Source organism: Peromyscus maniculatus, chromosome 1 (assembly GCF_049852395.1).
Source record: "Peromyscus maniculatus bairdii isolate BWxNUB_F1_BW_parent chromosome 1, HU_Pman_BW_mat_3.1, whole genome shotgun sequence".
In the NCBI taxonomy this organism is placed as follows: domain Eukaryota; kingdom Metazoa; phylum Chordata; class Mammalia; order Rodentia; family Cricetidae; genus Peromyscus; species Peromyscus maniculatus.
In genome coordinates, this window is record NC_134852.1 from 1,970,700 (window position 1) to 2,114,878 (window position 144,179).

Here is a 144,179-nt window from a genome sequence, read left to right on the forward strand (position 1 = left end):
CTTGTGTCCAAATAAGTAAAACACATTACGAATAGGTTGTGGAAATAACTTCACCATTGTTCTTTTTAGGGAGGTATAGTGGTTGCACATGAGAAAGTTACATACAAGAGCAAGAGGTCATTAACAATCAGTAACTCATAGCTCTGCTAAGTGGGGCTCCCCAACTAAGAATTATTCATCTGGTAGGTTGACCTGTTAAGTACTAGTTGTCATCTGCTATATAATCCATGGCCTCATGTACAAAAGTTCTTTTATTATTCTAGAGTATTTCAGCTATTCTGTTTTTGATGTTTTTTTATACCTATGAAGCTGAATGTTTTGCTCTGAAGATCTATGAAACATTAAGTTGGAATGTGTCATTCTGATGGGGAAGGTTGGCCCTATTCCTAATATTTTGATTTTCAGAAATATTTCACTTTGAGTCCTTTTTTAATTATTTATTACATTTCCATTTTTAAGTCTTGAATTGTTTTATGCATTTCCTTCCCCTGTCTGTGTTTTCCTGTGTTTCTTTTATACTTATTAGTCTCATGCATAATACATCCTGACCATAGCTTCCTCTCCATCCAATCCTTCCTGTCCCATCCCCCCCACACCTCTTATCTCCAAAAGATCCATTGCTTCTCCTTTTCCTGTCATAAAAGAGCAGCCCCCCCCTAGGGAAGTCCAATAAACACATTTAAAAAGTGGCAATAAAACTAGGCAATAGCCCTTATTTCAAGGCTGGATGAGGCAGCCCAATAGGACCAAAAGTGTCTCAAGAGCAGAGAAGTGAGTCAGAGCTACCCATTTCCCACTGTTAAGAGTCCCACAAACATCCCAAGCTAAGCAACTACTACAAGTATGCAGAGGACCTAGCAGTGATCCATTTAGGCTCCATGATTTCCACTTCAGTCTCTGTGAGCTGCTCTAAGCCCTGCCTAGATGATTCTTTGGGCCATGTTCTCCTAGTTTCCTTGAGCACTCTGCTTCCTATAATCCTCTCTCCTCCTCTTCTCCAGGGTTCCTTCTGCTCCACTAAATGTTTGTATGTGGGTCTCCTCTCTGCATCTGCTTATGACAGCTGCCAGAGGAAGCCTCTTTGGTACTTATTGGGCTAGACACTGATCTATGAGCATTGCAGAATATTAGAAATCAATCCATTGATTTTTATTTTAGTCAGTTGTATTTGGTTCTACCCTATTTCTCTGACACATTCAGCTTCTGGTTCTTAGCCAATCCTTTTGTTGCATTTCTTTAAAGGATTTAGCAACGTCATCTTTAAGATCTCCCATAACATTCATAAAGGGAAATTTAAGGTCCTATTTTGGGGCTTCATCTTTATTGGAAAATTCAGCTTCTGCCTTAGTAGTGTTGGACACTATTGGGGCACCATTGGAGACATATTGTCCTGGCTGGTTTGTGTTGTGTTTTTCAGGTCAGTGAGCAGGCTGCCAGGGGTGTTCTGCTGCAGAGCTGTGGATGATATGGGGGAATTTGATCTTGGGAACAGAGGGAGAGAAAGGGTTTATGGGAAGCCTTATTTGTTTTCTGGAAGGAGTGGCCTGTGGGAAAGCAATATGTGCCTGATGGAGTTGGGTGCTGTGATACAGCAATGGGTGGTGAGGGGAAGGTTCAAATGGAAAGATCTGTAAGTTCCACAGGAAATGGGAATGGCAGGGTTGTGAAGGCTGACACAGGAGTTTTGCTCCAAAGCTGATGTTGAGATTTGGGGGTTGGAACTGAGGGAAAGAGGGAGAAAGGAAGTTCTGCATATAATCTACTGGGTTTCAGGAAGGTATAGCCTATTGGTTAGCAGGTATTTTTCTTGACTTCTTTCTATATTTTGGATATTAGCTTCTGTCAGATGTGGAGTTGAAAAAAATCTTCTCCCTGTTCTGTTAGCTGTTGTTTTGTATAAATAACATTGCTATTTACCTTAGAGAAACTTTTATCTGTCCTAAGGTCCCATTTATGAATTATTCATCTTAGTGACTGCCATATTATTACTCTGTTCAAAAAAGTCATCTCCTATGCCAATAAGTTCAAGGCTATTACCACTTTCTCCTCTGTGAGGCTTAGTGTATTTGGAGTTATTATCAAGTCTTTAATCCATTTGCACTACATTTTGTGAAAGGTGATGAAGATGGATCTATTTGCATTCTTCTACATGTAGACATCAGTTTTACCAGTAAGTACTATTTATTGAAGATGCTATCTGTGGGTGCCCATTTTCAGGTTCTTAGTGGATTTACCCAGCAGGTCTGCATAGAGAGAATGATTAGACCATTGACCAGAGAGCAGGTTTCTGAGGTGGTCTGCACTTGGCTGTGCTGAGGGGAGGTCTTTTGCTCTACTCCTTGGCATTTCCATAAATACCTTAGGGCAGAGAGAGTCAGGGTCCATTGGAATAAGTTGCAGGACCTCTCATGGCTATCCACTATCCTGTATTTATATGTTCATCTCCACACTCTAAATCCTTCTATCTAATATTTCTTGCTGCTCTCACTCAAGAAAACTTTGTGGAATTTTGGCGTTGTTGGGTAGCTGCCCTGAAGAATGGCACCATGAACAGGATGAACAGGGACTAAAGATAAATGAAGAGGGACTAAAGACAAAAAATAGGGACTTAAGACAAAGGAAAATAATAATAGTTTTATACAGAGTTTTTAGTGAAAGTGTTGAGTTAGGTGCTGCCAGTGGTAAAAGGGACATATCTATATATATATATATATAAAATACTGGATAGGGGAGGAGGTTTTATCCTTGAGAGAAAGGGATAAAATGGACTGGAAGGATGTCCAATGCTGCAAAGCAAAAATCTCTATCAAGATTTCTATCTTCTCTCTCTCTCTTTCTCTCTCTCTCTCTCTCTCTCTCTCTCTCTCTCTCTCTCTCTCTCTCTCTCTCAATTTCTACCTGTGAAAAATAAGTATAAGACACAGTTCAGTAATATAGTGTAGGAAATACTTAGAAGTATAAGATCGTGTAAAACATTAATTAAGATAAGTTAGGCAACTAGACAGAAAAACTCTTCAATTTTCTAACTTTGGAGGCCATGAATGCAAACTGGGAAAAAATTTTCTTTGACATTTACATGTAGAAAAAAAAGGTTTTCTTTGAGCTTATTGGGCAGAAATAAGACTCATATGGAAGCTTTTGGCCTGAGGACAGGTGAAATACTAAGTTCAAGCATCAGGAGAAAGAGATTTCTCCTCAAGGCAAAAATGGGGGTGTAAGAAGCCAAAAAGTTAAAGTTTAGAAGTTTTGGGGAAAGTTGTTTTTTCTCTCTCTTGGGAAAAAAAAATCTTTTTCTTAAACTATAAGCTTTTCTTGAAAAAAATGGTAAACTCTCTCTAAAAAGACTTAATCTTTCTCAAAGTAAAAGCTCTCTTTAAAACTTAAAAACTAAAGCCTTTCAGAACTCTCTCAGAAGGACAAAATTAAAATCACCTGGAGATATTAGTATAGAAATCACCTATGATTAGCTCTAAGAGAAAACAACAAACCTCTTAAGAGAGCAAAACCTCCCTAAGTTCTGTCTTTCTTTCAAGCTTTAAAAATCCTCCCTGCTGTGGATCTCTTCATCTGCTTCCATCAGTCACTGAATGAGAGTTCATTTGGTATGAGAAAGGAGGGGTTATATGAGCAAGAGATATTGAGACCATGGTTGGAAAAAGCACAGGGACAAATAGCCAAACTAGTGGAAACACATGAACTGTGAACCAATAGCTGAGGAGACCCCATGGAACTGGACCAGGACCTCTGGATAAGTGAGACAGTTGATTAGCTTTTGCTGTTTAGAAGGCCCTGAGGCAGTGGGACCTGCACCCATCCTTGGTGCATGAAATGGCTTTTTGGAACCTAGGGCCTATGCTGAGACACTGTGCTCAGCCTTGGTGCAAGAAGGAGGGGACTGGACCTGCCTCAACTAAATCTACCAGGCTGGGCTGACTCCCCAGGGGAGACCTTGCCTTGGAGGAGGTGGGAATGGGGAGTAAATTGGGAGGGAAAGCTGAGGGGTGGAAGGAGGGAGGACAGAGGAACCCATGGCTGATATGTAAAATTAAATTAATTATAAAATAAAAATATTTATTAAAAATGGTTGTTATAAGCTATGGAAATGAAGTCCATAAGGTAGCTTGTAACAACAGGCTGATATAAGATAAATGTATTCTTGGAAAGGTAGTTTTTCCACTAAAGATGGCAACATTGCCCAGAAAAAGTTTTCAGCTTGAAAAGATGTTCATAGTAAACTTAAAATACAGCTTTTAAATAAATAAGAAGGAGGAAAATCCTCTCAGTTTGTTGAATATTAGTTCCAAGGAAAAAATCTAAGAATACAAAACTCAGAGCTTCACAGTTTTTGGCTCCTTTAGAAAATACCTTATTTTCCCTTATAGCTGAGGAAGAAATATTTTCTAAGATCTTTACAGTAGTTCAACAGGAATTTCACCCTCATCCTGAAATGAAGCTTTTTGTATAGCAAACTGGAAGTTTGCTACAACAGAAAACTTTGTCTGAATTATGCCACAGAGAAGCTGTTACGAATTTGGGCAAAGGGACAGCCTCCAACTACAAATTGTTTTTCAACAAGCCATTTTAAAATCCTTGAGAAAGCAGTCCATATACTGAACATTGTTTTAGAAGAAACGTATGAGAAATTTAAAAAAAAGTTCTTTACCTCTTGAACAGACAGCCTGCAATGAATGAAAATCATAACTATAACTATCTAATCTTCAACTCCCTCAGAGACTCATTGAGGAAATTACCTAGTAAAACAGGAAGTGCAAACAAGTGACTTCCAAAAAAAAAAAAAAAGAGTTGACAGAAACATCCTAGACAGTCATCGAAGGTTTCTCCACACATTGGGTCATCATCTTCAGCCTATTGGCTTAGCATATCTGACAGACTCATTTGTGAAGTAGGATGTACACAAGGCCTACAATTGACCTCACATTCAGTGCCAGTAGTCCATGTATCAGATAAACAGGAATTCCACCAACATCCTGTCATGATTCAGAGTTTTAAATTTTGGAAATTGTTGGCATTTTTCAGAATTCCACTGTCCATTCTTTTTGGCTTATGGGTGGCTTCATCTTGGCATCCCATTCTTCACCACTTCCCATTCTTCTCAGCTTGTGGGTGGCTTCATCTCTTTTATTAAATGACAGTCTACTATTGAGAGGTCAGACTCTGTAGCCCAGTTATTCTTTCAAGAATAACTGTACAGGGGCACTGTACCTTTTCCAGATTGCAAAGGCCACTTCAGCAATGGTGCCATATTGTCCTGAACTCACAGGATGCCTGTTGCTAAAGCCATAACAGCACTTGTCTTGTGTCCTGTCTGTCCATTTTAGATAGCATACTGTCAGCAGTCAATATGAGGGCACTTTGTTGCCTAGTAGTTAACTTTTGCCACAACAAAAGTTAACTCCATGTGCAGTTTCTTCAATGCTTATGTCTTCTTTGAATTAGATGGTGCTTCCAGGAGCCCACATGTCTCATAATCATAAAAAATAGAAAAAATCTAAGTTATTAAAACATTTTGAATGCCATATTCTGTAGATCTCTGAAGGGTTTGAAGATGACCTATCTACCTAAAATATATCTCTGCTTAGCCTTGAAAACATACTAATGTGACTATAACTACCATAGTGATGTCTAACTGCTAACTTTCATTTCTTTATATCCTAATAGTTGGTATTAATAACATCCAATCCCATATGGGACTATGAAACCCTCTAGCACACAGTAATAATAAGATTGATAAACTGTTGATAGGAATTGTGCTGGAGGCCTTAGAATTTCAGAAAAAAAAACATTATATCAATAGTAAATATTTAAAAAGGATTTTTTATAACCTGGCAACAAGCCAAGGAAATTGTATGCAAATGTCCTGCTTGTTCTTTTTATAATCAGACTCTGCTACCAGCAGGATGTAAACCAAATGGTATTCTGAAGAATGAAATCTGGCAGATGGATGTGTTTTACTTTGCAGAATTTGGAAAACTGAGATAAGTACACCACACTATTGATAATTATCCAGGACTTTAAAGGACAACTGCTTTGAGTTCTGAAAAAGCTGATTCTGTAATCACGCATTTGCTACAAGTTATGGCTGTCATGGGTATACCTGCACAAATTAAAACTGACAATGCTTCAGCATATGTCTTTGGTAAAATGTAACATTTTTTTTGCTTATTACAATATAAAGCATATTACAGGTACACCACATAATTTTACAGAACAAGCAGTCACAGAAAGATCAAATAGAACTCTAAAGGATATGCTAAATAAACAGAAAGGGGTAACAAAACCCCCCAGAAATAGTTTACATTATGCTCTATCTATTAACTTTGAATTTTCTCAATGCTAATGAGAAAGGAACAACAGCTGTGGAGAGATACTGAATAATAGGGAAAAATACTGAATTAAATCAGTCTATATACGATAAAAATGTGCTGACTTCAGAATGGAAACCAAGATATGTATTACACTGGGGACATGGTTTTGCTTTTGTTTCTACAGGAGATGATAAGCTGTGGATTCCATCAAAATTGGTAAATGTTCGTTTTTAACAAGAGAGACCTCTTAATTAGAAGAGCGAATTGTTCATCAAACAGCATAACCATCCAATTTTAACTAACATATCCCTAACAAATGTTTTTCATTTAATCAGATATAACTTGCTCAAAGGGAACCTTCTCAAAGTTAGGCTTGGGGAAGGGTTTTTGTTTCTGTCTTTCAGGAGAATGAAGGCTAAGGAATCTGAAGAACACTGGATAAATGAAACATTTAAAGAAAAAGGACAAATTATCTGGAAAAATGTACCAAGAAAATGAGTAGATATGCCTAGGTATATCACATATAAAATTTCATAAGTCTTCCTAAATGTTTGTTTCTGCTCTTCTCTATAGAAACTTAACACAAATGGTCTTTTTGTTGCTCAATTAAAACTTAAAGCTGGTTTTAGAGTTGGAGAATGGCTCTCTCCTTCTCTAAACCCAAGCATGTTGTTAAAAAGAAATGCAAAATCTCTATATCAAGTCAGAAGAAAGAGCCATCTTCTGATATGGGAGAGAAGAAAACATAAACAATAAGGGACTATTCTACTGCCACTATTCTCAATTCTTTGATTCTCTTTTGATTCTTTAAACTTTTCTTAAGGTATGAATTTTATATCAAAATTTATAAGATTTATGTACATATAAATAACTTTTGTATTGATATTAATGCTCATATAGAGTACTAATTAATTCTAGTGAAAAAGGCTTCATTTAGCTGTCTATACATGTTTTTGTGTTCGAGTCTCTATCAGTTTTCTGCAGGGAATCATAAGCAAGCCTAACAGAGAATTTGAAGTCTCCAGAAAGATGATGGGGCTCCACAACTATTATCCCACATGGACAATAATAATACCACTAACCTGACAAACATCACTCAAAGATCAGCTTTGGACAAAAAAACTACTCAGAACAATTTCAAGATGGCTAGCTGAGATGTTCCAGCCTCACAGACTACTTGAACAAGGACATGAAATAAGCCCTGCACTTTGGCATTGTGCAGAGACTGGACAACAAATTATACAACTACCTCTCCTGGAACTTGAAAATTAACCACAAAAATTTCTTTTTAGGATCTCCTAGAGATGCCTTTGCCCACAAACAGCAGGATGCAATTTTAAGAACACAATGCCCACAATCCCGAGAGGTGGGTTGGGGGAGGTGGTTTTTAGTCTTTCAATGGGTTTCTGGTTTGGGATAGTTATCATTGTTTAGGAGGGTTGCTTACAAGCTGTTCTTGTTGTTGTTAATGGTCATGAAAAGGGCTAAATAAAGGAGATTAGATTTAAGGTTCTTATTTGAAAAAAAAGACAAGAAAAGAAAAAGATGATATAGAAAAGAAGCAATTTATTGAATCTACTCTGTAAAAAAGAGATGTAGAGCCGGGCGGTGGTGGCGCACGCCTTTAATCCCAGCACTCGGGAGGCAGAGCCAGGCGGATCTCTGTGAGTTCGAGGCCAGCCTGGGCTACCAAGTGAGCTCCAGGAAAGGCGCAAAGCTACACAGAGAAACCCTGTCTTGAAAAACCAAAAAAAAAAAAAAAAAAAAGAGATGTAGAAATAATAAAATAAAGGGTAGATTATTGAATCTACTATGAAAAGAAAAAAGAGATTATAGATTAAAAGGCAGATTATTGAATTTACTTTTAAAAGACAACTACTAGTTTTAAATACATTGGATTGGATTTTTATATATTATATACAAATTATATATATTGAGATTGATATTGGTAGAAAATGATGTACATATATTTGTAATCTTGTTCAGGATATTATACCTATACAGTTCATTTAACAATGTAATGCAATTTGCTAATCCTTGAATATTATTATAAAGAAATGAAAGTTAGTAGTTGGATATTATAATCAAACTTTTAGTCTAATTAGGTATGTTTTCAATGTCAAGCAGAGATATATTTTAGATAGACAGGTCATCTTCAAACCCTCCAGAGATCTACAGAATATGGCATTCAAAAAGTTTTAATAACTTAGATTCTTTTCTTTTAAGTATGAGACATGTCAGCTCCTGGCAGCACCAATCTACTTCAGAGAAGATATGGACATTGAAGAATATGCACATGGAGTTAAATTTCATTGTGGCAAAAATTAGCCACTGGGTAACATAGTACCCTCACATCAATTGCTGACAGTATGCTATCCAAAATGGACAAATGGAACACAACACAAAGAACTACAGATGCTTGCCAAGACATGTGTGGTTGAAGCTTTGGCAAGAAGTGTCACCTGATGCCAGGACAGTATGGCACTACCCCTGAAGTGGCTTTGCAAACTGGAAATGGTTCAGTGTCCCTTTCTTCAAAGGCAGCTGAACAGGAAGTGGACTGATGGCTTCTGGTGTGCAGTGAAACAGTAGCTGAAACAGTTGATCTTGAAAGAGTAACTAGACTTATGGAATCTAACCTCTCAGTGGTAGACTGGCATTTAATAAAGGAGATGAAGCCACCAACAAGCTGAGAAGAATAGGCAGCCTAATTCCAAAAACACCAGCAATTTCCAGAATTTAAAATTGTCAATCATGACAGGACACTGGTGGAATTAAAGTTTATTTGGTATAGGAAATACTCTCACTGAATGTGAGGTAGAGTTGTAGGCCTTGTGTGCATCCTACTTCACAAATGAGTCTGTCAGATATGCTAAGACTGTAGGCTGAATAGGAGATGATGCCCCAATGTGCAGAGAAACCTCAGGTGACTGTCCAGGCAACTTGCTGTTTCTGTCAACTTATGTTTTTTTTTTTTTTGGTTTGTTTTTGGAAGTCTCTGGTTTGCACTTCCTATTTTACTAGGTAATATCATTTCCTTCTTATGTCTCTGAGGGAGTTTGTAGCTAGAGTTTTTCTGCCTTGCCCACAGTCAGGACAAATCTTTGTCATCCGCCAGTCCCACAGCCGCTCAGACCCAACCAAGTACACACAGAGACTTATATTGCTTACAAACTGTATGGCCAGGGCAGGCTTCTTGCTAACTCCTCTTACAGCTCAAATTAATCCATTTCCATAAGTCTATACCTTGCCACGTGGCTGGTGGCTTGCTGGCATCTTCACATGCTGCTGGTCATGGCGGCGGCTGCAGTGTCTCTCTCTGCCTTCCTGTTCTTTTATTTCTCCTCTCTGTTAGTCCCGCCTATACTTCCTGCCTAGCCACGACCAATCAGGTTTTATTTATTGACCAATCAGAGCAACTTGACATACAGACCATCCCCCAGTACAGCCAAGTGCAGACCATCTCAGACACCTGCACTCAGGCCCATGGTCCTAATCATCCTCTATGCAGACCTGCTGGGTAACACCACAAGGAACCCAAGAAGGGCTCCCACAGGACATACATTAACATCCCACAGCAGGAGTTGAAGATTAGACAGTTGTTATAGCTTTTCTTGTTAAGAAATTTCAGAAAAGAAACTCACCAAGAAAGTATAAAGTGTATATATTCAAAGAAATTATAAGATACTTTTCTCTTGGTAATATAAGTTAGGAAAGATAGTTAATCAGGTACATTTTGGACTTACCAAAATAGGATAGATAATGGAATATTTTCTCTATGTTTGTCAAATGCAAATGGACTAGACATTGTTGATGTATTTATTGCTTGTCTATATTGTATATAGTTATTGTTCTTATTATATATAGTTTTTCTTATATTAGTTATAACTTTTTTATTTTTATTAGAAAAGAGGGGAAATGTGGTGATATTTTATTTGTGTATATAGTTATTGTTCTTATTATATATAGTTTTTCTTATATTAGTTATAACTTTTTTATTTTTATTAGAAAAGAGGGGAAATGTGGTGATATTTTATTTGTGCTGAAATGTGGACCTATTTTATTTGTATGTTAATAAATAAAATTTGCCTGCAGATCAGAGGAAATAGCAAGCCATTTTAAGTAAACACAAGAGTCAGGCAGTGGTAGCACATGCCCTTAATCCAATCACTTGGCAGGCAGGGTCTCTGTGTGTTCAACGCCATACTAGGGAACATGCCTTCAATCCCAGTGCCAATGATAGAGACATGGAGGTCTGTACAGACAGGCAGTGACAAGGAAGTAAGGTAGCTGGGCTAAAAGCCGATGAGAGGGTGCTCTTTTCAGAAATTATTCTTCCATTCTAATGAGTTCAAGGATGACCCCCATTTTTCTTGTTTGCCAGATTCAGTATATCTGGGTTTTGTTGAGGCCTTTCATAAATTTGGACTTGAGCTTTCTGCTGGGTGATCGGTATAAATCTATTTGGGTTTCTTTTCTGCATGCAGACATCCAGTTATGTGTGAAGATGCCATATTTTTTCAACTGCATTTCTGCCTTCTTTATCAAAATCAGGTGTCCATAGGTGTATGAGTTTATATCTAAGACTTCAATTCTACTTCATTTTTCAACCCGTGTCTTTTTGCCAATATGATGTTGATTTTATTACCCTACCTTTTTAGTACAACTTGAAATCAGGAATGGTGAAACTTCCAAAAGTTATTTTATTATTTATGATTATTTCATCTATTCTGATTTTGTTGTTGTTTAGCCATATGAAGGGGATTATCTACTGAAAAACTGGAAAATTGAGTTGTAATTGTACATTCTGATGATGAAGATAGGCTCTATTATTCCTGTTTGAATTCCTAAATTTTTGATTCCCAGAATGCTTTCAGTTTGGATCATTTTTTTTATTATTGATTCCATTTCCGTTTTTAGGTCGTGTAGTGTTTGTTTCATTTTCTTCCCCTGTTTGTTTGTTTTCTTGGATTTCTTATTTTAATTATTAGTACTGTCACCAATACTACATCCTGACCTAAGCATCCCCTCTCTCCACTCCTTCCAGTCCCTGCCATCAAACACATTCTCTCTCTCCACTAGATCTGTTGCTTCTCATTTTCCCTTTGTAAAAGAACAGGCCTCCAAGAGAGGTCAAGCAAACATAGCCTAATAAGACGCATTAAAAGTAGGCACAAATTCTCATATCAACGGCAGATGAGGCAACCAAGTAAGATGAAAAGCATGTCAAGAGCAGGCAAAGGATTCAGAAATACCCATCTTCTACTGTTAGGAATCCCCAAAACACCCCAAGCTAAACAACCACAGTATGTCCAGAGGACCTAGCACAGACATATGCAGGCTCTGTGATTGCCACATCAATCTCTGTGAGCCCCTGTGGGTCATTCATTGTTGGTTCTCTGGACCATGTTCTCCTGGAATCCTGGATCCCTCTGCCTCCTATGATCCTTCCTCCTCCTCTTCTGCAGTATTTCTGGTGTGCCACTGAATATTTTGCATTGAGACTCTACATCTGCTTCCATCAGTCTCTACATCTGCTTCCATCAGCTGCCAGAGTCAGCCACTTTGGTGTAGATTGGACTAGTCAGTGATCTATGGGTATAGCAAAAGAATTAAGAATCATTTCTCTTATTTTTTATTTTGTTTTAGTCAGTTGTATTTAGTTCTACCCTAGGTCTCTGTGTCATCCATTTTCTGATTCCTGCCCATTCATTTCCTAGATTTCTATAAAGACTTTATTAAGTTCATCTTTAAGAACCTTCATCATATTCCTAAAGGCTATTTTCAGGTCATGCTATTGGGCTTTGGCTATGTTGAAATATTTAGAGACTGCAGTGATAGAATTACTGGGCACTAGTGGAGACACAATGTCCTTGTTGGTTTTCACTTTATTTTTATTTGGATGACTAGATATCTAGGATTAGGAAGAGTACAGTTCTAGGTGCTGGTATCTGTTGTTTTTTTAATGGATGGATGTTTTGTGTCATGGTTTCTCTTTCTTCTCTGGCATTTAGACTAGTATGATGTATATGTGTTGCCTGGTAGAAATTTTTCTGGTGGCCAGCTTTTTGTGGACACTGGATGCTCCAGGTAAAATGTGTTTCTGACAATTATAACATGACCCTTAGGAATAGGGGTAGGCAAAGGGTCTGAAGTGGTTCAAAGGAAAGGGAGAGCAGAGTGTTCCACCAGGATATACTCATTTAGTCTCCTTGGTATAAGAGTACAAAGTAAAGAGAGGGCACCATGGAAGATCTGCTAAAGAACCAGGGATGAAACTGAACGTTTGGTTGGAGGGATATCAGGTGAAGTAATGATCTACACTTAGCCTAGATTTTTTTTGACAGGAATAGTATTTTTGGCAGCAGGGAGTGCTTGCTGGGTTTGTGGGGCTGTGTTAAAGCAAAGACTATGGGGAGAGAGGGTAGGAAGACAAGATCATTGGTATCCACAAGAGGTGGGGCAGGGGCAGGGATGGATGCAGAAGTTCACTTGCAGAGCTGGGGTTGAGGCTAAGGGGTTGGTTGTGGGGGAACAAAGTAGAGGTGAAAATCTTCAGTCATCTTACAAGGAATGCTGGCAGGAATGGCCTAAGGTTTTAAGGCAAGGGATTCATGGTATGTCAAGACACAGTAGATTATAGTAAATGAGCCCCTGTCACACACAATGATAATGTGACCAAGCTCTCAGTGTGCATCATTGCCAATAGAGGGAGGAGAAACTTCCAGAAAGATTGCACAGAAAATAATTTGAATGAGGGTACATATGGAAATGATGTAGTTAGACACCGCTGAAATCAATTAGTACCTCAAACTTTTACCAGGGGCTGTGATTTGAAAGCAAGAAGCCCAGTAACTATTTTGGTCAACACAATGAAATCAGGTGCAGTGAATATTTCTCCAAAGTGAATTTCTACAGGATTCATCTGAGTTGGGATGGCTAATGAAAAGCAAGGAGAGGAGCACAGGCAAAAAATAAGTGATATGAGCAAAGTTTAGCTGAAAGTGTTGTCATTGGCTTTCACAATGGTAGTGTCATGGTGCTTCACAAAGACCCCAAGAACGTACATGTGAAATAGTAGAAGCACAAGGCCACTAGGGACAGAGCCATCCCCAGGTGTTCCTCAGAGGTCATAAAATTACAGCTTTGTCAATACACTGGTTTTTCTCTGTGTTTGCAGACTGCTCCTTTGCTCTCTTCACATATTTACCTTCATCTGATAGGGAAACAAATTATGATTAGTTCAGCTTCAGCACATTTATTGACAGGAAATTTCAACTAAGTGTGTTGAAGGAGATTTGCAATATCTGTATTTTGTTGTTGAGTATGTAAATGAAGGGCATTGCTGAACGTTTCATTTCCTAATGCTTATTATATTTATTTAAAATTAAACCAAAGAATCATTCTTTTTTTTCTATTTAACTGTATTGATGAAATCATGTATCATGTTTTCAGAAAGCGCAGAAACAATTAATACATTTTAGATGCTATGATAAAATGAATTATTAGAGGGAATAAAGAAGGCCAATGCTTGTACAAGCCATGTTTACCATGCTTAGACAGGATAGAGTCCTTTCAGAATCAGTAAGCTGTAGATGTGTGAACATGTAAAAGTAACAAAAGAGCTCATGAATATCCATGTGATTGGCTTCTTTTGGGGTAAGTAGGAGGGTGAGAATGAAAGAAAAAAGTTATATAAATATAACTTTGATGTTTGAAAACTGCAAAAAAGATAAATGTATATTCCCTAAGTTTTTTCTCCTTATCTGGCAATATAGTCACTGTACTCATAAGCATTTGTAAGAAGGAGTAGCCCTATCAGTGATGGTAGAAACCTCTGTAATACTTAGCATTACAGATCTTATATCTTGATTCCATTATCTTTGGGAGTAAACAGCATCTTCCTCCTTCCCTAATTTACATCTCTGTGAAACCCAGACTCTGTATGTGTTCTCAAGGTGGAAGTAGATACCAATAAACATCATGACGACAATAATGCCAGAGCTCTTAAGAAAGTTCAGTAATATAGAACTTTGTGTTGAGCAATAATATCCAGTTCATTATTTGTAGTTTGCACTGTGGCAACTTTAGGAAACATGACTGAAACTGAGGGAACCATTTGATACTTGAAGAAAGTGAAGATTTGCTTCCAGATATTAAGTCCTTTTATCTTAAACAATGTCTTTATAGACACATGTAATTAGTTAATCTGTGGAAAGTTGGCTCAGCTGTAGAATGTACTGTTCTTGCATATGACCTAAGTTCAGTCTATGGTACTCATATCAGGTCTCTCATAACTGTCTGTAACTCTAAATACAAGAGCATTGAATGCTTATCACCTACATCTGTTCTTGGGTAGACATAACCATCTATCACACATACATACACATAAAGGTATAATAAAATATTTTTGCTTAATTTTTGTTGTGTTTACTGTTCTAAACACCGTTTATTCTGACTTGATTTTACATTGAAAATAATTTCATTACACTTTGTTCAATTAATTTGGTGGATGCTGTATATAGGAATACATGGAAATCTGAAGACAACTATTAGGAGTTGGCTACCTCTTCCTACTACATGGGTCCTGAGTATGAACTCTGATCATCAGCTTTAGTTACAAGAGTTTCAACTTCTGAGTCATCTCACTGACCTAAAATGTTCTTTAAGGACTTTCCTTTCTTTCATTGTGTAGGTTGACAGTTCAATGACAGATTAACATCTGTCTGTCATTTGTATGTAGAAAGCCATAACCAAATAATCATTTGACAAACATGGGCTGTGTAGGTGACAACACTTTTTGAATAATTGCTGTTAATTGTTTTTCATACAAAACTACCTTATTCTATTACTTTGTGGCATTACTAACTGGGTGCCATATAAAAGAATATTGAATATAGGGCTATACATATTTGCCACATCATGTGCCTATATGTGTACTAAATTCCCTAAATTTTGACCATATTGGAACTTTGAAATGAGTTGTCCATATATGTTACTAGTCAGTTTCATACTTACCAGTTTCTGATAGTTTTCCAAGTAATTATTTTCCCTTTTCATTAATCTTACAGAGGAATTGCATTTGGTTCCCAGCATATACATGTCAGAGTTCAGTGGATATAATGTCCTGTTTTGTTTTCTATGGGCTCTCATATATACATAGTGTGAATGTTCTTATGTTGGGACATATACAAGCATGCAAAAGAATAAAACTGTCTTTAAAGATTTGTGAATCAAATCTGATCTACATGTCATTTTTTTTTTTTGTTTTTCAAGACAGGGTTTCTCTGTGTAGCTTTGTGCCTTTCTTGGAACTCACTTGGTAGCCCAGGCTGGCCTTGAACTCACAGAGATCCACCTGGCTCTGCCTCCGGAGTGCTGGTATTAAAGGTGTGCACCACCACTGCCCGGCTCTACATGTCATTGTATAGGAGGTTGATCACTAAAAAATATCTTATGTTATTCTCTGACACTGAAGTTTGATTATTAAAACTGTTTCTTTGAGAAAAATGTGATTTACCTTGAATTTACAGAATCAAGATGTGAGTCAAAAGACACTGTTAATGATCATATTCCTATAAAGCCTAACTTAAGAAAGTGATATATTTTATTTATGCAATAGTCTTTTACATCACCTCAGAATTCCGGTGGGGAGGGTGGGGAGCATGACCAATGGGAATGATTTATGTGAAGAAACACTCCCTTGACTTAGTAGAAAATTCATTTTCTAAGCAGGCGATACACTCAAAACAGCAGGCAGTCATTGCCTCCTGACATAAATAATAAAATCAAGAAGCACAATGAGCATCGCACACAGATTATAGGCTCTGAGGAAAATTAGACGCATGCTGATATAAGAAGTTTTACATACTCCCCACATAACTGTATTATATTATCATGTTGAAGTATAAAAAACTAATTTTATATACAAAAAATGAGAAAACACATTTAAATTAGTATGTTATATAATGCACACATATGAAGGTATGGAAACAAACTGATATAAAGTTTAGTAGCTAGCCAATCCTAGAAATTTAGGAAGTTCTGGTTATTTGTTGTGAACAAATATGACCAAACATGCAAACTGGGTTTTCTAAATAATTTCTGACACACAGTAAATTTAAAAAAAATGGAGATAACTTTAACTAAAACTTTATTTCCATCAAACTAGCTTGCTGTGATATTATTTAAGCATTTTATTAATGGATAGTTGATGTAGGGATGCCCAGTCCACTGTGAGAAGTGCTTTCCCTAAGCAGGGATGTATAAGAAATAAAGCAGAGGAAGCCAATAAGCAGTGTTTCTCCTGGGAGCATGTCTTCATTGCACTCTCCAGATTCCTGCATTTCTTTCCTTGACTGTATGAAACCCATGAGCCAAATCAGCTCCTGCTTCCCACTTTGCTCATGGTCTATGGTGAATCACAACAGAGTAGCAAGCTAGGCCTATTGGACATCTGAAACAGGTAAAACAATCTCCTCGAATCTCAGATAGTAAAAATGAACTCATGTTTCATTTCAGACCAAAGGAAACAGCTGAATAGGTAGAACCCAGTGTATTTATTTTGAAGAACTGATGTATACTGAGCTGCAAGGCAAGTGTTTCCTTAAGAGGAAAATCCTTAAAAAGACTGTGAATGCAAGGAGAACCTGAATAAATGTTAGATTGTTTAAACTTTTTTGAAAGATTTTTTTTTATTAGAACAACTCAGCAAAATAAAATTCCGGTTTATTGTTGGATGTTGTTTCACACATACATCAAACAGGCCAAAAAATAAAATAAAATAAACAGCAACTTCATAGACAAACAAAGAAAGGAAAAAAAAAGAAACCTTTTATCTTTGACCTTTTTAACCATCTCATGCAAACAAACTACTTATAGTATAGCTAGGTACATACAAAAAAAAAAGTTACTGGAATGCTCAGAATAAGATTGCTTTTTGTTGTTGTTTTTCGTTTTTGTTTTTTTTTAACTAGTTTTTTTTTTCTTCTCCTTTGAGATTATAATGAACATGATCGCACCACAAGTAAGGTCTGAAGTAGGACAGAGAACGCTCTGAAGTCTCGTTTGGTCACCCTTTATCATTAAAGATTGCCAACCCTTAACAATATGTACAAAATTATGAAATGTAAATAAAAAATACAAACAAATTTTCCTTTTAAAATATTTTTAAGAAAAAAGTAGGGCCTTGGAAGTTTTGGTTCCTTTATCCTCCCCTGTTGCAAATTCATGTGGTTTTGGTGGAGTGGTGGAGAGTGCCATGTCATGTGTGGGTGGGATTGCCCGCTGTGGGTGGGCGGGGCCAGTTCCTCTACTCAAAGGTGACCACGTTTAAATTCTGAGATGGGAAGTTGAAGGTGAATAGGTCACAGTGGCCTTAAGTTTAGCTTTTCCTTTTGCTGTCTAGTCATCCTCGTCAGTCTTCTGCTTCTTGGAGTCAACATCGTCATCCTCCTCATCATCAGCTACCCGCTTGCCTGTAGGGGCCTCAGCTTCCTCGTCTTCATCTCCATCCTCTTCGTCACCTTCACTTAATTGTTGAGACCAAGGTTGGATAAAGGGACAGATAGGCAAACTAATGGAAACACATGAACTATGAACCAACAGCTGAGGAGCCACCAACTGTATCAGGCCCTCTGGATAAGTGAGACAGTTGATTAACTTGAAGTGTTTGGGAGGCCCCCAGGCAGTGGGACAAGGACCTGTTCTTAATGCATGAGCTGGCTATTTGGAACCTGGGGCTTATGCAGGGACACCTAGCTCAGCCTGGGAGGAGGGGACTGGAAATGCCTGGACTGAATCTACCAGGTTGAGCTGAATTCCCAGGGGAGTCTTTGCCCTGGGGGAGATAGGAATTGGGGGAGGGCTGGGGGAAATGCAGAGGAAGGACAGGGGAATCCGTGGCTGATATGTAAAATAAAGTCATAAAATAAAAAAGTAAAAAAAAATATGTATATATCTTTGTATTACCATGTACCTGGTGATGGCGATCTATACATTCTATCAGAAAGTTCCAAATTCTTACTTGCTAACTTTGCATCCTTTTTTGCATCTCCTATGCACTGGATCACATGGATATGGATAACTACAATGTTTCCTTTTCTGTTATAGTTGAAGCAATGTCTCACTGTGTAGCGTTGGTTGAGGGCAATTGTGTTTCTTGACCAGGCTAAAATCTTTCCTTCTTCTTTGTTTTCCTTTTTTCCCAATCCTCAACATTTTAAAGACTATTTTGACGAAGAATGGGGAAAATGCATATCTCTGTCCAGTTTCAGTTTAGTTCTGTCAAGGCAGAGGGCAGAGATTTTCTGCCTGTGCTTCCAATGTGCTTGGATTAAAGACATGCACTACCACACATAACTGTCCTCATTTCCAATTTTAGGTAATATTATTTTTCTCTAATGTAGTACAATGATGTCCATAAATTTACCACAGTAAAACTTAAAATGTGAGTCAAATTGAAGTCCTAGATATAAATTCACACACATATGGATACCTGATTTTGATAAAGGAGATAAAAATACACAGTTGAAAAAATAAGGCATCTTCAACAAATATCTGCATATAGAAGACATCCTGCAACAGATTCATACTGATCACCCTGCTCAAAACTAAAGTCCAAATTTATCACGTGCCTTAGCATAAAACCAGATACCCTGAACCTGCTAGAAAAGAAAGTAGGTGAGAACCTTGCAGTGATTTTTTATAGGAGAATAATTTCTTAAAAGAACATCACTAGTGCACAAACTAAGACTAACAATTATTAAATAGAGATTGAGGAAACAGAACACCTCCTCTAAGGCAAAGGACACTATCACTGAGACGAAGCAGCAGCCGAAGGAATATAAAAAAGGGTTTTACCATCTCCATATCGGATAGAGGACAAATATCCAAAATATATAAAAACTCAAGAGACTAGATATCAAAAATCAAATGATCCAATTTTAAAATGTGGTAGAGATCTAAGACCAGAATTCACTAAAGAAGAAACTCGAATTGGTGAGAAACACTTAAAGACATGTTCTTTGCCTTTTCTTACTGTGTATTTTTTTGCCGCACATGGGGTTTGTCTTTTGATAACTTGCTCTTTTTGATGGGGTAAGGGAGGCATAGTGGATATTGGAGAGAGGGTAGGTAGGGGGAAATTGAGTGTGAAAACACCATGCTGTGTTAAGTTTCACCATTCAAGTGCTGTCAAAGTCACACATTCATTCAGACATCGAAAGAACACAGTTTATTTCAAATCTTAATGTATATTAGACAAATAATAGAACATCGGCACAAGAATAATGTCCAATAGCCAGGTCTTACAGAATAAGTATTTGATGGACGTTTACAGGAGAATATGTACAGAAAAGTAGTATATATGATGATTCTAGGTATTGTCATTTAAGAAAGAGTGAGAGTCAAAAGCTAATGCATACATCTTGCATTGTATCCTAAAAGGTGATAATATACCAGCATTAAAGTTGTCAGTTTCAGTTTAGGATCTGTCAGTTCAGAAAGATGTTTTCCCCTTTAACTTTTGGAGGGAATTTCTCTCTGGTCTTAACAAAATTATGTAGCACTTAGGGAAAAAGATGCATCCCAGAAGGCCAACACTGGAGGCCAGGATGGAGAAGACCTCCATAGCCACCATGACCTTACACTTGGTGCTGTGGTAGACAGGGAGAAAAGTGACCCAGACACTGCAGAACAACAGCATGCTGAAAGTCAGCAACTTGGCTTCATTGAATTTGTCAGGGAGATTTCTGGCCAAGAAAGCCACAATGAAGCTCCCAAAGGCAAGGGAGCCATGGTATCCCAAGACACAGTAGAAAGCAGTAACTGAACCCTTGTCACACACAATGATGATGTGGCCATGCTCAGAGTGTGCATCAATGTCAACAGATGGAGGAGAAACTCCCAGCCAGATTGCAGACAGAATAGTTTGGATGAGGGTACAGATGCCAAGGATATAGTCAGGAGCCCCTGAAGTCAGGTAGAACCTCATCCTTCTTCCTGGGGTTGTGACTTTGAAAGCCAGAACAACAGTAACTGTTTTGGCCAACACAGTGGAAACAGCCACTGTGAATACAACTCCAAATGTGATTTGCTGAAGGATGCATGTAGCTGCATTGGGATGGCCAATAAAGAGCAAGGGGCAGAGGAAACAAAAGAGGAGTGAGATGAGCAAGGTGTAGCTGAGAAAGCGGTTATTGGCCTTGACAATGGGAGTGTCATGATGCTTCACAAATACCCCAAGAACTGCAGCTGTGATTGCAGTGAAGCACAAGGCCATTAATGTCAAAGCCATCCCCAAGGGGTCTGCATAGGTCAGAAAGACCATGGATTTGGGAATGTACTGGTTCTGGTCTCTGTTGGCATACTGGTCCTCTGGACACTTCACACACTGATCCACATCTGATGGAGAAAGGAAAGTATGACTAGTGCAGCTTAGCATATTTAGAGACCAGACATTTCAATTAAGTGTGTTGCAGAAGCAGTCCAATGTCCACATTCTTAATGTGAATGTAGGTGAAAGGCACTGCTCCATGGCAATGCTTCAATTTCACTATATTCATTCATTATATTTATGTGTAAGGAAACCAAACCATCATTATGTTGTGTATTTAACTGTGTGTTAATGATTCCATTTGTCATCTTAAGGAAAGTACAAATATTTTAGCACCATTGTGGATGCAATGATAAAGTAATTTAACGTTTTTAAGTGACAGAAGCTGAAATCATTAACAGTTGTTTTGCACAGTGTATATTTTAACGTCTCAGATGCACAGATACATTGCCTGCTGATTTTTCTCTTTCTGTTTTATGTATTCTGTCTATATTATAGATGGAGACTGTGTCTTCTACTGGGACAAGACCTGTGATATATTTTTTAGTGTGAATTTGTCAGCCCAAACACATTGACATAGAAGCAACACTAAGCAGAATCAGTAGGAAACCTCAGAGTCAGCAAGATATACCCTAGGATCAAATTCTCCATGTATTTATCTCAGAGGTAAATGGTAAGTGAATAAGAGATAAAGACAGGAGATAAAGGATGAGGGAGAAGGGAAAGGAACATGGGAGATGAGGAACAGGTTTTTAGCTGGAATACAAAGACCTGCCTCTGGATAGAGAGGTGACAGACATGCCCTTTAGGAAAATGGCAGTTCATAATGGTTAAAGGGGCAGCTCATCTTGGGATAACGTGTTTAATTGGATAGTCAAGTCTATTAGGACAGCCACAGGTGGTGTTGCTATCCTGACTTCAATACTTTGATAGCTGGACTTTGATAGTCAGCCTCAGGAAGAGGTAGTGGCCAAATAAGGGAACAGACCTTGGTGGTTAGCTTTAAGTATGTAATTGTCAGCCCATAGGTGGTGTCTTATGTCTTTAATCCTAGCACAAGGGAAGCAGAGGCAGGCAGAATTCTGTGAGTTCAATGTCAAGCTAGTATCAGGATAGCTAGGGCTACACAAAAAAAAAACCCTGTCTCAAAAAAACAAAAAACAAAAAAAAATGTAAATGTCCTAGGTAATATTTCTACTGCTGTGATTGGAAACCATCACCTTGACAACTCTCATAAAGAAAAACATTTAATTGGGTGTCTTATAATTCAGAGGTTTAGTTCATTATCATCATGGTTGGTCATGGTGGCATGCAGGCTGATATGCTACTGTAGAAGTACCTTAGAATTATACATGTTTGATCAACAGTAATAACCTGACTTACTAGGTGTGGTTTAAGTGTATCTGAGAGTTCAAATTCTGCCTCCAGAGTGATACAGTTTCTCCAAAAAGACCACCCTTTCTCCAACAAGGCAATACTTACTAATAAAACCACTCCTAATGATCTTATGTGGGCAAATCACATTCAAACTACTTCAATAATCTAATGGTTTTTAGCAAGGCAATGGGAAAGGAGGAGAAGGAGAGGGCTTGATAAAGATATGTTGGCCACACTTGGTCTGGCTAAAGGACCTTCAGAATTGTTAAGTTTGTGTGTGTGTGTAAAGATTTATATGTGTGTCTACATGCAGAATAACAAAAGAGTTCATGAATTTGACAGTGATTCAGTTTATATGGGGTAAGTAGGAGGATGAAATGATAGAAGAAATTTATATAATTGTGATGTTTGAAAATGCAAAATTAATTAAATATATTAAATAAATACCCTCTTAGTTGTGAATACATCTGTCAAGAAGGACCCTGTAGTCCTGAGGCTTGTTTATAAGCAACAGTAACCCTATCACTTAAGGGAGAAACCTTTGTATATTTTTAGAATTAAAAATCCTACATCCAGATTCCATCACCGTTGGGAAGAGACAAGCACCTTGCTCCTCCCTGAATTTCCATCTATGTGAGACTGAGACTGTGAGTGTCCTCCAGTGTGAAGGAGATACTGATATAACACCATGAGCAACTCAACACAAGAACATTCAAGTAAGAGTGATAGCACAGAATGTTTGTTTTTAGGAATAGGACCCCATTCATAAGCTGTAATCTCTAACCTAGCAAAATAAGGAAATGTGATTACAATTGCTCTGAATCAGAGGATTATTGAAGAGCCATGATGTGCTTCTAGATTTTAAATCTTTTTATCTAAAAATGCATTTAAAACATATGTAATTAGTTAATTTGTTTAAGGGACTGAAAGTTGGCTCAGTTTTGAAGAGAATGTACTGCTCTTCCAGAAGCCCTGAGTTCGGTCCCCAGCACCCATGTCAGGTGTCTCACAGCTGGCTGTAACTAACTACAGAGACAGTGGATGCCGCTCACATGCACCTGCAATTGTGCACACATAACTATTCCTCTCACATACATAGACAAAACTGAAGAAACAATAAAATATTGTTTGCTTAAGTTTTGTTATATTTCTCCCTGTAAATACCCATTACTCCTTTATGTTTTTACATTTAAAACAATTTCACTAGACTTTATTTAATCACTTCAGTAAATATTATGTGTGGGAGTGCATGGATGTCAGAAGAAAACTTCTAGGAGTTGGCTAACTTTTCCTACTACAAGGAATTTAATTGCTGTGCAATATTACTGGCCATATGTGTCCTTTAGAGACTTTCATTTCATTGAACATGATGACAGGCAATAGAAGAGAAAAATGATCTATATGCCATTTGCATGGAGCTAACTCTAAACAAATAATCATATGATTAAAAAGAGCTGTGTAGGGGACAACACTATTTAGAAAATTGTGGCAAGTTGCTTTCATACAAAATAATTTTAATCTTATATTTGTGACATTATTAAATGGGTGATGCATAGAAAAATACTGAACACAGGACACTGTATTTTCTACATCAGGTGACATCTCTTATTCACAGTTCCCGAGACTTCATAACACATTGATCCTTTGAAAAGGGATCTCTGAATATTGCTTCTAGTTTTCTGTGTCATGCTAAACAGTTTCTGATAATTTTACAAGTAATTATTCATGTCTCCACTAATCTTACAGAGGACTTTCATTTGATTCCTAGCACCCACATAACCAAGTTCAGTGGCTCTGATGCCCTGATATGTTCTCCACTGACTCCTGCACATACATGGTGCCTTAAACGTATGTTCAAATTAAAGAAATAAATATTATTAAAGACTCATAAATGAAATTTAATCAACTTGTAATTTTAGAGGAGATAATCACACTAGAAATGACTTTAGTAGAATTCCCTCACACTGTAGTTTGATAATCAAAACTGTTTATTTGAAAAAATGACACATAAAGTGAATTTCCAATGAGTCAAAGCTATATGTCAAGGCAAAGGCTATTACTTGAAGATATGTTGTTATTGATCACATTCCTATAAAAATGAACATAAGCAAGTGATGTATTTGATTTGTGGAGTGGACTTTTAAATGATTTAATCATCCCATGTAGGTTAAAGAGGATGATCATTGGGAAGAATTTATTAAGCAGAAACACTCACTTGTCTCATTAGAAACTTCATTTTCTGGGCAGGGGGTGCAATCAAAACAACAGACTGCCATTCCCTCCTGCCAGAATTTTCTGAATCCAGGACCACAATCAGCACTGCACATAGAGGGAGGCATCTGAGGAAAATTAGATACATGCTGTTATCAGTATTTTCACCTACCTCTTCCATATCTATATTAGATGAACATGGAGAAATAAGATTATTTTATATACAGCAAATGAGTGACTATATTTTATTTACACAATAAACTTATTTTTATACATCAAATAAGTGACCACATTTCACTTAGTATATTATATAATGTCATTTATATGAATGTGTGGAAACATTAATATAAAGTTGGAAAGCTTCACCTTGCTAGAAATTCAGGAAGAAGAATAGGATGTTTGTGGTGGGCAAACACTATGGTGCTTGTAAACTGGTTTGTCTAGTTAATTTTTTTGTCAACTTACCACGAAGTACATTAAAAAGTTAGTCAGAACCTGAGCTAAAACAATCCTATTCATTGAACTAGCCTGTCAATCTACATGTGATACATTTTATTAATTGGCACTTGATTTAGGAGTGCTCAGCCCACTGTGGGCATTTTCCCCAGGCAGGGCATATGGGAAATCAAGTAGAGCAAGCCAGTAAGTAGAGATTTTCCCCCAAGGGTCTATGATTCAGTTGCAGAATCCAGAGTCCTACCTTATCCTCCCTTGATTGTAATCCATGAGCCTAATCAACCACTCCTCTTCACTTTGTTTTTAGTCACTGTTTAATCACAATAATAGCATTGCAACCTAGAACTAGTGGATATATGAAACAGTGGAAGCAACTCCTCGTATCTCAGATAACATACATGCACTCTAGTAGAATAGCACTGTAAAGCATGAAAGAGAGAGTATAAGAAAAATTAGGGAAATGGCAGAGCCTGGTACATTTATAGTGATTACATGCTGAATTGACAAGAATTGTCACTCACTGAAATTGTCACCACTGAAAGGTGGAGTGTTCCCTGAGGTGAAAATGCTGTAAAAAGCTTTAAGTACTGGGGGAACCTGAATAAAAGTTAGTTTACTTAATCTTAATTAAAGGATTTCTTAAAGTTTAAAATAAAAAAATCATTTTTTCATCAAAAACCTGCTTAGAGTGATCTGAATGCTGCTTCAGAAAGCTGCTGGTTGTTGTGTCCATACTTTGCACCTTTTCTTCAATTTGAATTCTGTGTTGAAACTGCAGTGTGTCCTATGGACTGGGCCTTTCATTCTCCACAATATGGATTACTACAAATCTTCCTTTTCTTTGGCAGTTTTATGAAAGAGGTTCTGACAGTGTTGTTGGGAGACCTCAACCCCTGATGTAAACTAGGCTGACCTAGTTACCACAGAGATCTGTGTTTCCTTCCTCCTGAATACTGGAATTAAAATACATGCTATCAGCAGGCAAAATTCTTCCCTTCTTTTTTGTTCATGGTGTTTACAATTTCTTGTTTTTCTTTCTAAGATACTAAGGACTATTTTGAAGAAGAGTGGAGAATATGTATATACTTGTCCCATTTCTGACATATATTTTTAGGCAGGGTCTCTATTTGCAAACCTAGCTTGCTTGGACTTGCTATCAATGCCAGACTGAACATAGACAGAAATTTGCCTGCCTCTGCCTGCCAAGAGTTTGAATTAAACATATGAACTACCACATACATCTTGCCTCACTAATGATTTTAGTGGAAATTCTTTGAGCTTCTCCTCATATAGTACAATGATGACCACAGGATTATCATAGGAAATCTTTTTAAATGTGAGTAATCTCTACAATAATTATTAATTAATAAAAAAGAAAACTTATCAAGTCAAGATGTGTTCAGCCTACTGTTTCAGGTTTTTGTTTGTTTTAAATTTTAACTCTGAATGGATGGTGAACATTGCTAAGAGCTCTTTTTGCCTCTATTTGGATGATCATGTATTTCTATCCTTGAGTCTATTTATGTGCCACATTTACTTTATTGCTGTGCATATGCTGAACGATCCTTGTATCCCTGGAATGAAGTCAACTTTGCCATAAGGACAGGTATTTCTGTTGTGTTGTTGAGTTATATTAATCAGTATTTAGTTGAGAATTTTTTCTACCATATAAATCAATGTGTTTAGTCTCTAGTTCTCTTTATTATGTTCCATTTTTCAACATTCTTTCCCTACATATTTACAGAAGGGATTTTTGCATGATTGTAAGTGAGGTTAGTTTCTGGAAGCAAAAATGACTGTTGGTTTTAGAAACCAATGTTGATGTTTGTGTTTTTGATTAGAAAATTTGAAGATTAATATTTAAACGTTATTGAGAATTATTTGCTAATTATGGCCTGTTATTGTTACTGCAGTATTTGATATTATTCCAACAGTTGTTTTTCTGGCTAGGTTTCTAGTGCTGTCTTATTCTTACTTGATCATTTGAATATATCTTACTTTTCCATGTGTAGAAGTTCTTCTAGTGTTTCCATAATACTGCAAGAATCATTATGAATTCCTATAATTTATGTGCACTGTTGAACATTTTTCTGTCACTGTACTACTTAGCGTTCTCAGGAGTAAAAATACTTAGAAAATGAATCCGTCTCTCTCTCTCTCTCTCTCTCTCTCTCTCTCTCTCTCTCTCTCTCTCTCACACACACACACACACACACACACACTCTCTCTCTATCTCTCTCTTTATATATCTATATCTATATGTATATCTATATGTATATTATATATATATATATAATTTTAATTTCTTATAGGCTGTGGTTTAGCTATTCCAACAATTGCTGTAAACAAATGCATAGACCAAGAGTCCAGAAACTTCTTAGTCCATGAGGTTGAAGGTTTCTGCTGATCTTCAGTATACATTAGAATCCCAAATAAATAGTTTTTTTATGCCAGTGAAAGAACAGACTTGCTAGAAAGGTGACAGCAAGTAGATAAACAGCAAAAGCTTCCTTTTCTTTCTTTCTTTCTTTTTTTTTGGGTGGGGGGAAGAAATCATTTATTTGGCTTATACTTCCATATCACTGTTCATCATCAAAGGAATTCAGGACAGGAACTCAAGCAAGGTCAGAATCTGGAGGGAGGAGCTGATGCAGCAGCCATGGCTGGGTATTGTTTACTGAGTTGTTCTTTATGGCTTGCTCAACCTGTTTCTTACGAACCCATAAGGCCACCTTCCCAGGGGTGGTCCCACCCTCAATGGACTGGTCCCACCCACATCAATAACAAATTAAGAAAATGTCCTACAGGGCTGCTTACACCCCAATTTTATGGAGGGATTTTCTCAAAAGAGGCTTCCTCTTCTGCAGTGACTCTAGCTTGTGTCAAGTTGACACAAAACTAATCAGGACAACTGACCCCTTGTCAACTTAACTCACAAATACATCACTATTACACCATAAGCTTTCCTTTCTTATTCATCCACAAGATCTCAAATTAAAAACATAAATAACTTTAAAAGTCCCACCGTCTTTATAAATTCAAACACTTAGTAATTTAGTCTCTTTAAGAAATCTCTAAGTCTCTTAAAACCTAAATCTCTTTTTAAATGCAGTCCATGTTCCTGTAAAATAAAAAATAAATGAAGTACTTTCTTATTGCAGGAGGGAAGACCCAGGGCATAGTCACAATCTGAACTAAACAAAATCAAACTCCAACAGTATAAATAACTCATCATCCAAAGTCCACAATTTACTCATGATCTTCTGTGCTCCTCTAAAGGCCTTGGGTCACTTCTCTGGCTCTGCCCTCTGCAGCACACACAGCTGTTTTTCTTGCTCCCATTGACTCCACTCCTCTGCTGCTGCTGTTCTTGGTGGTCATCTCATGGTTCTTGCATCTCCAAAATTCTGGAGGCTTCTGCTGAAATTGGCCTGCACTTTCACCAATAGCCTCTCCTAGGCTCTCTTCATAGTAACAAGCCTCTATTTCTCTCCATGAACCCTTCAATTCTGTATCTTCAAAGTCTTTTCCTGGTCTCTCACAGTGCCATTCCTCAGCTGCACTCCGTGATCTCTTCATTCATTCAAAACCAGTACCACCTGAATGACTCTTACATTACCAAGTCCAGCTGTTAGCATCATGTACAACTTTAAACATCTATGGAACACAACTTCTATGTGCTAACTCACATAAAATCCTTCCCAGAAGATTTCTACTCAATGATGCAGGTTTCTCTTAATTACCACCAATTTCTCAGCTCCAGCAAACTAGGTTCAAGTACCCCAGCAAAACGTTGGTTGAAAATGAGTTCTCTATAGATGTGTGTGTAGGTTTATTGAAGAGTCTCTATTCTGTTTTTTTGGTCTATGTGTCTGTGTCTTGAAAATAAATATCATGCTGTTTTGATTACCCACAGCTGTTGCTAGAGCTTTCCTGCCTTGCCCACAGTCAGGACAAATCTCTGTCACCCGCCAGTCCCACAGCCGCTCAGACTCAACCAAGTAGACACAGAGACTTATATTGCTTTCAAACTGTATGGCCGTGGCAGGCTTCTTGCTAACTGTGCTTATAGCTTAAATTAGTTCATTTCCATAAATCTATACCTTGCCACGTGGCTGGTGGCTTACCGGCATCTTCACATGCTGCTGGTCATGGCGGCATCTGGCAGTGTCTCTGGTCATGGCGGCGGCTGCAGAGTCTCCTTCTGCCTTTCTGTCCTTTTATTTCTCCTCTCTGTTAGTCCCGCCTATCTTTCCTGCCTAGCCACGGCCGATCAGGTTTTATTTATTAACCAATCAGAGCAACTTGACATACAGACCATCCCCCAGCACAGCCAAGTGCAGACCATCTCAAACACCTGCACTCAGGCCCATGGTCCTAATCATCCTCTATGCGGACCTGCTGGGTAACGCCACAAAGAACACAAGAAGGGCTCCCACAGGACATACAGAACATCCCACAGCACACAGCTTCATGGCATATTTTGAAATTAGCAGGTCCAGTGTCTTTAGGATTCTTTTGCTGGTTCCATGTAGAATGTCATAGAAATTTCATGGATTCTTTGGATCCCTTCGACTACTGCAGACCTTTGATGATTTGAATTCCTCCAATCTATGAATATAGGATATCTTGTCAGTGTGTGTATCTTCTTTGATTTCTTTGTCTGATATTTTGTGATTTTTTTTCACTGTGAAAATCTTTAGGAAGGCTGATGGCCTTTTCAGTGTAATTTTCCACCTCATCTTTGTTATACATTTATTCAAGTCTCTGTTTTTTAGGAAAGGTCACATTTTTCTCTGTATATGAGTTTTGTAATTTTTGCTGATCTAATGCCTTGGTTCTTTTTATTTATTCACTGTCACAAATGGCTCCTTGTTTGTACATAAAATCTTGGTGGCTATTGTTGGCAAGAAACATTCCTTGGTAGTATAAAGTAGCTTGTGTTTGGATTGCTTGCTGGATTTATGTCAACTTGTCACAAACTAGAGCCACTGGAAAGGAAGGAACCTTAACTGAGAAAATACCTCAATAAGGTCCGGCTATAGACAGGCCTGTAGGTTATATTCTTTATTAGTGATTGGAGGGCCCAGCCCATTGTGAGTGGTACCACCCTTACACTAGTGGCCTTGGGTTCCTTAGGAAAGCAGGTTGAGCATTCCAAAGAGAAAGCCAGTAAGTAGCACCCTTCCATGGCCTCTGGATCAGCTCCTGCCTCCAGGTTCCTGCTCTGTTTGAGTTCCTGTCCTGACTTCTTTGGCTGATGAACAGTAATCCAAGGATAAGCCAAATAAACACTTTCTTTCCTAACTTGCTTTTGGTCATGGTGTTTCAATGAAGAAACAGAAACTCTAAGACAAGTTGGCACCAGGATCGTAGGGTATTTCTGTGACAGGCTTGACCATGTTATTTTAGGAACAATTATAGAAGGACTTTGGAACATTGTGCAAGAAAAGCCATTGAATGTTCATTCAATGCTTGATGAGTTGTTCTGTAGGAGAATGAAAGATAAGGATATTGGGAGCAATGCAAAAGATGGAGGCATGGATTGTGAAGTTTCAGGGGGTGATTTTAAAGAGTATTGCAGCAGAAGCTTCCTTTTCAATGTCCTTATATTGACTCCCACCAGAGGGTGTAGCCCTAGATAAATATTAGCTTTCTAAAATCAAATAATATGGATTAATGTTGTGTCTTCTCAAATTAATCCCCAAATAAAATATATGATTTTCCCATCTTAAAAGATTTCAATTTGGAGTCTGTTCTCCTACCTGATGACCCTAGCCTCTAGGCTTTAGGCCCAGGAATACAACCTGTACCCCAAACCCCCACCCATTGCAGCCCAACTTGGAGGCCAGCAGGCAGGGCTTTTGCAGGCAGGCTTACTACCACCCCATCATCAGACACTGTATACTAATCCCCATTCAGCTGCCCAAACCCACCCATCCCCCAAGATCGCAACTGCTCCCTCAAACAGACCACACTAGCTTCAACTGGACTAAGAGCTCCAATTGGACCAAGAATTCTGATTAGACCAAGTGTGGCTCCCTGACACAGAGAAACCATTGGCACTGATTGGAGCAAAAGATGGGTAGATGCCAGTGTAAGAACATATTCAACACAATAAAGACCAATGTGGCATCACCATTTGGTTCTATATCAGCAAGACTAGAACATCCCAAAATAGAAGAAATAGAGGAAAATGACCTTAAAATGATTTTAAAATGACAGTATCTTTTAAAGAGGAAATGAAAAATTCCCTTTAGGAATTGAGGCAAAGAGAAACAAAAAATTGGAAGAAATCAATAAGTCCCCCAAAGAAAGGCAAGAAAACGCAGTAAAACAGGTGAAAGAATCAGTGTAAGAATTGAAAACTAAAATAGAGGCCAAATAGAAGACATAAACTCGGGATACTGGAAAATAAAATCTGAGCATATATACAGGAAATACAGATGCAAGCATAACCAAAAGAATGCAAGAAATGGAAAAAAGGACACTCTAGCACTGAAGATACGATAGAGAAAATAGATTCAGCAGTTATAGAAGACATTAAAGCCAACAAAGTCATAACACAAAACCTTCAAGAAATCTGAGACACTTTAAAAAGACCAAACCTAACAATAATGTGGATACAAGAAGGAGAAGAATAGCAGCTCAAAAACACAGAGAATATATTCAACAAAAATCATAGAAGAAAACTTTCTTATGATAAAATCATATCTAAACAATACCTATCCACAGATCCAGCCCTATAGAAAGCACTAGAAGAAAAATCCAACCTAAGGAATTTATAAACACCCAGGAACACACAGGAAATACATAATCATACACCAACAAATCCCCAAAAAGGGAAACACACAACACTACCACCAAAAAATAACAGGAATTAAGAATCAATGGTCATTAATATCCTTTAATATCAATGGACTCCATTTGCCTATAAGAAGTCAAAGGCTGACAGAATGGATATGAATACAGGATCCATCCTTCTGCTGCATACAAAAAACACACCAGAACTTCAAAGACAGGTACTATCTCAGAGTAAAAGGCTGGGGAAAGCCTTTCTATTCAAACAAATTTAAGAAGCTAGATGGTGAAGTTATCCTAATATCTAAAAAAACAGATTTCAAACTAAAATTAATCATAGGAGGCCAAGAAGGACATTACATATTCATCAAAGGAAAAATTTATCAATATGAGGTCTCAATTCTGAACATTTTTGCCTCAAATAGAAGGGCATCCACAGTTGTAAAAGAAGCATTATTACTAAAGCTTAAATCACACATAAAACCTCACACGCTAATAGTGTGAAAATTCAACACTGTACTCTCTCCAGTGGACAGGTCTGCCAGACAGAAACTTAGTGGAGAAATAATGGAACTAAGAGATGTTATGACTCAAATTGACTTAATAAACATCTAGAGAACATTCAAACCAAACTCTAGAGCACCCTATGGAACCTTCTCTAAGTATGTGACCACAAACTTGGTCACAAAGCAAATCTCAACAGTTACATTAATAAATGGAATAATCTCCTGTACTTTGTCAAAACCACCATGTCTTAAAGTTGGAATTCAACAGAAACACAAGTTACAGAAAGCCTACAAACTAATTCAAACTTAATAATGCTCAACCAAATCACCACTGCATCAAGAAAGAAATAAAGAAAGAAATCAAAGACTCCCGAGATTTAAGTGGAAATGAATGTACTACATACCAAACTTATGGAACAGTAGGAAAGCAGTACTAAGAGGAAAATTCACAGATCTAAATTCCTAAATAAAGAAGTTGGAGATATCTCACACTAACGACTTAGCCGCATAAATGAAAGCTATAGAAGAAAAAGAAGCAAACTCTTTCGGGAGGAATAGATGCCAGGAAATAATCAAATTGAGGTCTGAAATCAATAAAATAGAAATAAAGAGAACAGTACAAAGAATCAATGAAACAGAGAGTTAGTTCATTGAGAAAATCAACAAGATAGAAAAAAAAAACCCTTATCCAAACTGACTAAAAGGCAGAGATAGAATATCCAAATTAACAATATCATAAATGAAAAGGATACATAACATCTGAGAATGAGGAAATCCAGGGTATCATCAAGTCATAATTCAAAAATCTGTACCCCACAAAACTGGAAAATCTAAAAGAAATGGAAAATTTTTAGATAAGTGCCATATACCAAAATTAAATCAAGACCAGTTAAACAATTTAAATAGACCTATCATCCATAAGTAAAGCCCATGGCCAGATGGATTCAGTGCAGAATTCTACCAAAATTTCAAATATACAATAATGCAATGCTCCTCAAACTTTTTAACACAATAGAAACAGAAGGAACATTGCCAAATTATTTCTATGAAGCTACAGCTACCCTGATAGCCAAGCCACACAATGATGCAAAAGAAATAGAATTACAGAACAATCTCCCTCATGAACATTGATGCAGAAAATACTCATTAAAATACTGGCAAACCAAATCCAAAAACATATCAATAAATCATCTACCATGATGAAGTAAGCTACATACCAGAGATGCAGGGATGGTTCAACATATGAAAATCTATCATTGTAATTCATCATATAAACAAATTGAAAGAAAAAAAACGACATCATCACAATAGATGCTGAAAAAGCCTTTGACAAAATCGAACATCCCTTCATTATAAAGTTCTTGGGGAAATCAGGAATACAAGAAATACACCTAAACAAAATAAAGGCAGTTTACAGGAAGCTGTTAGCAAACATCAAACTAATGGACAGAAATTCAAGGTGATGTCTCTTATTTCAGGAACAAGACAATACTGTACACTCTCCCGATATCTATTCAATATAGTACTCAAAGTCCTAGCTAGAGCAATAAGACAACAAAAGGATATGAAAAGCACACAAATTAGACAGATTAGTCAAACATTATTTGGAAATGATAGGATAGTCGACATATGTGACCCCCAAAATTCCACCAGGGAACTTCTACAACTGAGAAGTACCATCATTAATGTAGCTGGATAAAACGTTAATTTAAAAAATCAATAGCTCTCCTATGCACAAATAATAAACAGGCTGAGAAAGGAATCAGAAAAACATTATCCTTTACAATAGCCACAAATAATGTAAAATACCCTGGGGTTACTCTAACCAAACAAATGAAAGACCTGTATGACAAGAACTTTAAGTCCTTGAAGAAGAAAATTGAAGAAGATATCAGAAAATAAAAAAGTTCTTCCATGCTCATGGACAGGTATAATCAACATAATAAAAATGGAAATCTTTACAAAATAAATTTACATATTCAATTGAATTCCCACCAAAATCCCAACACAACTCTTCACAGTCCTCAATAGAACATTACATAAGTTTATATGGACAAACAGTAAACCTAACATAGCTAAAACAATCCTGTGAAATACAGCAACTTCTGGAGGGATCATCATTCCTGACTTCAAGCTCTATTATAGAACTGTTGTAATAAAGTAAGCTTGATATTGGCATAAAAATGGGCATGTGGACAAATGGAATCAAAGTGAAGTTACTGATATTAATCCACACACCTATGCACATCTGATTTTTTTTTTTTTACAAAGAAACAAAGATTGTTCAAGGGAAAAAAGAAAGCATCTTCAAAAAATGGTGCTGGCATAATTGTGTGCCAACATGTAGAAGACTGCAAACAAATCCGTATTTATCACTATGCACAAAACTCAAATCAATGTGTATCAAAAACCTCAACTAGATCAGGCCCTCTGGATAACTGAGACAGTTGATTAGCTTGAACTGTTTGGGAGGCCCCCAGCCAGTGGGACCAGGACTTGTCCTTAGTGGATGAGCTGGCTGTTTGGAACCTGGGGCTTATACAGGGACACTTTGCTCAGCCTGGGTGAAGGAGAGAACTGGACTTGCCTCAGCTGAATCTACCAGGCTGAGCTGAATCCCCAGGGAAGTCCTTTCCCTGGAGGAGATGGAATTGGGGGGTGGGCTAGGGGGAAGGAAAGGGGGCGGGAGGAGTGAGGACAGGAAAATCTGCAGCTGATATGTAAAATTAAATTAAATTATAAAATAAAAAGCTCAAATAAATCCAGCTACACTGAACCTGAAAGAGGGGAAAGTAGGAAGTAGCATAGACACAGGAAACCACTTCTTAAATATAACAACAGTATCACAGACACTGAGAGTAACAATTAATAAATGATACCTCCTGAAACTGAGAACCTTCTGTAAGGAAAGGACATGCTGGTGGGGGTGCTAATTTGTACAGCCACTCCAAAAATCAGTATGGGGACTTCTCAGAAAACTGAAAATCAGTCTACATTAAGACCTAGCTATACCACTCTTGGGCATATACCCAATGGATGCTCAATCATACCACAAGGACACTTGCTCAACTATGTTCATATCCACATTCTTCATAATAGCTAGAACCTGGAAACAATCTAGATGTCCCTCAAATGAAAAGTGGATAAAGAAATGTGGTACATACACACAAAGGACTCAGTAGAGAGAAAAATGACATCATGAAATTTGTAGATAAATACATGGAACTAGAAAATATCCTGAGTGAGGTAACCCAGACTCAGAAGCACAAACAGGATAAGTGGATACTAGATATAAAGCAGAGGATGATCTGACTACAACCCACATCTCCACAGAAGCTAGGACACAAGGCAGACCCTAAGAGGGACATAGAATCACCTTGGGAAGGGGAAACAGAGATCTTCAGGAGTGAACTGGGAATATGGAGGGGCAATTGAGGGGTGAATATGGAGAATGAGAACATGACAGAATAGGGTGGTCTAGCTGGAGGAGTGATGGAGTGGGAGAGCAATGAAAGAGATATCTTGATAGAGGGAGACATTATAGTGTAGGAGAGAAACCTGGTGCTAGGGAAATTCCCAGGAATCCACAAGGATACCCCAAGATTAGATGACTAGCAGTAGTGGTTAGGGTTCCTGAACAGGATTATCCTGGTAATCAGATTGGTGAATACCCTAACTGTCACCATACAGCCTTCATCCAGTAACCAATAGAAGCAGATGCAGAGATATACAACCAAGCACCAGGTGGAGCTCTGGAGCTCTGGGAGTCCAGTTGAAGAGAGGGAAGAGGGATTATATGAGCAATGGGAATCAAGATTATGCTGGGGAAATCTACAGAGCCAGCTCAACCAAGCTCATAGGAACACACAAACTTTAGACCAACAGCTATGGAACCTGCATTGGTCCAGACTAGACACTCTGCATATAGAAGACAGTTGTGTAGCTGGATCTGTTTGAGGGAACATGGCATAGTGATTAGGGTATATCTTTGATGCATAAGCTGGCCTTTTGAATCCCATTACCCATGGTTGAATACCTTGCTAACACTTGAGGCCGGGGTTAGGGCCTAGGTTCTACCTCTGCTGAATGTACCAGGCTTTGCTGTCCCTCCTTGGGAGAACTTACTTTTTTACAGGAGGGGACAAGGGTAGCTCAGGGGGGGTTTAGGCAAGGATAGGGGGTGCAGGAGCAGGGATGAGAGGGGGAATCTGTGTTTGGTATGTAAAATAAATAAAATTTTGTTTTAAATAAAACAATTAAGAGATGACCTTAATTACTGGCATGTCTTCCTTTTCTTTCTTTCCTTCTTTCTGCCCATTTCTTCTTTTTTTTGTATTGTTTTTAGAGACAAGGATTCTCTTTGTAGCCCTGACTATTCTTGAACTCAATCTGTAATAAAAATAATGATTTGCATATTTGTAATTTTCTCCTCATTTACAATTAGCCTCAGTTTTTCAGCACTGGTGTGAAGCGTTCAGCAGAAAAGAGGAAAATCATTGTGTAGTACTCAGAGTGGTACCAAGAGAATTTCATGTTACTGGAAATAATATTAAACAATGTTAACAAGCATTTTTATAATTATATTAAAAGACAGAAACATGTTCTAGTATGATAAATATTCAATGTGTTCATGTCTGATATCTTCAAAGAATTAATAAAACATCATATCAAAAAGTAAAAAGGAGAGTCATACTAAAGGAGGCTAAAGAATGGTCCCTAAGGTGACAATCTATTTCATTTCACTAAGTTCCAAGGAATCAGATATGGAAATACTGTGTAATGGAAATCAGAAGATTTAGGTCAGACCCACCTTTGTACTTCCTGTGGCCCACTCTATAATGTCTTCATATAAATGGAGCTGTTGACCATATGGAAAATATGGGCTAAACATTCCAATCTTCACCTTAAGTCCAAGACCATTTGGGAAATTCCAAATCTGGAATATGTCATATTCTGCCTTCAGTTGTTCTTTCTGACTCATTACCACATTTTTCTCAACAGTATAGGTGAAGTAGGTCTTCCTAAGAATGGAGTGCAGCTGAAAGACAGTCAACATTCTACAGTGTTTGTGTCCTTGCTTAAAGTCAAAAAATGTATTCTGATCTCATCATAAATACAACTTTATTGAATGTGCACAGTTGAGAAATCTCAATGAAAGCAAGTGGATTAATAAAATTATTATAATGTTCCTAGAATTGCTGTTCTCTCAGTGGAAACTACTAAACACAAATGAAGACATACATGCAGAAACCAAACATAAATATTAAATGTGCACAAACACATACACACACTCATATCCATACATAGATGCATATATAATACGGCCACATAGTACTCACATACACATACATGTGTAAGACAAGACACACATGTGAATTCACAGACACACAAAATCACACTTATGCACCCAAACAGACAAGCAGAAAAAGAAACACACAAAAAACATACACAGGTTTATAAATACACTTACAAATTCATAGATATATACAGATACAAACAGACAAATTGATGCTCAAATCCAAGGACAGACAGCCACACACACAAATAAACACAGATACACTGAAACATAGATATACATGTGCACAATCGAATCCCAAAATACACAAATAACACACATGGACACGTGTAGACACATGCACTGACAAATACACACAGGAAGATACACACAGAAACACACACCTACAGGAAAAACATTGATGTAAGACAAATTAACGTTAAGTTCTACAAACAGACAGATATGCAGATGGACAGTAGCACATTGACATCAACACAGATATACACCCAGAAACACAGAAACAAACACAAACATATCCATAAACAATGATAGCCATCCATCCACACATATGAATAGACATGTATGTACTGAACAGAATCTGACTATTATATTCTGTGTATTTTCCAATGCCTAGATTTGGGCAAAATCATCGAATAACACTGTAGAAAACAATCCCCTAAACTGAATACCACTTATTTGACAACTAACGAACAAAAGCTTATCTTCCCATCACAGAGAGGATTAATGAGGAAGGACTCCTATGTTTCCAATATTAGAACAGGGGTGATGATATTCAGGTGCTCTGTAAGAAAATCACTGATTTACCTTGATAAATTGTGTGTCCTACTCTACTGCCTTTGCAACTGAGATTTATACCAACCTTTAGATTTACTTTCTCAGGAGCAAAAATGTTCAGAAAGCTTTCTATTTGGTAAAATATTTCCTAATCAACTGGAATGAGGCACCAAAGAGACTATTAAAGACTCTGACATTGATGACACCAAATATCATCCAATAGAAGAAACACTACCTTCAAGCAATTATACTGATGTCCTTTCACATTATCCATTCCCTGAAGAAGCTTCTCCTGGTAGAAATGGGCCACAATATGCACAGCATCATATATATCATAGTTGGCATCATAAAAAGCCATGTCAAAAGTCTGTAATCCTAGCCATTCCAATGAGGCATTGGATAAGCAATTCTTCAGTGTCTTACAATTAGAAGCTGAGACTTCACAGTTAAAGTTCATCCATTCCAGACTTGCCAGGTATGTGTTTGTGGTGAGAGGGCTCAACGTCTGGAGAAAAATTTTAAAACCAGAAATCTCAGCATGATGGTGTGCAAAAGTTAGAGTCTTTTGAGGTGCATCAAATGTAAAGTCTCTCATTCTTGTGGTGACATCCCACTGTGAGGTGGTGACCCATATTTTCTGTATACCTAAAGATTCCCACATTCTATAGCTCAAAGCTTGAGTACTGTCTGTATCACCATAAATGATAACAACATTTGAGGATGATGTCATGATTTGCTTATAATATGTTTCAGCTCTTGACACATATAAGTGCATGTTGATGGGAATCATGTTCACAAAGGCAAAGCAGACTGTTTTTTCTTCCATTTCTCTTCTCAAATATGAGAGGAACTGGATATCATGATCATTGTCTGAGATGGTCAGTCCAATCCAGTTCCAGCTGAAGTGAATCATGAGAGAAATCATGGCCAGGGCTAGAGATGTGTCCTTGGGGGCCATCTGATACAAATAAGGAAATTGTTCATGATCACTCAGGATAGGATCGAAGGGTCCAAAGGTAAATTGAACGACCTGAGACACAGGGAAAACCATGAGGTACCATGCATTAAAATAAGTTGTTAAACACACTTTTCTGCAAAGAGATCTTAAGTACCCCCTTACATGTTACTTATTCTCTTATCTATACTTTAAAAAGGGAAATATGAAAGGCCCATAAAATCTCTGAATAACACCCTTGAACTATGTCATTTGACGTAAGTGTAAGGTCAGTTTCCCTCACACTCTTCTTAGCATCTTGGAATGGCACCAATAGAGACAGGATTTTTTGCAAAACTATAACCCAAAATCTCACCTGCTGTGAATGGTAGAGGTCCATTGATTTCCCAACTACTAAAGATTCTGCCAAGTTTAGTCCTGAAAACACCACTGAACATCTGTCCAGATTAATAGTTATAATTAGGTGCATTATAATGATATTTTACAGAAGATTGAATAATATCATATGCTTTTGCCATGAACTTACAACCTCCTGCTAGAAATCCAAATTTCAAAGATATATTTGGTAAAAGATCATGGTTCCTGTTGACTTGATCCACTGCAAACGCCAAGGCCAGTGCAAACTGATTGTTGTGATATCCTCCTCTGTAAAAGGTTACAGTGATTAATAGAGACAGAAATTTACAGATAATCATGTGTAATCAATACAAGGACTATCATGTACTAGATGGTGTTCCCAAGCACCCCCAAAGACTGAAACAAAGCTTTTATGTTGGTATTTTGAAATCACATAAGAAGATGGAAGCTTACAAAAACATTTAAAGGTTCATGAGACTACAGGTCCTATAATTAAGATGAGCCATAAGTATCTTCCACCGAGAGCCTTGTGCATCTCTGGTTTTTAAGTTCATTCTCAAAAGGTAAAGACAAGGCCCAAGGTGTTGAACAAACAGAAAACCTGATTGTGATTTCATTTTTAAATTATTGAGCAATATGTAAAATACACATGATGTGTGAGCCATTGAGTTTATAGTATTTTCTTATGAAATTAACTGAATAGGGTAAGGAAATCTTGAATGTCAGATTATGCACAATCGTCGGGAAAACATTTGGCTCTGTTGTTTATGCCATCCTGACAATCGTTATCTTTCTTCTTTCTGGTTTATCTTTTGTGGCCATAAAATCTTTTTTAAAATTTTATTTTTAAATAAATTCAAATACCAGAGACAGATTTGGTAAAAATGTATATCTGTATTCATCTGTGGGAATGGATGATATTAATGTTCAATTAATCCATAAGAAGGGAATGGATTCCAATTGTAGACTAAATGGACCTCAAATGCACAGGGATACACTTCCTTTAGGTCTTGAGTGCAGATAATAAGGGTGTGTACTACCTCTTTAGTATTGTTCACTTATTTTATGTTTACAATGCCATGTCACATATTTATACTGGGTTTATCTAACCAACACAATTTTTCTTGTAGAAAACATTGTTAGAAGACCCTTTTAGTTACACTAACACAAGAATAGCATCCTACTGAAATTTGTATGTGCCAGTATTACATGTTGGAAAGACAGAAGATTCTAAAATGTAAAATGTATGAAAAAGTTTACGAACTTTTAAGTAAAAAAATGGGTGACAAGTCAGTTGGAAGAGAATGATACCAGTTTGTGTTTATGTCTATGGGAAGAATAATAACTTTTCTTTCTTCCTAGTCATTTCATGTTATCTAAGTAATAAAGACCAAATATACACAAAATCAATACGTAGGTAGTCTTGAAATTGGTAAAATAGGCAGATATAGTGAATGTAAAATGTAAAGAAAAACAAGTGTGGTAAATGTGATGTAAGTGTCAGAGAATAGACAGATTAGACATATATAGAGAGTAGACATGGATTCTTAAATAATGGGAAATGTGTGCTAGTGGGCAACACCTCTATCCCTACTCTCAAATGTTGCCAATTATCACATGCTACAACTGTCGCTCATGCAAGTGACTCGGGAAGGAAGAAGTCACCCCTATTAAGGACAGCCACAGTTGTCAAAGAATGCAAACATACCATTTACAGTCCATACAATCCGTCTTTACTGTAAAGAAAGAGTGAATGAATGGACTTTGAAATTAAAGCCCAGTGATTATATATGTTTATAAGTAAATTTTGGAGAAACGGGAGTGTACATAAAGTTCAAAGTGGATAGTTTCCTACTTCCATTCTTGGTGCATCTTTAGAAGGCACAGTGTGACTACATGCAGATCATCTGAGAGAGTAACTGATCATCTATGTGAACATTTTCTGTAGCTAGTGTGCCAAAAATATCATTAGCCCCAGCAATGTGTTAAAAACAACACATTGATGGCATATCTATCAGCTGACTGTACTATATGGCCTTTTTTTAACCCAGTTAGGGTGACACTCACTGAATTAGAATGGGGTTCCTTTGATGAGACATCACCAGATATTGTGATATGGAAACTGTGAAGAAGTAGACTATATGTGATGTAACAATGTATGGAGTCCTTCCTTTACTCAGTTTCCAGGCTTGGAAGTTAGAGGGTAACTGGGAAAACACAAAACACTCTCTGGACAAATTAAAAGTAGAAAAATGGCATTGAATATTTAAAGGAATTTGGAGACATTTATTTATGTGCAGGTTGGGAGAATGAGGCAGAAGTTTCAAGGCATTGCTCTGATCCTCATCCTCTGACCCCTCATGAAATATCCATGATGACACTTATGTAGAAAGTATAAGGCACTTACCTTCTTTTGAAAGGTTGTATGAACTCTGTTATATCCACTGGCCTATGGACTGCCTCAAGTATGAAGGCACATGGCTGAAATATTCCATCCTTGTCTTCACTCTGCTTCATTGTTCAAAAGCAACTGGGATGAATGGAACTCGACATGTGAAGTGGGATGTTCAGGAGCAAGAAGAATAAAATCAAAGTGAACATTTTTTCTGCTATAACCCTGAGACATTAGGATTGTGACATGCCATACATATCAGAACATAAAATGGGCACCCAGATATATCCACTTGCTTTTATTTCTGTGACCAAATAAGAGGCTACTTATGTATCATGGTTCATTTTCTTTATTTGTGCAGTTTTTTTCTCACCCATTGAGAATACTTTGAAAATCTCTTCCCTCGGGCTCTTCATCTGCTGTCCATAGTCCATGACATACAATTTGGAAGATAAATATATAGGATGATAGTTCAGCTAGTTTCATGACATCATTCATCTTTTTGGAAAGCAGAGCCCCAGGGAAAATGACATTTTTGGAAAGTTTGGTCCAATGACTGCCTTAGATTTTTGTTAGTGTTAAAAGCTTTAGAAATGATGTCAGTGTATTTTGTTAGATTATCCACAGTGAGACATGCATTGTTGGTTCAGGGGAACTCATAAATTAAAATTCATTGTTCCACACTGTGATTATATCACAAAGTCCATGTCATTGAAAAGCAGCTTCATGTTTAGAGTAATTGAGTTAAACATAGCATTCAGAGTGGGGCCTTCTCTATACCAGTATCAGTTACAGAATATCTAACCAAAGCCTGTGATGCCCTTGTCTTGAAAACCAATAATCAGTCCAAATCATTTAACATTCTGGATCCTGATGGTCCAAAACTATCAAGACCATCAAAGAACCATAGTTCATTTAGATATTATGTTGTTGATTTTTTTAAATATTCAAAGAGCTCAGAAAGAACATCTGACCTGTATGCCTCATTTCATACACGCTATAAGAATTATCACTCCTCTTCCGAACCAATCATTATTCATGAGAAGATAAGTTGAATATTTCTTTTCTAAACTAAGATCCTCCTCCATAATTCCCAATCCTCACATGTGTTGATCCAATTTTTCTTATTTATCTGTGGTTTCCAATGTTGTTTTTGTTCGTTTTATAATATATTATTGGCTACAGGGAAGTCTTATTGAGTATTTTAAAGCAAATAGAACCTGAGAAGTGACCCTGTGTTTTATGTATAAATTCTTGTCATACAATTTTTCTGCTCATCTACTTCATTTGCATTCTTGGGACCCGCACTGCCACTTTGATAATGTTCTACTGAGTATGGGATGAAGAGCCTCTATCAATGGTTATGGACTGCAGAGAATGTAGGACAAATGAGGACAAGTCTTTGTTGCGGGTGGTGATATGTCCTATTTAGTATTTGAGATGAGGCAAACAGGACTACACGTATCTTCTCAATTGTGTACATTTAATAATAAACATTCAAAAGTTCATGACCCCTTGTTTTGTGATGAGTTAGGTACAAAATTCTTAGCCCCTTAAACAAATTAACAATTTAAAACTGTCCATAAAAACATTCTTCTAAATAAAAATACTTTAAATCTTTGAAGCACATCATGCTTCTCTGCAATTATGCAATGATCCAGAACAATTACAATATGGTTTCCTCCAATTACCATGGTGATGATAATAACTTATGGGTACTATTGCTCAATACAAATATTCTGTTACCACTCGTTCTTAAAGTCTCTTGTGCTGTCTTTCTCATGCTGTTTATCAGTATTTACTTCACCCATGAGCACATTGACAGGGTCTGGGTCTCAATAAGTTGAAAATGAGGGAAGGAAGAAGGTGCTCTATACTTCTGAAGGTGATGGAATGAAGATGTAGAGATATTTTATTAGTAAATATGTATACAGTTTTCTACTTTCAGTGGTAAGGTTACTGCTTCTTGTGAAAAGGACTTGCAAGTTGCTGTCCCTAATAACAGAGAAGGACACAACTAATGCTGTGTTTATTTATTTTGTATTCTTTGCAGTTCTCAAATATTAATATTATATTCATAGAATTTCTACCACTTTCATCCTCCTGCTTAAACCCATATAAACCCAATCACACTCCAAGTCCTAAGTTCCTTTTTCTAATTTTATATGTATATATAGCTGTAAACATATACAGATACATATGCCTTACTTATTCCATTTAGAGCTGTTTCTATTTCAATGTATTTGGTCTAGCGAATTTGAATTAGAAAATATGTCAGAGATCTGGTCCTAGTAAAGAAAACATCTTTATATATCATAGAGACAACATTCCTAAAAGAGACAAAGACCTCAGGAGACACTGAATGCATGTGATCTTGATTTTAAAATGCACTCAGCCAAACTATGGTTTTTGAATATGTCTTCTGTGAATTCACCAATATAAATCATTTCATCATAGCCTCCAAAATGTACTACCAAATTCATGTTTCCTGGAAACATGACCAATGATCTATCTCATCAATAACCTTAAATAGACATAAAAAGATTCTTTGGTTTTGTTCCACATAGAGATAATAAACATTATGAAAAGGAATCATTGCTATTGCAACAGTTTCCTTCAATTAATCCTCAACATCAAAATGCAGATATTGTGACGTTTCTTCAACACACTTAACTGAAATATCTTGAAAATATTAATGCTGAATCGACACTAATCATACTTTATTTTCTTCATGAGTTGTGGATCAGTGTGTGAAGTATCCAGAGGACCAGTATGTCAGCACAGAGCAGAACCAAAGCAATCATAAAGCTGTGATCATGATGAACTATGAAGACCACCTGGGGATGGATCTTGCTTTAATGGACTTGTGGTTTCTATGCATTCACAACTCTGGTTCTTGGGGTCTTTGTCAAGCACCATGATACTCCCAATGTGAAGGTCAACAACCAGAAACTCAGTTACATCTTCCTTATCTCACTCATCTTTTGTTTCCTGTGCCCCTTGCTCTTCATCAACCATCCTAACTCAGCTACTGTACTCTGCAGAAATTTGGAGCTGTATTCACTGTGGCTGTTTCCACTGTGTTGGCCAAAATAGTGACTGTGCTGATGGCTTTAATAATCATAGCCTCTGGAATAAGGATAAGGTACTTCCTGGTTTCAGGGCCCCTAACTACATCATTGCCATATGTACTCTGTTCCAAGCTATTTTCTGTGCAGCCTAGCAAGTATCTTATCCTCCCTCTGTTGATATCAATACACATCTGATTATGGCTACATCATCATTGTGTGCATCAAGTGCTCAGTCACTGGCTTATACTGTGTCCTTGGATACATGGCCTGCCTGGATCTGGGGAGATTCACTGTGGTTTTCTTGTCCAGGAATCTGCCTAACACATTCAATGAAAGCAAGTTCTTGACATTCAGCATGCTTTTGTTCTGCAGTGTTTGGGTCAGTTTTCTCCCTGTGTACCATAGTACCAAGGGCAAGGTCATTGTGGCTTTAGAGATTTTCTCCTTCTTGGATTCCATTGAAGGCCTGCTGGGTGCATCTTTATCGCCAAGTGCTTCACAAATTTGTTATGAATAGACAGACATTGTTTTCAAAAGATCAGAGAGAAATCATCTTCCTGAACTCATATTTAATGAATTCTCACTGGCAAATATATAGTTGGTTCATAACCAAAATATACTGGATTACATTGCAAGTCCTATCTCTTATAAAATGACTCACTATTTTCTCTATTGATGTTGCCTAGCAATAGCATGTCTAGTATTGTTTCCTACATTGTCTCTTATAACCTACTCAGCCATACATTCCCTAAGACCTAGCCATTGGGCAATAGTGCAGAGTGGAATACTCTTCTCTGTTCTAAAATGCAGAAGTGCTCAAAGTAAATTCAAACTTATTTTAATATCTGAATAAATGCTTGACTTTGATGCAGTTGAGGGATGAAAGAAAAAGACAGGATATTTGTGAAAGAGTGAACATTTTTGTCGATGGGAGTAAAGCAATATATGCTGTGGGAGGGTCTGTATGTTAAATGAGTTGCTCTGATTGGTTAATAAATAAAACACTGATTGGCCAAGCCAGGCAGGAAGTATACGTAGGACAAACAGAGTTGAGGATTCTGGGAAGTGGAAGGCTAACCCAGAGAGACACTGCCAGCTGACGCATGACAAGCAACATGTGAAGATGCTGGTGAGCCACTAGCCACATGGTAAGGTATAGATTAATAAAAATGCATTAATTTAAGATAGAAGAACTAGATAGCAAGAAGCCTGCCATGACCATACATTCTGTAAGCAATATGTCTTTGTGTGTTTATTTGGTTGGGTCTGAGTAGCTGGGGGACTTGTGGATGAGAGAGATTTTTTCTGACCGTGGACTAGGCAGGACCAGAAAAACTCTAGCTACAAATATGCCTCCTTTCAAGAGGATAGGAAGGGAATTCTGATGGTTCCTAGGAGTTAGAACAGAAGAACTTAGAAGACAGTTGTATGTTTTCATAAACAGGTAGAAAGAACATTATAGAATCTAAATTGATGTGTCTGTAGTTAATATCACATATTTCTTTTGCAGAGGTCCTCATATTTATCCCCAACAACATGCTCTTCACAACCACTTGTATCAATAACTTGAAAAGATCAGATGGCTTCTTTGGGACTTCAGGATTACATGAACTCACATGTGCACAGAAGCACACACACACATACACACACACACAAACACACAAACACAAAAATACAAAACTCAAGTTACCTAAGGTTTTTTAAATATAGGAAAATATTACAAAGCCTCTGTGCTGAGATTCCACTTTTCAATAGTGTCTTAAGATGTCAGCATTAGAAATAATCTACAGAGGAAGCATGAGATATTAGAAGTGATGACCAGGGCTCTCTTCATGCATATGACATAAGAAACTTCAAATTTAAGTGTACCAAATAAGACACAATTATGGAATTGATATAGGAAGAACAACTTAGCAAATTGATCTCTTTTTGTATGTATAAATGTTAGATGAACCTGACCATCAAAACTCTCTGAATTTCTCAAATTTCTATTTAAGGATGTCATGAGTCTTAATACAAATATTTTATAATTGGAACATACCAAAGACTACAAAAGATTTATTTTTGTGGTATAAATATCCCTAGTCACAGTTTCTAATGGCTAGTATTCTCTTCTAAAAAATCTTTTACTTTCATTTTCTGTATAAAGTTGTTTTCTAATAAGCATGCAGTAACCAGAGTAACAAGAATACAGCTTTGAATCCTAAGAACTGGCTTTATGATTATTATTAGCTGTCAATTGGATTGCTGTTGATGAATTTCTAAATGCTCTTATTAAAGAAAAAATACAGAGCCAGAATTTGGGGTTAAAGCCAGAGAGAGATCAGAGGAATGGCACAAGCCACCAACCAACCTCACCTCGCCAACTTTGCAGCTTCCAAAGAGAGCTTCTTCCTGTCTACTCATGCCTATATACCTTTCTGTTCTGTTCTCTCATTGGCTCTCTCAGTCCAGCTATATTACTTCCTCTTCCTGCCCAGCTCTGTCACTTCCTGCCTGTCTGTACACAGTTCTAGAACTCTATGGTTGGTCTGGGATTGAAGGTGTGTGTCACAATGCTTGGCTCTGTCCTCTAGAGTGTCCTTGAACTCATAGGCATCCAGACAGATCCCTGCCTCCCAAGTGATAGTATTAAAGGTATGTGCTACCATTGCCTGATTTCTGTGTTTACTTATAATGGCTGGCTTTTTCCTCTGCTCTCCAGGCAAGCTTTATTTATTAAAGCACAAATAAAATGTTAGGATGTATCCACACAAAATATCACCATATTTCCCCTTTTTTGTCTAATAAAAAATAAAAAAGTTATAACTAAGAAAAATTTATACAATAAGTACAATAACTATATACATATATACAAGCAATAAATACATCAACAATATCTAGTCCAGTTGCATTTGAAAAATTCAGAAAAAATATTCCATTATCTATCTTAACTTGGTAACTCCAAAAATACCTAATTCACTTTATATCTTATCTTGAATTACTAATAGAAAACTTATGATGACTTTCAAAACTATACATTTTACAAGTTCTTAGTGAATTTCTTTTCTGAAAATTTTAAGTAAGGAAAACTGAAACTACAACTATATAATCTTCAACTCCCTTAGAGACCTGAGAAGGAAATAATATTACCTAGTAAAACAGGAAGTGCAAACAAGTGACTTCCAAAAAATGAGATTTAATAAATGGCTTTAATATGAAAGGTCATAAATTATATAATCATCTCAACATGTGAGGAAAACTTCTCAAAATCTTCAGTATCACTAAAATATTCAGCATAGAAGAAAAATATTAGGACAACATGAAGGAACATATGACACATGTATGTCAAGAATTTAAAAAAAAACTAGAAAAACTGAGAGTCTTTCCTATGAAACAACAAAGGATGAAAATACACATTCCCCTGGAATAAGAGTAGGCCTCTTTGTATTCTTCTACATTAACAAGTCAGTAGGAAAGAAAGGGAGTTACATTATCTCTATGTGCTAATGATTTTGTACATGTACATGAGGCCTTAAATATTTGCTGTGAAAAGTCTTCCATCTGATGATTACTCTCTGGAAAGTAACAGATTGCAAAATCACTGCACAAAATTAATTGCTCTTTATATAACAGAAAGAATGATACTGAGGAATTTATCGAGGAAGAAACTCCATTGCAGTAACCTCTAAAACATGAAATACCTGGGAATAACCCTCACTTGGGTTGTTAAGTATCATCATGGTAAACATCTTATAACACCAAGGAAAGAAACTGACCGACACTGAAAGATGGAATCTATCTCACATGCTCGAGGATTAATAATTAATATTGTGCGCATAATACTTGCCTATATAATGAACAATGTGCTGATATTCTGCACAATGTTCATCAAAATTCCATCATTATATAAAGAGAAATGGGACTATGAAAAACTATCCTAAAATTCAAATAGAGAAACAGACTCTGGATGGACCAAGCAATGGACAACAAAAAGAAACAAGCTGGAGGTATTATCATGTTTATGTCCCATTACACTCTATTGATGTAGTCACAGAGGATCATCACACTGACACAACTGAGTACAAATGTTTCAATGGGGTAGAAAACCCATAATTAGATTGCACAGCTATAGTTACCTTAGCATTGACATGGGTTTAAAAACACCAATGGAAAAGAGGAAACAGCTTAACAAGTACTTTGGGGGTCCTGGGAATAAAAGGATTAGTATATCTAGAATATAAATGAATGTAAAATCTGAACAAGAAAAATGTTAGCTCAATTTTGAAAATGTACAGAACTAAGAGTTCTGAGAAGGTGAAACACACATGGCAGAACAATACTTAAGAATGTTCAACATCTTTAGCCACCATGAAAATGCAAATTAAAACTACTTTGAAGATCAAATGAGGAGAGGGCTGGCAGAAAGGAATGTAAGGAAAGATGGCTAAAATTAAAGGGCACTTGAGGAGTATTGTGTAAACCTAACACAGTAGGAGCTTTCTAAAGTATACACATGCTTAAAGGGGTTCTAAATAAACTCTCTAAATAATAGGGGAGACAGAGACCCAACTGTCCATTTCATCACAAAATGAAGTTGGGTCACATCTAATTAAATTGTTGACTAAAGGGATCCTATGGGAGTCACCAAACAACCCAGGCTGTGGCCAGGATTGTAGGTTGTCCTCCACAGACTGGTGGCAAGGAGCAATTAATAAGACCTTAACAGCTTCACATTCACAAAGGTTAAACATGCAGAAGTTGATCTGGTGCCTTCATTGAGATTTCACCCAGTATTCTGGTGTCTTTGGTTCTGTAATGTACTCTGGCAATTAACAAATCAGAACTGTAAATGCTAACACATCCAAAAACCCTTTGATCTATGATGATGTCCTATCTGCAAGATAGCTAGGGAAATGGTTATACAAATTTGTAAGAGTAAGCAACCAGTATCTGAATTGACTGCATGAATGCTCAACTTGGGTGAAAAAAATTCAGAGACTAGATATCCCAGTTACCTATAGTAAAAACAAATGCTGAAGTTATTTAAAAACCAATAAAATATCTTGTAATTGCATTGTATTATAATCTTATATCAAGGCCTTGTTCAATCATCATCAGATAATCTTGATTCTGCAACAGACATGGATAAATACAGGAATCAACAGCCGGATATTCTAGTGAGAAAAAGAAAACTAACTTTAAAAGGGTTGTCTCCTTACAAGGCACAGAGAAGAACATGGATGCATATATAGAAAGAGTACAAAATCCAGAGGACATTCAGGACACCAAGGAAGAAAGACCTTCTAAATAACCAGCATTGATATGCAAAAGAAATCACAGGACATGAGGATGTAGGAACAGTACTTACATGGATATTTTCCCATTTGGAGTCCAATACCTGAAAGTAGAATGAACACAAGCCTCCTTCCTAATTCAGAAGCAATCTTGAGTTGATAACCACCAGATTATGGGAATTTACTTTGACAACCACCAGATTGTGGGAATTTACTTTCCTCCAAAGGAGTATCAATAAGAAATTAAACTACTTTTAATTGTACACTGCATGCCTAGAAATAGATGAAAACGGAAAATTCAGTCAGTCTCACTTTTGGAAGTCCTTGTCTCATAATATTGTGTCAGAGTTCCCCTCTTTTCCCTACTTTTTTAACAGACACACACACACACACACACACACACACATACACACACACACACACATATATACTCATATATATATATATATATATATATATATATATATATATATATATGATTTTTACAGAAATCCTGAATATGCAAACACATGGGTCAGATTTCCATACTTTCTCTTGGGCATTTTTTCTTCTGTTTGCCCATTTTGACTAATTCTATTGTGTTAGATAATCTTTATCTTAGTATATTTTTATTATTATCCCATAGAAACCTGACTGTTTTCGAATGAGTGATAGAAATGGGGTGGATTCAAATAGGAAGGGATGTGGGGAGGAGCAGAGGGAGGTGGAAACATAATCAGGAGACACTATGTGAAAGAAAATCTATTTTCAATGAATGAGAAAATAAAGAAAACAAGTGTTGCACTATAGTGCTATGTAAAATTCAACTTAAAACATTCATTTAATTTCAATTTTGTGTCTTTGCTTTTTTAGTGTGTTATCATGTTCACATCTGTATGTAGGTGATTTTGGAAGACAGAAGAGGGTATCAGATCCATCAGAGCTGTTGTGAATAGGAGGCTGTGGACTGTAAGATGTGTGGATAAGTTATTAAACCTACCTCCTCTGAGAAAGCTACACATGATTGTAAATGCTGAGATATGTCTCCATATTTGCCAATATTCTTTCTATCTATTTAACACAACATCGTTCTGTCTTGTAAGTTTTATGCTTCTAACTTCCAGGATGCAACAGGATTCTCTTGTCTTCTTCTGCAAGGGGAAAGTTTGTTTCATCATCTGAAAACAATCATTCACACTACAACAAATTTTCTCTTGTTTTCCTTTACATTCAAAGTCACACATTCACTCAGATATCAAAATAATTACTCAGAGTTTATTTTAAGTTTATTTTTGAATTAGAGAAAGACAATAACATATCCCCTATGTCCTAATATCCAAGAACCAGGTCTTGTATAATAAGAGTCTGAGTGAAAAATTGTAGGCCAGTATGTACAGAAAAGTAGTACACATGGTATTTCTTGACATCATTTTTAGAAGACACAATGAGAATCACTAGCTAATGCATTCTATCAGAGTAGGTGGTTCTGTGTCAACACTACAGTTATCAGTATCAATTTATAAAATGGGTGTTCAAGAAGATGTTTTCTCCCTTATCTTTTCAAGAGAATTTCTCTCTGGTTTAAACAAAATTATGTAGCACTTGGGAATAAAGATACACCCCAGCAGGCCTGCACTGGAGACCAAGATGGAAAAAACCTCCACAACAACCATGACCTTGCCCTTGGTGCTATGGAAGACAGGAAGAAAGGTGACCCAGACACTGCAGAACAACAGCATGCTGAAGGTCAGCAACTTGGCTTCATTGAATTTGTCAGGGAGATTCCTGGCCAAGAAAGCCACAATGAAGCTCCCAAAGGCAAGGGAGCCATGGTATCCCAAGACAAAGTAGAATGCAGTAACTGAGCCCTTGTTGCACACAATGATAACTTGGCCATGCACAGAGTATGCATCAATGTCAATAGAGGGAGGAGAAACTTGCAGCCAAATAGCACAGAGAATAATTTGGATAAGGGTACAAATGACTATGATGTAGTTGGGTGCCCCTGAGACCAGAAAGTATCTCATTCTTCCAGGGGCTGTGAATATGAAGGCCAGCAGGACAGTCACTGTTTTGGCCAACACAGTGGAAACAGCCACAGTGAATACAAATCCAAATGTGATTTGCTGCATTACACAGGTAGCTGAGTTGGGTTGGCCAATGAAGAGCAAGGCGCACAAGAAACAAAACATGAGTGAGATGAGCAATATGTAACTAAGATTCCGGTTATTGGCCTTCACAAGGGGAGTGTCATGGTGCTTGACAAAGATCCCAAAAATCAGAACTGTGAATACAAAGAACCACAATGCCATTAAGGCAAGAGCCATCCCCAAGGGATCTTCGTAGTTCAGAAAGATCACTGTTTTGGGAATGCACTGGTCCTGCTCTCTGTTGCTATACTGGTCCTCTGGACACCGCACACATTTATCCACATCTGACGGAGAGAGAAATGTATGATTACTTAATGACAGGACATTTCAATTAAGTGTGTTGAAGAAGCATTGCAATATCTGTATTTGTTTCTGAGGATGTAGCTGATGGACATTGCTGCATAGTAATGCTTCCATTTCAAAATACTCATTCATTGTCTTTATGAGGAATGAAGTAAAAAAATCCTTATGTTTTCTATTTAACTGTATTGATGTTGCCATTCACTATATTATTAGAAATCACAGGTATTTTAAGTACATTCTGAATACTATGATGAAAGGACTCAAACTGCTGAATTGATGGAGGGAAAAAATCATTAACCATTATTTTGCACAGTTTATTTTACAGTATCAGATCCCATGGTTGTAGTGCATCCTGATGTCTTTCTGTCTGTTTTATGACCACTGTTCCTGTAATTGATGGATACTGTTTTCTATTTGGATAAGTCCTGTCATGTGCTGCCTACTTTCAAGTGACCAGCCCAAATCAATTGATATAGAAGAAATACTAAATGGAATCAGTAGGGACCCTTGGAGTCTGTACATTACTTGTCCAGATCAAGTTCTCGACACAAAGTATATTTATTTGCACCATAGGACTATGGCCAGTAGAGTAAAGCAACAAGAGAGATGGAGAAAGGGTTTTAGGACAGGGAGGACAAAATCTGCCTCTGCATAGAGGGGACAGAGATGTGGCCCCTAGGAAAATTGCAGTTTATAAAGGAAAAAAGGGGAACCCCATGTTAGGATGAAGAGCTTAATTGCATTTGGACATGTTATTTAGAGGAGTTACAAGGGAATCTTTGCTAATTGGATTTCAATACTTTGGTAGCTAGACCTTGATAGTTAGCCTCAGTAGGAGAAGTGCCCAAATAAGGGAATAGACCCTGGTGGCACTCTTTAGGAATGTAGCCCCAGTTAGGGTTTCTATTGCTATAAAGAGAACAATAGCCACAGTAGTTCCTATGAAAGAAAACATTTAAATGAGTGACTTATATTCCAGAGGTTCAGTCCATTATCATAGTGGTGGGCCATGTTGCTATTCAGGCAGACATGGTGCTGGAGAAGAAGTTGAGCATTTTCCATCTAACCGGTAACATAAAGAAAGTAGTCTCATTGTGTGTGGCTTAAGCATTTAAGGGGCATGGAAGTCTGCATCTACAATGAACACACTTCCTCCAATAAGACTACACCTTCTCCAACAAAACTATACCCTCTGATGGGACCAATTTCATTCAAACTATCACAGGAATCTAATGGATTTTAGCAAGGTAAAGGGGATGGGGGAGAAGGGCAGGACTTGTTGTAGCCATATTTGCCATAATCAGCCTCACTAGAGTCCCTTCAGGATCAGTAACTTGTGTGTGTGTGTATGTGTGTGTGTGTATTTATGTATATGTGTGTCTACATGTAAAAATAACAACAGAGTTCATATATGACAGTGGTTGTGTTTATATGAGGAAAATAGGAGGATGAGAATTAGAAAAGAATATTACATAAATATAATTTTTATGTTTTAAAATGCAAAGATTAAATAAATCAAATAAAAATGTCCTCAGTTCTATCCCATTCTGGCATTAGGAATGCTTTATCCCTGAGTCTTGTTCATAAGATGCAGTAACCCTACCCTGAAGGTAGAAACCTCTGTACATACTTATCATCTAAATGAGCTACCTCTTGATTCCATCATCTTTGGGAATAGACAACCACTTTCCTCCTTGACTAATTTCTATCTATGTGAGTGTCAGATTATTTTAGTGTATTCAAGTGTGAGTTAGATATTGATACAATACCATGAGCACGATAAATTAAAGAAAATTCAAGCAAGAGTGATAGCACAGATGATTTGTTGTGAGGAATAGTACCCCATCCATAAATTGTAATCTCCACCAAGGAAAGTTTATGAAATGAGGCTATACTTGCTTCGATTCATTGGATAACTGATGATGTGCTTCTAGATTTCAAGTCTTTTTATCTAGAACAATACATATATGGACCCGTGTATTTGTTTAGTGGAATGAAATATGGTCTCAGTTGTGAGGAAAAATGCACTGCTTTTTCAGAAGAACTGTATTCAGTTCCAAGAACGCATCTTGGGTGTCTCAAACTGGATATAATTCTAACTACAGGGGCCTTGGTTGCTTTTCATGTTCACCTGAAATTGTGTACACATAACCACATATATAACCATAATTAAAGAAATGATAAAAATATTTTGGGTTAATTGTTGCTGTATTTATTGTTGTAATACCCTTTACTTTTATATGATTTTGAATTTAAACAAATTTCATTACAGTTTGTATAATTTAATTGGAGTATGTTGTATTGTGAGTGCATAGAGATCAGAACATGACCTCTATGGGTTGGAAACCTCTTCCTACTATATGGGTCCTAGGGATGAATTCCTCAGCAGATTTAGTAGCAAGGGATTTGATTTCTGAATCATCTTAATGGCCATAAATGTCCTTTAATGTCTTTCATTATAAAGGATGATAGGCAATATGAGAGAAAGCCTATGTGTCTGCCATTTTTCTGTAACCAACTCTAAACAAATAATCATTTAACTAACATGGGCTGTGTAGGTGACAACACCATTTGAATAACTGTGGCTAGTTGCTTTCATACAAAATCATTTTAATCTCCTACTTTTTGACATTATTAACTGTGTGCTATAGATAAACAAATTGACTATAAGACTCAATACTTTTACATTATGTGGTAACAATTATCCACAATTCCCTAGATTTCAAATCACACTGAACCTTTGAAAATAGGGCTCTCTGGATTTGCTTGAAATCTTCTTTATCAGACTTGACAGTTTCTTATAATATTATAAGAGACTATTTCCTCTCATCATTAATCTTACAGAGGACTTAGATTAGGTTACTAATACCTACAAAAGTGTTCAATGGATCTGATAAACTAGTCTTTTCTTCATTGATTTACTGCATGTACATGCTACCTATAAATTTATGTAAAGACTCATACAGACATGAAAATAGAAAAAATATTAAAATTTCATGACTGGAATCTAATCTACATGTATTTCCAAAGAAGATTTTTCACTAGTTAAGACATTGTGCAGAATTCCCTCATTTTATAGATTGATTATTAAATGTTTCTTTGAGAAAAGCTCACTTGCAATGGATTTTCAAAGAGTGAAAGATGTGTGACATGACATAACATTTACTTTAAGTGACATTGTTAATATTAATATTCCTATAAAAACTAACTTGGGAAAGTGATATGGTTTATTTGTACAGTGCTCTTTTAGAACCTTTGATCATCCCAGTGTGTTTGGGAGGAGATGATCTATGTGAAGGATTTATCTCAGCAGCAAACACTCACTTGTCTCATTAGAAACTTCATTTTCTGGGCAGGGGATGCAATCAAAACAGCAGGCTGCAATTCCCTCCTGCAGGAATTTTCTGAATCCAGGACCACAATCAGCACTGCACACAGAGGGTGGCATCTGAGGAAAATCAGACATATGTTGCTATCAGGACCTTAACCTACTCGTTCCATAAGTATATGACATTAGCATGTTGAAATATTGATAAGCTTATTTTTCATACACCAAATGAATGACCACATTAAACTTAGTATGTTTTAAAATGCTCAACAAGCAAATGTATGAAAACAATCTGATGTAAAGTTGAGTGGCTTCCCAATCTTAGGAATTTAGGAATAAAAATGGGTTGTTTGCTGTGGGCAAACACCACATAGTACAAACTGATTTTTCTAGTTAATTTTCATCACCTTGGCAGAAAGACTATTGAAAAGTTAAAGAAAACCCTAACTAAAATATTACTCTCCAAGAACTAGCCTGCTGTCATATTATTTATGCATTTTATTGATCGGTAATTGTTGTAGGAGTGTCCAGTTCACTGTGGGCTGTGCTGTCTCTATTCAGGGCTATTTGAGAGATCAAGCAGAGCAAACCAATGAGCAGCATTCCTTCAGAGTTTTGTTGCAGTCTCTAGATTTCTACATTGTCTTCTTTTTATTTTAACCCATGATTCTAATCAACCCTTCCTCCTCAGTTTGCTTATGGCCAGTGTTTAATCACAGGAAGAGTGCAGCAAACTAAGATAAATGAATATCAGAAACATGGGAAATATCTCTTCAAACCTCTGACAGCAAACATGAGCTCCAATAAATAGCACTGCAAAATATGACAAACAGAATGTAAAGAGAATAACAGCTAAGTAGGCAGAGCCTGGTGCATTTATGGTGAAAAAGTGCTGGGTTGGTATGTATGGAGGTTGTAGTTGGAATGTTTCCTAAGGTCAAAGTGCCTTACAAAGGCTGCAAGTATTTGGGGAACTGGAATAAAAGTTAGATAGTTTAAATTAATTAAAGGATTTTGTTCAGTTTATAATACAAAAACTTTGTATAATCAAAACCTGATGATAGTGGTCTATATACTGGTTTAGACAACTGCTGATTGTTGCATACTCACTTTGCATCCTTAGTTCAGAATTGAGTTCTGAAACAAAATCACATGGCTTCTATCTTTCTATACAATATGATTACATAGAAATATTCCTTTTTGTTGTAGTTTTCTTGAAACAGGGACTCACTCACAATGTATTGCTGGTATACCTTAACTACATACGTAGAGTAGGTTAACATAGATGGTACAGAGTTCTTCCTCTCCTGCCTCCAGAATGCTGGGTTTAAAGTTGTATGGTACCAGTGGGCATATTTCTTCCTTTATTTCTGTATTTAATGTTTACCATTTCTTCTTTTACTTGCTAAGATTAAGGACAATTTTCAAGAAGATTGGAGAAAATATATATCCCTCTCCAATTTCTTTTTTAACAAATTATTTATTTACCATCCAAAATTGCCTCTCCCTCCATTCATTCTGTTCCTTCTCCACATCTTCTTTCTGCTACCCTATCTACTCCTCAGAAAGGGTAAGGCCTCCTATGGGAGTCAACAATGCATGGTAAATCAAGTTGAGGCAAGACAATGTTCTTCCCCCCTGCATTAAGGCTGATCGATTAATCCCACCATAGGGTATATGTTACAAATCCATCTCAAGTACCAGGGAGAGATCTTGGTCCCACTGCAAGGGCTACAGACAGACTCAGCTACATAATTATCACCCACATGCAATGCTCTTAGGTCGGTATCATGAAGGTCCTCTAGCTGTAGGTTTAGTGTTCCTAAGCTCCTACTACTCGGGTCAGCTTTCTCTACATGTTGCCCTGTCATTATCTTGACCCCACTTGCTGAAATAATCCCTCTACCTCTATTCAAGTGGACTGCCACAGCTTGGCCCTTTGCTTGGCAATGAGTCTCTGCATCTGCTTCTATAGTTATTGGATGAAGATTCTATGAAAGAATTAAAGTAGTCAAAAATCTGATTGCAGGAGAAGGCCAGTTCAGGCACCCTTTCTAGGAGGAGTCTTAGCTGAGGTCATTCTTTGGAAATCATGGGACTTTCTTTTGGACCAGGTATCCCAGTCATGCCATAATGCCCCACTCTTTCAAGATGTCTCGTTTGTTGCTCTCCCCTCCAACCTTCCCCTAAAGGGGACTATCCCAGCTCCTCATGTCTCTATCCCCATTCTCTTTCCTCTTCCTCGTACCCCTAGTTTACCCAGGAGATATCATCAATTTCCCCTTCTTAGGGTGATCCATGTGTCCCTCTTAAGGTCTTCCTTGTTACCTAGCTTCTCTGGGGCTGTGGAGTATAGCCTGGTATTTATTTGCTTTCCATCTAATATCTACTTATGAATGAGGACTTATCATGTTTATTTATCAGAGTCTGAGTTACATTACTCAGGTTGATTCCCCTCATCCAAACAATGGATAAAGAAAATGTGGTATATTTACATAATTGAGTATTAGTCAGCAGGAAAAACAAAAACCAAAAAAACATTGACATCATGATATTTTCAGGCAAATGGATGGAACTGAAAATATCACCCATGTCCAATTTCTGCTCATTTCTTTTGAGGGAGGGTCTATATGCAATCTTAGCTCTTTTGGACTCACTGTGTATGCTATTCTGGCCATAACTGAGAGGGTTTTACTTCAGCCTCTCTCCAATAATTTTGATTAAAATGTGCACCACCATATATGACTGGCCTTGCTGAGAATTTTCATGGAAACTCTTTAAGTTTCTCTTCAATGTTGTCAATATAATTGCCATAGGAAAAAAATTAAAGTGATCAGGCTGGAATAATACAAAAGAAAACCTTTTTAATCAGAATGTCTTCCTTCTATTTTTGCAGGTTCCTCTTTGCTTTAAATATTAAATCTGAATTGATGCTGGCCTTTGGTAAGAGCCCTATCTGCACATATTTGGATAATCATATAGTTCTATGCTTGAGTCTATTTTTGTGTAGCATATACTTAGCAGATAGATCTGCATATGATGAACCAGCCTGTATCCCTGCAATGAAGTCATGTATGTCATAGGGACTGATCTTTCTGGTGTGCTGTTTAGTTGCATTATTCAGTGTTTAGTTGAGAATATTTTCCATTCATGTCTATCCCGGTGTTTAGTCTGACAATTTCTATATTATATTAAATTTCCTCAAAATTATTTCCCTCTGTATTTACAGAAGGGATCTCTCCATGTTTGTAAGTACAGTTTGTTTTTGGAAGCAAAAATGAATGTTGGTATTTACAAAGCAACCTTGTCTCTTGTGTGTTATGATTAGAGAATGTGAAGTTTAACATTGAATTGTTATTGAGAATTGTTTTCCAACTATGGTGATATTTTATTTGTACTGAAATGTGATTTTAATGTTATGTTAATAAATAAAGTTGCCCTGGGGTCAGAGCTATTAGAGCCATAGCAAGAGCATGGTGGTTAGAAGAGCTAGGTAGATTTCTGTGTGTTCAGGGATACAGCTAGTATTGGAGACATACGCCTTTAAGACCTGGAGGGCGGTACTTACAGGCAGTGATGAGGCAGTCATGTGGTTGGGTTTACAACCAATGAGAAGGCAGAACAGAAAGACTATTTAAACACAGACAAACAGGAAGTAGCTCTCTCCCGGGGAAGCTAGGAGCACTGTAGGAGGTGAGATTTTATCTCTGAGCTCTGACCTCTCGTCTTTCTCTTTTACATTGGCTCTGTGTTTCTTATTTAAATAAGATGATTGGTTACATCAACATCCAACTTTTATACATTTGGTTAATGCAATACTTGATACAGTTTGATAACAGTTGTTTTTCTGTCCAGTGTTCTCATGCTGTCTTTGTCTTCTAGGACAACTTGTATTTATCCTGATTTTCAGTGTGTAGTAGTTCTTCATGTATCTTCCATAGAAATGTTAGAGTGGTTATGAATTCTTATAAATGACATACATCCCTGTACATGGTATGTCTCTGTATTAGATAGGGTTCTTTAGAGTAGCATAAATTATAAAATGAATCTGATTCTGTCTCTCTGTAATCTGTTAAGATATCTTTTAGGAAGTGGTCTTACTAATCTAACAATTGCTAGGTATAAATAGTAAGTCCAGGAAAGTAGAAACTTCTCATTCCTTGATATTGAATGTCTCAGTTGATCCTTATTAAACACTTAGTTCCCATAGATATAGCTTCAAATGCCAGTGAAGAAATAGAATCACTAACAAGGTTAGAGCAAGCACACTAATAACACAAGTTTCAATTTTCTGTATCCTTATATAGGCATCCAGCAGAGGGGATAGCCCAGATTAGAGGTCAATTTTCAAGATCAAATGTTTTAATTTAAAGTTGTGTCTTCCCAACTTAAGATCCAGGTAAAATATGTGTCTTTTCCCAGCTTAAAAGTTGTCAATTAAAGGCATGGCTTCCTTTTCTTTCTTTCCTTCTTTTTTTTGTTGTTGTTTTATTTCACAGACATGGTTGCTCTTTGTAGCCCTGGCTGTCCTAGAACTTGATTTGAGAAATAGCTTGGCCTCAAACTCAAAAACTCACCTTCCTCTGCCTGCAGAGTGCTGGGATTAAGGCATGTACCACCATCACTTGATATAAGGCATGTCTTCCTATCTTAAAGATCTGGATAACAAGTATAATTTCCTACTTAAAATTAAGAAAAAAAAAACCTCTCAAGAATGCCTTCCATTTTTGAGTTTCAATAAATTCCAGATGTAGGCAAGTTTATACCCATGAAGAGCCTCCATTGATTATAAAGGATAACTTTGTTGAGCACAGTAGCTGGGTTTGGCAGCTGTTTCTCTAACTACTTAAATCACATCATTGATGTTCTCCCCCTTTAATCGAGTTCATGGCAGAATCTGCTGTTATCTTAAGGGACCTTTCGAAGAAATGTGTTTCTCTCTCTGTAGCCTTCAGTTTCCTTTCTTTAATTTCATATTTCAAATTTTATGTAAAATATGTCATGGGAAGATTTTCTTTTTCTGATATGTCTTTAGAATTTAAATACCTCCTGTCTCTAGATGTCCACACCTCTCCCTATATTTGGTAAATTCCCATTGTATTTTACTGGATATACTGTTGATGTCTTGGAAAGTCCTTTTCTTCTCTTCTGCTCATTGTTTGTAAATTTGATCTTTCATTTTTTTTAATTTTTTAAATTTATTCATTAAATTTAGTTTTACATATCAGCCACAGATTCCCTTGTTCTCCCCCCTCCCACCCCACCCCCCGCCTTTCCCCTTTCCCCCAGCCCACACCCATTCCCATCTCCTCTAGGGCAAAGACTCCCCTGAGGATTGAGTTCAGCCTTGTAGATTCAGTCCAGGCAGGTTCAGTCCCCTCCTCCCAGGCTGAGTCAATAGTCTCTGTATAAGCTCCAGTTTCCAAATTGCCAGTTCATGCACTAAGGATAGGAACTGGTCGCACTGTCTGGCTGCCTCCCAAGCAGATTAAGCTAATCAACTGTCTTATTTATCCAGAGGGCCTGATCCAGTTGGGTGCTCCTCAGCTATTGGTTCATAGTTCATGTGTTTCTTTTTGTTTGTATATTTGTCCCTGTGCTTTTTCCAAACTTTGTATCAACAATTCTCGCTCATACAAACCCTTGTCTTTCTCGCCAATTGGACTCCTGGAGCTCCTCCTGGGGCCTGGCTGTGGATCCCTGCATCCAGTTCCCTCAGTGATTGGATGGTGTTTCTAGCATGACAATTAGGATGTTTGGCCAGGTGGCCTTCAAATACTTCAGAGATCTATTCAGAGGGCCTCATCCAGTTGGGGGCCCCTCAGTCTTTGGTTCATAATTCATGTGTTTCCATTCGTTTGGCTATTTGTCCCTGTGATTTATCCAACCTTGGTTTCAAAAATTCTCACTCATATAAACCCTCCTCTTTCTCACTAATTAGACTCCCAGCTCTCCACCCGGGGCCTAGCTGTGAATGTCTGTATCCAGATTCCTCAGTCCTTGGATGGGGTTTCTGGCACAACTATTAGGGTGTTTGGCCATCCCATCACCAGAGTAGGTCAGTCCCGGTTGTCTCTCAACCATTGCCAACAGTCTTTTGTGGGGGTATCTTTGTGGATTTCTGTGGGCCTCTTTAGCACTTTGTTTCTTCCTTTTGTCATGTGGTCTTCATTTACCATGGTCTCCTATTCCTTGTTCTCCCTCTCTTTTCTTGATCCATCTAGGATCTCCCGCGACTGCTACTCACACCACCAGTGGAAAACAGGACCCCAAGAAAGACATGAGGATCGCCCAATGACAGAGAAATGGCTGAGATCTACATGCACAACCTGGACATGAGTGGGAGTAATGAAGGGCGAGAGTCGAGGGAAAGAAATTTGATCCTTTAATCCTATCCCCCTCGTCCCACATATTGTTCACCTGTCCCAATTTTTACCTTTGTCATAGTTTCAGTTTTCTAATTCTTCTGCCTTGTCTTCAAGTCTGCCATATTGTCTTCAACTTGAAATAATCTGTTAGTGAGAATTTTTATTGAATTTATTTTCCTTTCTTTATATATTTAATTTGAATTATTTCATTAGTTTATACTTTTTCAAATGTGTTAGTCACATGCTCACTCAGTTCCTCATTGTATGTAAGGTTTTGTGATCTCATTGCATTCTTCTGGAGATGATTTGTGTCCTATTTGATATTCTGGAATACTGTTAAAATAATTCTTTGGATTCTTTCTTTAGTATGTCTTTGAACATACTCACATATAAGCTTATCACTCTGACATTTGGATTTGTATTGATTTGATTTCGTTATATTTTTTTCCCGTTTACTACATAGAAAATTTTATGTCTAGGAGTAGAGCACTGCTTGAATTGCTCCTAAACTTCTGTATGCCTCCAGTGGATGTTTTTGTAATGCTCAAGTGAACTTGGTTAGAAAATAGTTGAAATTTCATTGCTGTTCTCTGAATGGATAGAAAGTAAAGTTTTTATACCTTCAGCTCATATGTCCTCTTCCCTGACAATAACTGCCCTTGTTATTTTGAAAATAATATTTTGTAGATTTTATACTATCTGGTCTCCATGAGATACTACTTTATATCAAGCTTGAAGACTTTTCTGAAGTTAGCTTCTTTAAATTTCAAGCTACTTTATAGTCAGGAAGTTGGAATAGAATACCATAAAACTACCTACATCACAAGTCATACCTGTATCATACCATAGACTTATAGTAGAATAAATCATTTATAAATTTTCAAAAAACATTTATTTTGTTTATAATACTTCCTCCCCATACACATAAGGAAATTAGACACACCCTTGTTTGGGTGGTCTTTGAAGGAATTAGTGGAACCAAGAAACATTCCTCCAGTGAGCAATTTCTTTTATGCAGGACATGCTTCAGGACTGGAGAACTGGCTCAGCTGTCTGTAACAATTCCTGATCAAGTAAAAGGCCCAGTTTGATTTTTAGCACCCACTGTGTGGCCCTGCACTGTCTCCACTTCCCAGGGATCCAAGTCTATATGCATCTATAGGCACCAGGCATACCAGTGTTGCAGAGACATATATGCAGACAAGACATACATTCACATTTAACAGAAAAAAGAAGGAAAAAATAAAGATCAAAGTTATTATCCATAGGGTATATAAATGTGTTATGAAAATATTATCTTCAGTATCATTAGAGATGATGATTATCTAGGACACTTTTGGAAGAAAGGTTTAAAGCAAATTATATAATAACAAATAATGGTTTGAATGTGTTCACTTTAATCCAGGTTATATTTACCCTCAATCTTTCATTATCTATGTCAAAGGTTCAGCAGACAAAAGGACAATCACTGTGTAGTAATCAGGATGGCATTGAGAGGATATTGCTCACTTTATTGGAAGTAATATAGTACAGTGGTAACAATCAATTTACTTTTTATATTAAAAACCAGAAACATATTCTGGAGTGATAAAAATTCACAGTATGTGTGGCATGCATGTCTGAGACCATCAAAGAATTAATAAAATGTCATATCAAAAACTGAAATTAAAAAATATAAATTTGGAGGCTAGAAAATACTTCTAAATGTGACAATTTATTTCACTACCTGACAGTTTTACCATGGTGTAACAGAAATTATTACAGATAGGTCAGACCAACCTGTCTATTTCCAGTGGACCACTCTATCACATCTTCATATATATGGAGCTGTTCACCAAGTGGGAAATATGGACTATACTCTCCTATCTTCACCTTAAATCCAAATCCATTTGGGAAATTCCAAATCTGAAAAATGTCATACTCTCCCTGCAGGTTTTCCCTCTGGTTCATATTCACTTTTTCTCCAACAGGATTAGTGAAATGAGTCTTCCTCAGAAAGGAGTGCAGCTGAAAGAGAGGCAGCATTCTATAGTGTGTGTGCCCTTCCTTGATGTCAGAAAACATACAATGATTTCTTCTTAAAAGCAACATTATTGAAGGAAGGTGTCCAAGGGAGAAATAAAATAAAATTAAGTGGATAAATGAAAGTATCATAACATTCCTAGAGTTAAAGTTCTTTCAGAGGAAATTACCAAAAAGAAACCCAGATATGCATACATGCTAACATACAGATAGAAAATATTGATATGCAAAATGCACATACACACATAATGAAAGAAACACACAGACAAAAAACACTCACATCCATACAGTCTTACATACATCCTACAGCTATATAAAATTTACACATACTTATATACATATACATGTCAGACACACACATGAAAATACAGTAATAAACAGACAGACACATGAATACAAAGAGACACAAAGAAACAGAAACCTGCAAAACACAGAGGCTCACACACAAATGCACACTTTTTATAGACAAATACACACAATGAGACATGCACAGATAGATGCAATCACACAGAGAGACATTGACATAGAAAAATTTATGCTCCCATCCAAAGATAGATTGACAGACAAAGATACAGAGAGACACACAGAAACACAGATACACATATGTGCAAGCACATATGCAAATCACACAAATAGTCACATGTAATGAAAAAACACACAGGAAGTTATATACAGAAACATACTCCCATACAGAAAGACACTGACACAAGACAAATTTATGCTCAGTTCCACAGATAGATAGATATGCAGATAGACAGAAACACATATATACGCAGCAAAATAAATATACACACAGAAGCACAGAAACATACACCTACACAGTGGGAACCGTCCATTCACACATGTAAATACTCATGTATGTTTTGAAACGAATTATAGCACTGTTGCCTGTGTAATTACTCTCAGAGTACCAAAGAAGTTCCACAGATCTTACAGTGGGACAGAATATGATCTGTTGAGAACACTTGTAAAAACCATTTGATATACTTATTACCACATATTTGACAACTGATGAACAAGGGCTCTTCTTCTTTTCATGGAGAGGATTAATGAGGAAGGACAGTTAGGTTTCTGGTGTAGAGCAGGGGCAATGATATTCAGATGCTCTGTAAGATAATTACTAATATTCCTTGATAATTTGTGTCTTCCACTCCATTGCTTCTGCATTATGATTTATACCAACCTCTACATTAGGTTTTCAGAAATATGTCTATTTTATTAAACATTTACTAATCCAGTAAATCAGAGCATCTGACAGACTGCAAGGCAATGATATTAATGACACAATATTTCATTCAATAGAAGAAACACTACCTTCAAGCAGTTACCATAGTGTCCTTTCCCATCATCTACTTGTTGAAGAAGCATCTCATGGACAGCATGGGCCACAGTGTACACAGCATTATATATATCATAACCGTCATCACTAAAAGCCATGTCGAAAGGCTGTCTCATTAGCCATTGCAATGAAGCATTGGATGAACAATTCTTCAGTGTCTCACACTTAGAATCTGAGACCTCACAGTTAAAGTTCATCCACCCCAGCCTTGTGAGGTATTCATCTGAGTATTTGAGAGGGTTCAGTGTCTGGACAAATTTTTTAAAACCAAAAATCTCAGAATGGTGGTGTATAAAAGATAGTGTCCCATGCGATGAGTCAATGGCGAAGTCTCTCTTACTTGTAGTGACATCCCACTGTGAAGTGGTCACCCATATTCTCTTTATACCTAGAGATTCCCACATTCTAAAGCTCACAGCTAGAGTACTGTCTGTGTCACCATAAATGATAACTATATTTGTGGATGATGTCATGATTTGGTTATAATACACTTCTGCTCTTGACATGAATACGTGCATGTTGACTGGGATCATACTCACAAAGGCAAAGCAGACTGTATTTTTTTCCATCTCTCTTCTCAAATGTGATAGAAATTGGGTACCCTGGTCATTGTCTAAGATGGCCAGTCCTATCCAGTTCCAACTGAAGTGAAGCATCAAAGAAACCATGGCCAGGGGTAGAGCTGTGTCTTTGCGGGCCATCTGATACAGATAGGGAAATTTCTCGTGATCACTCAGGATAGGATGGAAAGGTCCATAGGTAAGCTGGAGGATCTAGGACACAGGGGGTTATATGAAGTAGCATGCACTCCTAAGAACTTATAAACAAACTTTGAACAAAGAGTTCTATAAAAACATCTTACCTGTTACTTCTTTCCTCATCTCAATTTCAGAAAAGAAAATGAAGCCCCATCAAGTCTCTGAAAAGTACCCTTGACCACATTGTTTAACATAAGCGTGAGACTAGTATCCTCCTCACACCCTTCTTAGCCTCTGGGAGTGGTACCAACAGAATCACAATTTCTTGCAAACCCACACCACAAATGTCTCACCTGTTGAGATCTGTAGGGGTCCTGGCTTGTCCCAACCATTGCAGATGTTGCCCAGTCAGGTCCACTCAGCACCACTAAACAAGTAGTCTCTTCATTACAATTATAATTAAGGTAATAATCTTGATTTTTTTCAGAAAAAGGCATGCGACTGTATAATTTTGGCACAGTCTTACAACCACCTTCAGGGAATTCAAATACGAATGACATATTTGGCAAAAGATCAGGGTTCCTATTGACTTCATCCAGGGAAAAAGCTAAGGCCAATGGAAAGTGTTTGTTTTCCGTTGGTGTTCTGGAAAAGGGTATGGTATTTATTATGGACAGAGATCTACAAATAATCCTTTGTAGTCAATAGAAGGACTATAACAAACTGGATGGTATTCCCAACCACCCCCAAATACTGAAACAAATGTCCTCTGCTGTGAGGTTGGAATGAAATAATAGCTGGAAGTTTATAATAGCTTTTAAATTTCATGAGAGTGCAACTCACATAAATGACATGAGCCATTGGCATCTTCCACAGAGAGTGGTGTCCATTTCTGCTTTGGGAGTTCTTACTTAGCAGATAAAAACAAAGACACAGGCTTTATCCAAGCAGCAATCCTGATCATGTCTTCATTTTGGAATTATCAAGCAATACAAAAAATACTTGTGATGTGTAAACCAATGAGAGTATGGCATGTTCTTATGATTTTGACATAATTGGCTAAGTCAGTCAAATAGTATTTTATGAGCACACAATAGTTTGCACATTTGGCTATTGTGCTTACAATTTTTTAATAATCAGTGGGCAATCTAGTTGACCTATACCCTGATATCCATTTTGTCTTATTTTTTTATTTTTCTGGTTTATCTAACACAGGTGTAAAATCTTTATTGTAGAGATTTGTTTTTAATGAAATGTAACTACCAGAGATGTATTTGTTAAAGATATATGTAACCATTCACCTGTGTGTCTGGACAGGATTAACGCTTACATGGGCCATAAGTGAGGAATGAATTATATGCTTTTGGATGATACTTTGCTCTAGAGCACACTGGCCTGAAGTGTATGGGGATATACCTGCTCCAGATCCTGAGTGCAGAGATTAAAGACATTTACTACCTCCCCAGTTTTGTTCACCATTTTTTGTTTTCACAGGCAAGTCATATATTCACACTTTGCATATCTGATCAACATAATTTTTTCTAGAAAACATCTCATGACTATCTTTCCACTTACACTAACACAAAATTTGCATCCTACTGAAATTTGGATATGCTAGTAAATCTTTTTTTTTTTTTTTTTTTTTTTTTTTTTTTTTTTTTTTTTTTTTTTTTGGTTTTTCGAGACAGGGTTTCTCTGTGTAGCTTTGCGCCTTTCCTGGAGCTCACTCGGTAGCCCAGGCTGGCCTCGAACTCACAGAGATCCGCCTGGCTCTGCCTCCCGAGTGCTGGGATTAAAGGTGTGCGCCACCAACGCCCGGCCAAATGCTAGTAAATCTTTATAAAACAGAAGTGTATAAATTGTAAAATGTTTGAAAGGATGTTTATAAGTGTATTTTTGTAATAAAAATGAGTAATATTAAGTTAGGAGTGAACAATACCAACTTGTGTTTCTGTTTATGTTAAGAATAATAACTTACGTTTCTATTTCAGATTTGTGACAACTTCACTCTGTGTATATAAATCCTATGAGACTTGCATCTGAATGTGCATATGCCTAAGAGAATTCTGTACCCAGTAATCATATTTGTTAATTTTCATCACTGGTTTAATCATTTGTGAATTGCATATAAACTATTTATTTAAAGTTCTATAAAATCAATGAACATAGTGTAGCTAAAAATCACGTGGCCAGATGGTAATGGCACACTGCTTTAATTGGAGCACTCTGGAGGCACAGGCAAGTGGATCTATGTGAGTTTAAGGCCAGCCTGTTCTATAGCATGAGTTTCAGGACAGACAGGACTGTTACACAAAGAAACCCTCTCTCAAAAAGGCAAAAAAGAAATCACTCTGTATATAATTATTTGTGGTAATTAATGAAATGAAACATTTAAAATTTTATGAATGAATTAGAAACTGCAATAATGAATCTTTGTTTATATAAAAAAAGAAAATACTTTTAAAGGAACTATTTTCTTTATTTTCTCTTCTTTTAAGGGGTATCAAGGTTGATTATTTTCTGTATTCTGAATAATGCTGAAATAATGTTGGGCAGACAAGTATCTATGTGCTATGCTGACTTATATATGCTGACTCTCGGAAAATTCCATAGATGGTGTGAATGGACCTTAGGATATTGATACATTTACTGACTGAATTAGATATATATGCTTACAACATTGAGAACCTTAGTTTCTACTCATACTAAAACAATGATGGGATTTCCCACAACTCCTACATGCTCATGAATTTATTTCATCTTTTTTAGCTATTCATTCTCAATGTAAAGTTGGACATCTTAATTATGGTTTTTCCATTATTACAGCTAAAACATTTGAATGTACTTTCAATTTTCTTATATGATTTAAAAAAGAAAGTGAAAAATACCTGTTATAAAAAGGTCAGCATTACTAATTTTTAGTGTTGGCCATGTACTTGTAAACTGCATTCTTCATGTCGAGGCAAGTCCCTTACATACCTATTCTGTTCAGGACTTTTATGATGAAATGGTGTTGGATTTTGTCATCTAATGAGATATCATATGTTCTTTCTTTTTTTTTCATTTTGTTTATATGTTTGTACATACCTTAGTAGGTTTCCATACATTGAACCATCCCTGCATCTCTGGGATGATCATTTGGATGAGATATTGGACTAAGTTTACAAGTGTTTTATTGAGTATTTCTGCATTGATGTTCACCAGGAAAATTGGTCTGCTATTCTCTCTTTATTGGGCTCATCTGTGGTTTGGCAATCAGGGTAACTCTATCTCATAATATGAATTAGATAATATTGATTTTGTTTCTGTCTTGTAAAATAATTTTAAAAGAATTGATGTTAAGTCATCTTTGAAAGTCTAGCTCCATTTTCCACTAAAACCCTATGACTGTGGCCTTCCCTCTCCACTTGGGAGACTTATGAAGACTGCTTGTATTTCACTAGATTTTATAGGTCTGTTTAAATTGTATATCTGATATTGAGTTAAGTTTGGTAGGGAGATCTATTGAGAAACCCATCCATTTATTTTAGATTTTCCACTTTGGTGGAGTACAGGTTATGGAAATATGTTCCTATGATTCTCTAGATCTCCTTGGTGTCTATTGTTTGCACCCCTTTCATATCACATTTTTTTAATCTGAATATACTCTCTGTTTCTTTTAGTTCGAATAGATAAGGATTTGTTTATCTTGCTAACTTTCTCCAATAATAAGATCTTTGCTTCATTGATTATTTTTTTCACTTTGATTCTATTTTATTGATTTCAAACATATGTATGATTATATTTTCCTCTCTACTCCTCTAGGGTGAATTTACTCCTTTTTTGCCAGAGACTTTAAGCATCATGTAAAGTTGCTAGTGTGTGACCTTAGTATTTTTATGCAGGCAACTATTGCTACGAACTTTCCTCTTAGTACCACTTTTTTCTTGAGTCCCACTCTTTTGGGTATGCAGTATATTCATTTTCACTGACGTGTAGGATGTCATAGTTTTTATTTGTCCCTATGTACTTTTCATTCACTAGAGAGTTATTCAGTTTCCATGCATTTTTATGAATTCTCTTGCTGTTGTTTACATCTATATTTAATTCGTGATGGCTTGATATGATGTATAAAGTTATTTCAAGTTTCCTCTATCTGTTGAGACTTGCTTTGCTTCTGATAATGTAGTTAATTTTGGAGAAAGTACCATGATGCACATAGAATGTATTTTCTTTTGTGTTTTGGTGAAATATTCTGCAAATATCTGTTAGGACCATTTTGTTTATAACATTTGTCAATGCCTGTATTTCTCCTTTAAATTTTGTCTGGATGACCTATCTATTGTTGGGAATTGGCAATTGATCCTCCCACTGTCAATGTTTGTGTTCAATATATGATTTAAATGTATTGGTTTTCCTCTGATGAAATTTGGCAACCTTGTCTTGGGGGCACAGATGTTAAGAATTGAATCAGGCAGCAGTGGGGCAAGGCTTTAATCCCAGTATCTGAGAGACAGAGCCAGGCAGATCTCTGTGAGTTCAAGGCCAGCCAGGTCTACTGAGTGAGAACCAGGACAGGCTCCAAAACTACACAGAGAAACCCTGTCTTGAAAAAAAAAGAAGAATTGAAATGTCATTTTTCCTTTGATGAGTATGCAATGTCTTTTCTAACGCTTTTGAATAGTTTTCGTTTGGAGTCTTTTTTGTTAAATATTAAAATGTCTACACAACCTTGCTTTTTTGTGCATTTCCTTGAAATAACTTAATCCAACAATTTATCCTGAGGTAATATCTGTCCTTGATGTTGAAGTGTGTTTATTGCATGCAGCAAAAAGATGAATCCTGTTAAATAACTGGTATGAAATCAATTCATTTTATGTAGGCAGTTAGTGACATGAACTTGCCTCTTACAAAGGCTATCAGTATATCTAATGTGTTTGTGTACACTGTATGTTCATTTTTTAATGAATTCTAGAATGTGTTCAATGTCTTTTTTCTCTTTTGATAAATTTTTAATTTATTAGGGAATTGTTAATTTTCCATGATCTTGTAATCCTCATGTTGTTACTATCGTTTTTATATGCAGCTTTAATCCATGATGAGCTGACAGAATGTAGTGAGTTTATTTTTTTAATATTCATTTATGTGTTGTGACTTGATTTATGTCTAAGTGTATCATTAGTTTTGGAGAACGATTTTTGAAGTGCCAAGAGGAATGTATATTATTTTTTGGTTGTGTGTAATGTTCTGTAAAATCTGTTATGTCTATTTAGTTTACAAATTATATTAGTTCCAGTATTTCTCTGTTTACCTAATGTGAGACAGATCTGACCATTGGTAAAAGTGGGATATTGCAGTCTCCCACTCTATGTGTATGAAGGTCAATATGTGAAACTATATTTGTAATTATTTTGCAAACTTGGGTTCCCTTGTTTTGAGGCCATATATGTTAAGAATTGAAATATCATCTTGGTGTGTATTTCCTCTTATGAGTATGTAGTGTCTTTTTCAATTTCTTCAGATTGGTTCTGGTTTGAATTTCTATTTTGATTTATATTGAAGTGAATACACAAACTTGTTTTTTAGCTCCATTTTCTCAGAATATCTTTCTCCAAACTCTTACCCTGAGGTAATGTTGATCCTGGATATTGAGGAGTCTTTATTGGATTCTATAAACAGATGAGTAATGTTTTCACATCCATTCTGTTATTCTGAGTCTTTTTATCAGTAATTTGAAACCATTCCTATTGAAAGAAATGAATGAGAAGTGAGTGTTGATTTCTGCTATTTTGTTTTTTTTTTCATTGTAGCTTTGGAGGCTGTGTGTTGCTTGATAGAATTTTTTTTGCCATAATGATATAATTGTCCACTAAGTTCATGTAAAACATATTTTTAGATATTGGGAGCTGAAACTGACTCATGAAGATGGGCCATGTGGGGAAATCTGAAGGGTTCCATTGAAGAAAGAAAGGCAAAAAAAAGAAATAAAAATAAAAATAAAAATGGGTTGGGGATTTAGCCCAGTGGTAGAGGGCTTGCCTAGCAAGTGCAAGACCCTGGGTTTAGTCCTCAGCTCCGGAAAAAATAAGAAAAAGAAAGAAAGAAAGGCAGGTTTTCCCCACCCATATGTCTTAGTCTCATAGGAATGACTTAGAGAGTCAGAAAAGTGCAAACCATAATGTCTGTTTTAAAACTGAGGATGGTAATATATGATTTGACTGGGAAGAATGGAAGGAGAGGTGAATATCTGTGGATAGCCAGTCAGCTTCTCTGGTCACAGTGTACTGGGTGATACATAGGTATAGTTGTTTAGGTTGCATGACTGGGATAAAAAGCATAGAGAATGGAAAAGCAGGAAGATCTTTGTGACCCACTGGAGAAGTTGATGTGGCTAGCTGAAGCATGTAGTCAGCTACAGACATGGGTTTATGACATAGCATTGTGTTTCCTGTGGAGCTGAAGGAAAGGTAAACATTTGCAGATAGTTTTTATTTTCTCCTGGCTGGAGAGGGCTTTGAGTATCCAGGAAATGTCTCCTGGAATTTGGGACTGTGTTCATTAATGCAATGAGTGGTAGGAAGGAAGCTAGAAGGGGAAGATTTCTGTGTTCCACTAGCTACAGGGTCAGAGATAGAGAATTGAGTCCACATCAGGTAGGGTGCTGCTGAGCTAGGAAAGAGATTGTGAGATTGGGTTTGGTGGAGTGCAGGGAAAGGTGAGGATCTGCAGTTAGTCAAATACCATGCATGGTTTGATGGAACATGTGGTGCAAATTACACTGGATATGGGTTTATAGTAAAGGCTGCAACACAGGCATATAGCACAACTTGGGAAGCACTGTAAGAAGCATCTGAATACATTTACTTTGAATTTTTACTCAATTTATGCTAATTGACTCTTTAGAAAAGTTTTATTACTGCCACATGTGTTTTGAACATTGTGTGAACCTTTCATGGGCAGTTGAACAAATGACTATTCACCACAGATAATGTACCAGTGACTGAGCAAAAGACAGATCTACCAGACTGAAACTTATCAAAGAAATAAAGTACCTAACAGATGTTATGACTCAAATGGACCTAATAGATATCTACAGAACATTCCATCCTAACACAAAAGAATATACCTTCTTCTCAGCACCCCATGGAACCTTCTCAAAAATTGACCACATGCTTGGCAACAAAACAAATCTCAACAGATACAAAAAAATTGGAATAACCTCCTGTATCTTATCAGACCACCATGCCTTAAAGTTAGACCTCAACAACAACAAAAATTATACAAAACCCACAAACTCATGGAAACTGAATAATGCCCACCTGAAACATCAAAGGGTCAAGGAAGAAATAAAGAAAGAAATTAAAGATTTCCTACAATTCAATGAAAGTGAAAGTACAACATACCCAAACTTATGGGACACTGTGAAAGCAGTGCTAAGAGGAAAATTCATAGCTCTAAATGCACACATAAAGAAGAAGGAGCAATCCATTACCAATGAATTAACAGCACAACTGAAAGATCTAGAACAAAAAGAAACAAACTCACCCAGGAGAAATAGAAGCCAGGAAATAATCAAATTGAGGGCTGAAATCAATGAAATAGAAAACAAGAGAACAATACAAAAAAATCAATGAAACAAAGTGTTGGTTCTTTGAAAAAATCAACAAGATAGACAAACCCCTAGCCAAATTAACCAAAAGGCAAAGAGAGAATTCCCAAATTAACAAAATCAGAAATGAAAAGGGAAACATAACAACAGACAACCAGGAAATCCAGAGAATCATCAGATCATACTTCAAAAACCTGTACTCCACAAAAATGGAAAACCAGGAAGAAATGGACAATTTTCTGGATAAATACCACATACCAAAATTAAATCAAGACCAGATAAACCATTTAAAGAGACCAATAACCCCTAAAGAAATAGAAACAGTCATCAAAGTCTCCCAACCAAAAAAGCCCAGGACCAGATGGTTTCAGTGCAGCATTCTACCAGATTCTCAAAGAAGAACGAATACCAATACTCTTCAAAGTGTTCCACACAATAGAAACAGAAGGAACACTAAGAAACTCTTTTTTATAAGGCTACAATTACCCAGATACCCAAACCACACAAAGATGCAACAAAGAAAGAGAACTACAGACCAATCTCCCTCATGAACATTGATGCAAAAATACTCAACAAAATATTGGCAAACCGAATCCAATAATACATCAAAACAATTATCCATCCCGACCAAGTAAGATTCATCCCAGGGATGCAAGGATGGTTCAACATATGAAAATCAGTCAATTTAACACACCATATAAACAAACCGAAAGAAAAAAAACCACATGATCATCTCATTAGATGCTGAAAAAGCCTTTGACAAAATCCAACACCCCTTCATGATAAAGATCTTAGAAAGATAAGGAATACAAGGAACATTTCTAAACATAATAAAAGCAATTTATAGCAAGCCAACAGCAAACATCAAATTAAACGGAGAGAAACTCAAAGCGATACCACTAAATTCAGGAACAAGACAAGGTTGTCCACTCCCCCCATATTTATTCAATATAGTACGAGAAGTTCTAGCCAGAGCAATGAGACAACAAAAGGAGATCAAAGGGATACAAATTGGCAAGGAAGAAGTCAAACTTTCACTATTGGCAGATGATATGATAGTATACATAAGTAACCCCAAAAACTCTACCAGGGAACTCCAACAGCTGATAAACTCCTTCAGTAAAGTGGCAGGATACAAGATTAACTCAAAAAAATCAGTAGCCCTCCTATACACAAATGTTAAAAGGGCTGAGAAAGAAGTCAGAGAAACACCACCCTTTACAATAGCCACAAATCATATAAAATACCTTGGGATAACACTAACTAGAAAAGTGAAAGACCTTTTTGACAAGAACTTTAAATCTCTAAAGAAAGAAATTAAAGAAGATATCAGAAAATGGAAGGATCTCCCATGCTCATGGATAGGTAGTATTAACATAGTAAAAATGGCAATCTTACCAAAAGCAATCTACAGATTCAATGCAATCCCCATCAAAACCCCAACACAATTCTTCACAGACTTGGAAAGAAAAATACTCAACTTCATATGGAAAAACAAAAGACCCAGAATAGCTAAAAGAATCCTATACTATAAAGCAACCTTTGGAGGCATCATCATCCCTGACCTCAAACTCTACTATAGAGCTATAGTAATAAAAAACAGCTTGGTACTGGTATAAAAACCGACATACGGACCAATGGAATCGAATTGAAGACCCTGATATTAATCCATGCACATATGAACACTTGGTTTTTGACAAAGGAGCCAAAAGTATATAATGGAAAAAAGAAAGTATCTTAAACAAATGGTGCTGGCATAACTAAATGTCAATATGTAAAAGATTACAAATAGATCCATATCTGTCACCATGCACAAAACTCAACTCCAAGTGGATCAAAGACCTGAACATAAAGCCAGTTACACCAAACTTAATAAAAAAGAAAGTAGGAAGCACTCTTGAACGCATTGGCACCGGAGACAATTTCCTAAATAAAACACCAACAGCACAGACCCTGAGCACAACAATTAATAAATGGGACCTCTCAAAACTGAGAAGCTTTTGCAGGGCAAAAGACACAGTCAATAAGACAAAAAGACAGTGAACAGAATGGGAAAAGATCTTCACCAACCCCACATCTGACAGAGGATTGATCTCCACAGTATATAAAGAACTCAAGAAACTAGACATCAAAATACTGAACAGTCCAATTAAAAATGGGCTAAATAGCTAAACAGAGAATTCACAAAACAAGAACTACAAATGGCTGAAAGACATTTAAAGAAATGCTCAACATCCTTAATCATCAGAGAAATGCAAATCAAAACCACTCTGAGATACCACCTAACACCTGTCAGAATGGCTACCATCAAAAACACCAATGACAGTCAATGTTGGAGAGGATGTGGAGCAAAGGGAACACTCCTCCACTGTTGGTGGGTATGTAAACTTGTACAACCACTGTGGAAATCAGTATGGCGGTTTCTCAGAAAATTAGGAATTGAACTACCTCAAGACCTAGCCATCCCATTCTTGGGCATATACCCAAGGAATGCTGATTCATACCATAAAGATACATGCTCAGCTATGTTCATAGCAGCACTATTTGTAATAGCCAGAACCTGGAAACAACCTAGATGCCCGTCAATGGAAGAATGGATGAAAAAAAAATGTGGTACATATACACAATGGAGTACTACTCAGCAGAGAAAAACAAGGAAAGCATGAAATTTGCAGGCAAATGGATGGAACTAGAAATAATCATCCTGAGTGAGGGAACCCAAACCCAGAAAGACAGTCATGGTATGTACTCACTCATAAGTGGATTCTAGATATAAAATAAAGAACAATCAGACCACAACCCATAGAAACATGAAGGCTATATATATATATATATATATATATATATATATATATATATATATATATACACACACACACACATATATATATATATATACATATATATATATATATATATATATATATATATATATATATATATCATGGAAGTCCCTAGGACGACTATGGCTTATAATAAATTTCGGTTTTACTCAATTATTGAAAAAAATAGCCAAATGAATGGAAACACATGAACTATGAACCAAAGGCTGAGGGGCCCCCAGCTGGATCAGGCCCTCTGAATAGGTGAGACAGTTGATTGGCTTGATCAGTTTGGGAGGCAACTAGGCAGTGGGACCAAGTCCTGTGCTCATTGCATGAGTTGGCTGTGTGAAACCTGGAGCTTATCCAGGGACACTTGGCTCAGTCTGGGAGGAAGGGACTTGTCCTGCCTGGACTGAGTCTACCAGGTTGATCGCAGTCCTCAGGGGAGGATTTGCCCTGGAGGAGGTGGGAATGGGGGATGGGTTGGGGTAAGGGGAGGGGGTGGGAGTGGCAAGAATAGGGGAACCCATGGCTGATATGTAGAACTGAATGGTATTGTAAAATAAAATTAATAAAATTAAAAAAAAGAGTCAATGAAACAAAGAATTGGTTCTTTGAGAAAATCAAGAAGACAGACAAAATTTTATCCAAACTAACTAAGACAGAACAGTCAAATTAACATAAACAGAAAAGAAAAGGGAGACATAATAATAGACATCAAGTAAATCTGCATCATCTTTAGGCCATATTTTAAAAACTTGTAATTAACAAAATTGGAAAATCAAACAGAAATGGACAATTTTCTCAAAAACTAACTCTTACCAAGTTAAAAAAGATCAGCTAAACAATTGCAGCACACCTACAACCCCTAAGGAAATAAAAGCAGTCTTTCACAGTCTCCTGACCAAAAAAAACAAGAGTGAGATGGTTTTAGCACACAGTTTTTCCAGACATTCCAATAAAAGCTAACACCAGTTCTCTTCAAATTATTCCATAAAATGAAAACAGAAGGAAGACTGCCAACTTTATTTTATGAGGCCACGGTCACTTGTTTTAAAAACTCAATTCAAACATGAAAGATTAGAAACAAAGTTCCCTTGTGAACATAGATGTAAAATATTCAATAAAATATTTTCAAATTGATTCCAAGAAAACATGAAAAAGATAATCCATCATGACCAAATAGCCTTATCATAGAGATTGAAATATGATTCAACATCAGAAAATCTGTCAATGTAATCCACCATATAAAGAAACTTGTAGCATGAATCTTAAAAAGTTCTTATTAATAAAATCAAACCTGAGCCAGGTATTGGGGTGAACTGGAAGATCAGAGAACCAGAACAAGCCACAGCTAACCTCACCTGGCCAACTTCTCAGCTGGTCTTGTTCCCTCAGACTGGATGCTTCTATGTCCTCACCCCAAATAGCTCTCAATTGAACTGCTGCTCAAAAGCCTGAAGCTTAACCAGCTAAAAGCTTAACCAGCCAAATGCTTCTAGTTTCTGGTACTCATGCCTTATAAACCTTTCTGCTTTCTACCACCACTCCTTGGGATTAAAGGCGTGAATCACCATGCCTGGCTGTTTCCAAGGTGGCCTTGAACTCACAGAGATCCAGAGGGATTTCTGTCTCTGCAATTCTAGGATTAAAAGTATGAGTGCCACCATTTTCTAGCCTTTGTATCTAGTGGTTGTTCTGTCTCTGACCCTAGAAAAGTTTATTAAGGTGTGCAATATTTTGGGAAACACTATACCACCACAGAAACTGAAAGAAAAACACCATATAATAATCTCTTTAGATGTTGAAATAATCTTTAAGAAAAATCCAATAGCTCTTCATGATAAAAGTCTTGGAGAAAATTTTTTTTCCCAAAATCTAAGTAGGAAAGTGAGGTGGAATAAGGAAATTTATAAACCATTCTTGGTGTTCAACCTCAGAGAACTGTATGAGATGTACAAGCATAAAATTTTTCAGTATTAAATGCATGAATTTAGTATTTTGGGTAGGAAATTAAATGCAATTGGAATAATCATATTAATTATATTAAGCAAATCACAGAAAAAAAACACAATTATCCTCTCCAAAAAAAAATGTCTTGGGGAAAGTAGGAATACAGGGAACATAGTTCAACATAATAAAGGCAATTTACATCAATCCCATCACCAACAGCAAAATAAATGGAAAGAAAGAAACTCAAGGTAATCACAATAAAATCTGAAACAAGACAAAGCTGTTTATTCTCTTTCTATTTATTCAATATAGTATTTGAAATTTTAGCAGGAACAGTAAGACTACTGAAGGAGATCATGATGTTACAACCACACATACACACACACACACACACACACACACACACACACATACACACACACCTATGACCACTGCTACACAAAGACATACTGACATGCACACAGAGATACATAAATAATACAACCACATGCCCATTTCTACACACTCAGGTACATTCCCAGACACACAGGTAAACATAGAGGCACACACAGACAGAGAGACTTATACCTCCAACAGACACACCAGAAAGTTGAACACACAACACACATCCACAGGCCCATGTAAACATTCATAGTCTCAGAAAAACACGTAGAGTGAGAGAGATGCACATGCAAACAACTACACAGAGACAGTGACACAGAAAATTTATGCCCACATCCAAAGACATAGAATACAAACAGACACATGCACAGCAACACAGATACATGCATGTGCAAGAACATACACAGAAACATGCAAAACACACACACAGGCACATGCAGACCCATGCACTAACTAATACACACATAAAGATACACACAAAAACAAACACTCATACAGAAAGACATTGAAATAAGGCTAATTTATGATCACTTCTACAAATAGGCAGATAGCTATGAAGCTAGGCAGAAACACACATGTATATAAAGCAACACAGATACATACACAGATACACAGAAACACATAAACATCCATGCACAGTGAGAACATCCATTCACATACACAAACATGCATGTATGTACTGAAAATAATCTTAGCATATTTCTTATATAATTACTCTCCTAGATCTAAGTGAGGTCCCCAGAGCTTAGAGTGGGAGCAGAATCAGTTAGGGACACTTGTGAAAACCATCTCCTACACTGATTAGAACACAGTTGAGAATTAATAAATGAAGGCTCATTTTCTCAACATGGAGAACATTAATGATTAAGGACTGATATGTTTTCAGTATTAGGATGGAGTGAGGATATCCAGGTGCTTTGGAACATAATCACTGATTTTCATTGATAAAATGTTTCCTCCACTTAATTCTCTTTGCATTAGAGACTTATAGCAATGACTAGATTTTCTGAGATGGCCAACCCAAGTCAATTAGTGCTTATTGTGGACAAACATCTACAGATGACCTTTTGTAGTCAGAATGACAATCATCTTGTATTGGACAGTATTCCAAACCATCTATGATTGAAACAAATCTGCTGTGTTATGAGGTTAGGATGAAATAAGAAGGTGGAAGCTTGCAAAAGCATTAAAAGTTCATGAGAGTACATCTCCCATAAACAAGATAAGCCTTTGCATTTTTCACAGAGAGGGCTGTCCATCTTTAGTTTTTAAGTGCTTGATCTGAAGGTAAATACATGGGCATACCCTTGACCAAACAGTAAACCTGAATATGAATTCATTTTAAAATTATTGAACACTATGAAAAATACAAGTAATGATTGAGCAAAGTTTCTGTTTAATTTTAAGGAGACAAACTGAATTGGATAAGGCATTCAAAATATGACTTATAAGTGCTCAGTAGTGTTTCTGGGTCAACATTTAGCTCTTGTACTTATAATTAATTGTAAATAGCGGACAACATAGTTAACATACTCCCTCATTTCCATCCTCATCTTATTTTTTTCTTTCTGCTTTATCTGTTGCAGGCACAAAATGTTTTTCAGAAGATTTAGTTTTAAATAAATTTAAATACAAGAGTGTATTTGGTAATATATGTTTCTGTGTTTATGGACACAAGAAATACTTCTTGAGGCCATAAAAAAGCCATGGATTCCATAGTTTGGAATGACATTTTGCTGTAAAATGGACTGGCCTCAAATTCACAGAAAAAACCCTGCACTTTCTTAAATGGAGACATTAAGCGCATGTACCCAGTACTGTTCACTTATTTTATGTTTACAGAAGTATGTTCAATGTCAATATACTTAGTATATCTATCAAATATAATTTTTTTATTGGGAGAACCCGTTATATACGTTTCAGTTACAAATACACAAAACTAGCATTGTATTGAGTACTAGGGACATCTAGAAATTGCAGTGAGAATTGTTGGTGCCAGTATTACATGTTTGTAAAATAAAAGAATATAAAGTGTATGCTATATGGGAAATATTTATGAATTTTGAAAACAAAAATTGTCAACAAGTTAGTAGGAATACAGCAATTGCAATTTATGTTTATATTTTTGGGAAATATAATAACTTCCATGTCTTCTTATTCATTTTGTATCATCTGACCAATAAAAATCAAACTCAAACAAACATACTCATTCATTCTGAATGATTCAGAGTTAAACACAATCTGTTTTCCACTTAGAAATTGTACCAGTATAGTATATTTATGTATAAATATATTTATATATATACATTTTGGATTAAAGATATTTTAGAATATTCTTTATTACCACATGGGAAATGTCATTGAAATTTTTAGCAACAGTTAACAGGAACTTGAGATTATAACTTATAAATCTCAAACTCTAACTCCTGCACAATAAACATTAAGAAACATGAATGCCTTGAGCTGTTAGAGTAGCCTACTGGACTAAAGAGTTATGTTGGAAAACAACTAACAGCAATACACAAAATCAAAATGTGTATTGTGCACAAATTGGTAAAATATGTAGCTGTAATTAGTAAAATTACAGAAAGAGAAACCTATGAGGTTAGGGTGATATAAGTGTCAGAGGAAAAAGCTAATACATAAAGTGAAGAGACACATTCTTTTTAAACAATGGCAAAGATGAACTGGTAGGAAGCTTCTCAAGTGTTGCCAAGTATCACATGCCACAGCTCTTACTCAGGGAAGTGACAAGGAGAGTAGCAGTCACCATGTTAGTGACAGCTTTACACTTCAAATAATGCAAATTTATCTTTTAGAGTCCACACATTCCTTCTTTACTCTATAGAGAGAGTGAAGAGGTAGACATTGAAAGCAAAGTCCAGTAGTTATACACATATATAAGTGAAGTATGGAGAAGCAGGAACACATATGAAGTTCACAGTGGGCAGGTCTCCTACTTCATTCTTTATGCAGTTTTAGAAGGCACATGTGACCACATGCAGAGCATCTAAGAGTGTAACTGAATATACTTGCAAAAAGTCTCTGCAGCTATGGTTGCTGCAAATGTTAGTTGTCCTAGTACATGCATTAGGAGTGACATACTGATCAAAGGGTTATTACAGACTCTATTCGACAGTCATTTAGTTACACACATATAGAATGATACTCTTTGAATAGTGTGGGGTTTCCTTTAGTAAGACACCACCAGCTACTGTGCTGTGGAAACTGTGAAGAGGATGGCTATATGGGATAGAACAAGATAAAGAGTCCTTCCTTCACGCAGCTTCCAGCCTTTTAAGTAGTAGAACAACTCAGGGAATAATAGAACACCCTCTGGACAAATTAAAAGTAGAAAAATAGCACTGAGTCTCTAAAAGAACTTGAGGTCATTTCTTCGTTTTCAGATTGGGTATCAGGCCAAATACTCAAAGCATTGCTCTGACTCTCATAATCCTACCCCCAATAAAGTCCTCATTATGTCATTTACATAGAAAATATAAAGGAACTTACTGAGTATTAAGAACGTGGTTGAAATAGTCTTTCTCCACAGGCCACTGCACTCTTAAAAGGAAGAAGATACAACCTGTCAACAAATCTCCCTCCTTGATATTATTCTGCTTCATTCTCCAAAAGCACTTGGGATGGATGATACTGGACACAAGAAGTGGAATGTTCATGAGCAAAAACAGAAAAACAAAAGTGAACATCTTTGTCCTACTTGACACCTGCTCAGTATGTTTTGTGAATTGCTATTAAGATTAGGACATTATATAGGCACACATACATTCCCACCTCCTTTTTCTCTGAGGCCAAAGGAGGGTATACATGTGAGTCATGATTCCTATTTTTCCAGATGGTTCCTCCCCCTCTCCCCACCCCACCTGGTGTAGGTATCTTGGACACTCTCTTCCCTGGGGCTCTGCATTCATGTAATTAAATTTGGTTGACTAATATATATGAGGGGGTTCAGTTATTTTCATGACATTAATCATAGTTGTGAAAATTAAGGATCTTCAGAGAATGACATTTTGGGAAAATATGATCCCAGGACTGTTTAAACAATCTGTTTGTAATAATGCCTTTAGAAATTATGTCAGTAGATTTTGCAGATGTTTCACATTGAGACCTACCATAATGAGTGAGGAAGGACTCACAAATACATTACTCCCTGTTCCACACTGGGAATTGTATTATGAAGTCCCTGTCAGGGAAAAACAGCTCCATTTTTAGAGTAATTGACTTCCACCCAGCATGCACTGTGTGACCTGTGCTACACCAGTAACAGTTACAGAATATCTAACCAAATTCTGTGCTTCCACTGTGCTGAGAGGAAATAATCAGGCAAAATTCCAGAATTTCCTGAATTCTGTTGTTCTATACAAATCCAGCTCCTCATAGAGGCACTGTTACACGTACATCACAATATTTTTTAAATATTTCTATGGAACAAGATCCATAGAAATCTTCTTTCCTACATTTCAAATACTAAGTAAGATCTCTCACTGATCCTCCAAACCTATCATTATTAAAGAGAAGATAAAGTAAATATTTGATTACTAAAACATCATCTTCATCACCAAGCCTCAGTTCTAATAGTTCAAATCCTTGTGCTGACCCATTTCTTTTGCTTTATCTTTGATTTCCTGTGTTGATTTTGCTCATTTTACAGCCCAGTAGTGGTTGTGAAGAAGTCTGCTTTGAGTATCTTAGAAGCAAATAGAAAATGGGGAGTGACCCTGTGTTTAATGTGAAAATCGTTCTTATAACATTTTCCTAGACCTTTGTTTTGTTTGTAGTCTAGAACCTGCCAGTGTGAGAGTGTTCAGATGAGTGTGGTCTGAAGAGACTATTTCAGTGCACATGGTCTACAGTAAAGGCAGAACAAAAATAGGGAGGTGGTTTGCTGTGGTTGATGATGTGTCCCATTTAGTATTTGAGATGCGGTACATAGGGCTAGTGTTCTCATGTTCTCTGATCGTCCATTTAATAATAAACATTTAAACAGTGTATGACCTCTGCTTTTGTGGTGAATTATCCTGGGGGCCTAAGATGTGTGAATAGAACAATGTGACAAGAAGAGTCTTTCATAGGAAGATGGAAAATTCACATTTCATGGAGCAGTAAAATAAATATTCTGTTTGTTCGTTTTCGGTGTTGTATCCAGCTTTGTTTAGTGTGGTATAATTATTATTTTTTCAAATTAATATACAGCATAAAGGGCTTTATTCAGGCAATTCACATATATGTAGCATAACTTTTGTTAGGATTTCTCCTCTCTCACCCACATCAGTTGCTCATCTTACTACTCATTCCATTCCTCAATGTTAGAAGTTTCCTTCTGACTTCATGATGTGTAGATAGGAAAGGATTTGGGGAGGATATTGGATGAGCAGAGGGAGGTAAAAACATAATCAGGGGATATTATGTGAATGAAAATCAATTTTCAATGAATGGGGAGAAAAAGAAAAAAAAAAGAAAAAGAAAACAAGTGTTGCCCTATAGTGCTATGTAAAATTCAACTTAAAACATTCATTTAATTTCTATTATGTGTGTATGCATTTTGAGTGTGTTCTTATGTTCATATCTGTGTGTAGGTGTTCTCAGAAACATGAAGAGGGTATCTGATTCATTAGAGCTATTGGTAATAGGAGTCTGTGAACTAGAAGGTGTGTGGATTGGTAAGTGATTTTATCTCCTCAGAGAAAGCCATACATGACTGTAAATGCTCTCCATCTTTCACAATATTCTTTCTATCTATTTAACCAAACATCTTTCTGCCTTCTAAGATTTACTTCAACTCCCAGGATGCAACAGGATTCTTCTGTCTTCCTCTGCCAGGGGAAAATAAGTTTCATTCTCAAAAACATTCATTCACTCTATAACAAATTTTTTCTGTATTCCCTTACATTCCAAGTCACGCATTCACTCAGATATCAATAAAGTTACTCAGAGTTTATGTCAAGTCTCAATTTGCATTAGAGAAAGAAAAGAGCACATTCGCTATGTGCTAATATCCAAGAACCAGGTCTTGTAAAATAAGAGGCTAAGTGAAAGATTGTAGGTCACGCCCCCGACTTCCCTTCTGGTCCAGAAGTGAGTACCCGGGTCCAACCCGGACCCCATCCCTGGGCACCAGCCACTCCGGGAAGACCTGCGCAACTTGGCACCAGGTTCTGGCCACCGGGCAGCTCCCCTTCTAGCCCCACCGGGAGGGATACCCTTTTCCAAGCCCCCCCGGGAGCCCATGCAATCGCCATGCCCTGCCCCCACGCCCATCTGCCTGAGACCACAGCCACTTCCTGAGACTTAGAGACCGGCCCCCAGCTCCCAGCCTGTCCCCGATTGCCATTCTGGACCAGAGCCTGCCCCGGACTTCCCTTCTGGACCAGAGAGTTGGACAAGAGAACTCCCTTTTGGACAAGAGAGAGAGTCTTCCTGAATCTGTCAGCTCTTTGTGAAACAAGTACACTGATAAGAACAAGAAGGAACCACAAGGAGATGGGCAGACGTCAAGGCAGAAGTACATACAACAAAATGAAGAGCAATACAGCATCACCAGAACCTAGCCCGCCTCCAACATCTAGACCTGAACGCCAAAAATTGGAAGAAGCAGAAGAAAGTAGCCTTATGAATAACTTCATGAAGAAGGTAGAGGCTTGTGTAGAGGAAAAGACAAGAAAATTGGAAGAATGCTGTAAACAACTAGAGGAAAGGGCAAACAAATTAGAAGAAAACAATAAAGCCCTCCAAGAAAACAATAAAGCCCTCCAAGAAAACAATAAAGCCCTCCAAGAAAACATTAAAGTCCTGGAAGAAAACAATAAAGTCCTGCAAGAAAACAATAAAGCACTGAAAGAAAATCATGAAAAAGTAATTAAACAAACAAAGGAAACAGTCCAAGAACTGAAAAGGGAAATTGAAAAAATAAAGAAGACACAAACAGAGGGAATGCTGGAAATAGAAAACCTGAGTAAAAGATCGGGAACTTCAGATGCAAGTATAACCAACAGAATGCAAGAGATGGAAGAGAGGATTTCTGGCACTGAAGACACAGTAGAAGAAATAGTTTCATCAGTCGAAGGAAACACTAAAGCCAACAAAGTCATGAACCCAAATGTCCAAGAAATTTGGGACACCATGAAAAGACCAAACCTATGAATTATAGGGATAGAAGAAGGTTAAGAATACCAACTCAAAGGCACAGAAAATATATTCAACAAAATTATAGAAGAAAACTTTCCCAACTTAAACAAGGAAATGCCTATGAAGATACAAGAAGCCTATAGAACACCAAACAGACTAGACCCCCAAAAAAAGTCCCCTTGACACATAATAATTAAACAACTAAATGTACAGAATAAAGAAAGAATATTAAGAGCAGCCAAGGAAAAAGGCCAAGTGACCTATAAAGGTAAACCCATCAGAATAACACCCGACTTCTCAATGGAGACTTTGAAAGCGAGAAGGACCTGGACAGATGTAATGCAGACACTAAGAGACCATGGATGTCAGCCCAGACTAATATACTCAGCAAAACTTTCAATCATCATAGACGGAAGAAACAAGACATTCGAAGACAAAGCCAGATTTAAACAATACCTATCCACAAACCCAACCCTACAGAAAGCACTAGAAGGAAAATTCCAACCGAGGGAAGTCAGATACACACTTGAAAACACAGGCAATAGATAAAGCCACAACAGTAAACCCCAAAGAAGAGAAGTACACACACACTACCACCAAAAATAACAGGGATGAAGAATCACTGGTCATTAATATCCCTTAATATCAACAGACTTAATTCACCTATAAAAAGACATAGACTTACAGAATGGATATGAAAGCAGGACCCAACTTTCTGCTGCATACAAGAAACACATCTCAAATTCAAAGACAGACAGTACCTAAGAATAAAAGGCTGGGAAAAGACTTTCAATCAAATGGTCTTAAGAAACAAGCAGGGGTAGCCATCCTGATATCCAACAAAATAGACTTCAAACTAAAATCAATCAAAAGAGATCAAGAAGGACATTACATCCTCATCACAGGAAAGATCAACCAAGATGAAGTTTCAATTCTGAACATTTATGCCCCAAACACAAGGGCACCCACATATGTAAAAGAAACATTACTAAAGCTTAAACCACATATAAAACCCCACACATTAATAGTGGGAGATCTCAACACCCCACTTTCACCACTGGACAGATCTCCCAAATCGAAACTTAACAGAGAAATAAAGGACTTAACTGGTGTCATGACCCAAGTGGACCTAATAGATATCTACAGAACATTCCATCCTAACAAGAAAGAATATACTTTCTTCTCAGCACCCCATGGAACTTTCTCTAAAATCGACCACATACTTGGCCACAAAGCAAATCTCAACAGATACAAAACAATCAGAATAACCTCCTGTGTTCTATCAGACCACCATGGTTTAAAGCTAGATTTCAACAACAACAAAAACTACAGAAATCCTACAATCTCATGGAAACTGAATAATGATCAACTGAATCACCAATGGGTTAAGGAAGAAATAAAGAAAGAAATTAAAGACTTCCTAGAGATCAATGAAAATGAAGACACCACATACCCAAACTTATGGGACACTATGAAAGCAGTACAAAGAGGGAAATTCATAGCACTAAATGCCCACATAAAGAAGTTGGAGAAATCCCACGCTAGTGAATTAACAGCACATCTGAAAGCTCTAGAACAAGAAGAAGCAAAGTCTCCCAGGAAGAATAGACGCCAGGAAATTATCAAAGTGAGAGGTGAAATTAATAAATTAGAAACTAAGAGAATAATACAAAAAATAAATGAAACAAAGAGTTGGTTCTTTGAGAAAATCAACAAGATAGACAAGCCCTTATCCAAACTAACCAAAAGACAGAGAGAGAGAATCCAAATCAACAAAATCAGAAATGAAAAGGGGGACATAACAACAGACATTGAGAAAATCCAGAGAATTATCAGGTCATATTTCAAAAACCTCTACTCCACAAAACTGGAAAACCTAAAAGAAAGGACATTTTTCTGGATAGATACCACATACCTAAGTTAAATCAAGAACAGATAAACTATTTAAATAGTCCAATAACCCCTAAGGAAATAGAAACAGCCATTAAAGGTCTCCCAACCAAAAAAAGCCAAGGACCAGATGGTTTCAGCGCAGAATTCTACCAGATCTTCAAAGAAGAGTTAATACCAATACTCTCTAAATTGTTCCACATAATAGAAACAGAAGGAACATTACCAAACTCCTTCTATGAGGCTACAATTACCCTGATTCCTAAACCAAACAAGGATGCAACAAAGAAAGAGAACTACAGACTGATCTCCCTCATGAACATTGATGCAAAAATACTCAGTAAAATACTGGTAAACAGACTCCAAGAACACATCAGAACAATTATCCACCATGATCAAGTAGGCTTCATCCCAAGGATGCAAGGGTGGTTCAACATACAAAAGTCCATCAATGTAATGCACCATATAAACAAACTCAAAGAAAAAAACCACATGATCATCTCACTAGATGCAGAAAAGTCATTTGACAAAATCCAACACCCCTTCATGATAAAAGTCTTGGAGCGATCAGGAATACAGGGAACATACCTAAACATAATAAAGGAAATATATAGCAAACCAACAGCCAACATCAAAATAAATGGAGAGAAACTCAAAGCAATTCCACTAAAATCAGGAATGAGGCAAGGCTGTCCACTCTCCCCATACTTATTCAATATAGTACTTGAAGTTCTAGCCAGAGCAATAAGACAACATAAGGAGGTTAAGGGGATTCAAATTGGTAAGGAAGAAGTCAAGCTTTCCCTATTTGCAGATGACATGATAGTATACTTGAGTGACCCCAAAGATTCCACCCAGGAATTGATAAAGCTTATAAATACCTTCAGCAACATAGCAGGATACAAGATCAACTCAAAAAAATCAGTAGCCCTCCTATATACAATGGACAAAGAAGCTGAGAAGGCAATTAGAGATACATCACCCTTTACAATAGCCAAAAATGACATAAAATAACTTGGGGTAACACTAACCAAGCAAGTGAAGGACCTATATGACAAGAACTTTAAGTCCCTGAAAAAAGAAATTGAAGAAGATCTCAGAAAATGGAAAGATCTCCCATGCTCATGGATAGGCAGGGTTAACATAGTAAAAACGGCAATCTTACCAAAAGCAATTTACAAATTCAATGCAATCCCCATCAAAATACCAACACAATTCTTCACAGACCTGGAAAGAACAATACTCAACTTCATATGGAAAAAGAAAAAAACCCAGGACAGCTAAAAGAAACCTGTACAAAAAAACAACTTCTGGAGGCATCACAATCCCCGACTTCAAGCTCTAGTATAGAGCTACAGTAATAAAAACAGCCTGGTATTGGCATAAAAACCGACATGTGGACCAATGGAATCGAATCGAAGACCCTGACATTAACCCACACACCTATGGACATATAATTTTTGACAAAGAAGCCAAAAGTGTACAATGGAAAAAAGAAAGCATCTTCAACAAATGGTGCTGGCATAACTGGATATCAGTGTGAAAAAGGCTGCAAATAGATCCATATCTGTCACCGTGCACAAAACTTAAGTCCAAGTGGATCAAAGACCTCAACATAAATCCAGCTACTCTGAACCTGCTAGAAGAGAAAGTAGGAAATAGTCTTGAACGCCTTGGCATAGGAGATCACTTCCTAAATATAACACCAGTAGCGCAGACACTGAGACAAACAATCAATCAATGGGACCTCTTGAAACTGAGAAGCTTTTGTAGAGCAAAGGATATGGTCAACAAGGCAAAGCAACAGCCTACAGAATGGGAAAAGATCTTCACCAACCCCACATCTGACAGAGGACTGATATCCAGAATATATAAGGAACTCAAGAAATTAGACATCAAAAGGACCAACAGTCCAATTGAGAAATGGGCTTTAGAACTAAATAGAGAATTCTCAACAGAGGAATCCCAAATGGCTGAAAGACATTTAAGGAATTGCTCAACTTCCCTAATCATCAGGGAAATGCAAATCAAGACAACTCTGAGATACCACCTTACGCCTGTCAGAGTGGCTAAGATCAAAAACACTGAAGACACTTTATGCTGGAGAGGATGTGGAACTAGGGGAACTCTCCTCCACTGCTGGTGGGAATGCAAGCTTGTACAACCTCTTTGGAAATCAATATGGCGCTTTCTTAGAAAATTGGGAATCAATCTCCCCCAAGATCCAGCTATACCACTCCTGGGCATATACCCAAGAAATGCTCAATCATACCACAAGAGCACTTGCTCAGCTATGTTCATATCAGCATTGTTTGTAATAGCCAAAACCTGGAAACAACCTAGATGCCCTTCAACTGAAGAATGGATAAATAAATTGTGGCACATATACACAATGGAATACTACTCAGCAGAGAAAAACAATGACATCACACGGTTTGCAGGCAAATGGATGGATCTAGAAAAAATCATCCTGAGTGAGGTAACCCAGACTCAGAAAGACAAATATGGTATGTACTCACTCATAGGAAGATGCTAGATGTGGAACAAGGATGACTGGACTGCTACTCACATCACCAGTGAGGCTACCCGGAAAATGGGACCCCAAAAAAAGACGCGGAGATATGGACGAGATCTACATGAGCAGCCTGGTCATGAGTGGGAACAATGAAGGGCGGCAGTCGAGGGAAAGAGAGTGGGAGATCCTAACTGGATCAAGAAAAGAGAGGGAGAACAAGGAATAGGAGACCATGGTAAATGAAGACCACATGAGAAGGTGAGAAGGGGAGGAACCAGAGAGCTAGGAAGGCCCATGGAGATCCACAAAGATACCCCCGCAAAAGACTGCTGGCAATGGTCGCGAGACGGCAGGAACTGACCTACTCTGGTGATGGGATGGCCAGACACCCAGATAGTGGTGCCATAAACCCCATCCAAGGACTGAGGAATCTGAAGGCAGACATCCACGGCTGGGCCCCTGGTGGAGCACTGGGAGTCTAATTAGTGAGAAAGAAGAGGGTTTATATGAGCGAGAATTGTTGAAGCCAAGGTTGGATAAAGCACAGGGACAAATAACCAAATGAATGGAAGCACAGGATCTATGAACCAAAGGCTGAGGGGCCCCCAACTGGATCAGGCCCCCTGAACGGGTGAGACAGTCATTTGGCTTGATCTGGTTGGGAGGCAGCTGTGCATTGGTGCTGGGTCCTGGGCTCGTTGCATGAGTTGGCTGTTTGAATCCTGGGACTTATGCAGGGATACTTGGCTCAGTCTGGGAGGGGGGCGAATGGACCTAACTGGACTGAGTCTACCAGGTTGATCCCGGTCCTCGGGGGAGACCTTGATCTGGAGGAGGTGGGAATGGGGGGTGGGCTGGGGGGAGGGGTGGGCGAGAGGGGGAGAACAGGGGAATCTGTGGCTATTATGTTGAACTGAATGGTGTTGTAAAATAATAATAATAATAAAAAATGTGGAAAAAAAAAGAAAAAAAAAAGATTGTAGGTCACAATGTACCGAAAAGCAGTATACATGATATTTCTTGACATCATCATTAGAAAAAAAAGAGAATCACTAGCTAATGCATACATCTTGCATTGCATCAGAATAGGAGGTACTGTACCAACACTACAGTTATCAGTGACAATTTCTAAAATGGGTGTTCAGGAAGATGTTTTCTCCCTTATCTTTTCAAGAGAATTTCTCTCTGGTTTAAACAAAATTATGTAGCACTTAGGAATAAAGATACATCCCAGCAGGCCTACACTGGAGGCCATGATGGAGAAGACCTCCACAACAACATGGCCTTGCCCTTGGTGCTATGATAGACAGGTAGAAAGGTGACCCAGACACTGCAGAACAACAGCATGCTGAAGGTCAGCAACTTGGCTTCATTGAATGTGTCAGGGAGATTCCTGGCCAAGAAAGCCACAATGAAGCTCCCTAAGACAAGGGAGCCATGGTATCCCAAGACACAGTAGAATGCAGTAACTGAGCCCTTGTTGCACACAATGATGATTTGGCCATGCACAGAGTGTGCATCAGTGTCAATAGAGGGAGGAGAAACTCGCAGCCAAATTGCACAGAGAATAATTTGGATGAGGATACAAATGGCTATGATGTAGTTGGGTACCCCTGAACAAAGAAAGTATCTCATCCTTCCAACTCAGCTACCTGTGTAATGCAGCAAATCACATTTGGAGTTGTATTCACTGTGGCTGTTTTCACTGTGTTGGCCAAAACAGTGACTGTGCTGCTGGCCTTCATATTCACAGGATGAGAAAGAAAATTATGATCAGTATAGCTTCAGCCATTTATTGACAGGATATTAAAATTAAGTGTGTTGAAGAAGCATTGCAATATCTGCATTTGTTTCTGAGGATGTAGATGTTGGATATTGTTGCATACCAATGCTCCCATTTCAAAATACTTATTCATTGTCTATAGGGAATGAAATCAAACAATCATTATGTTTTCTATTTAACTGTGTGTTGATGTTGCCATTTGCTATATTATCAGAAAGCACAGTTATTTTAAGTATATTCTGAATACTATGATGAAAGGACTTAAACTGGTGAATTGAGATAGGGTAAAATCATTAACCATTATTTTGCACAGTTTATTTTAAAGTATCAGATCCCATAGATGTAGTGCATCCTGATGTCTTTCTGTCTGTTTTATGACTGCTGTTCCTGTAATTGATGGAGACTGTATTTTCTATTTGGACAAGTCCTGTGATATGCTTTCTACTTTCAAATTACCAGCCCAAACCTATTTACATAGAAGAAATACTAAACAGAATCAGTAGGGACCCATCGTGTCTGTACATGACATATCAAGAGACCAAGATTTCAACACAAAGTATATTTATTTGCACCAGAGGACTATGGCCAGGAATTAGGAGGCAAAAAAAGAGACAGAGAATGAAGGAGAAAGGTAAAGCAACAAGAGAGATGGGGATGGGGTTTTAGGCCAGGGAGGACAAAGAACTGCCTCTGAATAGAGAGGACAGAAATATGGCCTTTAGGAAAATGGAAGTTTATTAAGGAAAAATTGGAACCCCATGTTAAGATGAAGTTTTTTATTTTGATTGGACATGTTAATTAGGAGAGCCACAGGGGAATTTTTGCTAGTTAGCCTTCAATACTTTGGTAGCTGGACCTTGTTGGTCAGCCTCAGTAGGAGGAAGTACCCAAATAAGGAAATAGACCCTATTGGCTATCTTTAGGAATGTAGCCTCAGTTAGGGTTTCTCTTGCTATAAAGTGAACCATGACCAGAGTAGTTCTTATGAAAGAAAACAATTAAATGTGTGGCTTATATTTCAGAGGCTCAGTCCCTTTTTATCATGGTGGGCCATGTTGCTATTCAGGCAGACATGGTGCTAGAGAAGAAGCTGAGCATTTTACATATTTTGATCCATAGACAACGTAAAGTAAGCTGTCTCATTGTGTATGGCTTAAGCATTTAAGGTGCCTTGAAGTCTGCATCTACAATGACACACTTCTTCAAATAAGACTACACCTTCTCCAACAAGACCATACGCTATGATGGGGCCAATTTCATTCAAACTACCCCTGGAATCTAATGGACTTTAGCAAGTCAAAGGGAATGGTGGAATATCATAGGCCTTGCTAGATCCATATTTGCCATAATCAGCCTCACTAGAGTCCCTTTAGGATCAGTAATGTGTGTGTGTGTCTACATGTAAAAATAACAACAGAGCACAAATATGAGAATGATTGGATTTATATGAGGAAAATAGGAGGGTGAGGATGAAAGAAGAATGTTACATAAATATAATTTTATGTTTAAAATCCAAAAATTAAATAAATCAATAAATCTGTCCCCAGTTGTGTCCTTATCTGGCATTAGGAATGCTTTAACCCTGAGTCTTGTTCATAAGAATCAGTAACCCCTCCTGAAGGTAGAAACCTCTGTACATACTTAGCATTAACAAGCCCTTCTTCTTGATTTTATCACCTTTGGGAACAGACAATCAGTTTTCTTCCTCTTTCACTAATTTCCATCTATGTGAGTCTCAGACTATGTGAGTGTACTCTAGTATGAAGTAGATATTGATATAACACCATGAGCACAATAAAAGAAGAACACTCAAGCAAGAGTGATAGCACAGAATGTTTATTTTGAGGAATAATACCCCATCCATAAGTTGTAATCTCCACCAGGTAAAGTTTATGAAATGAGACTACACTTGCTCTGAATCATTGGATAATTGGTAGAGTGATGATGTGGTTCTAGGTTTCACGTCTTTTTGTCCAAAACAATGCATTAATGGATCTATGTATTTGGTTAATTTGTTTAGTGGACTGGAAAGTTGTCTCAGTTGTGAGGATAATGAACTGCTCTTGCAGTAGAACTGTGTTCAGTTCCAAGAACCCATCGTGGGTGTCTCAAAACTGGATGTCACTCTAACTACAGGAGCCTGGGGTGCTTCTCACATGCACCTGCAATTATGTACACATAATCACTCATCTCACATACATACACATAATTAAAGAAATAATAAAAATATTTTTGGTTAATTGTATTTATTGTTTTAAATACCCTTTACTTTTATATGTTTTTATATTTAAAACAGTTTCATTACAGTTTGTGTGATTAAATTGGAGTATGTTGTATGTCTCTGTGTGTATAGATATCAGAACACAACCTCTAGGGGTTGGGAATCTCTTCCTACTATATGGGTCCTATGGATGAACTCATAATCAGCTTTAGTAGCAAGGGAATTAAGTTCTGAATCATCTTAATGGCCATAAATGTCCTTTAAGGTCTCTCACTATATAGGATGACAGGCAATATGAGAGAAAACCAATGTATCTGTCATTTTTTTGTAACCAACTCTAAATAAATAATCTTTTAACTAACATGGGCTGTGTAGGTGACAACACAATTTGGATAACTGTAGCTAGTTGCTATCATACAAAACCATTTTAATCTTCTACTTTTTGACATTAATAACTGTGTGCTGTATATAAACAAATTGACAATTAGACTCAAGATCTTCTACATTATATGTCAACACTTATCCACAATTCCCTAGATTTCAAATCACATTGAACCTCTGAAAAGGAGGCTCTCTGGATATTGCTTGAAATCTTTATTTTCATACTGAAAATCTTCTTATAACTTTACAAGTAATTATTTATATTCTTCTTTAATCTTACAGAGGATTTAGATTTGGCTTCTAGTACCCACATACATGGGTACTAGATCTGATAGATCTGATACCCTGGTCTGTTCTCCATTGATTTCCTGCATGTACATGGTAACTACAAACGTATCTAAGGACACATACAGACATGGAAATAGAAAAAAAATATTAAAGATTCATGATTAGAATGTAATACACATGTAGTTAGAGAGATGACTTGTCAGAACTTAAGACAGAGTATAGAATTTCCTCACATTATAGTTTGATTATCAAAATTGTTTCTTTGATAAAATTTCCCCTAAAATGGATTTTCAATGAGTCAAAGATGTATGTCATGGCATAACATGTTACTTAAAGTGACATTGTTAATGATAATAGTCTTTTCAAAACTAACTTGGGAAAGTGATATGGTTTATTTGTGCAGTGGTCTTTTAGAACCTTTGATCATCCCAGTGTGTTTGTTAGAGAATGATCTATGTGAAGAATTTATGTCAGCAGAAATCACTCACTTGACTCATTAGAAACTTCATTTTCTGGGCAGGGGATGCAATCAAAACAGCAGGCTGCAATTCCCTCCTGCAAGAATTTTCTGAATCCAGGACCACAATCAGCACTGCACACTGAGGGTGGCATCTGAAGAAAATAGACACATGCTGATATCTGTAGTTTTCCATATTCCTTCCATAACTATATTGCATTAGCATATTGAAATATTGATAAGCTTATTTTACATACACCAAATGAGTGACCACATTAAACTTAGTGTATGTTAAAATGCCCAACAAGCAAATATATGAAAACAATCTGATGTAATTTGAGTCTCTTCTCAATCTTAGAAATTTAGGAAGAAAAATGGGTTGTTTGCTGTGGGCAAACACTATAGATTGCAAAGTGATATTTCTAGCTAATTTTCATCACCATGACAGGAAGTACACTGAAAAGTTAGAAGGAACCCTAACTGAAATATTTCACTTCAATGAACTAGCCTTCTGTCAAATTATTTATGCATTTTATTAATGTGTAATTGATGTAGGAGTCCCCAGTCCACTATGAGCTGATGGGAGTGTCTTTTTGTACGCTGTGAAAATATGTTGCTCTGATAAGTTGATAAATAAGGCAGTTTGGATAATAATGAGGCAGAATAGGGTTAGGCAGGACATTCTAACCAGAGAGGAGGAAGGAGAAAAGCAAGACAGAGGACACTGCCAGCTGCCATCATGAGAAGTAAGATGTAAAGATACCAATAAGCCAACCATCCACGTGGGAAAGTACAGATTTATAGAAATGGGTTAATTTAAGATATTAAATCTAGCTAGTGAGTAGCCTGAGGCATTAGGCCATACAGTTCATAATTAATATAAGCCTCTGTGTGGTTTTTTGGGAGGTCTGAACAGCTATAGGACCACAAGGATGCAGAGCCTGGTGGGCACAGGAAACCTTTCAGTTACAATGGGCAGTGCTGTCTCTAAGCAGGGCTCTTTGAGAAATCAAGCAGAGCAAGCCAGTGAGCAGTGTTCCTTCAGAGTTTTGTTGCAGTCTCCAGATTTCTACTTTGTCCTCCCTTTACTGTAACCCATGAGCCTAATCAACCCTTCCTACTCAGTTTGCTGATGGTCAGTGTTTAATCACAGCAACAGTGTAGAAAGCTAGGATAAATGCGTATCAGAAACATGGGAAATATCTCTTCAAACCTCTGACAGTAAACATGAACTCCAATAAATAGCACTGCAATGCATGACAAACAGAGTGCAAAGAGAAAAACAGCTAAATAGGCAGAGCCCGGTGTATTTGTTCTGGGGTTGGTATGTATTGAGGTTGAAGGTGGAATGTTTCCTGAGGTCAAAGTGCCTTAGAAAGGCTGCAAGTATTTGGAGAACTGCAATAAAGGTTAGATAGTTTATGTTAATTAAAGGATTTCTTAAAGTTTATAATATGAAAACTTTGTATAATCAAAACCTGGTGATAGCGATCTATGTACTTCCTTAGACAGCTGCTTCTTGTTACATGCTCACTTTGCATTCTTTATTCAGTATTGAGTTCTGTATCAAAATCACAGTGTCTCCTAGGCATGGCCTCTTTAACTTTCTACACAATATGATTTCCTTTTTCCTTTTTTTTTTTTTTTTTTGGTTTTTCGAGACAGGGTTTCTCTGTGTAGCTTTGCAAATTTTCCTGGAACTCACTTGGTAATCCAAGCTGGCCTTGAAGTCACAGAGATCCACCTGGCTCTGCCTCCCAAGTGCTGGGATTAAAAGATGTGCATCACCAACACCCGGCTAAATTTTCCTTTTTTGTTGTGGTTTCCTTGACACATGGTCTCACATTGTATTGATGGTATACGTCAACTACATATATAGAGTATGTTAACTTAGATCAGACAGAGATCTGCCTCTCCTGCCACCTGAATGCTGGGAATAAAGTTGTATGCTACCAGTGGGCACATTTTTTACCTTACTTCTGTATTTCATGTTTACCATTTCTTCTTATATTTGCTAAGATTAAGGACAATTTTTAAGAAGAGTGGAGAAAATGTATATCCTTCTCCATTTTTTTAAAGAAATTATTTATTTTACTTACCAACCACAGTTGCCTCTCCCTCCATTCATTCTGTTCCCACTCCACACCTCCTTTCTTCCACCCTATCTACTCCTCAAAAATGATAAGGCCTCCCACAGCTGTCAACAATTCATGACATACCAGGTTGAGGCAGGACAATGTTCTTCCCCCCTGCATCAAGGCTGAGTGATTAATCCCACTATAGAGTATATGTTACAATTCCATCTCATGTACCAGGGACAGATCTTGGTCCCACTGAAAGGGCTGCAAACAGACTCAGCTACATATTATCACTCACATGCAAGGGGCTTAGGTAGGTACCATGAAAGTCCCCTAGCTGTAGGTTTAGAGTTCTTAAGCTCCTACTAATCAGGTCAGCTTTCTTTGTGTGTTGTCCTGTCATTATCTTGACAACACTTGCTGAAATAATTCCTCTACCACTCTTCAACTAGACTGCCACAGCTTGGCCCAAGGCTTGGCTATGAAGCTCTGCATTTGCTTCTATAGTTATTGGATGAAGACTCTATGAAAGAATTAAGGTAGTCAAAAATCTGAATGCAGGAGAAGGCCAGTTCAGGCACCCTCTCTAGGAGTCTTAGCTGAGGTCACTTTTGGGAAATCCTGGGAGTTTCTCTGGCACCAGTTTTCTCCCTAACCCCATAATGTCATAATGCCCCACTCTATCAAGATATCTCTTTTGTTGTTTTCCCTCCTCCATCCCTCCTCCAACTGGACCATCCCAGCTCCTCATGTCTCCATCCTCTGTCCCCTTTCCTCTTCCTTTTACCCCTAGTTTACCCAGGAGATATCATCAATTTCCCCTTCCTAGGGTGATCCATGTGTCCCTCTTAAGGTCTTCCTTGTTACCTAGCTTCTCTGGGGCTGTGGAGTGTAGTCTGGTTTTCATTTGCTTTCCATCTAATATCTCCTTATAAATGAGGACATACCATGTTTGTGTATCAGGTCTGAGTTACGTTACTCAGGATGATTCCCCTCGTCCAAAGAATGGATAAAGAAAATGTGGTACATTTACACAATTGAGTATTACTCAGCAGAAAAAACAAAAACCATGAAACATTGACATCATGATATTTTCAGGAAAATGGATGGAACTGAAAATATCATCCATGTCCAATTTCTGATCATTTCATTTGAGAGAGAGTCTCTATATGAAACCTTTGCTCATTTGGAATCTATGTATGCAAGACTGGCCATAAACTGAGAAGGTTTTGCCTGAGCCTCCCTCCAAGAGTTTTGATTAAAAATGTGCACCACCACATATGACTGGCCTCGCTGAGAATTTTCATGGAAACTCTTTAAGTTTCTCTTCAGTGTTGTCAATAAAATTGCCATAGGAAAAAATTTAAAGTGATCAGGCTGGAATAATGAAAAAGAAAACCTTATTAATCAGGATGTATTCCTTCTATTTTTTCAGGTTCTTATTTGTTTTAAATGTTAAATCTGAATTGATGCTGACCTTTGGTAAGAGCCCTATCTGCATATATTTGGATAATTACATTGTACTATGCTTGAGTCTATTTTTTTGTGCAGCATTTACTTCGAGGATAGTTCATCATATGTTGAACCATCCTGTATCCCTGAAATGCAGTCAGGTTTTTCACAGGGACAGACATTTCTGTTGTGTTGTTTAGTTACATTAATCAATGTTTAGTTGAGAATATTTTCCATCCATGTCTATCCAGATGTTTAGTCTATCATTTTCTTTATTATATTCCATTTCCTCAAAATTATTTTCCTCTGTATTACAGAAGGGATCTCTCCATGTTTGTAAGTGCAGTTTGTTTTTGGAAGCAAGGATGAATTTTGGTATTTACAAAACAATCTTGTCTCTTGTGTGTTATGATCAGAGTATGTGAAGTTTAACATTGAATTGTTATTGAGAATTATTTGCTAATTATTGTCCACTTTGTTTATGCAATACATGCTACAGTTTGATAACAGTTGTTTTTCTGTCCAGTGTTCTCATGCTGTCTTTGTTTTCCAGGACCACTTTTATTTATCCTGATTTTCAGTGTGTAGTAGTTCTCCATGTGTCTTGCAAAGAAATGTTAGAGTGGTTATGAATTTTGTTTTGTTTTGTTTTGTTTTGTTTTTTCGAGACAGGGTTTCTCTGTGTAGCTTTGCACCTTTCCTGGAGCTCACTTGGTAGCCCAGGCTGGCCTCGAACTCACAAAGATCCGCCTGCCTCTGCCTCCCAAGCGCTGGGATTAAAGGCGTGTGCCACCACGCCCGGCTGGTTATGAATTCTTATAACTTACATACATCCCTGACCATTGGTATGTCTCTGTATTAGATAGGGTTCTTTAGAGTAACAGAAATTATAAAGTGAATCTGACTATGTCTCTCTGTAATCTATTAGGATGTCTTTTAGGATGTGGTCTAGCTAATCTAACAATTGCTAGGTATAAATAGTAAGTCCAGGAAAGTAGAAACTTCTCATTCCTTCATATTGAATATCTCAGTTGATCCTTATTAAACACGTAGCTTTCATAGATTTAGCTTCCAATGCCAGTGAAGAAATGGAATCACTAGCAAGGTGAAAGCAAGCACACAAATAGCACAAGTTTCAATTTTCTGTGTCCTTACATAGGCTTCCGGCAGAGGCAATAGCCCAGCTTAGAGTTGAATTTTCAAGAGCAAATGTCTTGAAAACTTAAGATCTAGATAAAAGATGCGTCTTTTCCCAGCTTTAAAGATGTCAGTTAAAGGCATGACTTCCTTTCCTTCTTCCTTTCTTCCTTTCTTTCTTCCTTCCTTCCTTCCTTCCTTCCTTCCTTCCTTCCTTCCTTCCTTCCTTCCTTCCTTCCTTTCTTTCTTTCTTTTGGTTTTATTTCACAGACATGGTTGCTCTTTTTAGCCCTGGCTGTCCTGGAACTTGGTTTGAGGAATAGGTTGGCCTTGAACTCAAAGATTCACCTTCCTCTGCCTTCAGAGTACTGGGATTAACACATGTATCACTATCACTTGATATAAGGCATGTTTTCTTTTCTTAATGAAATAGATAACAAGTCTATATTTCTACTTGAATTAAGTAAAAACAAAATCCTCTCAAGTATGCCTTCCATTTTTAAGGTTTAATAATTTCCAAATGTTCAAGTTTATACCCATGAAGAGCCTCCATTGATTAAAAAGGATAACTTTGTTGAGCATAGTAACTGGGTTTGGCAGCTGTATCTCTAACTACTTGAATCACATCATTGATGCTCTCCCCTTTTAATAGAGTTCATAAAGGAATCTGCTGTTATGTGGAAGGGACCTTTCTAGAAATGTGTTTTTCTCTTTGCAGCCTTTAATTTCCTTTCTTTACTTTCATAATTCAAATTCTAAGTAAAATATTTCATGGGAAGATTTTAATTTTCTGATATGTCTTTAGAATTTAAATGCCTCCTGTCTCTATGACCATACCTCTCCCTAAATTTTGGGAATTTCCCATTGTATTTTAGGGGATATACGTTGATGTCTGTGTAAGTCCTTCTCTTCTGCCCATTGTTTATAAATTTTATCCTTTAATCCTATTCCCCTGGTCCAATATATCTTTCCTTTGTCCTTATTTTTACCTTTGTCACATTATCAGTTTTCTAATTCTTCTGCCTTATCTTCAAGTCTGCCATGTTGTTTTTAACTTGAAATTTTCTGTTAGTGAGAATTTTTATTAGGATATTTATTGAATATATTTTCTTTTCTTTACTTATTTTTTGCTGCAGGCCACAGGAATATATCATAAGAACTCAGCTGGTTATGGGAAAGTAACTATCTGAAGGCATCAGGGAATTCCTCCAGAGGAAACCAAATTCCAAGGAGCTTTTGGTGTTATTTGGCTTGTTATATATCATCTGTATTCTGTTATGAAAATCATGTGTGCCTTCATAGTTTTCCCAATTGACTTTTCCCTAAGAAGGGCTAACAGTGTGGACTGATCACTCTCTGGACTTTCACATTCCAGGTATTTGGAGAACAGCCTCAGGATAGGCTTTCTCTGGAGTCAGATATCTCCATTAGCCACTTTTAAGGACTATCAAGTGATACCAGGCCACAGGCAAGTCTCCTAACTTAAAGTAAATTCCACAAGCAGACATCTCCCAGGTCGGCTGGACCTTATGCTTTACACAATTTAGCTCAGATCCTCCCTTCTTACAAGCTTACTAACTTTATAGACCTTTAACTTCTTACCTAACTAACCACTTCTGGGAATGTAGACTGAGTACATAGATCCCCTTTTGATATACTAACCAGTCATTAGCACTTAGTTGACCTTCTCTTTTATTTTTGGCATTTGGGATTGTAAAAGAAAGCCTGGTGGTCACTGCCTGAGGAAAATTCTTACCTGCCTTTATTACCCTGTAAAATTCAAGCCTGGTGACCTTGCTTGACCAGGGGCTTGCTATGGCTTGGGTTTATAACTGAATTCCTGGGAGAACTGGGTGGAAAGTAGAGAACTTAGAGACAGAGAACTGAGAGAGATAAGGAGGATTTTGACCAGAGAGTACTTGTGGATGAGATAGAAGATGAGTAAGATGGGGAAGTCCTAGCTGGGTAAGAACAAGATAAAAAGGACCAAGATGAGGCAGAATTAAGATGAGAGAATTAAGATAGAAGTTAGTGGGAACAGTAGATAAATAGAGAAATCAGGCAAGAAAGGAGCTAGACATGAGAGCAGAATAGAAGCTGTGTAGAGAACCATCACAGAACAATAAAGTGTATGAACTAAGGAGTTTCGTTTACATAGATTCATTTCTCTTCTTCAAAGATTACTATCAGCTGGTAGGAGATTCTTCCTGGACCTTGTGAGGGGACTATGGAAGGGCTGGGCCCCCTTAGTCACCAATATATTTTAGTTTGAATTTCTTTCATTACTTTATAACTTTTCAAATGTTTTAGTTACATGTTCACTCAGTTCCTTATTGTATGCAAGTTTTTGTGATCTGACTGCATTCTCCTAGAGCTGATTTTTGTCCTCATTGATATTCTGGAATACTGTTATTATCATTCTTTGGATTCTATTTTTAGTGTGTCTTTACACATACTCACATTTAAGCCTATGACTGTAACATTTGGAGGTGTATTGATTTGATTACTTTATATTATGTTCCTTTTTTCTGCATTGAAAATTTTGTATCTGGGAGTAGAGCACTGCTTGCATTGTTCCTAATCTTCTGTATGCCTCCAGTGGATGTTTTTGTAAGGCTCAAGTGAGCTTGGTTAGAAAACACTTGAAATTTCATTACTGCTCTCTGAATGGATAGAAAGTAAAGTTTCTATACCTTCAGCTCATATGTACTCTTCCCTGATAATAACATTCCCTGTTATTCTAAAAAAGAATATTTTTGTAGATTTTATAATATCTGGTCTCCATGAGATTCAACTTTAGATCAAGCTTGAAGACTTTTCTGAAGTTAGCTTCTTTAAATTTCAAGCTACTTTATAGTCGGGAAGTTGGAATAGGATACCATAAAACTACCCACATCACAAGTCATACCTATATCATACCATAGACTTATAGTAGAATAAATCATTTACAAATTTTCAAAAACCATTTATTTTGCTAATAATATGACCTCCACTGACACATAAGGAAATTAGACACACACTTGTTTGGGTGGACTGTGAAAGAATTAGTGGGACCAAGAAACATTCCTCTAGTGTGCAATTTCTTTTACACAGGACATGCTTCAGGACTGGAGAATTGGCTCACCTGTCTATAACAAATCCTGATCATGTAAAATGCCCAAGTTTGATTTTTAGCACCCACTGTGTGGCCCTGCACTGTAGTTAGAGTTTTACTGCCTGCATGTTTTAATGTTTAAATGTTTTTCTTCAGCTACGAATATCAAAGAGAACATAATCCAGATTCTCTGTGTGGTAGCCATCTTTACATGGCTTATTTTTATATTACCATGAGACTATTACTTTAAACTGCAGCATTCTAAGATTGAAATGGATCTGTGGCTGCTGGCTCTGCCAACTTCAGCTTCCCAACATGCCAGTTCTGGGAGCCATCAACTCTCAGAAATAGTGGGTCTATGCTTCTATCAAAGCAGCATGTGTCCAGAAACCTCTTTTTGTTTTGTACTAACAAAGGCTAAATCCACTACACAGCTTAATGTGCCACTTGCAGAGGCCTCATTCCAGCCATACTACAGGTTGAGCACACCAGGAACCCACCATAGTAGATAGTAGCTCAAACACACAGGCTACCGCTAACAAGAAGGAGAGAACTAGGAACTGATTTGAGCTCCATTTTAGAATCTTTTCAGTGTGGTTTTAGGTGGAAACTCTTGCCAACACATTGGGCGCCATTTGTAGCTAGAGTTTTCCTGCCTTGCCCACAGTCAGGACAAATTTCTGTCACCAGCCACTCCCATAGCTGCTCAGAACCAACCATGTAAACACAGAGACTTCCTATATTGCTTACAAACTGTATGGCTGTGGCAGGCTTCTTGATAACTGTTCTTATAGCTTAAATTAATCCATTTCCATAAATCTATACCTGGCCACATGGCTCATGGTTTACAGGCATCTTCAAGTGATGCTTGTCATGGCAGAGGTTGGCAGTCTCTCCCTTTGCCTTCCTGTTCTCTCAATTCTCCTCTCTGTTAGTGTCACCTATACTGTGTGACTGGCCACTGGCCAATCAGTGTTTCATTTATTGACCAATCAGAGCAATTTGACATACAGACCATCCCACAGCACTGTACTGTATTCATTTCCCAGGGATCCAAGTCATTGTTTTGGAATCGATATGCACCAGGCATATATGGACATATATGTAGACAACACATTCATACACATTTAACATAAAAAAGAAGGAAAAAAAGAAAAATTAATGTTATCATTGATAGGGTATCTAAATATGTTATGAAAATATTATCTTCACGTATGGTTAGAGATGTTGACCATTTACGACATTGTTGGTAAAAAGGATTAAAGCAAATTATATACTAAAAATCAGTGGTTTGCATGTGTTTACTTTAATCCTGCTTACATTTAGCTTCAGTCTTTCAGCATCTATGTCAAAGGTTCAGCAGACAAAAGGACAATCACTGTGTAGTAATCAGAGTGGAATCAAGAGGATATTGCTCACTACTGGAAATAATATACTACAGTGTTAACAATAAATTTATATATTAAAAAACAGAAACCTGGGCTGGGCGGTGGTGGCGCACGCCTTTAATCCCAGCACTCGGGAGGCAGAGCCAGGCGGATCTCTGTGAGTTCGAGGCCAGCCTGGGCTACCAAGTGAGCTCCAGGAAAGGCGCAAAGCTACACAGAGAAACCCTGTCTCGAAAAACAAAAAAACAAAACAAAACAAAACAAACAAACAAAAAAAACAGAAACCTGTTTTAGCATGGTAAAAATTCAGAGTATGTGTGGTGTGCATGTCTGAGACCCTCAAAGAATTAATAAAAATATCACATCAAAAACTGAAAGGAGAAAATATAAATTAGGAGGCTAGAAAATGCTTCTCAATGTGACAATCTATTTCACCATCTGACAATTTTACCACGGTGTAACAGAAATGATTACAGATAGGTCAGACCCACCTGTCTATTTCCTGTGCACCACTCTATCACATCTTCATATATATTCAGCTGTTGACCAAGTGGGAAATATGGACTATACTTTCCTATCTTCACCTTAAACCCAAATCCATTTGGGAAATTCCAAATCTGGAAAATGTCATACTCAGCCTGTACATTTTCTCTCTGGTTCATATTCACTTTTTCTCCAATAGGATTAGTGAAGTGAGTCTTCCTCAGAATGGAGTGCAGCTGAAAGAGAGGCAGCATTCTATAGTGTATGTGCCCTTCCATGTTGTCAGAAATCATATACTGATTTCTTCTGTAAAGCAATGTTAATGAAGGTGTCCAGGGAAGAAATACAATACAAGTAAGTGGATAAATATAAGTATCATAACATTCCTAGATTTTAAGTTCTTTCAGAGGAATTTACCAAAAAGAAACCCAGACGTACATACAGATACCAAACATTGATATGAAAAATGCACACACACACACACACACAGAATGAAAGAGAGTCACATCCATACAGACTTACATACATCATATAGCTATATGCAATATACACACACTTATATACATATACATGTCATACACATAAATGAAAATACAGTCATAAACAGACAGTCACATGAATACAAACAGACATGCAGAAACAGAAACCTGCAAAAATACACAGGCTCACACAAAAATGCACACTTTTTTTGGACAAATGCACACAAGGAGACATACACAAATCAAGGCACCTACATAGACAGATATTGACATAGACAAATTTATGCTCCCATCCAAAGAGAGATTGACAGACAAAGATACAGATAGACACACAGAAACACAGATACACATATGTGCAAGCACATATGCAAAACACATGAATAGTCACATGCAGACACATGCAATGAAAAAGACACACAGGAAGTAATATACAGAAATAAACTTAAAGAAAGACACTGACACAGGACAAATTTATGCTCAGTTCCATAGACAGACAGATAGGCAGACAGACATATACACACACATGTATATATATACACAGCAAAATAAATATACACACAGAAACACACACCTACACAGTGGGAACCATCCATTCGCACATATAAATGCACATGTATGTTCTGAAATGAATTATAGCACTGTTTCCTGGGTAATTACTCTAGAGTGTCAAAGGAGTTCCCCAGAGCCTACAGTGTGGCAGAATCTGTTGAGAGCATTTGTAAAAACCACCTGATACAGAGATTACCACATATTTGACAATTGATGATCAAGGGCTCTTCTTCTTTTCATGGAGAGGTTTAATGAGGCAGGAATGCTAGTTTTCCAGTGTAGAGCAGGGGCAATGATATTCACATGCTCTGTAAGATAATTACTAATATTCCTTGATAAATTGTGTCTTCCACTCCATTGCTTCTGCATTATGATTTATACCAACCTCTAGATTAGGTTTTCAGAAATATGTCTATTTTATTAAACATTTACTAATCCAGTAAATCAGAGCATCTGACAGCCTGCAAGGCAATGATATTGATGACACAATATTTCATCCAATAGAAGAAACACTACCTTCAAGCAGTTACCATAGTGTTCTTTCCCATCATCCACTTGTTGAAGAAGCATCTCATGGACAGCATGGGCCACGGTATACACAGCATTATATATGTCATAACCTTCATCACTAAAAGCCATATCAAACATCTCTGTCATTAGCCATTGCAATGAAGCATTGGATGAATAATTCTTCAGTGTCTCACACTTAGAATCTGAGACCTCACAGTTAAAGTTCATCCACCCCAGCCTTGTGAGGTATTCATCTGAGTATTTGAGAGGGTTCAGTGTCTGGAGAAATTTTTTAAAACCAGAAATCTCAGAATGGTGTTGTGCAAAAGCTAGTGTCCCATGCGATGAGTCAATGGCGAAGTCTCTCTTACTTGTAGTGACAATCCACTGTGAAGTGGTCACCCATATTTTCTTTATGCCTAGAGATTCCCACATTCTAAAGCTCAAAGCAAGAGTACTGTTTGTGTCACCATTAATGATAACTATATTTGTGGATGATGTCATGATTTGGTTATAATACACTTCTGCTCTTGACATGTATATATGCATGTTGACTAAGATCATACTCACAAAGGCAAAGCAGACTGTATTTTTTTCCATCTCTCTTCTCAAATGTGATAGAAATTGGGTACCCTGATCATTGTCTAAGATGGCCAGTCCTATCCAGTTCCAACTGAAGTGAAGCATCAAAGAAACCATGGCCAGGGGTAGAGCTGTGTCCTTGGGGGCCATCTGATACAGATAGGGAAATTTTTCGGGATCACTCAGGATAGGATGGAAAGGTCCATAGGTGAGCTGCAGGAACTAGGACACAGGGGACAGCATGAGGTTGCATGCACTCCTAAGAACTTTTAAACAAACTTTCTGCAAAACGCTCCATAAAATTCTCTTAAATGTTACTTCTTTCCTCATCTCAATTTCAAAAAAGGAAATGAATCCCCATCAAGTCTCTGAAAAGTACCCTTGAACCACATTGTTTGACAAAAGTGTAAGGTTAATATCCTCCTCATACTCTTCTTAGCATCTGGGAGTGGTACCAACAGAGTCATGGTTTCTTGTAAACACACACCACAAATGTCTCACCTCTTGAGATCTGTAGTGGTCCTGTAATGTCCCGATCATTGTAGATGTTGCCCAGTCTGGTCCACTCAGCATCAATATGCACATAGTGACTCTGATACAGTTATAATTAGGGGGAAAACCATTATATTCTTCAAAAAGAGGCATGCCACTGTATAATTTTTTCAAAGTCTTAAAACCATCTTCAGTGAATAATAATGACATATTTGGCAAAAGGTCAGGGTTCCTATTGACTTCATCCAGGGCAAAAGCTAAGGTCAATGGAAAGTATTTGTTTTCTGTTGGTGTTCTGGAAAAGGGCATGATGTTTATTATGGACAGAGATCTACAGATAATCCTTTGTAGTCATTATAGTAGTTATTGTAGTTATAGATGGACTATAACAAACTGGATGGTATTCCCAAGCCCCAAATACTGAAACAAATGTCCTGTGCTGTGAGGTTGGAAAGACATAAGAAGCTGTAAGCTTACAATAGCTTTTAAATTTCATGAGAGTGCATCTCCCATAAATAACATGAGCCATTGGCATCTTCCACAGAGATCGGTGTCCATTTCGATTTGGTGGTACTTACTTAGCAGATAAAGACAAAGACACAGGCTTTATCCAAGCAGCAATCCTGATCATGTCTTCATTTTGAAATTATCAAGCAATTTGAAAAATACATGTGATGTGTGAACCAATGAGACTATGGCATTTTTTTATGATTTTAACTGTTTTGGCTAAGGAAGTCAAATAATGTTTTATGAGCACACAATACTTTGTACATTTGACTCTTGTGCTTACAATTTTTTATAATCAGTGGGCAATCTAGTTAACATATACCCTCATACCCATTTTGTCATGTTCTTTTGTTTTTATGGTTTATCTGACACAGGTGTAAAATCTTTATTTAGAGATTTATTTTTAAATAAATTTAACTACTTGAGATGTATTTGGTAAAGATATATGTCACCATTCACCTGAACGTATGGACAGGACTATTGCTTACATAGGCCATAGTGAAAAATGGATTATATGCTTTTGAATGATACTTTGTTCTAGAGCACACTGACCTGAAATGTACAGGGATATACTTGATCCATATCCTGATTGCAGAGATTAAGGGCATTTGCTACCTCCCCTGTATTGTTCAGCTATTTTATGTTTTCACAGGTAAGTCATATGTTCATACTTGTTATATGTGATCCACATTTTTTCTAGAAAACATCTCATGACTATCTTTCCACTTATACTAACCAGAACGTGTATCCTACTGATATTTGTATATGCCAGTATTAAATCTTTATAAAATAGAAGACTATAAAGTGTAAAATGTATGAAAGATTGTTTATCAGAGTAATATACAATTGGGAGTGAACAATACAAACTTGTATTTCTGTTTATGGGAAGATAATAACTTCTCTTTCTTTATAGTCATTTCCTATCATCTGACCAATAAATATCAAACATACTCCTTCATTCTAAATGATACACTCAGTGTTAAGTACAGTCTCATTTCCACTTAGAAATTGTACCACTGTGTTTTCTTTAGGTATAAAAATAAGATTTACATATACATTTTAAAAATAAAAATTATTTTCATATTTCTTTATTACAACCCAGAAAAATATCATTGAAAATTTCAGTATCATACAACAGGAATTTGCGACTAGAACTTGTGAAGCTCAAACACTAACTACTGCACACTAAACAATCAGAAACTTCAAATATCTGAGCCATTAGAGTGGGCAAGTGAACTAAAGTAGTGTTTGATAACTGCCATCAACAATCTACCAAATGAAATGTATATTATGCCCATTTTCACAAAATATGCAGATATAATAAGCAAAATTACAGAAAGTAAGCATAGGAGGTAATTGGGATGTAAGTGTCAGAGAATAAACAATTTAAATATAAAGAAAGAAGACATGATTCTTAAATAATGGCAAAGATGTCCAAATAGGTAACTCCTCTAATCCTGGTCTCAAGTGTTGCCAAGTATCTCCTACCACAGCCATCTCTCAAACAAGTGACAAGAGAAGTGAGCACCTCACTTTTCAAAGAACGAAAACATATCACTTACACTCAATGAATCCCTTACTTACTAAATAGATAGTGAGGAACTGAACTTGGAAATTAAAGCCAAGTTTTGTACATGTATGTAAGTGAAGCATGGAGAAATAGGAAAACATGATGTTCACAATGAACATGTCTCCTACTTCCATTCTCGATGAGGCTTCAGACGACATAATGGAACCACATTCAGAGTGTCTGAAATAGTAAGTGTACATCTGTGTCAAAATTCTCTGCAGCTAAGTGTGTCACAAATATTAGTTGTCCTATCACGTGCATTAGGACCTACACAGTAATGGAGGGACATCAGCTGACTCTACTCTATGACTGCTTACATGTATCCTGTTAGAATGATACTAATTGAAACAGAATTGTGGTCCATTTGATTAGTCATCATCTGCGACTGTGCTACAGAAACTTTGAAGAAGGCTATATGTGATGGAACAAGGAAGAGTCCTTTCTTAACTCAGCTTCCAACCTTGTAAGTTGGAGTTGTAACTGAGAGGAAAACAGAAAACACTCTGGACAAAACAAAATTAGAAAAATAGCATTGAGTCTCTAATATAATTTTGGGTGTTTGTTGATATACAGGTTGGGAAAATGGGGGAGAAGAGTCAAAGCTTTTCTCTGATGTTTTTCCTCTATCCATCATGAAATATTGATGATGATGTTTCATAAAACATAAAAGGAACTTATGTATATTAAATCATTGTTGAAATTCCCTTTTTCTATTGGCCACTAGCTACTGTAAGGGAGAAGACACAACCTGTCACCAAGTCTCCATCCTTATCTTAATGCTGATTTCTTCTCCAGGAGCATCTGTGATGAATGAAACTGAACACAAGAAGTAGAAATCTCATGAGCACTAAGAGGAAAGTCAGAGTGAACATATTTATCCAGCTGTATGCCTGAGCAGTGTCAATTGTGACCAGCCATGCAGATAAATGCATTAAATGAGAAGCCATGTATCCCCATCTGCTTTCATTTCTGTGGACGTAGAAGACACACCTGTGCATTTATGATTCTTTTTTTTTTCCTGGTGTTTCCTCACTCCTTAAACAATCTCTAACACTTTCTTCTCTGTGGCTCTGGATCTAATGTCAGCAGTCCATGGGATTAAATTTGGTTGATAAATATATATGAGGTGAGTTCAGGTAGTTTCATGACATGACTCATCTTTGTGGAAATTAATGCCCCTGGCAGGATGCAAAATTGGGAAAATTGGTACCATGACTGCCTCATTAACCCATTAATGTTAATGCCTTTAGATGGGTTGTCATAGAATTTAATAGATGATCCACAGTGAGACATGCATTATTAGTTCAGGAGGACTCAAAAAGTCGAAATTTGTGGTTACACACTGGGCATTGTATCACAAAGTTCTTGTCAGGGTAAAGCAGCTTCATATTTAGAGCAATTGAGTTCAACACAACTGTACAAGTCCTACTGTGTCCTATTAGGGTACAAGACCTCAAACCAGCAGTATCAGCAATGCCTGGAAACGTGTTGAAATGCTAATTGCCTTTTTCAAATATTCTACCTTATTTAAACTTTTGTCTACACGGGCCTGTGGAATTAGTAATGTTAATCTTCCATGTGACAGCTTTTTAAATATTTTAAGACAAAAAAGGAATTTCACTTTCTTTTATTATGTTTGTTGATTGTAATTATGTTGTTTTTTTATAATTTATTTATTTAGCGTGTACCTGTCACTCTAGAATGTACCTTGAGATAGACACTTTAATTCTGTTAATCTTAAACTACTCCTGGCACATATATGCTCAATAAATATGTGTTGTGTAAAAGGAAAAAGAAACTCCTAATACCTGTGTCTTACTCCATAAGACATACTGAGCCAAATTCTGGAAGCAGGGCCCCCCAGTTGTACAGTAAGCCATTTGAGTGATCCTGCTGTGGTCATGTTGAGAAACACTGCAGAGCTAACAGCTGGCCTTCCACCCTCAGACGCCTGCAATTTGACATCTCTGGAAAATTTCCTCTTGCCTTCTAATGGGTTGAGATACTCTCAGATCAGTTTTACAAGTGGGTATGAGGATACATTTAGTGTCAGTAAGGAAAGTATTGCTTAGAATGCCAGGACCTGGATGCCGTTTAAGATCTCTAGGAATGTGGATCCATCTGTCTAAAGCAGTGGTTCCCAACTTGGGAGTTGTAGCCCCTTCAAGGGTCAAATGAGCTTTTCACAGTGGTCACCTAGGACCATCTATATATCAGATATTTACATTATGATCCAGAACAGTAGCAAAATTACAGTTATGCAGTAGCAATGAAATGGTTTTGTGGTTGGGGTCACCACAACATGAGAAACTGTATTAAAGGGTGGCAGCGTTAGGAAGATTGAGAACCACTGGTTTAAATAAAGATGAGCTCTAACCACCATATTTCCACACAGTGCCTTTGAACTGGTGTTTAGCATCAAAACAGCTAGACAAAACAGTGAAGTAGTATCTACATCTCTGTACCTCAGGTTGCTAAGCTGTACTCTTATTCCTACATCAAAGTAGACTTTTTAAGAATTTTAATGCTTTTTTATTAATATAAGTCATAATATTCTGACAAAAAGAAAAATAGAAAAATGGTCTCTGATTCCACCAACTTAGAAGTGTGTAACAGGTGTGTGGGCTCCAGACTCTCTGCACACTTAGAGATTTTTTAAATGGGATCTAATTGTGCATGCTGTTTTGAAATTTTTTTCCACTCAACAGTACCATGATGATCTTGCTGTATCATATATATATATATATATATATATATATATATATATATATATATATATTTCTACATTTTTTAATGGCTGTATGATATTTTTTCATATGTGCCACATTTTTTTAAGCTACTGGTGAATTTTAGGTTTCCAGTTTTTCACTAATACACTCTTTTAAAGAACAAAAAATAAATTTAAAAAATCAGCATTACTAAATTTTAGTGTTGGCCATGTACTTGTTGTAAAATGTAAAATGCAGGTCCCTTACATACCTATTCTGTTCAGGACTTTTATGATGAAATGGTGTTGGATTTTGTCATATAATGGGATGATCATACGATCATATGTTCTTTTTTTTTTCATTCTGTTTAAAAGGTTGATAACTTAGGAGGTTTCCATACATTGAACCATCCCTGCATCTCTGGGATGATCCTTTTAATGAGAGATTGGACTTAGTTTACAAATATTTTATTGAGTATTTCTGCAATGATGTTCACCAGGAAAACTGGTCTGCTATTCTCTCTTTATTGGGCTCACCTGTGGTTTGGTGATCAGGGCAACTCTAACTTATAATATGAATTATGTAATATTGATTTTGTTTCTGTTTTGTAGAATAATTTTAAAAGAATTAATGTTAACTCATCTTTGAAAGTCTAGGTCCATTTTGCACTAAAACCCTATGACTGTGGGCTTCCCCCTTCACTTGGTTGGCTTATGAAGACTGCTTGTCTTTCACTAGAGTTTATAGGTCTATTTAAATTCTATATCTGATATTGAGCTAAGTTTGGTAGAGATATCTATTGAGGAAACTATCCATTTATTTTAGATTTTCCAATTTGTTGGAATATAGGTTATAAAGATGTTAAGGATTGAATCAGGCAGCAGTGGGGTAAGCCTTTAATCCCAGTACTTGAGAGACAGAGCCAGGCAGATCTCTGTGAGTTCAAGGCCAATGTGGTCTACAGACTGAGAACCAGGACAGGATCCAAAACTACAAAGAGAAATGCTGTCTCAGAAAAAAAAAATTGAAAAATCATTTTTCAATTGATGAGTGTGCAGTGGCCTCCTTAACACATTTGACTGTTTTTGTTTGAAGTCTTTTATTGTAAAATATTAAAATGTCTACCCAACCTTGCTTCTTATGAGCATTTCCTTGAAATAACTTAATACAAAAATTTATCCTGAGGTAATGTCTATCCTTGATGTTGAGGTGTGTTTATGGCATGCAGCAATAGGATGAATCCTGTTAAATAACTGGTATGAAATCAATTATTTTAAGTAGGCAGTTAGTGACATAAACTTGCCTCTTACAAAGGCTATCAGTATATCTAATATGTTTGTGTACACTGTGTGTTCATTTTTTAATTAATTCTAGAATGTGTTAAATTTTTTTCTATGTTGATTCACTTTTAATTCATTAGGGAATTGTTATGTTTCCATGATATTGTAAGCCATATGTTTTTGCTATTTTTTATATATGAAGCCTTAATCCATAATGATCTGACAAAATATAGTGAGTTTTTTATTAGATATTTTCAATATTTAATACAAATATTTTTCTTTTATTTTATAATACTATTCAGTTCTACATAACAGCCACAGATTTCCTTGTTCTCCCACTTCAGGTCCCCCTCCTCTTCCCCCCAGCCCACCCCCCATTCCTACCACATCCAGATCAAGGCCACCCTGAAGTCTGAGATCGACCTGATAGACTCAGTCCAGGCAGGTCCATTACCCTCCTCCCAGATTGAGCCAAGTGTCTCAGTCCAAGGATAAGTCCCAGGTTTCAAACAGCTATCTCATGCAGCGAGCGCAGGATCTGGTACCACTGCCTAGATGCCTCCCAAACAGATCAAGCCAATCAACTGTCTCACATATTCAGAGGGCCTGATCCAGTTGTGGGCCCCTCAGCCTTTGGTTTATAGTTCATGTGTTTCCATTCGTTTGGCTATTTGTCCTTGTGCTTTATGCAACCTTGGTGTCAACAATTCTTGCTCATATAAACCCTCCTCTTTCTCACTAATTAGACTCCTAGCGCTCCACCCGGGGGCCTAGCTGTGGATGTCTGTATCCAGATTCCTCAGAATTTGGATGGGGTTTCTGGCACAACTATTAGGGTGTTTGGCCATCCCATCACCAGAATACGTCAGTCCTGGCTGTCTCTTGGCCATTGCCAGCAGTCTTTTGTGGGAGTATCTTTGTGGATTTCTGTGGGCCTCTTTAGCAATTTGTTTCTTCTATTTCTCATGTGGTCTTCATTTACCATGGTCTCCTATTCCTTGTTCTCCCTCTCTGTACTTGATCCAGATGGGATCTCCTGCTGCCTTTCCCTCAAACCTCCCCGTTCATTGTTCCCAATCATATCCAGGCTGTTCATCTAGATCTCATCCGACATTGAGTGATCCCCATGTATTTCTTGTGGTCCTGTTTTACAGTTAGCCTCACTGGTGATGTGTATAGCAGTCCAGTCATCCTTGTTCTACATCTAGTATCATCCTATGAGTGAGTACATACCATATTTGTCTTTCTGAGTCTGGGTTACCTCACTCAGGATGATTTTTTCTAGATCCATCCATTTGTCTGCAAACCTCATGATGTCATTGTTTTCCTATGCTGAGTAGTATTCCATTGTGTATATGTGCCACAATTAATTTATCCATTCTTCAGTTGAAGGGCATCCTGGTTGTTTCTAGGTTTTGGCTATTACAAACAATGCTGATATAAACATAGCTGAGCAAGTGCTCTCGTGGTATGAATGAGCATTTCTTGGGTATATGCCTGAGTGATATAGCTGGATCTTGGGGGAGATTGATTCCCAATTTTCTAAGAAAGTGCCATATTGATTTCCAAAGTGGTTGTACAAGCTTGTATTCCCACCAGCAGTGGAGGAGTGTTCCCCTTGTTCCACATCCTCTCCAGCATAAAGTGTCTTCAGTGTTTTTGATCTTAGCCATTCTGACAGGTGGTATCTCAGAGTTGTTTTGATTTGCATTTCCCTGATGATTACGGATGTTGAGCAATTCCTTCAATGTCTTTCAGCCATTTGGGTTTCCTCTGTTGTGAATTCTGTGTTTAGTTCTAAAGCCCATTTCTCAATTGGACTGTTGGTCGTTTTGATGTCTAATTTCTTGAGTTCCTTATATATTCTGGATATCAGTCCTCTCTCAGATGTGGGATTGGTGAAGATCTTTTCCCTTTCTGTAGGCTGTCACTTTGCCTTGTTGACTGTATCCTTTGCTCTACAAATCTTCTCAGTTTCAAGAGGTCCCATTGATCGATTGTTTCTCTCAGTGCCTGTGCTGCTGTTGTTATATTTAGGAAGTGATCTCCTATGCCAATGCATTCAAGACTACTTCCTACTTTCTCTTCTAGCAGGTTCAGAGTAGCTGGATTTATGTTGAGGTACTTGATCCACTTGGACTTACGTTTTGTGCATGGTGACAGATATGGATCTATTTGCAGCCTTCTACATGTTGATATCCAGTTATGTCAGCACCATTTGTTGAAGATGCTTTCTTTTTTCCATTGTTCACTTTTGGCTTCTTTGTCAAAAATTATATGTTCATTGGTGTGTGGTTTAATGGCAGGGTCTTCAATTCGATTCCATTGGTCCACATGTCGGATTTTATGCCATGAAAACTGACATGAGTTTATATATATATATATATATTTATATTTATATTTATATATATTCTTGTATGTGTTGTGACTTGATTTATGTCTAAGTATATAATCCATTTTGGAGAAAGATTTTTGAAGTGCCAAGAGGAATGTATATTATTTTTTGTTTGTGTGAAATATTCTGTAAAATCTGCTATTTCTTTTTGGTTTACACTTTATATTTGCTCCATTATTTCTCTGTTTATCTATTGTGTGACTGATCTGACCATTGGTAAAAATGAGGTATTGAAGTTTCCCACCATAAGTGTATACTGGTCAATTGTAATTATTTTGCAAACTTGGGTTCCCTTGTTTTCAGGGCATATATGTTAAGAATTGAAATGTCATCGTGGTGGGTATTTCCTCTTATGAGTATGTAGTGTCTTTTCCAATTTCTTCAGATTAGTTCTTATTTGAATTCTTATTTTAATTTATATTGAAGTGAATACACAAACTTGTTTTTTAGTTCTGTTTTCTCAGAATAACTTATTCCAAGCTTTTACCCTCAGGTAATGTCGAACCTGAGTGTTGAGGAGTTTTTATTGGATTCTATAAACAGATGGTTCATCTTTTCACATCCATTCTGTTATTCTGAGTGTTTTTGTGGTAATTTGAAACCATTACTATTGAGAGATATGAACGAGCAGTGAGTGTTGATTTCTGATATTTTGATTTTGTCATTGTAGTTTTGGAGGCTGTGTGTTGCTTGGTTGAAAATTTTTTGCAACCATGATAGAATTGTCCACTGAGATTTTCATGTAAAATATATTTTTATATATTGGGAGCTGAAACTGATTAACGAAATGGGCCACGTGGGGGAACATGAAGGGTTCCATTGAAGAAAGGAAAGCAGATTTTCCCCACTCATGTGTCTTAGTCACTTAGGAATGCATTGGAGAGTCAGGAAGGTGCAATGCAGACTGTTGATTTTAAAACTGAGCATGGCATGGTAATGTGTGATTTGACTGGGGAGAATGGAAGGAGAGGTCAATATCTGTAGATAGCCCATCAGTATCTCTGACCACAGTTCCCTGAGTGTTTCCTAAGTATAGTTGCTCAATTTGCATGATTGAGATAAAGCAGAGAGTATGGATAAGAAGTTTAGGTGGGGAAGATATTTGTGACCCACTGGAGAAGTTGATGTGGCTAGCTGAAGCTGAGTTACAGAGCAGGGTTTATGTCATGGCATTGTATTTTTTTTCGGAAATAAAGGAAAGGTGAACATTTGCAGTTAGCTTTTATTTTTCCCTGGCTAGAGTAGGCTGTGAGTTTCCAGGATAAGTCTCCTGGAATTTGGGACTGTGAAAATGCAATGAGTCACAGGAGGGAAATTAGAAGGGGAAGATCAAGAACAGAGAGAGAGAACAAGGAATAGGAGACCATGGAAAATGAAGACTACATGAGAAATAGAAGAAACAAAGTGCTAAAGAGGCCCACAGAAATCCACAAAGATACCCCCACAAAAGACTGCTGGCATTGGCTGAGAGACAGCCGGGACTGACCTACTCTGGTGATTGGATGGCCAAACACCCTAATAGTTGTGCCAGTAACCCCATCCAAGTACTGAGGAATCTGGATGCAGACATCCACGGCTAGGCCCCAGGTGGAGCGCTGGGAGTCTAATTAGTGAGAAAGAGGAGGGTTTATATGAGCAAGAATTGTTGACACCAAGGTTGGATAAAGCACAGGGACAAATAGCCAAAGGAATGGAAACACGTGAACTATAAACCAAAGGCTGAGGGGCCCCCAACTGGATCAGGCCCTCTGAATAGGTGAGACAGTTGATTGGCTTGATCTGTTTGGGAGGCATCTAGGCAGTGGCACCTGGTCCTGGGCTCGCTGCATGAGATAGCTGTTTGAAACCTGGGACTTATACAGGGACACTTGGCTCAATCTGGGAGGAGGGGACTGGACCTGCCTGGACTGAGTCTATCAGGTTGATCTCAGTCCTCGGGGGTTGCCTTGATCTGAACGTAGTGGGAATGGGGGGGTGGGCTGGGTGGAAGGGGAGGGGGGGCAGGAACGGGGAGAACAAGAGAATTGTGGCTGTTATGTAGAACTGAATAATACTGTAAAATAAAATAAATAAAAAAGATAAATAATTTGTGAGCATGTATAAAACAGAGAAGAAGATGAAAAAAAAGAAGGGGAAGATTTCTGTGTTCCACTAGCTACAGGGTCAGAGGTAGAGAATTGAGTCCACAGCAGGTAGGGTGCTGCTGAGCTAGGGAAGAGATTGTGAGATTGGGTTTGGTGGAGTGGAGAGAAAGGTAAGGATCTGCAGTTAGTCAAAGCATGCATTGTTTGATGGAACACATGGCACAAAACACACGATGAGTGTTTATGACAGAGGCTACCACATAGGCCCATAATGCAACATGGGAGGCACTGTAAGAAGCATCTGAGTACATTTACTTTTAATTTTTACTTAATTTTTGCTAATTGACCATTCTGAAATTTTTATTTTTTGCCACAGGTGTTTAGAACATTGTGTGAACATTTCCTAGGCAGATGAACAAATGAATATTCACCACAGATAAAGTACCAGTGACAGAACACGTCAAAGATTCAACACAATCCTACACTGTCAATCAAGTCTCTAGCTCAGAACATGCCTGCCATTGAAAGTCTACATAGGCTACTTGGTGAACCCCCCATTTCTTTATTCTCTTGATGCCAGCCCACCCTATACCTTTTTACATTCTCCTTTCTACAATATTGCAGGCCCACCTGGGTCAGATTCTCCCAGCTATACCAAGGATCACAATGACCCCCAGAATTCCAGGTAGGTCATCCTTGATTCTCCCCCACTGTCCCTGTCCACAAAATGCTATTGACCATCCCCAATACTCCAGAACACAGTACCCCAGTACCAAAACACTGTGTGTGATTGCCTGCTCAACCAGAGAAGATGCATGATTATAAAAATTCCATGTTGGTGGCCATCCTCTTTACTATCCCACATTTTGGCTCCCCAACCCAGCACTATCCACAATCTCATTCACCTCTGCACCAAAATGTCCATGCCCCAACTTGGGGAGAGGCCCCCTCTTGGAATAGAAGCCAATTAGGCTACCAGAAGTTTTTTTTCCTGCAAGTCGTGTGGAGATGCCTTTATGAACCTCAGGCCACACTGGCCAGAAGACAAAAGAAAAAACAGAAACAAAAAATTAAACATATATACAAATAAGAAGAACTTATAAATAAGCATCTAGACCTATAATTACCACAAACTCAGATGCCTAGAAACAAAAGTGTAAGTATATAAGCAACAACAGCTGAGGCAGTACATAATTCCCAGTGCCAGCTAACTTACTACAGTTGGACTATTCCCACACAGTTGAAGCATAATAAAAAATACCTTAAATCCAAATTCGTCAAGAGAGTTGAGGATCTTAAAGAGAAAATTAATCAATCCCTGAAAGAAATTGAGAAAAATACAAACAAAAATGAGTAGGAAATCAGTAAATCCTTGGAAAGGAAAAACAATCGATTGAAAGAAATGAATAAAACTGTATAAGATCTGAAATGGGAAACAAAATCTCTGAAGAAAACACAAACTGAGGACCTTTTAGAAAAGGTAAATCCAGGTCAGTCAACAGCAAAACAAGAGATGGAGAAGAGAATCTAAGTCATTGAGATACGAGAGACAAAACAGATAATTATCAAAAGAATTGTTAAATGTTAAATTAAATGTTAAATGTTAAATCTAAAAAATCCTTGACACAAAACATCCAGAAACACAGGAATACTATGAGAAGGCCAAACTTAAGAGTAATAGGAATATAGGAATGAAAGAGAATTCCATCACAAATGCCCACAATAAATTTTTCCAAAAATCATAGATTTCCTAATCTAGAAAGGAAAAGCCTACAAAGGTACAACAAAGTTTACAAAACACCAAATAGATGGTAACAGACAAAGAATGCCATCACAATATAATTAAAACATTAAATATACAGAACAAAGAAAGAATATTAAATGGTATGAGGAAAAAGGTGAATTAACATGTAATGTAGACCTATCTGAATTTCATATGACTTTTCAATGGAGACAATAAAAACCAGAATGATGTGGTCAGTTGTCCTGCAGATGTAAGAGAGCACAGAAGGCAACCCATACCACTACACCCAGAAAAACTTTCCATCCCTCTAGAAGGAGACAAGGGGATGCTCCATGATAAATCAAATTTAAACAGTGTCTACCCACACAGACAGTGCTATAGAAGTTAATAGAGCAAAAATTCAAACAAGAGAATGGATGTGGAAAGAGTATCTGTGCTGGAAATAATAATAAATATACCTCAAAATCAAAGATAGTCATACCTCAGAGTTAATGGCTGGAATTGTTTTAAAGCAAAATGATGTAGAAAACAAGATAGGGAAGCATTTCTGACATCTATCAAAATACACTTCAAACCCAAATTAATCAAATGAGATGAGAAGGAATACTCCATATTTATACAGGAGAAATCCATACAGATAACATTGCAATTCTCAACATCTGATCTCTAAATGCAAGGTTACTCATATTATTAAAAGAAACATAACTTAAAATGAAAGAAGAAGAAACATAAATAAAGCATAAATCACAGTGACTCTTAGACATTGATAGTAGGAGATTTCAATATCCCACTCTCCCCAAAGGACAAGTCATCCAGACAAAAGCAAAGCAGAGTAATTCTCGTGCCAACAGACTTTATAAACGAAAAACTTAACACATATCTATAGAACATTGCCCTCAAACAGAAAAGAATATTTCTTCTTTTCAGGACCTCATGGAACTTTTTCCAAATTTGACCAAATACTTGGTCACAAGCAAAGTTCAAGCAATGCAAGAATATTGAAGCAAACCCTTACATCCTAACCCACTACCACAGATTAAACCTAAACTTCAACAATAAGAGAAAAAAAAGCTTTCAAACTCATTGAAAATGAACAGCTCTCTGTAGATGTAACCAATCGTATTATTAAAATAAGAAACACAGAGCCAAGGTAAAAGAGAAAAGCCGAGAGGTCAGAGCTCAGAGATAAAATCTTACCTCCTGCAGTGCTCCTAGCTTCCCCGAGAGAGGGAGGTACTTCCTGTGTCCCTGTTTAAATAATCTTTCTGTTCTGCCTTCTCATTGGTTGTAAACCCAACCACATGACTGCCTCATCACTGCCTGTAAGTACCGCCCTCCAGGTCTTAAAGGCATATGTCTCCAATACTGGCTGTATCCCTGAACACACAGAAATCTACCTAGCTCTTCTAACCACCACGCTCTTACTATGGCTCTAATAGCTCTGACCCCAGGGCAACTTTATTTATTAACATAAAATTAAAATAACATTTCAGTACAAATAAAATATCACCACATTTCCCCTTTTCTATTTTAATAAAAAGAAAAAAGGCAAAAGGTTATAACTAACAAAAGAAAAACTATATACAAAAGTACAATAACTATATACAATATATACAAGTAACAAATACCTAAACGATGTCTAGTCCATTTGTATTTGACAAATCAGAGAAAATAATTCCCTTATCTATCCTATTTTAGTAAGTCCAAAATGTATCTAATTCACTTTCTATCCTAATTAATCTTCAACTATAACTAACTAATCTTCAACTCCCTCAGAGACCCAAGAAGGAAATAATATTAGCTAACAAAAATAAAAACAGGAAGTGCACAAAAGCAACTTCCAAAAATTTTGTGAGTCGACAGAAACAGCCAGCTGCCTGGACAGTCACCTGAGGTTTCTCCACAGTGTTGGGGCATCATCTTCAGCCTATAGGCTTAGCGTATCTGACAGACTCATTTGTGAAGTAGGTTGTACACAAGGTCAACAGTTCAACCTCACACTGGGTGAGAGCAGTCCATGTACCAGAAACACCTGAATTCCACTAGTGTCATGTCATGATTCAGGATTTTAAATTCTGGAAATTGTTGATGGTTTTTGAATTCAGCTGTCCATTCTTCTTGGCTGTGTATATATGGCTTCATCTAAGCATCCCCTTCTCCACATCCCTCTATTAAATGCCAGTCTACTATTGAGAGGCGTGAGCTTTCAGTTGCTGTTCCATTGCACAACAGAAGCCCTCGGCCCACTGCCTGTTCAGCTGCCATCGAAGAAAAGGACACTGTACCTTTTCCAGATTGTGAAGGCGACTTCAGGGATGGTGCCATATTGTCCTGGCCTCAGAAGATGCCTTTTGATAAAGCCATAACCACACTTGTTTTGGCAGGAATTGGTAGTCCTTTGTTTCGTGTTCTGTCTGTCCATTTTTTCTGTTGATTTGAGGATACTTTGTTGTCCAGTGGCTAACTTTTGCCACAATGAAAATTAACTCCATATGCAGTTTCTTCAATGCCCATATTTTCTCTGAAGTAGATTGGTACTGCCAGGAGCCGACATGTCTCAAAAAAGAAAAATTTCTAAGTTATTAAAACATTTTAAATGCCATATTCTGTAGATCTCTGAAGGGTTTGAAGATGACCTGTCTAAAATACATCTGCTCAATTTTTAAAACATATCTAATATGACTACAATTTCTATTGTAATGTCTAACTACTAACTTTCATTTCTTTATATCCTAATAGTTGGTAATAATGTAAAGTATTTAAAACTAGTAATTGTCTTTTTCTTTTCTTCCTTTTTTTTTTTTAAACAAGAACCTTAAATCTAATCTCCTTTGCTTAGCCTTTTTCCTAACCCTTGACAACTTGTAACCTACCCCCCTAAATAATGAAAATTATCCCAGACCCAAAACCCATTAAAAAGAACCAAAAAAAAAACCACCCGCCCCACACCACCTCTTTGGGAATGTGGGCGTCATTCTTAAAATTGCTTCCTGCTGGGTATGGGCGAAGTTATCTTTATCCTGAAAGAAAAATTTTAGGTTAATTGTCAAATTCTAGGAAAGGTAACTATATCCTTCATTATTATCCAGTCCATGTGTATTGCCAAAGTTCAGGGTTTATCTCAAGTCCTTATTTAAGTAGTCTTTGAGACTGGATCATCTCAACTAGTCATCTCAAAATTGCTCTGAGCACCTTGTAGTTCAAAGCTGATCTGTAGATGATGTTTGTCAGTTCAGTGATATTATTATTGTCCACGTGGAATTGTTGTTGTTGTTGTTGTTGTTGTGGGGCCCCATCTTCTTTCCGGAGACTTCAGTTGATGTTAGGCCTGGCCATGATTTCCTGCAGAAAACTGATAAGAGACTCGAACACAAAGACATATATATGCAGCTAACTGAAGCCTTTTTTCTAGAATTAGTTAGTACTCTATATGACCATTCATATCTTAACAAAGTTTAAAATGTATATATATATTAATCTTGTAAATTTTGATATAAAATTTATACTTTAAGAAAAGTTTAAAGAATCAGAATAGAATCAAAGAGTTGAGATTAGTAATAGAATAGTCCCTTAATTAATTTGGCTTTTGTCCTGTCCCATAGCAGAAAATGGCTCTTTCTGGCATGATACAGGGAGTTTGCATTTTCCTTTTAACAACATGCTTGAGTTTAAAGAAGGAGAGAGCCATTCTCCAACTCCAAAGTCAGCTTTAAATTTTAATTGAACTGGGACTATTAGAAAACCAATAGTGTTAAATCTTTAGAGAAAAGCAGAAACAAACATTTAAGAAGACATAAAATTTTTTTTTTTTAGATTATATATACCCATACGCCGTTTCACTTTGTTTCCTGGGATAGATGATTTGTCCCTTTTCTTCAGTTGTCTCATTTGTCTTGTGTTCTTCAGATTCCTTAACCTTCATTCTCCTAAAAGACAAAAACAAAAACCTTCCCCCAAGACTAATTTTGGGGATGTTCCTTTTTGGCAAGTTATTATCTGATTAAATGAAAAGGCATGTGTTACTGTACAAGTTAGTTTAAATTGGATGTTCATGCTGGTTGATGAACTATCATCTCCTCTAATTAAGAGGTTTCTCTTGTTCAAATCGAACCTTTATCAATTTTGATGGTTCCCACAGCTTATCTTCTCCTATAGAAACAAAAGCAAAACCTCGTCCCCAACGTAATACATACCCTGGCTTCCATTCTGAGGTCAGCACATCCTTAAAGTATATAGGCTGATTTAATTCTGTAGTTTTTTCTATTACCCAATGTCTCTCTGCAGCTGTTGTTCCTTTCTCATTGGCATTCAGAAAATTCAAAGTTAATAGAGCATTATGCAGTCTATTTCTGGGGGTTTTTGTTACTCCTTTCTGTTTATTTAGCATATCCTTTAGAGTTCTGTTTGACCTTTCTATAACTGCTTGACCTGTAGGATTATGTGGTATACCTGTAATATGCTTTATATTGTAATAAGCAAAAAACTGTTTCATTTTAACAGAGACATATGATGGAGCATTGTCAGTTTTGATTTGTGCAGGTATACCCATAATGGCCATAACTTCTAGCAAATGAGTGATTACAGAATCAGCTTTTTCAGAACTCAAAGCAGTTGCCCATTGAAATCCTGAATAAGTATCGATAGTGTGGTGTACATATTTCAGTTTTCCAAATTCTGCAAAGTGAAACACGTCCATCTGCCAGATTTCATTCCTCTGAGTACCCTTTGGGTTACATCCTGCTGGTAATGGTGTTTGATTATAGAAGGAACAAGTAGGACATTTCTTTACTATTTCTTTGGCTTGTTGCCAGGTTATGGGAAAATCCTTTTTTAAACCTTTACTATTGACATGATGTTTTTTATGAAATTCTGAGGCCTCCAGCACATTTCCTATCAATAATTTATCAATCTCATCATTGCCTTGTGCTAGAGGGCCTGGCAGACCAGTATGAGATCGGATGTGAGTTATATATAAAGGATGACTCCTTTTCCTGATTGTATCTTGTAATTGAATAAATAGTGAAGTTAATTCTGAAGCATCAGGGATAAATTCTGCAGTCTCAATATGTAATACCACTCTTTCAGCATACTGAGAGTCAGTTACTATGTTGAGAGGTTCTGAAAAATCCATTAATACCAACAGAATAGCATACAATTCTGATTTTTGCACTGAATTATAAGGACTTTGTACCACTTTACTTAATTTTTCTGATTTGTAACCTGCCTTTCCTTGTTTGTTGGCATCTGTATAAAATGTACGAACTCCAGATATGGGTTTTTGCCGTACAATTCAAGGCAAGATCCAATCAGCTCTCTTTATAAAATCAATTCTGTTGCTTTTGGGATATTTGCTGTTAATTTCTCCCAAAAAATTACTGCAAGCTCTTTGCCAAGGTTCACTTTCTGTCCATAATTTTTCAATGTCCTCCTTAGTTAAAGGTACGACAATTTCTGCTGGGTCTATGCCTGCTAATTGACGAAGTCTCAATTTTCCTTTCCAAATCAAGTCAGATATTTTTTCCCCATAAGTTTTTAATTTTTTATTTGGTTTATTTGGTAAAAATATCCATTCCAATATAATATCTTCCCTCTGCATTAATATTCCAGTAGGGGAATGCCTAGAAGGTAAAATAACCAAAATGCAATCCAGCTTTGGATCAATACGATCCACGTGCCCTTCATGTACTTTCTTTTCTACCAAGGCCAATTCTTTCTCAGGTTCAGGTGATAATTCTCTTGGACTATTTAAGTCCTTGTCACCTTCTAAGGTTTTGAACAAATTAGTCAGTTCATCATTTTTTACCCCAACAATAGTTCGTAGATGAGAAATATCTCCAAATAATCTTTGAAAGTCATTAAGAGTCTGTAGTCTATCTCTCCTAATTTGCACCTTTTGGGGTCTAATTTTTTGTAGCTCTATTTTATATCCTAAATAATTAATAGAATCTCCTCTTTTTATTTTTTCAGGAGCAATTTGTAATCCCCAGCAAGGCAAAATTTTCTTTACTTCTTCAAACATTCTTTCTAAAGTATCTGCATTTGAGTCAGCTAGTAAAATATCATCCATATAATGATAAATTATAGATTTAGGAAATTTTTTACGTATCACTTCCAATGGCTGTTGTACAAAATATTGACACAGAGTTGGGCTATTTAACATTCCCTGTGGGAGGACCCTCCATTGAAATCTTTTAACCGGTTGAGAATTATTATAAGTAGGCACTGTGAAAGCAAATCTTTCTCTGTCTTTTTCTTGTAAGGGTATTGAAAAGAAACAGTCTTTTAAATCAATAACTATGAGAGGCCATCCTTTTGGTAACAGAGTAGGCAAAGGAATTCCAGATTGTAGAGAGCCCATCGGCTGAATTACTTTGTTAATTGCTCTAAGGTCTGTTACCATTCTCCATTTACCAGATTTCTTTTTAATAACAAATACAGGAGAATTCCAAGGGCTGGTTGACTGTTCAATATGCTGAGCATTTAACTGTTCTTCTACCAGCTCTTCTAAAGCCTGGAGTTTCTCTGTTGTTAAAGGCCATTGCTGAACCCATACAGGCTTGTCTGTTAACCATTTTAAAGGTAGAGCTGTTGGTATTTTTGGAAGATTATCAGTTGTTGTGCCCTGTTCCTGTATAATATGGATGGCTGGTGACCACTCAAAATAATGCCTTCTAATATTTCTCTCAGAAACATGTGCTAGTTTATAATTTGTTTCTGAGATTGGAGGGATTTTAATCTGAGTATTCCATTGTTGCAACAAGTCTCGACCCCACAGGTTCATAGCTATGTTAGCGACATATGGTTTTAATTTTCCTCTCTGTCCTTCTGGACCTATACATTCCAGCCATCTTGCACTCTGTTTCACTCCAGATAATGTCCCAATTCCTAACAGTTGAATGTTTACCTCCTGAAGAGGCCAAGCTGGATGCCAAAATTCTGGTGCAATTATGGTAATGTCCGCACCTGTGTCTACCAGACCAGACAACAAAACACCATTTATTTTTATCATTAATTTTGGTCTCTGTTCATTAATAGAAGTTTGCCAAAAAATTTTCTTTATGTTTTCTCCTGAATTTTCTATTCTCTCTGTTTCATCATCCTGACCAGCATGATTTATTCCAATAGTCATTTGGTTATTTAATCGCTCAGAGCAGGGATTTCCTCTACAGCTGCAGGAAAGGTTTGAACTGGTTTTGCTATGGGGGCCTGCATGAGGCCCCTCCGGGAGTTTCCCGAAAACTGAGGCAAAGGATTACCCTGTCTGTCCTTTGTTGATCTACATTCATTGGTCCAGTGTTTTCCCTTACCACACCTTCTGCATACTCCAGAAGGAAGGGGCATTCTGTTGCCATTGTTCCTTGAAGAAACATTGCTTCTAGGAATGACCTGTTTACAGTCCCTTTTAAAATGTCCTTGCTTTCCACACCCAAAACATCTAACACTCCTCAAACCTTTTGAAATTACTTCTCCTACCCACGTATCATGCTCATCAACCTCAACATTAATTGTTTCTCTAATCCAATCTTCCAAAGGTGCAGATCTTGCCCTTAACGGCCTGATTATTCTTTTGCATGCTGCATTCGCATTCTCAAATGCCAAAGCTTCAATTATTGCCTTACTAGCTTCTGATCCTGAGACCATTCTGTTTACTGCTGAAGCCAGTCTTTCTAAAAAATCTGTGAAAGATTCTTTTGGGCCTTGCATAACCTTTGTGAATGACTCAGGTTTTTTTCCTGGTTCATCAACTCTGTCCCATGCATTCAAGGCTGCCATTCGACATAAAATTATGGTTTGAACATCATATAAACATTGTGTTTGTATTGAAGCATATTGGCCTTCTCCAATAAGCTGATCCTGACAAACTTGTATTCCTTTATCCCTCCATTGTGTTTCTACATTTCTAGCTTCATCCTTAAACCACGTTAGAAATTGAATTCTCTGGCTGGGTTCCAGAACAGCTTGTGCAAGGTCCCGCCAGTCCTGTGGTATAATCCTATTATATGTTGACCAAGAGTTTAACATTTGCTTTACATATGGGGAATGCATGCCATAAGATACTATTGCCTCCTTAAACCTTTTAAAATCCATCAGTTCAATTGGAGCCCAGATATTTTGTGTAGCCATTTGATCAGGCATCTGCTGTACGGTTACAGGATAAATTAAGGATGACTGTGTGAAAACAGGCTTTCTTTCTGTAACCTTATGATCCAAACTTGAACCAACTTCACTGTTAAAATTAACAGGTTTTTCTAAAGCTGTTATCTGGGCACTTAAATCGACTATCTTTTTAAATAGTAAAATGAGAATAAGCATGGTGATTAACTGTATAATTCCCATAATACTCATCTTTTCATATAGTTGTTCCATTGTCAGACTGCCTAAAATTTCAAACAAAACCCAATTTTCTTCCAATGTACACAGGAAACCCATTTTTTTAAATGTGGAAAAAATTTGTCCTTTAAATAGTTTCCTTTATGACTTACCAAATCTGCGTAGAACAGTAGAAATCCGAGCAAATTTCAAAACAGCCACCTAGAGTCCTAGGTGTAAATCCAGAGAGAGAGAGAGAGAGAGAGAGAGAGAGAGAGAGAGAGAGAGAAACAGAGAGACAGAGAGAAAGCAAGAGAGAAAGCAAAAGTGAAAGTGAAAGTGAAAGTGAAAGTGAAAGCGAAAGGGGTAGCCGGCTAAAGCTTAAAGCCAGCCACTTGTTCCCTCTTGAGCCGAGTCAAGGCTTGGCTTTACAGGCAGGGGCCCTGTTTAGCAGGGCAGGCCTGAGCTGTTTGTAGCACTGGCTTTAAGCAAGCAGCTCACAGTCCAGCCTGAGCCCAAGCAGACCTGGGCCGGGGCTAGGGAGCCGGCTGCTCCGGCTAGGGAGCCGGCCCCAAGCAGTTTTTAATGGATTCTTGTCACGTTGGGCGCCAGATGTAGATGTAACCAATCGTATTATTAAAATAAGAAACACAGAGCCAAGGTAAAAGAGAAAAGCCGAGAGGTCAGAGCTCAGAGATAAAATCTTACCTCCTGCAGTGCTCCTAGCTTCCCCGAGAGAGGGAGGTACTTCCTGTGTCCCTGTTTAAATAATCTTTCTGTTCTGCCTTCTCATTGGTTGTAAACCCAACCACATGACTGCCTCATCACTGCCTGTAAGTACCGCCCTCCAGGTCTTAAAGGCATATGTCTCCAATACTGGCTGTATCCCTGAACACACAGAAATCTACCTAGCTCTTCTAACCACCACGCTCTTACTATGGCTCTAATAGCTCTGACCCCAGGGCAACTTTATTTATTAACATAAAATTAAAATAACATTTCAGTACAAATAAAATATCACCACAGCTCTCTAATCAATGACTAGGGGATCAAGACAAGAATAAAGAAATTAAAGACTTCACAGAATTAAATGAATATGAATAAAACATACACCCAAACTTATAGGACAAACTGACAGTGGTTGTAAAATAGAGATCATTCATCTAGCTTTTTACAAAATAAGTTGGAGTGATCTGATACTAGCAATTTACAACACACCTGAATGCTCTAAAATAAAAAGATGTAAGGATATCCAAGAAGAATAGACTCTAGCATAATCAAACTGAATTCTTAATCTATAAGATAGAAAAAAGGGAACAATAAAAAGAATCAATGAAAAAAAGAATTGTTTCTTTGAAAAAATCAACAGGATAGAGAAACCTTTATCCAAACCAACTAAAAGACAGAATATTTAAATTAACATAATCAGAAAAGAAAAGGGAGACATAATAATAGACATCAAATATTAGGTCATATTTTTAAAACTATTAATTAACAAAATTGGAAAATCAAACAGAAAATCAAATTGGACAATTTTCTCAATAGATAACTCTTACCAAGTTAAACAAAGATCAGCTAAACAATTGCAACACACCTAAAACCCCTAAAGAAATAAAAGCAGTCTTTCACAGTCTCCCAAAAAAAAACCCAGAGTGAGTTGGTTTTTGCACACAGTTTTACCAGACATTCCAGTAAGAGCTAACACCAGTTTTCTTCAATTATTCCACAAAATGTATACAGCAGGAAGACTGCCAACTTCATTTTATGAGGACAAAGTCACATTTTAAAAAACAAAATAATTCACCCATGAAAGAAGATTAGAAACAAATTTCCCTTGTGAATATAGATGTAAAATATTCAAAAAATAATTTTAAATTGAATCCAAGAAAACATACAAAGGTCATCCATAATGAACATATAGCCTTTTTCCCAGAAATTGAAATATAATTCGACATCAAAAAATCTGTCAATGTAACCCACCATATAAAAAACTGAAAGAAAAAACACCATATAATAATGTCATTAGATGTTGAAATAACCTTTAAGAAAATCCAACAGCCCTTCATGATAAAAGTCTTGGAGAATGTTTTATTTTTTATTTTTTTCAAAATCTAAGTAGGAAAGTGAGAAGGAATAAAGAAATGTGTAAATCAATCTTGGTTTCCAACAACAGAGAATTGAATGAGGAAAATATGGTATACAAGCAAAAAGTCTTTCAGTATTAAAGACATGAAGTTAGTTCTTTGTGGATATTTTGGGGTTGCAAATTAAATGAAATTAGAATAATCATATTAATCAAATCACAGAACAAAATCCCCACTTATTTTCTCTCAAAAATCTTGGGGAAAGTAGGAATACGGGGAACATACTTCAACATAAAAAAAGGCAATTTACATCAATCCCTTAGCCAATAGCAAATTAAATGGAAAGAAAGAAACTTAGATTAATCACATTAAAATCAGGAAAAGGGAAAGTTGTCTATTCTCTTTATATTAATTCAATATAGTATTTGAAGTTTTAGCAAGAACAGTAAAACTACCGAAGGAGATCATGATGTTACAACCCCATGCACACACACACACACACACACACACACACACACACACGCACACACACACACACATACACACCCACTGCTACACACAGACATACTGACATCCATACAGAGATACATAAATAATACAGCCACATACTCATTTCTACACACTTGGGTACATGCCCAGACACACAGATAAACATAGTGACACACACAGCCAGAGAGACATATACATCCAAACAGACACACAGAAAGTTAAACACACATCCACAGGCCCACACAAACATTCATAGTCTCAGAAATACACGCAGAGTGAGAGAGATGCACATGGAAACAACTACATAGAGACAGAGACACAGAAAAATTTATGCCCACAGCCAAAGACATAGAATACAAATAGACACATGCACAGCAACACAGATACATGCATGCACAAGAACATACACAGAAACATGCAAAACAAACACAGAGGCACATGCAGACTCATGCACTAACTAATACACACATAAAGATACACGCAAAAACAAACACTCATACAGAAAGACATTGAAATAAGGCTAATTTATGATCATTTCTACAAATAAGCAGATAGCTATGCAGCTAGGCAGAAAAACAAATGTATATAAAGCAACACAGATAAATACACAAACAGAAACACACTAACAAACATCCATGCACAGTGAGAACATCCATTCACATACACAAACATGCATGTATGTACCAAAAGAATCTTAGCAAATTTCTTATATAATTACTCTCCTAGATCTAGTGAGGTCCCCAGAGCTTAGAGTGGGAGCAGAATCAGTTAGGGACACTTGTGAAAACCATCTCCTACACTGAGTAGAACACATTTGAGAATTAATAAATGAAGGTTCATTTTCTCAACATGGAGAGCATTAATGACTAAGGACTGATATGTTTTCAGTATTAGGATGGAGTGAGGATATTCAGGTGCTTTGGAACAAAATCACAGATTTTCATTGATAAATTGTTTCCTCCACTTAATTCTCTTGGCATTAGAGACTTATAGCAATGTCTAGATTTACTTCCTCAGCAGGAAAAATGTTTAGAAATCTAATTCATGAATATTTTTAATACAGTAGATTTGAGCATCTAAGAGATTTTTAAGCACTATGACATGGATGACACTAAATATCATCCGATACAAAAAACACTACCTTAAAGCAATTAACAAAGTTTTTTCCCTTTGTCCTTTGACTGATTGTCTTCTTATTGAAGAAGCATCTCATACAGATCAGGGGCCACAACATACACAGCATTGTATACATCATAACTGCCCTCAATAAAGGCCACATTGAAAGTTTGGAACATTAACCATTGCAATGAGGCATTGGATGAGCAGTTCTTCAGTGTCTTAGACTTAGATCCAGAGACTTCACAGTTAAATTTTATCCACCCAGCCTTCCCAGGTATTTATCTGAGTATCTGAGATTGGCCAATATCTGGACAAAAATTTAAAACCAGAAATCAAGGCATGGTGGTGTTTTGTGGGAGTTTGCTCAGCCTGTGTGGTTTTTTTTTTGACCAAGCTGTTGCAGGACACAGGGAAACTTCTGTCTAGAGTGGTGTGAGAAAGCTTGAGTCCCAAGAAATGTGTCAAGTGGAAAGTCTGTCTTATGTGTAGTATCATCCCACTGTGAGTTTGGGACGCATATTGTCTGTATATCTGGAGATTGCCACATTCTAAAGTTCACCCCTTGAGTACTGTCCATGTCACCATAAATGATAACTACATTTGTGGATCATGTCATTACCTGGTTATAATACACTTCAGCTCTTGGCATGCATGAATACGGGTTGCCTAGGTTCATGTTCACAAAGGTGAAGCAGACTATATTTTTCTTTATTTGTTATCAAATGAGAGATAAATTGAGTAGCCTGATCATTGTCCCAGATGGCCAGCCCAATCAAATTACAGTTAAAGTAAAGCATCAATGAGATCATGATCAGGGCTACAGATGTATTTGGGGAGGCCATTGATGCAGATAGCGAAACTGATAATTATCAATCGAGATAAGATGGAAAGGTCCATAGGTACCTGAAGGACCTAGGACACAGGAAGCACCATGAGGTATCATGCACTCCTAGGAAATTATAAGCAGTGATCTCAAAAATCCCCTCATTATTTCTTCCCTTATCTCTGATTCACACAAGGCAATGTAGAAATCCCATCAAGACCCTGAATAGTACTCTTGAACTACACAGTTTATTATAACTGTGAGGCCTGTTGCTTTCTCACACATCTTAGCACCAATAGAGACAAGATTTCTCTCAGAATCACCCCCCAAACACATAAGAAAAACTCATGCTGAGATTTGTAGAGATCCAGGAATGTCCCATTTATTGCAGATGCTTTCTAGTAAGGTCCTACTGTACACCTGATTTCTTCATTACAGACAGAATTAGGGGGAGTTTCATGGTTTTGTTCAAATGAATGAGACTGTGTAATTGTGACAGTTGTATACCCTCTGCTAGTTATTCAAATACTAGAGACATATTTTGTAAAAGATCATGGTTCTTGTTGATTTCATCAATGGAAATAGTGAAGACCAAGCTAAACTGGTAGGTTACAGTTGAGGTTCTGTAAATTGAAAAGTGTTTATTGTGGACTAAAATCTACAGATGATCATTTGTAGTCAGGATGAGGATTATCTTATATTAGACAGTATTCCCAACCATCTACTATGATTAAAACAAATCTGGTGTGTTGTGAGGTTGGGGTGACATAAGAAGCTGGATGCTTACAAAAGCTTTAAACGTTCATGAGAATGCATCTCCCATAAACAAGATAAGCCTTTGCATTTTTCACAGAGAGGGCTGAGCATCTTTAGTTTTTGAGTGCTTTCTCAGAAGGTTAAATCAAGGGCACTGCCTTGACCAAACAGTAAACCTGAATATGAATGCATTTTAAAATTATTGAACACTATGAAAAATACATGTAATGATTAAGCAAAATTTCTGTTAATTTAAAGGAATCAAACTGAGTTGGATAAAGCATTCAAAGCATGACTGGTAAAGGCTCAGTAGTGTTTCTGGGTTACCATTTTTCTCTTGAACTTATAATTAATTGTAATAGTGGACAATATAGTTAACATACTCCCTCATGCCCATCCTCATCTTATTCTTTTTTTCTTTATGGTTTATCTGTTGCAGGCACAAAATGATTTTTCAGAAGATTCATTTTTAAGTAAATTTAATTACCAGAGTGTATTTGGTAAAAATTTGTATCTGTGTGTATGGACATGAGATATACTCCTTGAGGCCATAAAAAGCCATGGATTCCATAGTTTTGAATGACATTTGGCTTTAAAATGGACTGGCCTCAAATTCACAGAAATATACCCGCTCTTTTCCTGAATGCAGAGATTAAGTGCATGTACCCAGTATTGTTCACTTATTTTATGTTTATAAATGTATGTTCAATGTAAATATACTTGATATATCTACCCAACATAAATTTTCTTATAGAGAGCACCTTTAATATACATTTCTCTTACAAATACACAAAACTAGCATTGTATTGAGAACTGGGGACATCTAGAAATTGCAGTGAGAATTGTTTGTGCCAGTATTACATATTTGTAAATAAAAGAATGTAAAGTATATGCTGAATGGTAAATATTTATGAATTTTGAAAATAAAAATTATTGACAAATTAGTAAGAATAGTATAATAGCATTTTGGGTTTATATTTTTGGGAAGAATAATAATTTCCATGTCTTCTTACTCACTTTGTATCATCTGGCCAATAAAAATCAAACTCAAGGAAACATACTTTTTCATTCTGAATGTTCCTTTCAGAGTTAAACACAATCTGTTTTCCACTTAGAAATTGTACCAGTATGGTATCTTTAGGTATAAATATATTTATATGTACATGTTAAAAATAAAAACATTTTAGAATAATCTTTATACCCACTAGGGAAAATGTCATTGAAATTTTCGGCAACAACAGGAACTTGAGATTATAACTTATAAATCTCAAACTCTAACTCCTGCACACAAAACATTAAGAAACGTGAATGCCTTGAGCTGTTAGTGTAGCCAATCTGACTAAAGAGCTATATTTGAAAACATCTATCAGCAATACACAAAATCAAAATATATATTGTGCCCAAATTGGTAAAATATGTAGCTATAATTATTAAAATTACAGAAAGAGAAATGTAAGAGGTTAGTGTGATATAAGTGTCAGAGAATAAACAGCTTAGTCATAAAGGGAAGAGACACATTCCTCTTAAATAATGGCAAAGAAGAACTGATAGGGAGCTGTTCTCAAGTGTTGCCAAGTATCACATGCCACAGCTCTTACTCAGGGAAGTGACAATGAGAGTAAGCAGTCGTCATGTTAGTGACAGCTTTACACTTCAAAGAATGCAAATTTATCTTTTAGAGTCCACACATTCCTTCTTTACTCTATAGAGACAGTGAAGAACTAGACTTTGAAATCAAAGCCCAATAGTTATACACATATATAAGTGAAGTATGGAGAAACAGGAACACATATCAACTTTACAGTGGGAAGGTCTCCTACTTCATTTTTGATGAAGCTTTAGAAGGCACATGTGATCACATGCAGAGCATCTGAGGGTGTAACTGAGTATACAGGCAAAAGTCTCTGGACCTAGGGTTGCTGTAAATATTAGATGTCCTAGTACATGCATTAGGAGCGACATAGTGATCTAAGGGTCATCACAGACTCTATTCTAAAGTCATTTACTTACACTCATTTAGAATGATACTCTTTGAATAGTGTGGGGTTTCCTTCAGTAAGACAACACCAGCTACTGTTCTGTGGAAACTGTGAAGAGGAGGGCTATATGTGATGGAACAAGATAAAGAGGCCTTCCTTCACTCAGCTTCCAGCCTTTTAAGTAGTAAAATGACTTGGAGAATAATAGAACACTCTCTGGACAAATTAAAAGTAGAAAAAGAGCACTGAGTCTCTAAAAGAACTTGAGATCATTTCTTAGCTTTCAGATTGGGTATCTGGCCAAAAACTCAAAGCATTACTTTGACTCTCATGATCCTACCCCCAGTGAAATATTCATGATGGCATTTACCTAGAAAATATAAAGGAACTTACTGTGTATTAAGAATGTGGTTGAAATAATCTTTTTCCACAGGCCACTGCCCTATAAAAAAGTAAAAGATACAACCTGTCAACAAATCTCCATCTTTGTCTTTATTTTGATTCATTCTCCAAAAGCATCTGGGACGAAAAATACTGGACACAAGAAGTGGAATGTTCAGGAGCAAGAACAGAAAAATCAACCTGAACATCTTTGTCCTACTTGACACCTGGTAGATATTTATTGTGAATTGCTATTAAGATTAGCACATTATATAGGCACACATATATTCCCACCTGCATTTTCTCTGTAGCCAAAGGAGAGTTTACTCGTGAGTCATGATTCCTTTTTTTCCAGAGGGTTCCTCCCCCCAGTGTGGGGATCTTGGACACTCTCTTCCCTGGGGCTCTGCATCTGATGTTCATGTAATTAAATTTGGTTGATTTATATATATGAGGGGGTTCAGCTAGTATCATGACATCACTCATAGTTGTGAAAATTAAGGATCTTTGGAGGATGACATTTTGGGAAAATATGATCCCAGGACTGTTTATACAATCTGTTTGTTTTAATACCTTTAGAAATTATGTCAGTAGATTTTGCAGATGTTTCACATTGAGACCTGCCATAATGAGTGAGGAAGGACTCACAAATACATCACTCCCTGTTCCACACTGGGAATTGTATTATGAAGTCCCTGTCAGGGAAAAACAGCTCCATTTTTAGAGTAATTGAGTTCTACACAGCATGCACTGTGTGACCTATGCTACACCAGTAACAGTTACAGAATATCTAACCAAATTCTGTGCTTCCACTGTGTTGAGAGCAAATAATCAGGCAAAATTCCAGAATTTCCTGAATTCTGTTGTTCTATACAAATCCAGCTTCCCATAGAGGCACTGTTACATGTACATCACAATATTTTTTTTAAAATATTCAACAAGATCCATAGAAATCTTCTTTCCTACATTTCAAATACTAAGTAGAATCTCTCACTGATCCTCCAAACCTATCATTATTAAAGAGAAGATAAAGTAAATATTTGATTTCTAAAACATCATCTTCATCACCAAGCCTCAGTTCTAATAGTTCAAATCCTTGTGCTGACCCATTTCTTTTGCTTTATCTTTGATTCCCTATGTTGTTTTTGCTCATTTTACAGCCCAGTAGTGGTTGTGAAGAAGTCTTCTTTGAGTATCTTAGAAGCAAATAGAAAATGGGGAGTGACCCTGTGTTTAATGTGAAAATCATTCTTATAACATTTTCCTAGACCTTTGTTTTTGTTTGTATTCTAGAACCTGCCCTGCCAATGTGAGAGTGTTCAGATGAGTGTGGGCTGATGAGGCTACTTCTGTGCACATGGTCTACAATGAAGACAGAACAAAAGTGGGGCAAATTTTTCTGTGTTTGTTGATGTGTCCTATTTAGTATTTGAGATGCGGTACATAGGGCTAGTGTTCTCATGTTCTCTGATTGTCCATTTAATAATAAACATTTAAACAGTGCAGGACCTCTGCTTTTGTGGTGAACTATCCTGGGGGCCTAAGATGTGTGAATAGAACAATGTGGCAAGAAGAGTCTTTCATAGGAAGATGGAAAATTCACATTTCATGGAGCAGGAAAATAAAAATTCTGCTTGTTCTTTTTCAGTGTTCTATACAGCTTTGTTTATTGTGGTATAATTATTATTTCTTCAAATTGATATACAGCATAAAGAATTTTATTCTGGCAATTCACATATGTATAGCATGTCTTTTGATGGTATTTCCCCCTCTCACCCACAGCAGCTGCTCATTGTACTATTCATTCCATTACTCAATGTAAGAAGTTTCCTTCTCACTTCATGATGTGTTTCAGCATATTGAATTAATGAGACGAGAGTGATAATTTCTTTATCCTGACTTCACTGGGTTCCCAATCACTAGTTCCTTAAGGCTTTAAATTCTCAAATAATTCCTCTCCTACTTTGATTGTTTTCATGCATGTACACACACACATGCACACAAAAACTCACAATCATACGCTTGCACACACACATACACACACACACACACACACACAATTATATATAGAGTCTGTAATGTCTGTATTTCAAGAGACTGTCTCGTTAGGTAACAGGATGACCTCCTAATTTATCCCCAATTTCCGCTAATGACATCATTTAATACTTGCAGGCTGAAGACAACTCCATTATATCTAAATAAATCTAATGTGGCTTTCCTCTGATTCTATTATGGCTAGAGAAGTATGGACCCAATAATCTTATTTGTGAAACTTCGTAATTTGTTTCAGTCATTTAGGAATTACATAGCATCTACTTATTAAAACTTCTTTAAAATCCATGTATATATTATAATTACATATATTTATATATGGTAATTCATGGGAAAAAACTTTCAAAATTCTAAGAATGCATTGCAAATAGTAGTAATGAATCTTCATATGAAAATAAAATTAGAAAATTTTAGCTGAGTTTTTTTATTCCCTCATCTGTGGACAAGCATCTAGGGTGGTTCCATATCTAAAAAATTTTGAATAACAATGAAATAAACATTGGCAGACAAGTATCTGTTATGTACACTTACTTATGTATTTTCAGAAGGTTCCATGAGAGATGTGGTTGGACCGTAATGTAGTCCTACATTTACTGACTGAAATAGCATCCCTACATGCTTATTAATTTGTTTGCTACTATTTTGCTCATCCTTTCTCACAGTGATAGGGGATTACTATCTCAACTATGGCTTTTCATTTTAATAGCTAAAACAGTTGTGAATATTTTGTATTCATGCTGTTTTTCACAATTTGAAAAAATTGAATTTAAAATACAATGCTGTTTATAAAGATATCATCCTACTAATATTTTAATGTTGGCCATGGATTTTCTTTAAATGGTATTAATCAGGTTTAACTATGTTAAAAAAGGGAATATAATATAAATCCTAGATATAAATTCATACACCTATGGACACCTGATTTTGATAAAGAAGACAGAAATACAGAATTAAAATCATATTTTATCTTCAAAAAGTGTTGCTGGGATAACTGGATGTCTGCTTACAGAAAAACCCAAATAGATTCATACTGCTTACTTTGCACAATTTTCAAGTCAAAATTAAAAAAAAATAACATCACCAAAAAACAGATACCTTGAATCTGGCAGACAAGAAAATGGTGAGTAGCCTTGAACTCATGGGAATGATAGAAGAATTTCTTGAAAAAACACCATTAGCGCATGCACTAAAACCAGCAATTAATAAATAGGGCTTCATGAAACTGAAAAGCTCCTCTAAGTCAAAGGACACCAGCCTACAAAATGGGAAAAGATTTTTTACTAAGTCTATATCTGGTAGACGATTATTATATAAAATATGGGAATACTTCAAGAAAATACGTATTAAAAACTAAATAATGCTTTTGAAAAACAGAGTACAGATCTATAGAAAATTATCAAAAGAGAAAACTGCAATTTCTGAGAAGCAGTTAAGGAAATATTCTTTACCTTTTCTTACTCTATACTGTTTTGGCTACTTTGTTTCTTGTCTTTTGGAGTCCTATTTCTGGAAGAGAAATGGAGGCATAGTAGATCTGGAAGGGAGATTAGGTAGGATGGTGTGTGTGTGTGTGTGTGTGTGTGTGTGTGTGTGTGTGTGTGTGTAAAGAGCATTTAGTCTCTTCACTCAGCTGCTGTTAAAGGCACACATTCACTCAAACATTAAAATAAGGACTCCCAGTTAATCATAAATGTTATTGTATATTACAGAAATAAAAGAATTTCTGTTCTGCACTAATGTCCAATTGCCAGGTCTTGTAAAATAAGTGGCTGAGTGGAAGGTTATAGGAGAAAGTGTATAAAAAAGTGGTCTACATGACACTTCTTAACATTTTTATGAGAAGAAAAATTAAGAGTCATTAGCTAATGCAGGTAGATGAGTTGGGATGGCCAATGAATAGCAAGGAGCACAGGAAACAAAAAATGAATGAGACGAGTAAGATATATCTGAGATTCTGGTTATTGGCCTTCACTTTGAGAGTGTCATTTTGTTTGACAAAGACCAGAAGAACCAAAGCTGTGCATACAGAGGAGGACAAAGCCATTAAGGCAAGAAGTGACCCCAGGGGGTTTTCATAGGTCATAAAGATCACAAATTTTTCAATACACTGGTTGTGCTCTGTGTTGGCATAGTGATCTTCCAGATAATTCACACATATCCACATCTGATGGAGATAAGGTAGTATGGGTAGTTCAGATTTAGCATTTTTATTGACAGGACATTTCAATGATGTGTGTTGAAGAACCTTTGTTATATCTCAATTGTGTTCCTGAGAACGCAATGAAACAATGTTGCTGAACAGAAATACTTCTTTTCACAATTGATGGTTGGTATCACTCCATATGCTGTGAATGTGTTACTCTGATTTCATGATAAATAAAGCTGTTTGGCCAATTGTAAGGCAGAATAAGGTTAGGCAAGGCATTCTAACTAGAGAGGAGGAAGGAGAAAGTAGAACAGAGGAGATAATACCAGCTGCTGACAAAATCCAGAAGTTTTCTGAATCCTGTTGTATCAAAAATTATCCAACTCACCACAGAACCATTGTTAATTTACATGTTAAAATTTGATTTTTAAAAACTCAGCAAGATGTAAAGATACCAGTATGTCATGAGGCAAGTGACAAAATTTATAGAAATGGGTTAAGATTTAGATCTAGCTAGTGAGAATCCTGAGCCAATAGGCCACACAGTTCATAATTACTATAAGCCTCTGAGTGTTCATTTGGATCTGAGTGGCTGTGGGACATCAAGGCCACAAAAGCCAGGTGGGAACAAGAGAACTTTCGTTTATACACAATGCTCATGATCTTTTTTGGGAATGAAACCAGAGAATCACTTGTTTTGTCTGTTTAAGTGTGTTTATGAGATGATTTATCATGTTTTCATAAAGATCAGATATTTTTAGTACATCCTAGATTCTATGATAAAATGATTTATATTGATGAATTCACAGTAGCTAAATTAATTAACTACAGGGTTTTTTTTTAGTGTATTTTAAAATCACAGATCTCTTGGATTCAGTGCCTCCTGAAATCTTTGTCTCTTTTATATGTGCTGTCCATATGAAAGATGGAGATAGTGTCTTCTACTGGGATAAGTTCTGTGATATATTTTCTAGTTTGAAATACCCAGCGAGCCCTAACACACTGACATACAAGCAACACTAAATCAAACAAGTAAGTTGTTGATGCATGCATATGTTTATATGTGTTTGTTCTTATAAAAGTGACAAAAATATCTCATGAATTTGGGAGTAACTGACTTGACATGTGGGAAGTAGGAGGGTGATTATGAAAAGCAAATATTTTATAAATTTAATATTTATAAAACTGCAATAAATAGAAATAAATATGCCTTATTTATGTCATTATCTGATAGAAAGGACACTAATCTCCAAAGTTTTGTTTGCAGAAGCAAGAACCATATCACAAAATTAAGAACATATTTACATACATAGCACTAAAGCATTCTATGACTTAATTCAATCACCTTTGGAAGCAAACAGACATTTCCTCCTTTCCTAATTGCTATCTCTGTGAGACCCAGACTCTATGACTGTACTCAATGTGAGGTAGATACTGATAAGAAGTATGAGCAAGACAACACAAGATTCTTAAGCAAGAGTGGTAATACAGAATGTGGCCTATGCTACATCAGTGACATGTACAGTATATTTAACCAGATCTTGTACTTTCATTGTCTTTCCACCAATAATCAAGCCAAAATCCAGAAGTTTCCTGAATCCTGTTGTATCAAAAATTACCCAGCTCACCACAGAACCACTGTTAATTTACATGGTAAAAGTTGATTTTTAAAAATCTCTCAGCAAGATCCAGAGAGAATACCAGAGCTGTGTGCCTCATTTCAAATACTACATAAGATCTATCACTCCTCATCTCAACCAATCACTGTTATTGAGAACATAAGGTGACTATTTGAGTTCTAAAACATGATCTCCCTCCCTGATTCTTAGTTCTCACAGATCAAAAGTGTGTTGAACCATTTCTTTTTCTTCATTTTTGATTTCCTCCATCATTTTTGATCATTTTATAATCCAATAGTAGCTGTGAAAAGTCTCTTCTTGAGTATCTTATAAGCAAACAGACAATGGGAAGAGACCCTGAGTTTAATGTGAAAATTGTTCTTCTAACATTTTCCTAGACCTCTGTTATTGTTTGCATTCTAGAACCTGCACTGCCAGTGTGGAAGTGATCTGATGAGTGTGGGCTAATGAACCTCTTTCAGTGGACATGGACTACAGAAAAAGTAGGACAAATGTAGGGCAAGTCATTGCTGTGGGTGGTGATGAAGAGAACATTTGAGATGAGGCAAACAGGGCTAGTTTTCTCATCAGGATCTTACTATACATTTAAACATCAACATTTAAAAGTGCATGACCCTGGTCTTGTGATGAGCATTCTTTTGGTGCAAGATGTACATAAAAAGGTATGTGAGAGGAGGAGATTTTCATAGGAAGACAGATCAAATTCAACTTTTTTGTATTTATTTATTTATTTATTTATTTATTTATTTATTATTTATTTTACATTCTGCCAGCCAGGTTCTCTGCCTCTTCTCCTCCGCTCCTTTCCCTGTTTCTCCTCTGGCTCCAGCCCTAATCCACTCCTCTTCTGTTTCTATTCAGGAATTGTCAGCCCACCCGAGGATATCAGCAAAAAATGGCATATCAAGTTGTCATAATACTTAGCACCTTGCCTTGTATTTAGGCCATACAAGGAAATCCAGTATGAGGAGTAGGTTCTAGAAGCTGGCAAAAGAGTTAGAGACAAGCTCTTTCTCAGAAAATTGGAAATTAATCTACCTCATGACCCAGTACAATCTTCTTTCAAGTGTGCAAATGAAATCTCTAGAGGTCCAGGTTTGGTATGGTATCTAGTTTTATTTTTTGTATTTATTAATTATTAATTATTTATTATTTATTTAACTGATATGCAGCATTAATGACTTCATTATAGCACATTCACACATGGGTAGCATGTCGTTTGTTGGAATTTGCCACTCTGTCACCTACATCTCTGGCTCTTCTTACTTCCGATTGTAATACTGAGTTCAAACAGCTTCCTTTAAGGATGTGTGTATGTTTTCTCAATTTATGAGACATGTGTGATACTTTCTTTAAACTGGCTTCCCATGTTATGCCATCCTAAATAACTTCAGAACTTTTGAACCTCTTTGTAAAATGACTCACACAAAATTATATAATAAAAATTAATAACTATAGCGTGTTGATTTTATTATATGCTTTTTAACTTAAGTCTTTTCAACACCTATTCCTGAGGTTCTAACTAATGGAGTTGAATGAAGTTTCTACTACATTGGCAGAATGTAGTTGAAATAAGCCTTCTTCACAGCCTCTTTTATAATTCTGTAGAAGAAGACACAACCTGTCCACAAATCTCCATCCATTTCTTTATTTTGCTTCATTCCCCAACAACACCTGTGATGATTAAACTGGACACAAGAAGTGGAATGTTCATGAACAAGAAGAGGAAAATCAACATGAACATCTTTATCCTATTCTCATCCTCTGCAATGTGTACTTTGAAGTGCTATTCAGATCAACACATTATGTGGACACACAAGTATTCCCACCTGCCTTTATTTCTCTAGACAGAGGAAAGCTTACTTGCACATTCATGAATGTTCTTTTCCTAGGTGGTTGCTCACATCTGCAGGAATCTTAGATACTCTCTTCCATGGGTCTCTGAATCTGATGCCCATATGATTAAATTTGATGGTTAAATATATATGAGGAAAGTATAGGTAGTTTAATGATATCACACATATTTATAGAAATAAAGGCTCCTTTGATGATGTCATTTTGGAAAGTTTGGTTGGTTACAGGATTGACAGAAAAATCTATTTATTTTAATGACTTTAGAA

The 144,179-nt window shown here is 36.9% G+C and overlaps 1 protein-coding gene and 2 pseudogenes across 2 annotated transcripts; all 3 read right to left on the bottom strand.

Moving 5' to 3' along the window:
- Nucleotides 1-19,710: 19,710 nt before the first annotated feature.
- On the bottom strand, nt 19,711-41,995 carry LOC102911572 (vomeronasal type-2 receptor 116-like; annotated as a pseudogene).
- Nucleotides 41,996-51,644: 9,649 nt separating this feature from the next.
- LOC102910971 (vomeronasal type-2 receptor 116-like) lies at nt 51,645-82,777 on the bottom strand. Of its 2 annotated transcripts, none has more exons than XM_076568048.1 (6): nt 82,581-82,777; nt 66,724-66,965; nt 65,598-66,397; nt 64,041-64,268; nt 55,890-56,013; nt 51,645-52,546 (listed from the first exon to the last, which is right to left on the bottom strand). In XM_076568048.1, exons 1-6 carry the CDS (start codon nt 82,775-82,777, stop codon nt 51,645-51,647), a joined length of 2,493 nt encoding a protein of 830 aa, XP_076424163.1. The 2 variants fall into 2 exon arrangements, with proteins under 2 accessions (XP_076424163.1, XP_076424159.1); XM_076568044.1 differs by having other exon boundaries at nt 65,598-66,395; nt 66,674-66,965.
- An 8,982-nt stretch (nt 82,778-91,759) lies between these two features.
- On the bottom strand, nt 91,760-108,085 carry LOC102906460 (vomeronasal type-2 receptor 116-like; annotated as a pseudogene).
- Nucleotides 108,086-144,179: the final 36,094 nt, after the last annotated feature.

Excerpts from the sequence above, each read along its gene's own strand:
- LOC102910971 (XM_076568044.1), bottom strand. The coding sequence starts at position 82,777 with ATGTTCACTTTTGTTTTTCTGTTTTTGCTCATGAACATTCCACTTCTT. Across the intron at positions 66,396-66,673 it reads ACCCCTACAGATCTCAACAG|ATCCTCCAGCTTACCTATGG; the intron begins GTGAGACATTTG and ends CCTGTGTCCTAG. Across the intron at positions 64,269-65,597 it reads ACTATGGTAACTGCTTGAAG|CTGCACTCCTTTCTGAGGAA; the intron begins GTAGTGTTTCTT and ends CCTCTCTTTCAG.